The sequence below is a fragment of the Balearica regulorum genome, chromosome 9 (genome assembly GCF_011004875.1).
Source record: "Balearica regulorum gibbericeps isolate bBalReg1 chromosome 9, bBalReg1.pri, whole genome shotgun sequence".
Taxonomy (NCBI): Eukaryota; Metazoa; Chordata; class Aves; order Gruiformes; family Gruidae; genus Balearica; species Balearica regulorum.
Genome location: NC_046192.1, coordinates 16,253,308 through 16,386,960, shown reverse-complemented (window position 1 = coordinate 16,386,960; position 133,653 = coordinate 16,253,308). Strand labels below are relative to the sequence as shown.

General features: G+C 48.6%; 2 protein-coding genes across 2 annotated transcripts in view; both read right to left on the bottom strand.

Moving 5' to 3' along the window:
- Nucleotides 1–13,033: 13,033 nt before the first annotated feature.
- Nucleotides 13,034–88,130, bottom strand: P3H2 (prolyl 3-hydroxylase 2). Its single transcript, XM_075761249.1, has 15 exons — nt 87,126–88,130; nt 29,721–29,867; nt 29,304–29,493; nt 26,373–26,504; nt 25,055–25,197; nt 23,482–23,571; nt 22,963–23,003; nt 22,396–22,490; nt 19,486–19,613; nt 18,791–18,886; nt 18,545–18,695; nt 17,896–18,013; nt 17,299–17,374; nt 16,286–16,426; nt 13,034–15,229 (listed from the first exon to the last, which is right to left on the bottom strand). The coding sequence occupies exons 1-15, from the start codon at nt 87,579–87,581 to the stop codon at nt 15,137–15,139; spliced, it is 2,097 nt and encodes a 698-aa protein (XP_075617364.1). The 5' UTR covers nt 87,582–88,130; the 3' UTR covers nt 13,034–15,136.
- A 40,941-nt stretch (nt 88,131–129,071) lies between these two features.
- Nucleotides 129,072–133,653, bottom strand: part of CLDN1 (claudin 1) — an 11,672-nt gene continuing 7,090 nt past the window's right edge. The window contains exons 2-4 of the mRNA XM_075761248.1: nt 132,235–132,399; nt 131,646–131,730; nt 129,072–131,148 (exon numbers count right to left, since the gene is read on the bottom strand). Of these exons, the coding sequence (XP_075617363.1) occupies nt 130,986–131,148; nt 131,646–131,730; nt 132,235–132,399 (413 nt within the window). The 3' untranslated portion in view covers nt 129,072–130,985. The remainder of the gene's footprint in view (nt 131,149–131,645; nt 131,731–132,234; nt 132,400–133,653) is intronic.

The window sequence follows — 133,653 nt, the reverse complement described above, 5'->3', positions numbered from 1 at the left end:
ATAAACTGGAAGGAAGTCAGTCTTTATGCTCTATTGGCAAGGACTGGCTGCAGCTTTCCCCCAGCTTGCTTCCCTAAGATTAGGAAGCGAAAATTTTACTCAGAGGTATATGTCAGTAGCCATTTGCTACAGCTTTGCTCTCCTAATCTGAGCCCCATGGACTGATCCCTTTATCTTATATGCCCATCCTCTCCCAACTGTATACACCATCCCTTCAGCACAAGGCCTTAACATTAGCGCTGTGAAACCAGGTTTTTTGCATGTGTGTTTCTGTTAATAGGTGCCTTTCAGCAGAGGAGTTGGAGCCCCTCCACAGCCTCCTCCATCTACCTGTGGACGTTGCAGGGCTGCCCATCACAGCCATGTCCTGCTGCCAGGTGAGTGTGGCTGTGTGCTTCCTTGGCTCAAACTGGTCTAAGTCCTTTTTTGAGGGCATGGGGGGATAAGCTGGTTTTGTAAAATGCTTTGACTTCCTTGTAAACACTGCTACAGCGTCACATGTTTTGTTCTTAGGAAACACCATCTCTGCCTTCATGAAACGAGCCATATGCCTGGGACCATTGGTGAGTAAAGGCAAGGCTATATGGAAGTTGGGGGGGCAGGAGACACAGGATTTGGGGCAGGATGGGGGGGGTCTGCATCTGCAGCCCCAGCGCACAGGCAAGCACCAAGGGGCATCTCCGGTGACAGTGTGCAGTGCCTGTGTGCCTGCAGCATTGAAGCCAAGGGCAGAAGGATCCCACCCGCACCTGATGATATTGCTTGTGCTCAGTATATTTCTGCCTTGGTGGCTGCACTCACAGAAGTTCCATGCCTCTCTCCGCTCCCACAGCAACATCAGACACAGGCCCATGCAAAACTGGATTTCAACTTCATAGCTCTAAGATTTAGTGTTTGGTGAGGGTCTCCATGCACCATTCTGCTGATTTTCTCGCTGTCATTGTGTGCACTGCCCTTCGCGTGCAGTGGGAACAGGAGCATGGCAGCCAGTGGCTTGTTGGCAGTGCCACTTCCCAGGACAGACGATGGGGATACATGCTCCAACAGGAGGTGGTTGCCTTCTGGCATGCTTAGCAATTACTCACAGACAGCTGGGCTGATACCAACCATTACAGCATGCAAGGGAGATGCTTACACTGTCTCTCCCAACTGCCTGGGGTAGGAGATTAGGCTCCCTGCATCATCAGTAGCAAGAAAGTCCCTGGGGAGCCATTCAGAGCATATTAGCTTCCCACTTCGAATCATGTCCTGGAAGATGTGGTCTTATTATTGCCTGCATCAAGGCCAAGGGAAGTTTGTTAGTATTAAGCAGGGCAGCTCTGTCTGTGCAGCTTTGCAGAGTTCCTATGGCTTATGGCTGCACTGCAGAGACAATCTCATGGCACAGCCATGTGCAATCCAGCAGGAAGTAACTGGCTGCAGGGCTCTGTGTGTGGCAAAGAAACCGGTGCAGGGTCTGAAGAGAAAAAAGGAAAAACTGAAACAAAATAAACCGGCAGACCTGGGGAATAAATGGTGCTTTTCCTCTTCTGCTTTAACTGCCAGCACTCTCGAAATGACTGTCTAGCAGCAGACTTTAAAAAAAAAAAAAAGAAAGAAAGAAAAAGAAAAAAAAGATTACAAATCCAATCTGGCATTAAAAAAGAAAATTAAAAATTGAGACAACAGGAGATCTTGCTGCACTGAAGCCAAGGCGTTTCCGAGTACATCATCTCCCGCCCGCGTTGGTTCCTCTGTCAAGGGGATTTGTAATGCTGTCTTCATAAAAAGAAAAAAAGTATAGAAGGAAGGAGGGCAGCGCACCGCGGAGCGGAGCCGGGCGGGCGGCGGCCGCGCTGCCCGGGGAGCCGCTGCCCTCTAGCGGGACCCGCTCCGGCTCGGCCCTGCTCGGGCATCGGGGGCTGCTCTGCCGCCGGCAGCATGGGATAGGGATGCGGGGACTTGCTGCAGCTCGGGGTGGCTGTGGCTGGCCTGGCGGGGCCGCGGCGGATGAAGGCTGGTGGTGGCAGCTCTCCTCCTGCCGCCGTTGCGGTCCCGTGTTTTCCAGCACAGGTGGGGGAAACCCGAATCACTGAGCCTGTGTACACCCCGTTCTCACGCTGTGAGCGTGAGTTTTATAAAACTACCTTTTTCAATACCTTTCCCATTGCATCCCACATGCCAGAGCTGCAGCAGCAACTTGTTTGCTCTGCGTGGGTGTAATAAGCAAGTGGCCTATTGGTGTTTCAGAGCAACTTTTACTCTTGGGAAAGCTGCTGCTCTCCTGCCCTTTGCTGTGCACCCAGGGAATCCCCAGTGTTGTGCCAATGCCAACCAACACTAGCACAAATGAGAAATTCAGAAGATGAAGACCAAAAACCATCTCCTGCCAAACCAGGAGAGACAACTGCTCTCACTCGAGGCAGCTCTTGGGTGCAAAAAGCCTGAAGCTGTGCCTTTGGTTGGTGAACTTCTGCCCAGAGATGTCTCCAGAGCAAGAGCCTACCCATCCCAGAAGGCTGATTGAAGGTGCATCAGAGGCAAGCAGCCCTGCATGATTACCCTGTGCTGCAACACCCTGCAGCCACGGCCAGCATGCAACAGCATCCCCGGCTCTGAGCACCATGCATGCCCTGCCTGAGGGCATGAGAGGTGCTCCACCTTCCCTCCATGCACACAGAGCCTTGGCTGCAAAATTCCTCCCTGCCAAAGCGATACACATCTCTTCTTCCCGCTGAGAAAATACCACCAGGTATTTTGCAGGGAGCACACGCCACAGCCGGGAACTCCCACAGCAACACCTGGCTGGAGCACCGGTGGCCGGCTCTGGGCTCCCACGCCACCACAGCAGCCAGCTCAGCCAGTCTGGGTGGGGAGCCCGGCACCCTGCCAGGCCCGACCCGCCTGCGGCACCCAGCACCCCGCTGTGCACCTGCGCAGCTCTGCAGGGTGCTGCGCACAGAGGGGTGCTCTGCCCCGGGGCTCCCCACGGGCTGTTGGCCCAGAGGTCGAGAGCTGGCTCTGGCTCCGTTTGCTAGTGCATACTTTAAAAGCTCGCCCGGCTCGTTTGGCCCACATGCGGTTCTGCCCCAAGGGGCGGCGAATGTGAGAGCAGCCCCCAGCACTGGGCAGGCACCTGCTGCAGTTCAGGGCTATGCCATGGAGACAGGCTGCAGCTCCCAAGGAGAAGCTAGGGAGCTGGAGACGATGGCACCCACCTTGGCTGGCAGGTGGGGAAGGGTATGCCATGCTGGCAGCCATGGGTAGTGCTTCTGCAGGATCTGGGCTCCAGGGCCATGCTCTGCCCATGCAGGCTCTCTGCTTGGCACCCGGGTGTCCCCATTGCTCATCCCTACCCTGGCCTCCAGGTCCCAGCCCAGCTTTCCTGGCTGCCATGGTCTGCAGGGAGACCAGAAGGAAGAGTGCCCAAACTGGTCATTTGCACACCAAGGTGTGGGCTGGATGCTCAGCTCTCAGGTGTGGGCAAGCATTTGTCAGGTGTTTCAGTTATTCAGCATTCAGTCCGAGCATTTCCAAGCACTCTACTACTTGACCATGTCTAGTCTTTATCTGCACTTTTCTTTCCCTCATCAGCAGCTGCAACATGAAGCTGCGCAGGAGCACATCTGAAAGGGAAGATGTTGGGGTGGCTCCTTGGTCCCTTGGAAAGGATTTTTCAGCTCTGTCCTGGAGCAGTGAACTCTGGCAAAATGTTTTCCAGTTTTCTAGGAGAGCCTCTGATTTCCTCTAGTTTTTCCTGAGCTTCCTAAATGGTACCCCAGGGAATCTGCTGACTTCTTCCTATTTTCTTCCTGAGGTTGTTTTTGTTTGTTGGCCAGGGGCTTTTTGTTTTGTTTTGCTTTCCCAAACCCCTCTGTGAGCCTCTGATTAATTCAGCTTCTGATTCCTCTGAAATCACCTCTGAAGACAAAGCTGAAGATTTCTACACATGTGATCCTTCTTCTTCTTGGCTGCATAGCCCTCAGTGCTGGAATTGTGTAAGAAATGTTACAACAGATCCTAGTACTCTGTAGCAGGGATGTTAGGAAACAAAATATTGCACAGTGCTGTGTGAAAAAACTCTGATTAATTGAAGGTGTGGGTGGCTACACAATTGCATTAAATCATCCATGCACCATGGTGAAATGCAAGATAAATGCATCAATTTCTTATTCCAAGGACACGGTCAAGCAGCTCATGCCGAACCTGGAGAGAGTTGCCAACCTGAAGGTGAACACAGGTATTTTTGTGGAAGTGTTTTTTCATAGAAACAAGAGCTAATGGGTCACCTCCAGCACAAAGTGCCTAGAAGGTGCTACAATCCCCAACCCTAGAGCGGAGTTCAGGGTTGTAAACCTTTCCCCCAGGGCAGTATTTGGTCTTCTGAAGGCTGACGCAGAGCTCCTGCATGCGGAGCAAATACCCAGCCCCAAGTGCCGGTGTGTGTAAGCTGGTCCCTTCCCTTCTGGTATTTAGGCTCTGGCCTGAGCCTCAACCCCACAACATCCTTTGACAGTCCTGAGCAGGGCTTCCACTTTTTAGAGGAGCAGCCTGTGGTGGTGCCTGCCCGCCTGCCACCGAGGGTGATAGCTGGAGGACACAGATCTCACTGTTTGCTCTCCCTGTTGAAAAGTTTTCTTCCAGCTTTAAGTGCTATGGGTAGCAAGACAGTTACTTCTATTATAGTTTATATTCTAGCCTTTATTGCTGCTTAATTAGTGACTTGAACAGAAGGAAGCCAGTGTTTAGGAGCTATCAGTGGGTAGGATTGTGCTGCACATTGAAGGTTAAGGGCTCACAGTAAAAACACATGCACCAAACCCACACACAAACCAAACTCAATTTGCACACCTCTAACAGCAGTGACTCAGCTTGCCCCAAAGAAGAGATGGCTGAACATGTTCCACCCGGCCCTGAACCTTTATCATTTCACCCAAGGGTGAAATATTAGCAAGTAACCATTAGGGCAAGTACGTTACAGTCAGGCCATGGGCAGCAGCTGTCTCAGATTATTTCGGCCTTGCCTTGGAGGTGAGGAAATTGGACATGACTGCAATCCCTGCCAGGGAAGCCAGCAGCCAGCTGAAGATGGGCAGGTGAGGAGGTGAAGGCGAAGGCACTCTGTGTCCCATGTGGGCTGTGACCAGCTGCTCTCTGGAGAGGTCTCAGGAGCAGAGGGAGCTGACTGAAATTTGATTTTTAATTTTTTTCTGTTGTTTTTGTAGTGGTGTCCCCATGGCCAGGAAGCAGCACAGTTACTGTGGAGTCTCACGGGAGATGAAGCCCAGCAAAAGAGCCTGGCTGGGAAGACATGGAGCACAAACTGCAGCACTTGGCTGTTTTTCACATCTTCAAGAGGAACCAGAAGAGCTTTCCTTCGCTCCATTTGAAGTGAAGTCATGCTGGGCCCAAGGAGCATGCTGGTTAACCCTTGCATGCCTGGTTTGGCCAGGGCATCCGGAATACCTTTGAGAAGGCTCTTAGCTAGTTGAGACAGCCAAATCAAACCCAGTGAGGCTTCAGAAAAGGGTGCCCAAGACAAGTGTCTATACCTATACAGGCAAATTTCCTAAGCCTGATTTTCTTCCCAGTCACGCTGCTTTAGCCAGTTGTGAGCATCTCCATTGCAACTGAGAGAAGAGCAATACTGACTGGGTTGGCCAGGCGTGACAGGGAGGGAGAAGGTCTTGGTGATGCTCCCAGAGCTGGCCTGTGTTTCCAGGCAGCACTCTGCCCCTTTCCCCCTCCTAGGTTAGAGCAGGAGGATCCCTCTGGTTCATTTGTCCCTGTTTATACCGAGCGTGTCTGCAAGGCAGAGCTGCCTTCAGGCTGCCGTGGCCTGGCAGCATGGTGACTAGTGACTTGCAGAGCTGCCAAGGGAGGGGAAGGCAAAGAGTCCTGTTGGGTTTTTCCCAAAAACTTGAAGATATTTAGGAGGAATCAGCAGCAGCCATGTCATCCCTTGGGAAGAGTGGAAGTGCTGGAAGTGAGATACAGTTTGAAGGCAGCAGGGGAGAACCCAAGGCAGTGCCTGCGGTGTGCATCCCTGGGGTCTCCCCTATGTACTGGTACTACGTGGTGTTCACTGCTGGGGCAAAGAGGTGCTGAGGGATGGCAGCTCTTCCACCTAGCCTGGAGCATGGGCTACCCAGCAGGAGCTTCTGACCTGGAGATTTTCTTTTGCTGCTAGGCCCATCACGAGAGCAGGAGAGATGTTTGTTATCTTTCGTCTGGTGGCGCCAGCGGTTGAGCAAGAGGAGCGTGAGGCTGGCTGCCGGCATCTGTATTCGTGCCATCCGGAGCTCCCACCTAATCCTGCTGGGTGGAGGACTTGCAGTCTTGGTACATTCCTGGTATGGTGTATCTCACCTTTTGTTTCAATGTAATTAGTCTGAAAGAGGAGAAAGGATATAGCATCTTCTGCCTCAAGGGAACTGCTAAAGATTCGTCATGCTCCCGAAGCAAACACATTTGTAGATTCATCCTGATTCCTCACAAGCAGCGATGCTAGCAGCTCCAGCCAGCACGACGGGTCCCAGCAGCCAAGGGGTGGGCAGGCACGGCAGCAGCCCTCTGCCATGCCGACCCCACGCTCAGGCTGCTCTCAGGGCACTGGCAGGGTGCGGGTCACGGCTGCCGGGGCAGTGCCGCAGCGTCCAGTGCAGATGTTCAAGCAAACAGGGAGGAACGTGCATGGTGCCGGCTGACCAGGCCGGGTGTGTGCTCATCAGCCAGGCTTTCTCCCTGCAGTGCCTGCGTTTGGTGCGAGTATGTTTACTTTCTCCACAGTGTCTCAGGTGGCTCTGGAGGGGTGGGCAAGCCCAAGCTGCCAGGACAGCTGAGTGGCAGCAGCATGGGCTTGTGGCTGGCAGGGTGGTCTTGGCAGTTTGCTGGGCACAGCAGAGCACGGCACATCGGTTGCCCATGGCTGAGCTTTTGGAAGATGCATGTGAACATCCTTCTCTTCATTGCCATGAGTGAGGTGGGGAAAAACCCTCCTGGGCTGCTTTGCTTCCGGAGGTGCTGCAAGGGCTGGGTGAGTCACCTGGGGAAGCACAAAGCACAGCCAGGCTCAGGAGAAAGTCTATATATACTTCGTCCCATCCCTGAGAGCTGCTGTCAGAGCCCTGTTTCGATGTGGGGACAGTTATTCTGAAAGCGTGTGCTCAGAGTGCCTCAGGGTGTCAACCGCACGAAGCTCAGGGCTTTCCCTGGGGACCTTGGGTGACAACCCCCTTCCCTGCAGCTGTGCGAAATGAGGCCAGGCAACAAGGCCAGGATTTTTGGTGATCGCTCCTGAACTGGCAAGGAGCTCACAGCCTGCCTTATCCATTCCCAGTGCCACCAGCTGCCCATATTAAAGGCTTCATTTTCCTTCGACCTGTTGCACAGAGCAAGGAAGGATGGGCTTGCACTACAGCTGTTTCCAGTGCATTTGAACTGGGGGGAGGGTAATTAAAAAAATGCTGTGTGAGGCGGCTGAGGGCTTTCCCCACCTGGCCAGCAAGCCCGTCCCCCCGCACCCAGCTCCTCTGCTCGGAGGAGCCGGGCTGTGGCCCCACCGCTGTAGGCAGGTAACTGTCACAGAGAAGATAGACATGAAACTACTCAGCTCCTTCTGCCTCACCCAGGGCCAGGAGGGTTTTTTGAAAACAAAAATAAAGGGGAAAATTTAGTCTCCACCCATCCACCTAATTTGGCTGGCAAATCAAATAAAACAATCTTGGAGCTGGCACCACCGGAGGGGTGAATGCCAGCTCCCAGCCTCTCACACAAGGTGTCGAAACGAAAGGAGATGAACAAACAACCCCCAGGTGCCTGGGGGCAGCAAACTGGTTTTAAGATGCTGGTGGGTTGTTTTTTTTCCTATGCAGTGGTGGGATCAGTCCCCCACGATTCCCCCCAGGACTGGGTAGCTGCGCCCCCCCAGTGCTTGGCCATCCCTGGGCCATGGACACATATTGATGGGGCTCCATGAGAAGGGCTTCATGCAGAAATGTATGCCACCACAGATGGTTTTCATGGGCATCCTGGTGTGGGGCGATGTGCCAGTGACTAACAACATGGTGAAGGGGATGTCAGGCTCGGCATCACCTCAGTTGTGCCCAGCCACTGCAGAGAGTCCTGCAGGGATAAGCCTGGTGCCAAGAGGCCCCACATCAGCTGGGGCCCCTGCCCTGCCCTTGGCCCATGTGTGTCTGGTTACTGCGACGAGTATGAAGTTTTTAAAATACAGGGCTTTTATTTCAGTGGTTTTCCAGCCAAAACTCCCCTGCTAGAGCTACATACACTCAGACGTGGCTCTAGGTTTGCCATGAACAGGCCTTTCACAGGTGTGACAAAGATCCTTGCAAAATTTCCTGGGAGGTCCACATTCTTCTCTCTGTGAGAGGGATCATAAGTGAGTTTCTTCTCCACCTTTGCTACGGACCAGTTAAAGTGCTGTGAGCAGCTGGGAGGTGCCTTGCAGGGCATTCACTTTCTGTCCAGCTTCTGCCTCATTGCAGACAAACCAACCGGTTTCATTTCTTGCACTGGAGCTGCCCAAAGATTATTGGTGGCAAGAGGTGGCCTCGTTTCTCACTGAAAAAGCAGGGACCAGCCTTTAGCCCGGCGCTTTCAGCTGGCGTCAGGTGCAGAAGCAATGCAAGGAGGGAATGGTGATGCTGAGCTGCGCTGGGAGGTCAGCTATGTTCCTGGCACTGCCGGGAGCAGCTGGGCCAGTCCGATGCAATGTGTTTCCTCTGAACTTGGGAGCAAAGCCACCCTAAGGCCATTGCAAAAAAGCCACATGTGTCAAAAGGGATGTGTTTTCCAGTGTTTATCCCTGTGTGCTGGAGTTGTTGGGCTCACATGCGAGGCAGCACAGGAGCTGCTTATCATCTCACCCCATCTCGGCAGCAGACTGATGGTGCAGCTACCATCTCTGCTATTAATCTCATTACAAATAAAGGCGGGGTAGAAGCTAAACTGAGCTCATATTAATTCCCCCTGCCCTGCCCTGCTCAACCTCAGGAAATACCTACTAGAACTGCCACTCTTGTTATCCAACCACCCCTGGAAACTATCATTAGCTGACTTGCTCCTTTGCCAAGCGTGTCCACTCGCCAGCCTGGCTCTGTTTGCCCACGGGGCCCTCGCGTTGCCTGCTCCTGCCACGGCACGCACTGCGGTTCCTTGCACCCGTGCTCTCCTGCCGTGGCCTCACACGCTGCCCGCCGCTGCCAGCCGGACCCAGGCTGAACCCTGCTCCCCTGCGGCTCACCGGCTCTCTGCCTTGTCCCAGAACAAGGTGAGGGTGGCCAGGCAGCTCCCTGAATTGCCTGTTTTGTTCCTGTAGTTTGCTGGACTTATTTTTGGGGTTGGATGGCAGCCAGGGGGTTGGGACATGTTGACATTTATGGTTTTTTAAAATATTTTTTTTTTTTGCATAACAAAGTTTTGCTAAATGAAAAGGAAACAAACTCAGTGCCAGCTTTCACCATGTGTTTAAAACAAGATAAAAGTAATGCTGGGCTGGCTGTAGTATCCATTAGACCTGCTGAAACAGCAGTTTGCTGGTGCAGTGTGTGCTCTGGGGACGGGCAAGTGACACACACACACGCGCACCCACACACACAGCACCGCGCTGTGCTCCAGGAGGACATGGGGGTCCCCTGCCATTCCCAGTGGCATCTATTGCACTTGTCCATGTCAGCTCCCCAGGCCCAAAGTGAAGGCAGGGCTGTGCCTGGGGTGAACAATGGTGCAGGATCTGGCCTCGTGCACGCTGCACTCCCTTGCTTCTGGGGTGCCAATGCTGTCACTGGCACCAAGGCATCTTATACGCTGTGTTTGGGTGTCTGCTGTGGAAATGGGGTGGTGGGAGAAGAAGCACACATATATATGTGCCCACCCACACTGGGGGAAGAGCACATCATGGGACCTGGCCAGGGTCATTCCCCGATGTACAGACAAGCAGCACTTCCTGCAGGAAAAAGTGGCTCTTCTAAAGGGGTGTGGGTGTAGGAGCAGTTGCGGAAACAAAAGACACGCATGTTTCTTTCCTTTTTTAATATAGTTCTTCCTCAATGCAGGACTAGCCCATTTTTATCTCACTGCCAGCTGTTTTGTTCTTTTTTCCCCCAGGCTGGGCAAGGGTGTGGACAGGAGGAAACAACCTTTTTTTTTTAATGACAGCTTTTCATGGGAAGATGTTCGGCTGTCTGTCAGTGTTCAGGTTGGCTCTGCCCAGGTTTTACCAGGAGGGATGAACAGTGCTCAGTGCAAACTCCATGTTCTTCCTCCACTCACATCTTTCCCCTGGCCAAGCTGCTGCAGCTCACAGGCAGCCAGCAGCTGTAATACAAAGGTGCTCCCACCCACGACCACAATGCCTCCGAGGTGGGGAGACCCTTGTACAGGGACTGGCCAACCTTAGGTGCAGCAGCTGGCAGGAATGGTGCCACCCAAATTGTCCATCACCAGGGCGGAGACTGAGCAGCAGGGTGGGGAGAGGGCAAGAGGATGCAGCTGCAGGGTGGGATGGAGTGGCAGCAGAAGAGGGTCTTCAGCTGGGCTGGCTGCTTGCAGGGCTTGTCGCTGGGTCTCCAACAGTCATCACAGCTGCTGTATTTAGGGCTGTCAGTCTAGCTCCTGGGAAATAAAGGGGACATACAGAAGGTCCATATACACCATATTTTATAAGCTTATCATGACCCAGCTTGGAATCAATGGAGATTAGTCATCATCCAGTGGAGCTGCTGGGGATAGACGTGTTCACATGGCCCTAGGCCCCCAAAGCAATATTGGCAAGGTTCGGTTGCTTAATCCCTCAAAAAGTCTCACAGGCTAATGCCTACAGGCATGCCCAGCTTTCATTAGACTGTGTAGCCACTGGACATACATAAAGAGCTGTAGATACTTCAGCCTCGACTATCAATTCAGGAATTCGCAAATACCTGCAAGTCTTATTTTCAGGGGTGAGCTTTTGGCTGTAGGGAACCTTTCAGCAGCCACTTGCAGTAAGGCATTTACAGCCCAAAGGGGCACAGCCTCAGGCTTTCTGCTGGCCTTCGTTGGTAGTTCTTTACCTGCACAATGTGTTTTCCATGCTCCTACCCTCTGCACAAGCCGTCGGGTGCCTCGCTGGGCTACCGTGAGCCCTACTAGCTGCTGCTCCCCACACCTCGGTGCCCTCGCTGCCGCCAGCTCTGCACGCTCTGCTGCCACATCCTTGACTGAGATGTGCAATGAGTCATCTTCTCATTAACAAAGGCATCCATTTCATCTGTATTTTTTTTCCTGAAACATTACTGACTCCCCGTTGCTGAAGGCGTGTCTGTGGCACAGACCGGGGTCCTCCAGCCCCCCCTGCAACCCCTAGCAGCAGCCTTGTGCAAGGGGTGACCAAACTTGGCTCAGGTCCACTTGAATGGCAAAACAAAACCAAAGCTCCTTGCTAGTAAAGAGCCCCTGGCAGTGAGTAACACTGCGCAGGGCTTCGCTTTGAGACCAAGGGCTGCACCCAAGCACACGCATGCCATGCACACGCGCACGCACATGCACACGCGCACGCACATGCACACGCGCGCACACACACACACAGAGCCACTTGTTTTAAATACTTTTTAATTCTGTTATGTTTCCTTTATGAGTTGTTTTCTTTTTTTTTTTCTTTCTGATTGACTGTCATAAATCAACCCTGCTAATCCCACCCTGCATATATTATTAGTATTAGGAGGGGCACAGCAGAGTTAACAAGGAACTAAGACATGGTTCAAGCATCACCACCTCCAAACCGCTCCCATCGCTGGGGCTAGAACTGGGGCACATATAACAAATGACCAACACGTAAGTAGGTTGTGGCTCCCTTCGGTGGCCGAGTCTTGGCTAGAGGAGCTCAGAGCTGGCCCAGGAGCCGTGAGGCTTGCTCTGAAATGCACATCAGCTTTATTCTCAGTGGTGTGACTTCGGGCACTGCCTCCTTGGGGAGCTGCTTCGTGTAGAGCCTTTGGGAAGCAGCAATTACTGAGCAGGGCAAGAGAGGAATAACCAACGTGAGCCAATGTAGCAGGAAGCAAAAATATTAGTGCACCAGGTTGTCCCTGGGGCATATTTGATCAAGGAGGAGTGTATATATTTGGTATTATTGTTAGGTTTCTTTTTCCAGGGATGCGGGTGCCCTGCAGGCACTCTGGATATGACCCTGCCAGCTCTGGCAGATGCCAGCCCCCTACATCAAATATAAAAGTTAAAATTAATTTCTCAGTGGCCAAGCTACCTTGGTGGCAACCGATCCCACAGATACAAAAGAGACCCAAAAGCCGACATTGGTACATGTTCCAAAGAGCTCTGTAGCTTGCTCCTGTGAGGCTACAGCGTGCCAATAAATTTGGCAACCACCTCTGCTGTTGCAGCAGAAATACAAATCCATTTTTGAGCTAGACTTTGCCAGAGCAGAGAGCTGGAAAAACAAACAAATAGGAAAAGTGCCTTTGACTCACTGCATTCCTGTTTCCTGGCTTCAGCCTGGCACGGACCACAAGCAGAGCAGCGGGGTGCGCAGCATGGCCCAGGCAGCCCAGAGTCTTTCCCCTTCTTGTGGATTTGGGGTTCGTGTTTGCAATTGAGTCCTGAAATGTTGCATCCTTCTGAGGCTGCTCTGCCATTCTCCACCAAAGCTGCTGTTTCAGTAGGAGCCGTCCAGAGCCCTGCTTTGCTCCCCAGCCTGCTGCACACCCCAGCAGCACACAGGGCTATGACACCCTCCTGCTCTCCAAATTGCCTGAAGTGTGCCAGTGGTACCCAAGTTATTAGGCAGCTGGACACGGAGCAAAGGAGATGGACAGACAGGCAAATGCATGCACGCAACTTCGCTTAATCCTGTCCACATCAGTGTCTCTGACGCTCCTCCAGCACCTGGCGGGGGGTGGGGGTGGGGGGGGTGGTGCATGTGCCCTAGGGCCTGGGGCAGGAAACCCCAAAAGGGAGAGGCACCATCGTCAGACAAACAACATATACCCCCCCAGTCTTCCCTTCTAATACTTGGCTAAAGAAAGACAAAGACAGGCCCAGATGTTGTTTAGTTTATTTCCCCTGGATTTAGACACAGCTCTGGCTAACCACCACAGCAGCAAACAAACCATGACCTGCGATGCCCTGCCCACCTCCCCACAGGAGGACCAGCTGGTGGGATCCCTGCAGCCCCCAGGAGGGCAGGGTCTGCACTGAGCTCCTTGGGGGGGGGGGGGGAAGCTCTGCAGGATGCACTCAGGCAGAAGTGCTTGTCGGGGGATGGCAGCACAACTCATGCTGAAGGTACAGCATGTATGAGTCAAGCCTTGGATGCACTAGTGTGGTGCAGATGGGGGTGGGGGGTTGGGGAGCCAACACAATGAATCTTTTCAACAGTCTATAAGGAAGGGGGATAACCTCCAAGAAACAAACTACACTAGTGGCTCAGAAACACTCAAGAGCTTTCTCCCCTGCAGCTTCCACAGTGGAGGAGGTGCACCAAATGACCCTTACATCATTTTCTTGGCAGTAATGGTGCCCCCTTCACAGTCTGGGCATTTGTTTTTCCAGATGTGCTGAGTTCCTCTTTATCTTGCCCAGGACCAGCTTTTGAGGAGGTCTCTACAGAAGGACCATCCTTGTCTATGGCCTTTGCAGCCAGTGACTGCATGAGAAGAGGGTGCTGCTGAGCATGGAAGATTTGGGTAGGCACAAGCTGCATGAAAAGACAATTCCCTATTGTGGATTTTAAGTCCTGGAAATGCCAAAGCTGGCAGAGGGGAGCAGAAAAGGACTGAGAAAGTGCCAATGCAGCAGGGAACTGAGCAAAGCTGCTCAGGGATGCAAACTCCAGCCGAGATCCCTGCAGTGCTTTCTGGAGAGACAGCAGCCTTGCAGTAAATTCAACAGTAAAAATTGCTGCCACCTTCCTTTTAGGAACTGTTTTCTAGCAGCAGAAGCAGCCATTGGGTCAAAATAAAAGCTGGCCCTATGTCTGGAATGTGGGCAGTTCTGTGACTTCAGTGTTCATTTTGACTGAGGTAGGGGCTGCTCTGATCCCACACACAGAGGAGTTTTAGTTAATTTAATGCTGGGAGAGGGATGATGTACTAGCTTAGCAGCAGTTACTGGCATCATAGTAAATCTCTTGTGATAAGCAGCATGTGCTTTCACTGCAACACCCTCAGACTGGGTCAGAAATACTCTGAGGAAACAGATGCTACCACACCAAGAACAACTGCTGCTCCTGCACTGTCAGGATGGGAGGATGCAGCCAGGACATCCGGAGTACAATGCTGCACTATGATCACCCAACACCATGGCACTATAACATTCCTGAGCCTTTCAGCTGCTTTCCAAAATGGATCTGGAAACGGTGACTTCTAACCTTGGGTTTTACCAGCAGCAGCACTGGGCTAGAAGCAAAAAGCATGGGATGTGAAGCAGTTTCTTTCATACATCCCAGGCCACTAGCAAGAGCAGGGATTGAACATGAGTGATAGACCCTATTTCACCAGAGTCAGCTGGAAATCAACCCCCTTCTCGGCTGGGCACAGCTCATGGCCCTGCCCAGCAGGTGACTTCTGGAAGCTCTGCTCAGAATTAATGCCCAAATGCCAGCTTTGCATGGCTACAGGGAGATATGCATTTTGCTAGGACCTGGGTTTTGCTTTGTTTTTTCCCTAAAAAGCATATTTCAAATGGTGAAGGGCTCTGAGATGGAAATAACTGACTTGTGCTCCAGTTTCCCCAAGGGCAGCACTGCCTGGGTCTTCAGCCAGCACTTAGCAGGGGCAGGAATACTGGTCTGTTATCACACCTGAGATATTTCTCTAGCAGAGGCTAAAGAGAAGCAGCTATTTCTGGCTGACAAAAAAAAAAAGGGGGTTATTCAAGGGGTTACAGTGGGCCTGAATACATCCTGAGAAGTGCCAGGGAAGGACAGGGAATCCCAGACACAGAGTCAGTCGCAGCAGGAGATGCTGGCACAGAGATGAGGGGTCCCAGCAAGAGCTGTGCTAAACACAGAAGAGGCACGCCTGAAACTCCACAATCATATTAACCTGTTAATTTATACAGCAGCTCTGTACAAAAATAGAAGGGTTCTAATAAGATTAACAATATTAAATAAATATTTAATAGAAAAAGTCTTTGGCCTAGTTCATAGCTCATCCTTTGGGTTGATGTTCATTTCACTGGGTCCTAGATGCTCCTGGTCCAACATCGCAATCACTTCATCTGCCTGGATTCGTTCCTGCAGGAGGAGAAGGGAAAAAAACATAACAGCAGAGCTTCAGCGCCTGCTCTCACCTTAGTGTGGCTCAGCTGGGAGGACCCCCAGCAAGCAGTTCATCCAAGGACCAGCAGTGTAGCTGAGAGGACAAGGGACAGCCTGGGACTTGTGCTAGGGATTTGCTGGGCAAAATTAACCAAATCACTTTGCACCCCTAAACAAAATTCCCTCCTCCCTCCAGGGGCTGCAATGCATGGGGCAGAGCTGATGTATTACTATTCCCTTATCACACTTCACTAGCAGCCACTGCCACAGCATACCCTCCTCCTGCCCCTCTGCGTGACAGGGATTTCCAGCTCCCTGGGCAGGGATGATGTCCCTCCACACATGCACCAAGCATGGAGGAATTTCAGCTAGCACCAAAAAACAGAGACACAGTAAAGTGACAACAAGCTTCTCCCAAAATCTTGCAGCCACCTGGTTCACAAGGCAAAGGCAGGAGGGTTTTGCACTCTCCTTGCATTTCCTTTTGCTTGGTCTTTTATCTTCTAGTCTTACAGACCAGAATTGCTGTTGAAGGAGACAGGGGCTGGAACAGTTGCCTGGTGAAAGGCACCACAGCCCAGATTTTCCAAGGCATCCAGGTGCCCAGCCCCATGGACTTCAGGCTGCCAACCGCCTTTGAGGACCTGGCAGCAGCTGCACATCGCTCTGAGCTGCGGATGGCTGTGGAGGACTTCCCTGTTCATCGGTTTATTGCCACTAGGTGTCAGAAATGGCCAGCCCAGCCCTGTGTAGAGCCCTCCCGCACCCTGCTCAGCACCCCAGCCTGGTCCTGCACCCCATGGGCCCAGGCTGATGGGTGCCCAGGAGCATGGCTGGCAGGGAAAACCATTTGGTCCTGGGGCCACTGGCTCACGTCCCTGTGGTGCAGCAGATGGGAATGCTGCTGCAGGGAGTGTGATGGCGGGGGGGGGAAAACAGATGTGCTGGGACTGGGTAATGAAGATTGGTCCAGGTTCCTCCAGGATGCTGGGTACCCCACAGCTCCCCTCACATCATGATGGAGGGACTCACCAGCTCTCTGTAAAGCGGGTCCAAGGTGAACCAGAGAGCCACAGCGCACCGCTGGCCTTTGGTAACCGCCTTCACCCCATGGGGGTTCTCACCGCCCGACGAGAAGCTGATCATTCGCCCACACTTTGGTTTGATGGAGGCCTGTGGGAAAACAGGTGACACCAGGGTGGCAGGAGCAGCATGGCTGCATGCACTGGCCATGTCTGAGCTCGCCATGGCCCAGGGCCTGGGATCTTACTGGCCATTGCCCCAAGACAGAGTGAGCTGCTCTGGAGGACGTGCAGAGCTCCGAGCATAGCTGTAAAAATGTGTGGGGTAAATAGGGAGGTGTGAGGCTTGGTCCTGCTGCACAGACATCATGCAGAAAGGAGATGGTGGCATGGAGTCCTTGCAAAGCCTGCAGGTGACCACCTATGGCAAAATAGGGTCACGGCATAACTCGAGGTTCAGGCTAACCCTGGCACGGGCTGTGAAACACCTCTTCTCTCTGCTGAGTCCACAAAAGGTGTCCTGCAGGACCTCAGGGGCAGAAGTGCCAACCAAATCAACTCTCTGGTCTTAGGTAGATGCAATCTGCCTTCCAGCACCTAGTGGACTTCAGAGCACCAGCATGGTGGCCAGATGCTCACAGAGGGGGTCCCCAGCCTCCCAAATGGCCACATGCAGGGGTAGGGATTTGTGCCTGTGCCCCATCCCTCTCAGGGACTGGTGTCCACCACTGTGACCCGCTCTGGGCCAGGCACTGCATATGTAGAGACATTGCTTCGTGTTTGGCCACGAGATGGGGTGGGAGCTCAGCAGTCCTCCAGGCAGGGACGACTCTCAGCCATCCCTCTGATCTGCAGGTTTCCTGCTCGGCACAGCCTCAGGGCAGGGCACAGAAGGTTGTGCACCTCTGCCAGCAGGATTTTGTATGGGGTCTTTGCAAGGTAGGAGCCACAGGCTGCCTGGGAAGCCCAGAGCCTCAGCACAGGCTGCTGAGGAACGGTGTTTGGTTCACAGCACTGACTTACCGTCACAGTTTTGGCATCCATCTCAGTGAAAATGAACTCTCCTCCTTCAAAATCCGCGTTCATGTACAGGAGGGCACTGGGGGAGGAAGCAGGAGACCTCTGTGAGGGGAGCAGCAGGGAGGGCTCAACGCTGACCCCCACCTCCAGGGCTGATCCTGCATCGCTCCACCGACACATGGGTGAGGGGCTGCTGGGCGGGGGGGGTCCTGCTGTGGGGCCAGCCGGGGCCACCCAAACTGCCCCCATCTTGGAGCCACAGCCGAGAACCAGCAGATCTCTCCTTGGCTAGGTAACAATTCTCAAAATGTCCCCTGGTTCCCATCAGCTCTCACCCTCCCGTTCTGCACCAAAAACACCTGACAGAGACACAGTCCTGTGGGCCACACCTGGAATCTCCCAACCCTAAAATATCACAGAGCCATTACAGCTAAACTCTGGCTTGAAGCTTAGCCACGATGCTCGTGGCTGCCAGAAACTACCTGCTGGATCTCACTTCTGCCATGGCTGGGAGGTACCAGCTGCAGGACTTAGAGCCTGTGGAGCAGGATGCCCTGCCTTGGGGAGGGTGCCCAGCAGCAGGCCCCCCTTCCTATCTACCTGTAATCCCGAAAGGTGTAGGCAGGAGGCTCCTTCCAGCACTCGTTGGCCTCAGGGTCCAAGAGGCAGTTGTCAGCGTGGATGGGGTGGCTCAGGTCGTTCCTCCTCTCCTGCTGGCCTGGGCAGGACCATGTGGAGGAAGGGGGAAGGAGAAGGGGTGGATGAGATGGAAATGCCATGCTCTGTGGGGTCCATCACTGCGGGGGAGCCTGCCCCGACCCCACTCTGGATGGTGTGCACAGGTGAGAGGAGGAAAGGAAAGGCTGGGGAGAAAAGGCAGCATCTGAGGACTCAGATCTGCACAGCTCTGCTTATTCCTTACTGCAGGGAAGTGAGATGGAGAGCTGGGGGGGGTGGAAAGGAGAAGGGACGGTGAGAGGAGGCAAGAGAAGAGGAAGGAGAAAAGAGGAAGAGTTGGAGACATGAAAAACAAGAGACACCTCAAAAATGAGCTGCTTCAGGACAGTAGTGCCCACCTTTGCTGCTGTGGGGATGGTGACTTTGCTCAGCCCTTACCCACCAGTTTAAGCATCAGGCAAAACAGAGCTACTCTCAGGCTTGGCTGCCCCACTCATAACCCCCCCCATGGGAGGCTGAACCCCTCCTGTCCTTCCAGCCCTGCCCCGTCGCCAGCCCCCCGAGCCCTCACCGGAGAGGGCGGTGCGGCACACCAGGTGTGTGTAGGAGAAGTAGAGTGTGGAGTTCAGCAGGAAGTAGGACTCGACGATCCTGCGAGCCTTCTCGCTGATGTCGTAGAAAAGCCGGGCGCTCTTCAGTGGGACACGACCCTCGTAGCCGTACTGGGCAAGGAGAAGGGGCAAGAGAGGGTCAGTGCTGTGCACTAGCTGGGAAGAGGGTATCGGAGAGGTGCAGGAGGAGGAGGAGGGAGCTGTACCTTGAGGGCTTTGAGGACAGTGGCTCCTTCAAATCTCTCGTTCGGAGTGTGGGGGGAGGTTTTGCCCCTGTAACCATCTCCAGCCAACATGATTCCCTGAAAGACATGAACACTGGTGAGTGGTAAACTGGTTCCCTAGGAGAAGGGGAGCTGCAATGGAAGCATCTGGGACCCTCTTCCCCAAATACCCCAGGGCTGCATTCACCAGGACAGGTGAGTTGGGTGGAAAGGCACTGCAGCTCTCCATGAGCACAATCCATTCTGAGATGCTGGAAAACAGCCACCTACCTCCCAACTGGGGATGTTCAGGCACCCTCCGTCCCTCCCCAGGCTCAGTTGACAACAAATGAGAAGGCTCAACCAGGCTTGTGGATGAGCATCCTTTGGGGTTGTGTTAACATGGGACAAAGAGCTATTTCTGCATGGGCTCTGTCTTGCAGCATGTTTCTAAGAATGGCCCAAGATGGAGCAGCAGCTCCTGTGCTGCAGTTATGGGTGCATTACGGGGATAAGTGTCTGACTGCTCTCCACGGGCATCCTGGCATCAGTTGCAACACTCAAGAATGAGCCATGAACCCAGAGCCTCTCCAGGGGCTGACCACACATTCAGCTCTCACAAGCCAGATGCTGGGGAGGACATCAGGCACTCAGCCCAGGTGGCAGTCATGTCCCCCCCAGGGGCATTGCCTACTCACGCTGGCCACCCTGTGAAGCTCTCGGCACTGCTCCTCCGAGATGACATTATCCAGGAGTACTCGCTGGGTGCCATTCAGCTGCTGCGAGTTGTAGACAAACTTCACGTCGCTGTAGAGAAGCGGACCCCCTGATGGAAGGAGAGACACAAAAATGACCCTGCTGAACATGCCCTGGCCTCGGTGACATCTCGTACCGTGGCTGAGGGCCAGCTGAAGTCACACGGGTATGCTGCCAGGGAAAGCTTCACAGCAGAGAGCAGTTTGGCCTCACATCAGCAACAAAAGAAACAGAAGCGTAGGAAACACCCAGAGATGAACTCAATTTGCTGCAAGAGCATCAGCATTTTCCACCTTCTCATTAGCTGCCTTGTAAATGCAGGGACCACAGCCTGAAAATGCCAAAACCCGTGGGACACGATGAGGGACACAGACACCAGCTAACCTGGCTCTCCTGCCCAGCAGCCATAAGTTTCCATTGCGTTTGCGCTGTGTGGCTCTTGCCGGCTTGGCATGCAAAGCTGCTCTCTGCGATTGTCATCAGTGAGGATTTTTGTCTTTTACCCACATAGAAAACCTGACATGGTGCTGAGCTTGCAGCAAGCATCACCTGTGCTCCACCAAGGGGGGGCTGGGAGTGGGCAAGCAGGAGGACCCTGAAGACAACCCTCCTCCACAGAGGCAAAGGAGCTGCTGTGGCTGTCCCTGTCATCCCTCCCTCCCTGCCTCTGAGCTGTGTCTCTCTGCCTGCCAGCAGCCGGTGGCTTGGCTATGTTTTGGAGGTCCCATATAGCATCCCTGGGATGAGAATATAACTGTGGCTGGGCTTCCACACTGCCGACCCTCCACCTGGTATGGGGCAACTGAGCCTTACTATGTGCTGAGCGAATGGGCAAGGAGAAGAGAGAGATTATCTCTTTACAGAAGTTTGGATCCATCCCTGCCAAATTTGCCTCATCAGAAAAACACAGCAAGGACACTAAATTACCGTCTTCTGAAGCCTATTCCCCTCATCTCCTTGATGAGAGCAAAGGAAAGAAATGACAAAAGCAAAAAACCTAAACCAGATGTTTCTCCAGGAAGAAGGTGAAATGCATCTAAATCATGGGAAAAATTATCTGTTGTCACAGAGCCACAATAAAACAGAGGAAACAGGAGCTGCAGAGCTCCTCTCACCGTGTGGCACAAGGAAAATTCTCTGTTACACCACTTATAATTACTACTTTTCCTGTCCATTGAGGCACACTGTGTTTTTGGAAGGTCTCCCTGGCCTATGGAGGACATGTAACTCTGAGGGCAGAGCCCCACCACTAGCCCACGACTTTGTTTCTGAAGACTTAGGTTTCCTGGAAGCAGAAAAGATGGGATGTTCCTTATGTTCACTTTGCTGTTCTTGTTGCTCAATAATAGCATTTATTATAAATGCAGCTGGATCAGAAACAGGACTCTGAAATCCAAACTCTGGGCACACTCCAACTCAGGGCTGAGTCTTCCGGCTCGGATGTTGCTCTTCGCAGCCGTAGGCACACAAGGGATGAACCTGGAAGGCATCACTTGCCACTGGGAAGTTTCTTCTAGCTAGGGCTGCCCTGTGCCGTGAACGCTGAATCCTTGTCCCACACAGGCAGTGCGCTCCCAGCTGCCTTCCTCACCCCCACCACTTCTAAGCACCAGCAGAGAGACCCGTTTCCCATGTGTATGCTCTGTGAAAAACACCCCAAAGAAACTGGAGTATTCTTTGTACTTTTGGAAGTGAAGGAATTGGTGAAAAGGAGGAAGGGGGGAAGGAGAGAAGTAGAAAATTCTTCTTTTTCCAAGTGAAAAGAGAGACAGAAAAAAGACAACAGAGAAAGGAAGCAGCTGGATGGACAAAAATCCCATTTTCTTTTTGAAATTTTTCAGTTTTCTTTGTAAACTTGAAAACATTCTGCAACTAAACCAGAATAAAAGCATAGACAGAACAAAAAAACCAGAGAAAGACACACTCTGAAATTATTTGATTATAGAAGGTAAACATGCCAACAAATATAAATCAACCAGCTCTTGGCTTAAGCAAGGTCTTCAAGATCTTCCTGTGGTATTCACCTATATTACATACGGCTAGAGAAGGGATAACAATACCCTGAACAACACACTGAGCAGCTGGGGACAACTTGGGCCATGGAAAGCTGTGAAATCCCCCCAAAAACGCGACCATCTGTTGCATTGCAGGGAGGTTTAGTTGCCTGCTGCCGTGGAGCTGGCCCACTAGAGACACAAGACACCTCCTGGCTTGAGATCCCATTGTTCTGCAGCGAGGAGCACGCTTTGGGATTTGGCCACGATATAGTTTTTCAAAATTGTTATGGGGGAAATCTTGTCTTTAGTAGAAGATGTTATGGTATTTTCTGTGGCTGACAAGAATGTGCTGAAATCAGTTGAAATCTCTGCTGACTGGCTTTAAAACCAAGTGATTTTATGTAAGTCAAGACATGCAATCACAAGTCAGTCTGCAAACAGTGCACTTAGCAAAGCATCAGGACTGGAGTTCCCAAAACTTAATGCCTTCAGCATCCATCCTTCTGCAGCCTGGACAACAGAGAACATTTTAATCTTAAAAGCCCCTGGGGAAAAGACTCCTGTTTGTTGGTGCCACCTTCCCCATGGTGGGGAGGAACAAGCCTCCCAGGTCTGCATCTCAAGGTTCTGCACTGAGCAGCTCAGCAGGTGGGAACAGCAAGTCCAAGAGCAGAGCAGTGCTGGTGGGATCCAGAGACCAAGAAATGCGATGGCAGCAACAGAGGCTTCTCTGTCTCTCAAACCCCCTCAGGCAGGATTGGCCCTCATTGCTCAGCTGCCAACCTTTGCAGTCTGTAGTCTCTAGCAACAGAAAAAAACCTTCTGATTTTGTTGAAATATCTTCATCAGACTTACCCTCCTTCAACTCTCGATCTGGTTTTGGCATGGGTTTCTTTGCCAGGGACAGCCGGGGCCCATCCTCCGGTTCACTGCTGATACTTGATGGGACGCTGAGAAGCAAGGGAGAAGAGGAATATCATGACTTTAGCCACAGGTATCCAGTTCTGGGAATTGTGCTGTTTTGCACTCCTTGGTAACCAATATATGAAAAAAATGGGCACATTGGTACTTTGTACAAATGCCACAACCAAGTAGAAGCCCACATCCTGTCCCATGGAAAAACCATGGCTTTTTGGTAACAGGAACAATGGTTTCCACCAGCAAAGCACAGACACCAACTAAACCTGAACAGTGCCGCTTGCCTCATTGACCAAGTTCTCTCTAGACTGTTGCTGGTCTTAAGGCACTCAGATAAAATAAGGTGCTTGTGGGAATGTTTGTAATGGTAAGGGGCACAGGGCCCTAATTCAACCACGATAGTGTGCTGGGGTGGGTGGGCAGCACCCCCCGAGTGGCAGGCTGGTACCCCATCATAGGCATGTCCCCTTTACAGCCCCGCTGCGGGGACCAAGGCGGGCTCACCTGTGCTCATCCTGGCGGGCACCGTACCTGTTCCAGTAGTTCTGTGGGGAAAGAGAGAGGTCGTGATTCTTAATTTAATGCTCTAACTGAAGCCAGGGAGCTGCCTGCTCTGCCTCGCGCCCAGGGACATCAGCCAGCCTCTCTGGTATGGATCCATCCCACACAACTTCAGGGAATTGCCTCGGGTGACCAAATGGAAAACTTATCCCAAACCCAAACTGGCATCGTACAAGGAGTATGGAAGGTGGCCAGCTTGCCCAGCCTTCTCTGTCCCACCCCACCACCATGGCAGTGGCTGAGACACAGCCAGACACCACATCAGGAGAGCAGCATTAGGCTGTGTCTGCTTCTCCTTCACCCCAGGAACAGCTGCCTCCCTTGCTCTGGCATCACCATTTTCCCACAGGGAACAAACTGGGCCAAGACCCAGCTCCTGAGTCACCTACACGGGACTTGCTTTACAGGAGAGGGCAGCTGTGAACTCCTAAAAGTCCTTGCCATAGCAGACCCAGGCATTACCGGCTCCGTGTAGGTGTACCCGAGGCTGGCCGCAGCCACCTGCAAGAGGTGAGACTCCAGCTTATGGCGCCGCAGCAACGTCTTTGCTTCCTGAAAGAAGAGGAAAAGGGGAGTATTTGCATGTGTAGCTTTCACAAGACACAGTCAATGCACCTCTGCTTCAAGACGGGTTTGCTTTTCATGCAACACTACGGACTCCTATGAGGTGAGGGATGCTTCCGTGATGCCTTAGAGCAGCCCCAGACACGGGGCTGAGCCGCTCACTACATTGCAGAAGGGGAGGTGTTCAGCAACTCATTCGAGAAGGCTGAATCCCCAAAATACTTGTCCATAGCTGGCAGAGAGTGCTGAGCACCTTGGAAAGCCTCTAATTAGATATCTGGGCAAGAGGCTGGCCAGAGGAGCCCCAGCTGCAGAACGGGAGGCAGGTTCAGGCTGGTGGAGCAGGGACCCTGCCTGGGCTGTACCTCGGTTCCCCACCTGCAATAATACGGAGCCCATAGCCCGGCGGTGGGTGGGCTGCAGCATCGCAGCCTGGGACGCACTCGGGGTGCTGGGATGGGGCCCACAAAGCACAGCCAGCTAGAAATCGTCCATCAGAGGGCTTTTTATGGAATGAAAAGTTTGTAAACAAAACACTGAGTTTTCTCTGAGAAAATTACTTTTCAAAGCAAAAATAAATTTTACTCTTTTTTTTTTTTTAAGAAAACTTCAAAACACTGAAAACAATGAAATGTTTTTGTCAGCTTCAGGTTTTTTCTTTGTGAGGAGAAATGATAATTGTTCTTGTTTTCTTTTTTATCATTTCCCTTCTCTTTTTTTTTTTGTGTTTTACCAAATTCACTTTGATTTTCCTGGAAATCAAGAAATTCCCAAGGGAATGGAAAGTCCAATTCCTGCCTACCCTCTGCTTACGGCGCAAGGGGAATGAACCTCAGCAGGGCTGTGATGGGATGGGAGGAACTTCTCCTCTTCTGCATCGTGAGAAAGGCAGCTCCAGGGCTGCAGATAAATGCTGCCCGGACTGGAGAGGAAGCCTGTCGCGGTGGGTGACTGAGCACACACTGTTTGGTTGTTTGACCCCAGCCTAACACTGTGATAGCAAAGCTGCTCCCTGCGGAACAGGCTGACCACTGAACTCCAAGCTCAGTTACTCGAGAGTAATGCTGACATCCCAGTCTCCCCTTGGGAAAATATTTCTCAGCCCTCTCTTTACGGAGGTTGCCCTCTGCTCACTTGCTTCATTGCATTCCTCCTCCACATCTCCTCCGGAGCACTGAATGGGGGGAGGGTTTACACTGTTGAGGCACTTGGTAATCACCCTCCCTGCCCTTGCTTGGGTTTTGCTAAGCTGAGGTCCCCATTTAAAGAAGATCCTGCCCTCCAGCTTCTCCCCCGCACCAGTGACTCTGGACTTGTACCATGACAATTAGCATCACCAGCTAGTCCAGCATCTCCACATCTGTTTTCAAAGTGGTCCCACTGTGTGAAAGCTGTCAAGCTGCTTTTACTTCCAGCTGATGCTTTTGTTAAAGCCTTCCGCCAAGGGCTTTTAGGTGACACTCACTCTCACCTTTCTGGGTTTGACGGTGTCTGGATCCATCGTACCTTCCAAGAGGCTCTCGTAATAACCTGCATTCTCCAAGACATCTTCATCGTCCGGGTGGAAGAGGAGGTAGGACTTGGCACACTCCAGGGCTTTTACATAGTCACCGACTGGGAGGCAACACAACAGTTGTCAGGGGGGGCAGAGGGGGACACAGCCCCGGCGGCAGTGCCAGGGGCTCACGCAGAGCACGGCAGGGCAGAGCCGAGGAGGGGAGCCTGCAGAGAGGGAGAGCACAGCCTGAGCTCTCCATCAGCTGAAGGGTGAGCCCAGCACTTTACAAGGTTCTTCTGATGCAACTTTCTCTTAACCGCTCCATTTCACCGGCAGGGAAACTGAGGCATGGAGACATGACATCGCTGCGGTCATGCACAGGTCAGAGGGTATCCAAACTGGATCCAACTGAATGGGCAGGATGTGGATGCTGTCCAGCAGCAAACTGCCTCTTCTGTGCAGCATCCCTCAGGGCTCTGGGGAATCTTACCCACCACAGTAAACCTCTAAATGGGCAGAGGAATAAAAAAGCTCGTACACCACGCACAAAACACTGCTAACTCCTCCAGCTTTCTTCCCATTGCATTGATGAATTAAGGAGCTGTAGGTTTGAGTAGCAATTTTGACCTTCCCACATTCTGCCCTTTTCAGGAAAGAGCTCTTAGCACAAGCCTGAGATAGATAGCAGAATTCTGCCTAGATTTTATTTTATGTAACAGAACATAGTAAAATACCATACAGAACCACACAACTGGCAGTATTTTATAGCGCTGCCCACTCCTGATGTTTTGCAATGTTGCCAACTCCTGCACCTTTGCTGTGAATCTTAAAATATTTGGTAATTAGCAAAAATTGGCATCTTGGGATAAGCTTGGGCTAACTTGTAAATCTGTTACATATTAACTCAGAAAACGTATGAATTGGTTTCAGAAAATATGAAACATATAGATCCCCAGAACTTTAATATCAAAAGGCAAATGAAAGGACCCTTAAAAAGCATGATTTATTTAAAGAATAATAATATTTAAGCTGAAGGTTAGGCTTTTAAAACCTGACCGATGATTTAAAACAAATTTTACAAAATTACTTAATTGCATTTCAGTCAACCTGACTTTTGAAGAGACAATTGCCCATGTCTCTTGCTTCCTGACTCTTTCAGACCACGCCACTGCATCACTGTAGCACAGACATCATGGGGAGAGATCCTGATTTCCACATGAAACAATTCAAACTTGTACAAAATATAACAAAACTCAGCGAGCGCTACGAGGAACAGAAAGACAGCTTTTACCTCTGTAGTAGGCAAACTGCAAGTAGTCGTAATGGAGGGGAAGGAAATTTTCGATGGGCGAGATACGGCCTGAACGCGTGGCAAGTTCTCGGACACAGTCGTGTTTGCAGGCCAGAACTTGCATGTAGTGATCTGCCAAGAAAAGGAGGAGAAGATGGTCTGAACTGAGAAGGATGGTGATGGTGCTGAGACGAGGACAGACAGAGGTTAAATCTCCCCAGCTGAAGGACATGCAACTCATGCTGCTCTGGTGCAGCAGGCTACTTTGCACCTAGAGAAGGAGCTCAGGCTCCTTCCCAAAGCCAATGGAGAGTTGCAATCACATTTTTGCCCCCCCCACCCCTCCCCCGGAGAAATGCCTTTCTCCTTCTGTCAACTGTAGAGGGAGCTTCAGCATCTGTTTTGTGCGTTGGGAGCTGCTGCTTCTGCCCAGGAAAGCCAGATGGGTGCAGGGACGTGCAGGTGGCTAGTAGCTCTTCAACCCCAAGAACCAAACCAAACGTGAGGACGCCCACAAAGCAAGCAGAGATGTGAAGACCGGGTGGCCACATGTGCAGCCACACAAAAGCCATCTCCACACTCCCTTCCTTCAGCTCATCATTAATCCTCTCCTTTCTGCAGCAAGAAAGGTCCCGAGGGCACAAGGAGGTTTAGATAAGAAGGGTCGGTGCAGCTTCTCAAGCATGGCCGAGCAAGGCACCTGCACCGTGAGTCTGAAAAGTCTAAGGTACAAATACTGGCAGCAAAAATCCCTGTGTTTGCTGCTTCTCAAAGATGAAATATCTCCCAGGGAAATGCAAGCATGTGGTAAACATCTGCCATTAGGAAGGTTTCTTAATTGGTGGGAGTCCACAATATAGGCGTTGTATCAGCTGTACAATTTCGAAGCCAACACTGACATCTGATTCCAGTTTGGAGCCTTTGCTGCAATGTACTTACAAATCTACTTTGCTTGCTCTGTCTCTGTACACCATTAAAAACCCTAAGAAACAAACACAGGCTTGAAAAAAAACTGTGCTCAGCTACCAAAGCATTTCTCAGAGCTGCCAAAAAAACAGCCTAAGGAATTTGCAATGAAATCAAGTGGAAACTCAAAACAGTCCCCATTTGCTCTGGGCAGGTAGTCTGAGTAGTTATCTGATTTACCATACACGTCCAGGGTATTACATTAAAGAAAGCAAGAAGGAAAATGACATAAATTATTTTGTTGTAATTTAAACCTATTTATGCATCCTAGACCTAGAATAATCCATCACTGAGAAGCACTGCTTCTTCTTGGTACTGTCAAGGTGCCCTAGAAACAGGCTGTATAGACTGGAATCGATTCACTGAAAGGCATCTGTCCCTGGGGTGGAGAGGTGAGAATGTTTCAACCCCATGCAGCAGCGCAGCAAATCAGCTTGGAATTGAAAAGAGAATCAAGTTTTGAAGACATTTAAACATTCTTTTCTTGATGTATTAGTGTTCCCACTCCCTGCTGAAACACCTGGGGCTGAGCGCCCTGGACTCAGGGGCGAACTCTGGATTGTGCTGTCCTGTAAAAAAACACTTAGTTTCTTATAGCAAAGCAGTTGCATTATGTATCTTATTTCCTTCCGTGTGCCCTCACTTCCCTGTTTCTTTGGGTGCCTGAATGGCCCTGTGGTTTGGAGTCATTATTCCCAAGCATGTCTGGGAACAACAACAAGTGCTCACAGCACTTGCAGAGTGACGTGCTGGGTTGAGGGCCACCACACCATGACCACGTCTGTGCTCCGCACGGTCCAGCACAGAAACATCTCTGCTCACTGGGGCTGCACTCGACTTGCATAGCACAGAAACAATTTCACAGAGACCAAAACCTGCTTGGCAAGCAGCAGCTTTCAGTGAGAAGGAAGGTGGGTTTTCTTTGCTACTGAAGGCTGCTCTCTGGGAGGGCTTGATATGGCCCTTGGTGTCTTGGTCATGGCTTTAAAAGCAGGCACGATCAGCTGACAGTTACACTGGTACCAAGTCAACCCTTACAACACTTCTTATATTTTTTGCATGGGTACATAAACCCAGCAAAGGCAGCTTCCCATCCGGTATGTTGGTGATTTCTCATCTTGGTTGTTTCAATTAGATTTCCTGCCTCAACACAAACAGAATTATGCAAAACCAAAAAACAATCTGCATCTGAGTGAAGTATTTTCCACACAAGAAGCAAAATTCCAGAGCTTGATGCAACTCCAAGACCATAAGCAGATAAATAAGATTTCTGTCACCAAACAAACCTTAATTTATTGCTCTTCTTTCCCTTACGACTAATTAAATGTAATCTCATTTCTACTGAGAATGAACCGTTTTAATCCCCTCTGGCTCAGAGCCACACATGCAAATCTGAAGATTACATAGCAACGTTCAATTCTCTCCAGAGATTTCAGTCAAGATCGTAATTAGGTGGGCCTCCACTAATGACAAATCCATCCTTTTGGATGGGGAGGAAATCTATGTTCTGAGCCTTTTTGGCAACTTTCCTGGCCATCTGGAGTGTGGCCAAGAGGACTCTGCTGCTCTCTTCATATGCACTGAAAACCAGAGAAAATATAAACAGAGGCCAGCAATGTCTAGATTCCAGTGAGGTATATGAGACTGTATACAGGGGGAAACTGAGGCAGTTTGTGTTAAAGCACCTATACTTCCAGCTCTTATGCAAAGCTGCAAATGCTCTGCACATCTGGAAATGCAATTCTTCTAGCCCAGCTTCTACTCAGGACCAAAACGAGATGTTATAGTTTCCTGTCCTCTGGATTTGCATTTTCTGGCCTTCCAACTGCCTCCTGCAGCTTTACTCACCAGCAACAGTGATGGAAGGGAAGACACTTCACCAAATCTGGCCAAAGGTCCAAACTCAGTAATTGAAAACATTGCAGGGCCAAGGGTGAGAACCCTACAGATGCAAAAAGATCTCACCTGCAATAGCTTCGTAGAGGCCAGCCTTATATTCCAGGTACTCGTGCTCCTCAAATCTCTGTGGTCCCTCGCACATGATCTGGCAATCTTCATCCTCGACGTAGTACCCTTTCAATGCACGCTCCAAGAAGTCAATGGCCAGCTCGTACTCCTCCTTGTCGTAGTGCCTTACTCCAGCACTGTAGTCCTCCTGCAAAGCAGGTAAGCAGAAGACAAGAGTGTGAGCAGGCTAAACTGCCCCCACCACAGCATCCTGCCCTTGCCAACTGCAGGTGCTTCTCAAAAGAAAGTACAAGTGTGCAGGGACAGAACGATCACCCCGAGTACCTACCAGATGTAAGTGGTTGTACCAAACCATGTTTAAGCCATCCAGACTGCCTGACACTTAACCCCAGCAACTCTTTAGCTCCGACTCACCATGTGCTGCTTGGCCTCCCGGTCAATCAAGCTGACCTTCCCTGCCGTGGTCTTGTAGTTCTCGATGTCCTGCTGTATCTCCATGTGCTCAGGGTTTGCCATGAAGAAGGTGTGAGCTGCATTTGCTGCCTCCTCTAGCTTGTTCATCTGTAACAAGGAGAGAAAGACTAAGTGAGCTGGTGATGTAGGACAGTGAACGCAGCAGTTTATGCTGACATCTATAACTCTGACACCCTTTTGACACCACTGGACTGGGCAATGATGGGAAAACCAAGGACAACCTGAACACAGAGGCTAAGGAAAACAGCTGAAATGACAGGAAAGCCCAGTGCAAGGGAAATCAGAAGAGCTGGAGTTCCTGAGAGCCAGACAGGTCACTTATCTGCCTGCAGCATGGTCTATTGGTGATGGGGTCCAGCCTATTTTCCAGCTGCACATGCTCTGAACTCAGATACTCCAACCCCCTGCACAGTCCCAGGAGGAGAGATGCTCTCATGAGATATGAGATGGAGAAAGGAGGGGAAAGCAGTTGCTGAGACTGCTCTCTCTGATGTCTGGTCTCACTTCTGAATCTCCAAATCCAAAGTAACTTCATATACCAAGATAAACTCCTCTTTATATCTCTGCCACTATCAGCAGTCTGGCCTTTTTCAGCTATACACAGCTGAGCTTAATAAATGGTCCCAAGTCCCCATTTACAAACAGAAGCCCTTAGACTGGACGTAGCTCAGTCTCCAAGGCTTGTAGAGAGAGCACGTCCACAGCAGCTGTGGGAGCTCAGGGAGCAGGACAGATGTTCAGGTGAAACATCTGCATATCCTAGCAGGAGGGACCACCTCCATGGCTAATGCACTTGCTCCTGGAAGAAAGCCACACCACTGAGTACCAGCAAGGTGCAGTCAGACCCTGGGATACATCTGCAGTCTAAGCAGGCTCACCCAAATCTTATTAGCCAGGACCAGGCTAATGCTAGCCCTGGCAAGACTGTGTCCAAGTGTTCTCCTTGTCTGCAAAACCCACACCGAACCCTGTGCTACTGCTCCTAGGCTCCTCCTGAGGCACCGGAGCCAGCAAGCTCAGGCACACCTATGCTGTGATGCCGTCATGGTACGGCAGCTCACCTGCAGAAACCTGCACACCAACCCACCGGACAATCCAACTGGCAAAAAGACGAGAACTGAAAAAGAGAGCTGCAGAGAAGCATGAGCTTCACACCCTGTTATGCTATGCCTGGAGAAGGGCAGAGGGGCCATGTGAGGTGAGGTGAGGCCATGGCTGCCCTCAAGACCCTGCTCATCCCCGGGAGACAATTGTGGCTTCCTTGGGGCTCCTTAACACTGGATTAATACTCGCATGCACTTAATGAGCATCAGCTCTAGCTTGCCTTTCAGTCAAGCCATGAGAAACACCCAAAACCTCCTTCAGTGAGCCCCCATGAACTGCCTGGTACCTGGCATTTCTTGGGGGCTCAGAACATACAAACCCTTATCACCAGCCAGGCATACAATAACTAGTTTCATCTCTGACATATGATTATCTTCAGAGATGTGGCTGAACTGTCAATTGTCTGAGCAGCCACCTTGTCAGCAGGTTGCTTGTTACCTCCACAGAAGTGTTTGCAACCATCTTTAAAATTAACACAAACTCCTCTTGAACCAAGTGGGATTCACATCTGGGTGAAATCATGGGGCCTTCTCCTTGAGGAATGCCATTGCATATGTACATCCTACGGCACTTCTGCATGCACAGCTTTGTGGTGAAATACTAAAGGAAAAATGCGAAAGATTTGTACAGGGCACTTGGCTGCAGCAACAGCACGGCAAAAGGTCCTTTTTTACGCCAAACACTCCTCTGAGTGGGAATAGCTGGAGTGGGGCAAGAGTGACAGGTTCGATTCAGCTGGACAAGGAGAGTCCCTGTGGAAACACTGAGCCCACACCAAATCACTCAGCAAATCTACTCCTGTTTGGAAAGTGGAGCTGTCTGTCAGCATTAATAAAATACTCCAGCATGTAAAGCTTGGCAAGAGTCAGGAGAATACAGGGTGAAAACATGCATTATTTTTGTGAGGTAGCCTTCTTTAAGGTGACATGGAGGGAGCGTGCTTTGGCTGCGAAGGAAGCAGCTGATGCCCTTTGAGTGTCCACTCTCAAACACAATTTCCATGTGGCAAATATTAAAAAATTACTGTAACAGGTTTCCTTTGGCTTTTCCTCAAAACACTGTGAAATTAGAAAATGCAGCAAGCTGCTGAAAATAATTTTTGCATTAAAAAAAGCAGATAGATAGATGATGGTGATTGGGAGCCCAGCTCAAAGGTGAGGGAAGCGAGGAGGATGCGGAGCACAGCAGGACACGCACCAAGCCTCCTGGCAGGCAGCGAATCCCCCCGAGAAGTGCCCAGTGCTTTCACCTGGGCTGTTTAGATTGGGATGAGTGCAAACACAGTCTGCAGAGCAAACAAGGGGGCTACCGTGAGTCAAACTGGTGGCAACTGGAGTCATCACAGCCGCTGGAAATCACTGGCTGAGCTTGTCAGGTATGTTTGGGTGATTCTGATAGGGAGATATCGAATGGGAGTAGATACCCAAATCCACCAGGGTATTTGTGAAATTGGCACTTTTATACCAGACGAGCCATTCTGGATACACTCTTACATTGCTTGCTGGGGCACGGAGACGTTTTGAAAGCAGGTGCCTGGATACGTGAAGACCTTTTGGAGGAAAAGCCCAACCATTGCTGCGGGCCAGATCCATGCCAGGGGCGCTCTCCTAAACCCCATCTTCTGCTCTGCTGCTCCAGCACAGCCAAAATTGCTTGTCCAGTTCCCAGAAAAGCCAGGGCAGAGCTGGCCAAAGAAGCACGCGTGAATACCTCCGAAAGAAAGATGAAAGCTCCGGTCAGACAGCATCACAGCCTGCTCACCAGATCTGCCCTTTGAACAGCAAAGCACTGCTCTGCTGCAATGCCCACAGAAACGCAAAAAATTTGCCTTGTGTAAACTTGAAAAGTTTTTCAGGATTAGCTCTGTGATGACAACATATGCAGGGAAGCCAGCTTTTACTGCAAAAACAAGATCTATTCCAGTCCTTCACTTGGAGTTTTCCTAAGGACACCACTCGTCAGCATAACAACCCCTTGGCTTCCCAGCAGGCGAGCAAAATGACTGTAAGAATTTTTTATCTAGGACAGCACACACACAAAAAAAACCCCAACAAACAAACCCCTTCAGTGTAGAATTTTTTTTTTTTTTTTTAAAGAGACATTCGTATTCAGAAACATACATCCCATCCTGAAAAAGCTTGTCTCAACATAATCCCATCCTGGAAAACCCATCACAGCTGCACAGCATCTGATATAGGAAAAAGGACCGACCAGAGCATGCCACAATGGGAAGTTTCAGGTCATGCTGAGGGTAGGTGGGACTGCTGCTGCAGCCGGTAGAGAGGTTGAGATGGGGCAAGAGGTTTGTTGGAGACACACGAGCCGGTGCGCCGATCCAGTGGACTGCTAGTAAGCCACTATTTAAGCTGCTCGGGAGAATTGCATTCTTCCACACCGCACCACAGATTTCTATTCACAGACAGCATCCTGTCTGTGCAGACTTGAAAGGGACCAAATGCATCTTAGCAAGGGAACTGGTCCCTCGAGACGCAAGCTGCAATAGTCTGTTGTGGGTTGTTCTTTTTACCTTTGGTTCTAGCTCTTTGTAGGAAAGCTGTGAAAAACTGTCACAGCTCCTAAGATGGGCTTAGTCCTTCCTGAATAAAATCCACCCCTGTGAGATAGGAAGAGTCTGATTTCTAGACAAAACAGAAAATCCCTTTCCCGCCCTCAAAACAAGGCTCGTACTGTGTCTAGTCCCGCTGGCTCTTCACAACAGAGATGACCTTTGGATTTTGCTAAGTGGACTTAAAGAAGAACATTTCAACTCAACATTTTTCAATTTATCATGTCCCATACTGGCCTTAGAAACATTCAAGTAACGCAAAGAAGCCAACAGCTGCTAAGTTTTGGGGAGTTTTTAAGTGGATGCATTATATAAAAGCAAATTAATTCCTAACTGGTAAGACACATTCAGACACTGACATTAATTATGAAACACTCTGGGGAAACTTTTGCCAAAACACTCTGAATTCACAAGGAGCAGGATATTTTGGTGTTTAAAGGTCTGGGCTGGGACTCAGGATACCTGGACTCGGTTCCTGGCCCTGTCACAATCTCACTGTGCAGCCATTGGAAAAAAACATTTTGTTTTCTTTGTGCCTGATTTTCCATTGTTTTAAACGAATAACAATAAAAATAATAGCATTTTCCCCACAGGGTAATCATTTTGTTTATTTAGATGGCAAGCAACTCGGGGACCATAAGCATATGCAAGCATGTAACACAAGGGGATTTTGATCTCTGTACTGAACGAAAATCAGCAAGGAAAAAATTACAACTGTAGAATCACGACCTTAGTATGTGCTCTAAGGTCTGCTTGTTCACCCCACTGGAATGAGATTGCTGGACTATCGCTGCAGCTCTGCACCAAACCCTGTGTATTTCAGCCAGAGAGGACACACAAAATCAGAACACCAGCACTGAGGGAGCCCCCAGGAACACCCTGTCCATTTTCATCTTACCACGCCAACGGTCCGAGCCAAGAAGGGGAAAACACAACATTTAAGTGCTTCTGGGTTTTGATGCTGAAAAAATATTTTTTTTCTCATTCAAATGTTAGGAGTGTTTCATTTCACAGAAAAACAGGAAAATTATTTTAAGAAGCAAAACCTCAGATTAAAGAATTTCAGCAAATTGCAAATGTTCGGTTTCATTCCCATCTGGGACAGTGCTGGCCTGGACTTCAACAGGACTCCAACTTCCAACTTGCAGAAGTGGCTTGGATTAGGAAGGCTGTTTTAACCAGACCATTAGAAAGGACCAAACACAGGCTGGAGAAAGGACCTTGAGTAAACATCTTGAGCATCACTATACCATCGATGCCAATTCTCATTGATAACCATTGAGAAAATTCATTATGGAGCTTTCATGGGCTGCATGATGAAATATGTAATTTAATGTTAATAGTCTCTTAATAGTTCAAAATCATTTTGGTACTTGTCAAGCTACGTATCAGCCAGTACAATCAAGCAATCTGATTTGTACCTGCAAGGCCACTGTCACCAACCTGCCATGCTTAGGAAATAAACTGTCTCGCTGGAACACGTCTAACTTGCTGTTTGATTTTATCATCACTTCAGCTGCTGCATCCCTCAAAAAGAAACACAGAAGATTCACCTCATCACTAGTGCCCGCCCAAAAACAGCTCAGACTGGCTCAGCTCCACGTGCAGGCACGTGCTCTGAATTCACACTCGCCCTCACTATTTGCCTACAAATGAATTCTGACCAAAGCCCCTCTAATGTCAGATGCTCAGCAAGCTTGCGTAAACCCCTACCCCCTTCCCTAGCAGATACGCCATACAACAGCACCGTCGTTTTAGCTACAATGACCCTAAACTTGCAGTCCGTAAAGTTTGCTCTCTGGTGCTTGGCAGTGGGGCTAAGGAAGTGGAACAGGCGTCGTGCCAGGTCTGCGAGACGAGCGTGGCACAGCTGTACAGGCTGCTCTTCCAGCCGGGGATATGGTGCGCTGCACCACCGCCGCTTCCCTCACATTGAACGTGACATAGTGCTGTTTATGGGGGGAACAGGCAGCAGCCAGAACATCTACAGGGATTCAGGTGCTCCCAGCTCACCCTGAAGTTTTCACAGCAAAAGCAAGGACAAAAGTGAGAGGATTTTAGCAAGAAGGTAGGCAAAGCAATATCAATTCTGACTGCCTGAGGCGAGGGGACACAGGGCATGATATAACCAAGACCTCACACTGGTTTTGACAATGAGTTCCCATTTCATATTACATATTATCAGATACTGGCAACTGCCATACATTGTGTGACTGTCATAATCCAACCTCTTTCTATATTAAGGTATCTTCAGCACATAAGACACACTGAATTTAAACTTTGTTTTGAGTGGGAGAGAAGTAAGCCTTAGGCACTGGAAAATGTGTCAGATCCCTCAAAACCCCAGCATTTCCTGCCATGCCCAAACTGGACCTACCTGCACATAACCTCAGTTAATTGCTGGGTGCATGAGCCTGGCATGGAACCTGTGAGAAAAAACTTCAAACCATTCAGCTGAGCTAGAAACCAAAGTCTCAAACCTTCAGACAATTCCTGGTTTACTGAACAGATACTGTTTTTTTAAACTTTTCCATAGCTTCACTGCTGCTGTGTTTTATCAAAGGCTTAGTGCCCTGGGCTCCACAGAGGAGGGAGGCTCTGGAGTCAGTAAGCACAGTTAACAAGGGAAATAAAAGGTTCAGTGTCATGAAGGATTAATCTCGTTGTGTCTGTGCAGAGCTTACTGCCTGGGCAAGTAGAAGCAAGTAGTAGCGAGATGGTTATAAATAGCATGTGACCTCGTCTCAACTATTTTATTATTGCAAATAGAGAAGGAAGAAAAGAGAAGTTAATCAGGAAATTTTCCCTCTGCTGATGGGATCACACATTCACAGAAAGATGCTTGAGTTTTCTGCAACCTTCAACGGCACCCACTGACCCCTCAGAAACACCAAAACCAGAGAGCAAGGTAAGCATACGGCAGGAAAGGGCCTTTGAGTTCATTAACACATCATCCCCTGCTCTCCAAAGAGTTTACCAGTTCCTCGTCTTCCAACTCAAGATAAATAGGGTTGGTTCCCCATCCTTCCTATTACTGGGACGGGAGCAGATTTGATGCCTTCCTGGATGCTCCACGTGCATCTTTTCAGAGGTCTTCTTCATTTTCAAAATGCAGACAGCCTCCAATGTGCTTTGGACTGTTCCTCTCAGACCACCCCAGCACACCTCGCTGTGTGCTGCTGCTCACCAGTCGCTCTGGTAGATCCAAATCCAAAACAGAAGAAATTTGGAGAATTGGCACAGGGAAAACTTCTCATGAGAAAGGAAACTTAGGAAGGATTTGGGTATTTTTGTTATTCCAACAAGCAATTTTTCAGTACACAAAAATGCAACTTAGTAGGTACATGGTCCAAACAGCTGATGAGACATCAGATTAGTCTCCAGAAAGTGGCATATACTTGGAAATTTAAAACTAAACTGAACAAACAACTTCAATATTCTTCATGGAACAAATTATTTCAATTAACAGAGAGAGAAATCAGATTTCCTGATGAATCTCTCACTTGGCCATGCTGGCGGTATGTTACGTAAGTGTACACATGTATGTGCCGAGCGGACTGACTGCATCCCCCCACCTGAAAAGGCCATTTTGCATTGAGAAAGCAAATTAGACTAAGACACTACCTTCCCTCACTCTCTGACCTGCTCCTCTTAGACTGCTCCCAGGCAGGTAAGGACAAAGATTTTTACAAGTTTCTGACTGTGCATTAGATGCTTCAGTGCACACATGGTGTAGCAAATACTGCAGAAGGAGCAGAGCATTACTCACAGCAAGTGACTCGCAAAACCACTTCCCAGCAGGAAGGACTCTTCCCACATCAATCTATCTCAAACACACTGAGGTATCGCAGGATTCATCCGCGGAGCAAGCGGTGGGAAATGTGTTTCTGTTTACTGAACCTTCGATCTGACTAATTGTGAAAAACACTCCGAGCCAGATTTTGTCCTGTGTAAACAGGATTTTCAACAAGGAAAAATTCCCAGAATATGCAGCATGGGCTCTCCTGACAAAAAACAAAACCCCTAGAACTGGGGTTTTAAAGTTTGGGCAAGAAACCCATTGTGGATTCTTCCCTCCGTGCCAGTACATGACAGCAGAGATCACAGACCGGGGCTGGCAGCACACGGATTTCAGCACACTACTCTGGCCAGTTGTCCCCCTCCCTCCAGCTGCAAACGCACAACCACGCTGCCAACACACGATGGCCACGCTGCAGTCTGCGGTGCAAAAGCCCCTGCACCCTGGGCCATGGGAGAGCTCTGAGCAGCTCTTCCAAAAGTGGGAAGAAATAGGTTCCTTCTCTATTTTTAAGGATGCTAGCATAATTTGAAGGCTAAGTAAGATTCCCTTATAATTTTCCTTGGAAGAGGTGGGATGTATTCAGCCCTCAGCAATCTGTGCAGATGGTTACCCATGAGGGTCCTATACCCCAGAGGTATAGGTAATTACAGATGAGTAGCATGGGAGAAGCAATACACTTACAGACTAATGGCAACAAGCAGTGCTAGATACTAAAAGGTGGGGTGTATAAAGACAGCCAGGCTTTCCAGAGCGGAGTTTTTCTCATGCATGTCTTTCCACCTGTTGTTACAGCATCCCTGTGGCAGCCCCAGTTGCTGCACATCTGGGAAAGTATCAGTCAAAGATTAGCCCGTGCGGTTTAAGCTAATGAAATTGAGCAGCTGGAAACAAGCAGTACGTGACTATCCCCTCCCCATGGACCACCAGCAAGAGTCCCGTCAGCCACAGCCTGTTAGGCAAAGTTTTCATCTGGTATATTGACTGATAATAGATAGACAGGCAGGTGGTCCCCTGCAGAGCCTCAGAAATACCTGGGAGGAGAGATGTGAATCTTGCTAACCCTGCCGGCAAGGAGCAAGGGAGTCCTTTGCCCATGAAGGGAGGAAGGTCAAGGCTGGAATGCTTTAATCTGACTAAGGCTAAAACTGATCGCATGCTTTTAGGGAAAAAACAGAACAAAACAAACTTGGCAGGCAGTTAAAAGGGCTGGGGGGGTGCATCATGTAAGCATGAGTCACAGGAGGAAGCAGACAGGGCAGTCTCTCCAGCAGCAGAGATGCCACGGGAACATAACAATATTCTACATTTCCACAAAGTTTTCCAACCTCAGGAACCCGAAGGCATTTGATTTGGGCCAGAAACAAAGCAAACTCATCTGTGATGAAAGAACTGAAGTGATGACACAGAGATGGAATAAGGGTGCTTGGGAGAGGATCACTGCACGGTGCTTTTGCAGACAGTCTTACGGTGTCTAAGATCCCAACGCAAGTATAATCCACAACAGAGTCATCGGCACGGAAACAAACTTAACAGTATTTATCCTAAGGCCAAAACACCCTGCAGCACGTCTCTACCAAAAGACTTCCCATCAATAAAGGATTTCATTAAAACAACGGCAGCCTCCTCTCCCAACGAGGGATGAGAGTTATACTCTTATGTATACTCTTGAGACTGAATTAATTAACAAATACTACACAAGTGATGGGGAACAACCTGGGGGCTGCGCATGACAGGCTGATGCCATCCATGTGCCTACAAGAATAAGGCAAAGCAGCTTATTCTGGCAAACTTGTGGACATCAGTACTTCTGCCTGGAAAGCATCAATGGCGTTTCCCTGGTACATTTGCAAGAATGCAGCAACGCAAGTCGGAGATTGAACCCAAAATTAGAAGAACTGTCACATGTTCTCTGTTTTCCAGATTCTGCATTTTTCCTGCTTTTATGTATCTTCCCTCTCTGAGATGCATAAAGCAGTAGCGTTACAGTTTAGATGGGAATTTTCTCTAGCATCCTGCCTCCCTGGACATTGCAACTAGTCGAGCTGCACTGGTTGATAACATCAGGCACTGGGGCAGACTCCCATCCAAGCTGTCTCCACGTTGATATCTCTATAGAAATAATTACTAAAACACTTAAGAAAAACACAACACAAAAATCCGAGACAAACAGAAAAATTCTTACAGCAGAAACTTGCCTCCCTTTCCAGGGTTTAGCAATGGCTCAGAACCTTTAAAAGAGTCAGACATGATGAGCTGTTGAATGCCCTTCAGGAGCCAAAGTCTCCTGTGAAAATGCATATGCTTGTCTGCTGTTACTCAACATCATCCAAACAGCTACGCCTGTCCCTAGAAAACACCTTTCTGAGAGGATGCATGGATTACTCATGACCATCCTGGAGACAGGAAGCCACACTGATCTGGTGATAAAATGATACTCCTTTTTTGCAGCCCTCTTCTGATGTAAATAGAGTTTTGTCAAACAGCTTATCTAAACCGTGTCCAAAGCCTGAAGACTGCCTCTCCCTGACCTTTCCCTGAAAGGCCATCTCCTACAGAAGGTACCGACTGACGCTAACAACAATTATGGTCAGCTTATTTTATTAACACCACAGCATTTGTTTGAAAAGCAGAGTGCACAGCCCTGAGGGTGGGCTGCAAACAGGACTGTCCTACCCGAGAAGGAGGTTATCTCCCTCTGCCCTGAGCCACGATGGGACAGCAAAGGGAGAAGCAAACAAACCTTAAATCCCAAGGAGAAAACAGACTCATAGCATATCTATGCAGCGTCCACTTACACAAAATCCTCGACAATCTACAAGGGAATGTTTTTAATTACCATGTTTTCTTCCAGGCACAATGTTTCTGGAATACCTTTTCCAGGGCTCGAGTCGTAAACCAATGGATAATGACTCGCAACAGCTGATGCTTGGAAACCATCATGATCGTGATGGACATTAGGGCACTGCAGACTTGATTAAATAAATCACCATTCCAATTCAACATGCATTTTGCAAAGACTAAAGAAGGTCTACAATTCAGGGGTGGGCTCTGTTCACCAGGAGGGGAACTGACTGATGCCAAGGGGAAGCAAACTGAGCTTATGCCCTAGGTGACTTTGGAGAAAACTGCCATCTTTGAAAGGAAATTTTTATGCGGATCTGATGGATTAACCACTACTGGGCCAGCATCGAGGCATTGCATTTACTTTCTGCAAGAAAGCAATGCTTGTAGAGAAAGAGAGGAAAGTGAAAAATATATCCGTAGTTCTGCAATGTAATCTCAGTTGGTCTGGAAAGCAAAGGAAAGGTCTTGCAAGGAGCAGTACCTGTATGGGCTGCCAAGCTACTTCAGGCTAAAGGTTTATGTATCCCAGGAACCTTTCCCCAGCAGTGGCCAGGGGTGGGCACTTGTGGGCAGAGCGTAAGGGCATGGCACGTACTCAGTGACCCTCACACACCGGGTATCATCAGCGAAAGCAGCAGCTTACAGGCTTCCTGAACCAGGATTTGCCTCTGGACCACTGTGCTTAAAAGCCACTGATGGACCTATCGTCTGGGGAGCTGTGTAATCCTTTCTGGAACACATTCATGCAAGCTGCAATAAATAAGGGATTTGGGAGATTTTAAGACATCAGTATATTATTTTCACCAGAGTAGATGTGTGGCTGAGAAAGACCTACCGCTAGGCTATGTTAGAGTTTTCAGAAGACATGGGGGTTGCTGCAAAATTCACCTGCACACGTTTACATGCTTGGAAGGCAAGAGCCATCGCAGCAGCACGGCAAACGTCCTCACATTCCTCCAACGTTTGTTATGCTAAAACTCAAACCCATCTGAGTAAAACAGGGAGGGGTTTTTCAACAAAAATGCATCTTCTGAAATGAAGGTAGATGAAACAGGGCAGGGGAGGGGGCCCGCAACCCACCTTCTCATCCAAGACACTAAGAGCACATCAGGTCTCAAGGGTGGTCTCTTGGTGCGCAGGATGAGTATGCTGACATGAGATGGACTGTGGTGATTTCACAGCGTAGCAACTGCCAGACACATTCTCAGCAAAATCTGACCCTGCAAATTCTGGAGGAGAGGTCCTCTTTCTTAAGAGCTTCTGACTGCTGCAGCTGAGGGTGACACACAGAACAAAAGCATGCTGAAGAACCCACCTTCATGCACTTCCACCTCCAGTTTCTCCAGCACTATTGAACATGTATTTCATTTGGAAAGGATATAATTCTACCCTTGAAAATGTGACTTCACCCTACTCCAGCTCCCCAAGCTTTGATGAGCACCGTTACAAATTTGAGAGAGGAATTACTGGCTTTGAGAGAAAAGTAACACCAGTCTCCAGAATGACACCTCCGACACTCAGCCCAGGGACACGTTACGGGCAGCGTCCGTTGCTGCTCCGGCTCTTGGTGCAGCTCCAGCATCTCCTGCGGAGTTACACCAGGGCGAATTTGGCTCATGCTTCAGCGAGCAAGGCCACATACCACTTGGACAATTGCCTCCATACATGACACACACCACAAGTCTCAGCTGGATTTGCTGCTTCTGAAATGAAAACACTTTTCTCGCTTTCCCCAGCCGTAGCTTGGTAATCATTACTAAACACTTATCAACTAGACTGCCTTCATTTCCTGAGAGCCTGGACCTAATTACACCAGGAAACACTCCGCTTTTTCTTCAGACACTGAGAAATGTCGGTTTCTGAGCCCTCCTCATACAAAGTCAAACTTTGCTCTGATTAGTAGAGGGTAGGGGAGGGGGAAGAAAATGCAGCCAAATCTCAAAAGGCAAACTGCAGCGATTATTCACAGAGATGCCCTGACTTCACTCTACGTCATTAGTAGTAACAATAAAATGTCACAGCTATTCCATCTCCCCTCCCTCCCTTATTAATCTTAGCTGAGCCCTGCGAGGCCCCCGCAAAGAGGTATCGTTTTCCCCAGCTTGCAGGTAAGGAGTCCGATGTCTCACAGCAAATCAGAACCAGATCCCGGGGTCGCCAGCTCCTAACACCATTCCTCGAAGGAGTGAAACAAGTTCCCTCAGCTCCGTTTCTTTATCAGGACATTCGATCTAGCGGTGGGATGAAGGACCCTTTGCCAAATGTGCTGCACACAGAGCAGCACTTTCAAATCCCTCCTTTGTGCCATGGGGCTGGCTGGGATGTTGAGTTACAATCGCCCGCTTGCAACAGAGCTCAGAATATCGCCATCAAATCAAACTGTTGGTTAATTAGTGTATAAAAAAACACCCCACAAATGCACAGTAATAGAGTGATAATGCCTGTAGCACCAAATCACAAGATCTGCTGCTGCAGCAGCAGCCGTTTTACCCTGTGAATTGCCCAGTAGCTGCTGCCCATCCCGGCGGGCAGCCAAGCAGCGGCTGCTGCATCCAGTGGGAGCCACCTACAGCAACCCTGCTCGGGGAAGAAAGGCAAGGAGGACTTGTGCTAGGGGGCTGTGCTTTCTCTGACCAAGGTCTCCAGGCAGTCTCACTAATTCTATCATCCTGGCTTGGGAAAGAGCCTACAGAAAGGCAGAGCAGAGCTCTGGGCCCTCCCAGTGCTGCAGTTGTCCCTTTGCAGGAGTTGGTGGAACAGCACGGGTGGGATGTCTCAGCTCCCAGTCTGGCCAAAGGAGTGACCCAGGAGGAAGTGGGCATGTGTCTCTCCTTGAAAGCAACCAAGACATGTGCCTTCTGCAAAGGGCTGATCAGCAGCACATCCCACATTTCTGACTCTGGATTGCTCTCCTACAGGTATGTACCTTCGCCCCTCTTCTTCCTCCCAGCCAAAAGCTGGAAATAAGACACAGACCTATTCCCCTGGGCAAGAGCAGTCCACGGACTGGTCTCCTGGGGACTGGTATAATCCAGAAGGGAGACCAGAGCATCAGAGCCAGCACTTCCCATTGATCGCTCCAGCGTTGGTGACCAAGCACCAAACAGCCTAATGAAACAGAGCTGAGGTTTTTTTGTACCACTATCCTCCTTGGCCTCTCCCACAAACACGCCGCCAGTGATGCAGTTTATTTATAACCCACAGTATGTAGTGCGTGTGGCTCAGAGATTGCAAGCCTGTGCCTGTAACGCCTGACATGTATTAAGTCCTGACCCTGCAGCTCTGCCATGCTTGTAGCAACTTCTGTGGCTCTTCAGCAATGTGAGTCTTCCCATTTCACACCGGCAGAATGCACTTTTGGGAGCACAGCATTTTGCAGTGGAGGAAGAGCTCAGTCCTTGGGCAGGGAGGGTGCTGAGCCCCGACACGGGGTCCCACATGGGTTGCTGCTCAGGCACAGGGACATCTGTAGCGGCTGCTTGAAGAACAGGACTTCAGAGAGGAGACTTCTGTGCTCACCACTGGAACAAACACAGAGGCAAAATACAGCAATATCTACCTCTGAGCAGATAAACACTTGGTCTGCACAGATTCCTGTACTGGGGGCAGATATGGATAGAGCCAGGCTGGATGGCAGCCACAACCTGGACAAACTTAAACATATACAATATTCAACTCCAACTTCTGATACCCTCATGGCCCTACTCAATGAAAACCCTGAAGAGACATCATCCTCCACAACCTTCTACACGGCAGGAGCTTAAAAGCATCCGTGGCAGTGGATGACCTTCACTGATCTCCTATACAAGTGCTGGCTCCTCAGTTTCTCAGCTCTCAGTGGCACCATCCTAAAGGAAGCAACATCCTAAAGGCTGTGTGTCACCCGTAGGCACAACACAGGTGTTTATTCCATCACGGCTTGCTTCGCTCCATCTGCCTGAGATGGGGAAAGCAGCTGCTTGGTGCAGGTCCAGCGAAGGATGGCAGCCCTCCGGAGAGGGAGCCCCACCAGCAACTGCGGGATGAACGGCAGCCCGGAGCCCGCGGGGAGCCGGATGTGAATATCGCGCGACAGCGTACACAGGCGGTGGTGTCTCTCGCAGGGATGCCGGCAGGGATCACTTCCCTCCTCCCGAGCACTGGCTGTTATTACTCACAGCACTGACGTTCTGGATCCCAGCTGCAACCCCACCACTGATGTCAGCCTGGCAGGCTGAGAGACATTACCCGCTGTCTGGGGCAAAACCGTTCTCTAGTATGCAAAAAATGAGGAGCTGTCTGCCCTCGCTGAGGACACGGCTGAAGCCAGTGTTTTCTAAGCACTTCCGAGGGGAGTCTGGGTTTCTACTTTTAATTCCTGGCTCTGGTTCTGACTTACTGGGAATTCTTCTACCAGTCACTAAGCATCTCTATGACTCAGTTTCCCTGTTAAACAGGAGTACAAACCTTCTGGCCCTGGCTGCTTGGGAGGCTGAATGACAGCATTTAAACACCTCAGATGACGTTTCAGGGCTTAAGACATTGCAAGATTTTTCTGTTGATCTTAAAATTATGCACCGGTCTCCTGTAAGAGCTCACTCAATCCTTACAAGTGGCTCTTTGTCACTGTTCCCATCCACACCCTGGTTCCTCTTTGAAAGGCAAATACCATAAAAGGCTGTTTATAGAGACTGAGATCTAGAAAGGAGAAGTCAAATAGGGTCAGGCTCACTACGGCTTTGCTGCCCTGAGCTGCGGCCAGGGAGGGGTGGCTTCCCGCTCCCCCCGTGATCTGCAGGGAACAGCAGTCCGTCTGTCCGAGGAGCCTCCGACGTGGGTGGGTGTTTCCTGCCCCTTCGCAAAGAACCGTTTCATCTCCAGTGGAAATAGCTAAGACGGAAAAGGAGGATGATGCCAAGATTAAGGATGAGAATCAGGAAAATAGCAAGCATCTCTAATCAATCACGCTTGGACAGTGAGGGTTTTATGTGCACAAAGACTTTGCTTAAATTCTTTTTTACATTTATCCACAAGAAAGAAAAAAACTGGTGGCTGAGGAAATTGCTAGATGTTGATTCACCCGTGCTTTCTGCAAACGTTTCCATTTTGTTGAAAACTCAATTTGCAAACCCAGGAACCCTCAGAAAAAGGGGTTTTTGGGGTTTTTTTGGGGGCAAGCAGCTCCAGTGACAGTACATGATGTGGATGAAGGCAGAGGAACTCTGCCATCTAGCAGATTTCGTGCTGCTACTTTTCCCTGGCCTGGAGCAGCAGAACCATACTGCTGTCTGGCACCAAGTCTGGGTTTTCCCTAATATGGAGAAGAAAATGCTTAAAGGAACAGATATGTCAATGCAGGGATTTTTAAAAATATGGCTAATCATTTTAAAAGAAAATACAGCTAACTATATTAATAAACCTTATTGGTAATGATCCTGATCATCATCTGGTTCACAAAGGTCCTTTAACTTGCTTAAAGATGATTCAGGGCCACAACTGAGACAGGCAGAGACTGGAACAGAAGCCACAGAAGGCAGCGAGGTAGCCACAACATAATGACATCCCATGTCCTGAGAAATCCCATCACAACCAGTGAGAAAGATCTGCCTTCTGCATCTCGGTCCAAAGACAGCATCTCCAGTACAGCAGCACCTTAGAAACAGCTCAGGGGTTACTCCAGTATTAACTTAAAAAAGACATCACTTAGGAAATCATCTGTAACTTCATATCTCGTCTCTCATAAGATCCAAAGCAGGCTTGCTCAGCCTGAGTAATCTGCAAAACCTGGAGCCTAACCAATAGCTGTGACCTCCCAAAAAACCTAAACCTATGTTCTGGTCACAGCAGGCAATGGCACGCCACAGACCATGCAGCGAACGGTGGGCTTCCCCATGCACACCACCACACACCGCTAACATCTCAGAGCATCCCATGCTGCAGAGTGCAGGAGCTGCACCACTTTCCAACATTTCTGTTCTAAACATAAATTTACAGCCAGCTAGTGCTGGATTAAATATGAGAGGGAAGACAGAGTCACAAGTCTGTTGTCTCATTTACTCATTTAGCCTCCTGGCCCGTGCACCTAACCATAATATTGCATTTAATTTTGGTTTTGTTTTTAAAAAGAATCATTTTGGACTTACTTCCACAAAGCCCTTCTGTTTGATTTAGTGCAAAATAGCTGTCCATTTCAAGAAGCTGTTGGAAAAACATTCATCTGCTCCCAGCCCAGACTACTGTTAAAAAAACAGAGCATACTTCTAAAATATAAATAAATAAATAAAGATGCTTTTAAAAGTACAAATATTAAGAGCTTTGAACAAATGTGTTTTGGTTGTTGCTGAGGCTAATTCAAAACATAAATCACTGCAGGTGTAACTTCACTGGAAACACACAGCTTTCCATCCAAAATAAATCTGGGCCACAGAATAAAATCCGCACAACTGAAATGGTGACTTGGTTGGCAAACGGAAGCATGGGCAGACGTGCAGAGCCAGCACCAGTCTTACACTCAGCCCCCCCCCGCGTTATTATTGACAGATGCTTCCTATGACAACAGCATCCCTCCCCTCCCGCTCTTCGGGAGCGTTTCCCTGGCTGCTGAGCCTGAGCCTCTCCCCACGCAGGGAAGCGCAGCTCACCGAGCCGAAGCCGCTCTGCAAGCCCACGCAGCGCGGAACAGGGCACAGGTCTCTCGGTTGCACTGCAAAGCTCAGCAAAACGTGGCACGGCAGGGATCAGCCCCGAGCCTGTTTGGGGGCCCACAGCTGTACCCGCAAGCCCTCGAGGTCTGGCAGATCACAGCTCATGCTGCGGGGCTGTGGCACAGGCGCGTGCAGCAGAAACATCCCAGGAATGACGCAAATATAAAAAAAAAAGGTTTCCAGTGACAGCAGCAGAAAGGTCTCTGGCTGCCAGACCACAAACAAGCTGGAGACATTTCCCTCCCTCATCCTACTTGACACAAGACCTGAGCCAAGCTCCTTCTTCAGCAGCTCTCCAAAGGCTTTAGCATGAGACTGTCCATATGTCCGATTCGTGGTTGCACACAGACCTGTCCTTGCACTAGCAAGATGAAAAAGCTCAGATTTAGGGGCCACTGGCAGCAGCAAAAGCACTGTCTTGTGATGGGTCAGGAGGGATAACAGTGACGCTGAGATTCCAACAACCCCAGGCTGGATTTTACACCAGCCCAACAGCAGCAGCAGCTTTTGACTCCTGGAAAAAACAGAGATGCTTTGAGTGAAGCACCAGGAAGGGCCAGAGCCCTAGCTGAGCTTCTCAATAGCCTGCACACCTTGGTTTGCCCAGGCACGTGGGCAGGACGGGGTGGACTTCTCATTGCAGCTTGAGAGTCAAACTCTCCTTCAGGCATGGGCTGAGGACTTGCCACTTGTGCCTGGAACACCTCAAACCAGAGCTGTAAGGTAATTGCTAATCTCACTCCCATACCGTATCACGCATTTTTCTCTTGTGTCCAACAGGTCAGCTGTCTTGCAAGCACTTCTGGTCCCAGGCTATGCAGGGAAAGAGGTCACACTTCCATGCCCATTAATTGCACAGAAGAACAGTCCTCTTCATCAGCCCTCCCATGGAAAGGTTCTTACTTATGCATCTGATGCCAGTGGTCCCAAGAGCCAGCGCAGAGCAGGGCCCTCTGCCAGCTGGCCCGTGCAGCCCCAAACACATACAAGAAGGTGGGTAACTCCTTCTCCCATGCCCAAGTCAACCAAAGGCTTTAAGAAACTCTCAACCCGGAGAACTCATGAACAAGGTTAAGGGAAGGTGCCAAAGACCAAGTCTGGGAGAGGAGGACAGTGAGGACAAGAGGAATACAATAAAGCTTAGCTTTTGGAAAGCAGATGAGCCCAAATCATGCAAGAAGGCTTTATGATCCCTCAGGCAGGAAATAAGTGATGACATACTGTCATGTTGCCGTGTCAACAAGTGACACATCACAGCAGGATAATTTCACGGACTCCCATGTTATTTTAAAAGCTCTCTTTGAAACTGCAGAGCTAGGGCAGAGGAGCCTCAAGCCTTGCAGAGCAGTGGCTCTGCAGAAGACCTGCTGCAGTGGGAGACCTCAGTCCCTCGGGACCCAGGCTGTGCAGAGGAGCCACAGCCAGCCCTGCCATCCACAGAAGGCATCTGGGGCTGACCACAGACAACTGCTGATACCAGACCAAAGCACCAGCCTCCCTTCCCTTTCCTCCTCCAAGAAAACAGTACCCTGATCCAAAATGTGTTCAAAGGGTTCATTGTTGTCTGGCCGGCACACACAATGCTTGAAGCTAGCCTGGAAGTCCTCAAGGTTGTGGACAAAGTTCTGCAAGTCTCAAGCAGGCTACAGCACTTCTCAGAGTCTCCTTTATCCTTAAGAGGGGCTTTTTGTTTGCTTTTAACATTATGCACCAGAAACAAAACATTCCTCCCTCCTGCTGCTCTCCCTCTCTTTCTTACGGGAAGCAGCCGCTTGCATTTTCACCGATGCAATAGCCTGGCTGTTTTTGTAAGGGTCTGCGTATTTACTTTCTCTGCTTTTTTTCAGCAATGGGATGCAGGAGCCAAGTCCTGGAGGACTGGCCCACAGGGTCCTGCCATGCTGGGAACCAGGAGGGATATCTCCAGGAAGCCTTGGATTTTGTAGCGCTGCCAACTGGCACTGCGTTTCTGCTTCCACCAGTGGGTTCGGCACAAGGTATATACTCAGATACCAGCAGAAAGAACAAATCCCAGTTCCCTACAAGCCTCACGGAAAGCCTACCCCTATTCAGCACAAATTCTGCAAAACCCATTCAGTCTCTAAGGAATAGCTTTGTTTACAATCTGGTTTTGTTTGCTGGCCCGTGATGTTGGAGACAGCTTCTGTGTAGATGCATCTCCTGTGTAGTTTTGCTTTTTTGGAGTGATCCCACCTTTGGGAGAAGCTTGCTGGAGTTACCAAGTGAGCCCACACAACCCTCTCCTTTGAAAGCAACACATTAGGAAATGGTCTGGGCTCATACATCAGAGTAGGCATTTTTGCCGGTTAACCTATTCATTTACTCACACCAGCAAAGCCTCCCCCCTGCGCCAGGTTAATGCCCCCATCCCCTGCAGCACAACAGCATCACCAAGGTCTGCTCTGAACCAGCCGCAGCGCTGCCGGCCAAAGCAGGAGGCAGGAGCCCGGGCCACGGCCGTGACTCACTCTCCCAGCCCTGCCAAAGAAGTAGTTTTGGAGTGAGGAAGCAACAGGGAGATTTAAATTGTAAAGCTGGTGAAACAAAATAAAAGAAAATCCTCCTCAGCTCTCCTTGCTTGGGTCCAGCAGGGAGAACGGGGAAAGGGTGTGCAAAGCATGAGAGATGTCAGAGCACGGCGTGGTTCTGCACCGACACAGAGACGGGCTCTGGCCAAGCGACCTTTTATTTTACATGAGTGGAACACCCTTTTCAGTGTTTCACCACCTGCTCTAGTGCAGTGATGCCCATGTCCATGCTGCTGTCCGGCACACGGCATGCGAGATGATGCACTATATAGGCATGTGAACATACTCTATAGGGTCCTGCTAACCATGCTGGTGCTGAGTGGGTTTCCCTCACTACCCTCTGCCATAGAACATTAGAAGTAAAACATGTCCCGAATATTTCCTCCGCATATAAGGCTGAATAATTTTAAGTCCACGCACAGGTGCAAGAAAGTATCAAGACTTAGAACCACTGTAGTCAATGGCAAATCTCCTACGGGGGGTCAAAATACAACCACAAGTAGAGTGGCCCAAAAAACAGATGCTCCGGGTTTGCCTATCCCTTCAAATCCACTCCATAAGCCCTCTCTCAATTTGGCAGATGAAATCCAGCTGTTTCTTACATACTGGCTACAGAGCTAGCTGCTGCGCTAGCCAGGCTAGCAGTCCCACAGGAGCACAGACACACAGAAGCAGACAGGGTGATGCTCAGCCGACGGCGCTGCTCCCCTCCAGCTCACACTTCTCCCTTCTTCAGTGCAGGGACCCCCCCTGAGAACGGGATGGCCGCCTCTGAGCATCACCACAGACAGGCAGGGTCACGAGGGTGCCCCCACACCTTCTGCCCTCTGTGGCCAAGGGTTGACTCCACAGCTTGCTTAGACAATTATATCACATCTGCAGAGGGGGAGAGGGGAGCTTTATAAGTTTCCCAGGGAGAATTCCATATTTCTCTTACTGTACTTTGAGCACTGTAATGAATGACCCTGACAAGACTCAGCCATGCATTTAGCTGACAAGAAGGGGTCAGAGGTGCAGCAAATCTGCGTGAAGCACCGTCCACAAATTCCAATGGAAGAAATCTGAAACTAGGACGAGTGCCCTGCCCATAAATCACATTGCTGTGAAGAAAGCCAGAGGCATGGTGATGATGGTTCAGGCTGGCATTAGACTTGTAAGATAATTTCCTGCTTTGTGCTGGTTTAAGGCAGACCCTATTTTTCTGGTCCCTCAGGTCAATGTCTGCTTAAGCAGATTAAACATACAACGTGCTATTAATAAAGATTAGAAAAAATAAAAGAGCGCCAGTGACTTGGACTTACAACCATCACACTGACCCAAGAAACCCCTGTGCTAGGATCCACCTCGCCACGTCCACAGGCTCAGTGGGGACAGAGCCCAAGGCTGCAGTCAGCACCAAGCACGATGCCACCCCACAGCAGCATAGCTGTGATACGCACGATGTCAGGACCCGTGCTGGTAAGCCCTAGGAGCTCTTCTAGCAGGACTTGGTCACATCAGCTCAATGCCAGCAAGGACAGTGCACAGCCTAAGCTCAGCCCCGGTTGGGGAAGTGCCACATCTCCTCACCTCCATCAGCTCCCAACATAAATCCCTAACTGCCAGTATAACTTTTAGTTTAACATGCAAAATAAACTACAATGAGCTAATTGCACCTTAAGCATCGGCAGCCAGAGGTTCCAGCGCAGAACCTCTACTATTAATTCTCCCAGCTAACTTTTCAGGTAAAAAGCTGTCATTGGCACTGCTGGGAAACAGAGACAAGTCACTTGGGCTGAATCTGCAAGCTGAGGAGAAAACAGGCTTGGCTATGGGAATAAGCCTGGACCAGGTCTGAGCTGATAGAGTAAGCAGACCCTTGTTTTTGAGGTTCACAGCCATTACAGGATACACATCCCAGAGCAGTTACAACCAAGGCAAACCTGACCTCTCTTCCTGTGCTTATGTCCCTGACCCAGGATGCTTCCCACAGGAAAATCCATTATATCCTGTCACACACACACACTTTGCCCAAAACCTTTCTTTCAACTTGTTGTAGCCCATGGCTGAGATTTAATAGCCAAGTTAATAACTTGGGGATGTGTCAGTTCACAGCAAGGAGGATGACAAAGTCAGGCTCATTTTTTCCCACAGCCCTCCGTGCCTGGTAAGTGGGACAAGCATCAGAAACGGGAGGAGGATGTCGTGCAGCAGCCCTTGGGAAATCCCACTGCATGACCGGCCGGGCAGGCTGGATCAGCTCCCAGGCAGGCAGGGCAGATATTGTCAAGGAAAGAAAAGGTCTGATTAGGCCTTTCTACCACTAATCATATCAAAATAGTGTATTGCTTTCATTGGCAGTCAAGCAGAAAATGACACGGTGCAAAAAGGAGAAGCCCCAGGTGAAGTGGACTGGAATAATGTGGTGTCTGCAGGAACAACAGCCTTCAAGTGCCCTTCATACTCGAGTTTTCCTCTTGCACATCGGGAGGTCTGTGAGGTACAAGCTATCAACTCCTACTCGCCACCCCATGGGAATCCTCCCAGGCTCCTGCTTTTGCATTGCTGGTAAATTGGCAAGTGTCTCCTCCAAGCTACAGCTAGCCTCTGGGAAACATGAGCCGGATGGTCCTTTCGCCCACTCTGATGTGCTGGAGGAAGAACATCCTCACTTTCCACCTCTGAGAGCCATTAAAGTGCGCTTTCTTCAGTGCAACGGGGAGCAAAAATGCTTTTGGCTGGCATTTAACCCCAATAACGAATTGTGGCTCAAGAGTCTGACCCGTAGGCTCTCAGCTCTTAAATCAAAACCTGCAGAGGACATCTCCTTGCTGCTACACAGAATGACAGCTTAGGCTTTGCCAGAGGTCGATGCCTGTGCTGGGTCTGTCGCACCCCACCTGCCCCCCAGCGTGGACAGAGCCTGGGCTCTCTGGGGCAGGGAGGGTTTGGTAACACGCCTTTACGCTGATTAACAAACTACAGCACTGACCTTTTGTGACTCCCTGCTGCTATAGCAGCATAAATAAATAAAAGCAGGAATACCAAAGGATTAATTGAAGTAACTTATTGGAACTCTCTAGAGTGTTCCTGAATTAGTTTCTTTTTCTTTTTTTTCCCTTGCAGATTCTGTGCAAAACCCAGAGCACATGATGGAGGAAGCAGCATGCATATGACAGCACATACGTGGCAGGCACCCTGCAGCAGGGGATAAGGGCAGCATAAATCTTTGGGATGATGTTCCCAGCCTGCACCTTCCTGAAAGCTTTAGAGCTCTTACCATCTAAACACACAAGCATGCTCATACACAGCAGCAGGAATGTTGCAACAGCATGTAAACTGCGTATGACATTTGTAAAGACCTACATGCACTTATATGCAATGCATATATCATAACAAGGGCAAACCGTATGCCTCGAGTAAAAGCTGGGCGGAAAGGATCAGTTTAGAGGTACAATGTACCTAAGCTCCAGAATTCAAAGAGCTGGATAGAGTCCAAAGCACTTTTCCTTTTTCCTCTCTGTGCCAAGTGTCTCATCCCCCATCACCCTTACCCCCAGGAAAGGCTGAATATAAACTGTCTGCTAATTCACAAGAATAATGGAACAAACTGGGCTGCTACAGGGCTTAGCACACTACTGAGCTCAGCCGCCCTTCAGCCCAAAACTAGCACCAGCAGGGCTCAAGAAAGCAACTGGAAACCCCCAGATTGCGAGGCTCAAACCTCAGCCTGCTCAGAGCTCTATTGCACCTGCAGCCCAGCGACCGACACAGGGGCTGGGATGCTGAGAGAAGGCTCGGCGCATGAACAATGTGAATCTGCCAGCCTTTGCAGGAAGGGGTTACAAAGAGTTAAAGGCAGGGACACTGGTGGCTGTGGGTGAGCAGGATGATGTAGGTGGCAAATCCCTGAGCCCTCCCCTTCTCTGGGATGCTGAGACCGGATGGTTTTTGCTGCTTTCAGTGGTCTCTGCAGAGAACAGATGCCTTTTCCACACACAAAACAATTTCTTTGCTCTCAAGGAGACACTTCCCTCCCACACATCCATCTAGTTAATGTACATTTCCAGCTCCTCAAGGGGAGGGAAAGACCAGGGACCCCCATCCCACCTCGGCTGCTCGGCACTTTCCTTCCTCTGCCCCTTTGCTGCTGGAGGGCAGCCGAGCAGAGCAGGGTCCCCTGGGAGGTGAAGGGCAGCAATCGGGGCCAGGATTTGGGTCAAGCTGGCTGCTGGCAGCACTTCAGCTGGCAGTGCCAAAAAGAAAAAAAAAAATAGGGGGCTGGGGACTTAATGTCATTAAGTATCTGACAGCTGGAAAATGTGAGCAGTCATTGTTTGCAGCCCCCCTACAGCTCCTCCCGCCAAACAAGTCTGCTGAAGGCAGCAGTAATAAAGCGTAAAAGCCAAGACTGGAAATATTGACTCCCACCTCTGCTCTGCTGCTCCCACTGAGGAAACAGCACAGCTTTGAGCCCACCCTGCCCCAGCTCGTGGGCCCATGGCTTCCCCACACCCCCCATCCCCTGCCCTCGTCCCCACGTGCTGCTTTGAGGCAGCGGCTCCAGGATTTGCACCAAGAGGCCTGGGGAGGCCACGGCAGGAGCTTTCTCATCTTCCACCCGCTCAGAGCAGCTGCGCTCTGTCTCCGCACGCCGCGCTGGTGTTGCTGCTGTCACCACAGGGGTGAGCAAACTGCTTTGAGCGTGGCTTCTGTCCCTACTGAGCTGCTGCGGGGAGGGAAGGAGCGAGCCAGCTACACCCCACATCACCAAAAACTCAAAAACATTGCTCCTGCCCCTTCTCCTAGCTCCACTGATGGGAGATGCTAGATACCCTAGGAGCTGAGGGCCACCAGCTGAAATAAAACTGGTCCTCTGCAGCCTGAGAAATGACACTTACAGTGCTTCTTCAGTGTGCATGAATGTTTTAGCATTGGCTGCATGAAAAGAGAAAGAAATCCAGAGCTTAAGACACATACATCATCTTCCACCAACCAGCAGTGGTCAACAACACTAGGGGTATCAACAGCTTATTTATCCCTCAAATTTCAGGCTATCTGCCCTTCTAGTAGCTGAACCTGCACCCATGCCACATTCCCCATGCACAGGCTGGCCACTGACCTGCCCCCAGCAGCACCCTGAGCCTCCCCCAGCATCAAACAGACCTGGTGCCAACCCGAGTGGGAGTGTGCTGGAGCACACTGCACAGAGGAACCTGGGGAGAAGATTTGATGGTAAATTTTGGCTTTTTTCCTTTAAAGCTTCCAGAGGATTTTAATCAAAACATATTCACAGTCTTATTCAGAAAGTACTAAACTCAGGCAGTGAAACTACATCCCACTTCACCTCCCAAAATGATGGGCAAGTAAACCAAAGACTCAGTGCCAGGAGGTACTTTCAAGCAACTCCAGCTGCATGGACAGATGTTGTGGGACTCCTTTTCCTAGGTCCATGTGGCGGGCTTCAAGTTTGTACCTGATCACAGGCAGGCACTGGGCTTTGACTGTCACATCAGTCAAAGGACTCGAGGGAACTGCCACTGGTCCAGTTCAATGTACCCCACACTTCAAAAAGAAACAAAGAATTGTCTTCATAGCAGCGTGAGAATTAAGATTGACCTGTGTTCATGCCTAGATGCTCCCTTTCACATCTTGACTGGGTCCTCCTGCATCCCGTATCTATAACAAACTCACAACCTATCCACAATTTTTTCAATCCCCCCAACATGAAGGCAAGCAGCAGTTGGTCAGCAGCATTTCCAAGAGATTTCTTTTTCTTGGTGGAAGCAAGCAGAATTGACTATTTGGTAGCAACTAGCAGCTAAGAACAGACCCAAACCACATTGCCTAGGAAGGCATAACCACAGTTCCTTCCCTTTCACACCCCTGAAAACTCCTGTGGAATGCAGAGGAGGACCTTGCATGGTGTGCAACTTCTGCGTTACCAAAAGATATATTCCCCAGCACATCCTAAAAGAGATGGCAGCTAAAGCATGTTCAGCTTAGGCTGAACCCACTGGCAGGACACAGAAAGTACCCTCACGTTTCAAAAAGTATCATTAAAACACCTGACAGCAGATCCACCTTCCAGGTCTCAAGCCAAACAGCCATGTGAGGCATGATGTGAAGGCCAGCCAGACACCCACTCCCGGTTGGTCACAGAGGAGGAATTATTTTTGGCCATGGCAGATTTTCCTCTGTCCCACAAATCTGCTAACTGCTGGGTTCTTGGAAAAGAACAGGGTGGGACTACGCCTCTTCCTTGTGCTCAGACGCAGGTGCAGACCCATTCTCGCACGCACCAAGGAACATGACTCTACTGTAACCCTCTAATTTGAAGGCTCAGATGTTGTTTAACTGGAATTACAAAAAAAAAAAAAAAGTGTAAGGAAATAATTGACATGAAACCTAGACTTCTGACTTGGTATTTTTCACCACATTGTGGCTCTGTGATCTGGCAGTGTCCTTTAGGAGTTTGGTGACAATGTTTCACAAGCAATGGGGGTCCTGGAGTGATAAACACACACACACTGAAGTACCTCATTAGTTTACTCATGGGGCAAATCTTGCAAAACACTGAATGACACCAATACCCCTTGACCTTAAGAGCTCTTTGCTCAGCACCTCATCAGATGACAAAACTACAACAGATCTACAGCAATAGCACGACAGGTACACACCCCCACGTACACACGTAGCAGTAACTGCGATCCCAGGGACGTTCCTTTTCTCACAACTTCCCCTGCCGAGTCCCACACGCTTCTGCAATGAACAGGATTCTGATCAAGGCAATTCACATGCGTATAAGCCACATTTTCCCTGGCATCTTCCTCACTAAATACTCACTAATTCCAAAAAAGAGCATCAGAGCAACTCACAGCAGCTTGTTTTAAAGCCTTTGTGCTTCCTTCCAGGGCAGCTGCCTTCCTCTCTCTTGCCTTTGTCCAACTGGAAAACACACATTTAATTACATTCATTTATGTTCAAACAGGCCTACTGAAAAACAGTGGATTAAAAGCTGGTCTGGAAAAAAAATTAAACCCTGTTGCAGTACAGCATAGCCTGCCTACTTGGGCTGGGCTATCATTCAGGCAATGGGAATTCTCCCCTGCAAGAGGCATTTGGAATTCCAAGTTGCAGCACAGCCAGCCCCGCTACCTGCGATGCATTTAGCAGATGGCAGAGACCCACAGCCTCATTCATCTACCTTTGATCTCACGTTCTAGTCTTTCCTTCCCAGGCTAAACAGCCATTTAAGCACTGGAGAGGCTCAGTGCATTTCTGCAGATGGATCTAAACAGCTCTTGGAACTCGCAAGGGCAGTAGCTGCACATGCTCATCTCCAGGCAGCAAAAGAGTACAGCCACCCGTTCATACCCTCACTCTCACTTCACCGTCAGCCAAGACCCACATATGGATAGTCTGCTGCTTGAACATGGCCTTTCCACTGCAGCAGATGGCTAATGCTATAAACAAGCTGGCTGGGAGCTGGCTACTGAGTTTGAACATCAACACCTTCCTCTTTGCACTTCCCACCGGTGAGCGTAGCCAGGCCAGCGCTGCTCAGCCTTCAGCTTCCCAGGGGAGGACCCCTCCGCAGGTGGTGGAGACACCAAGACTGTGCAAGCCTTTCCTACCTCTAGACCTCGAAGTCCAGTAGCGCAAGGTAGTAAAATGCTACAAAACAAACAAACAACAATTCCTATGAAATTAGAGTCAAAGAGTCAAAACAGTGAAGTAGCAGGCATGTCCACCCTATGGGTGCAGAGACACCTGACTGTGCGTAACACACACTAACCACAGACCTGGAAGCAGGGAAACCGCTCAGTCCAGACATCAGGACAATGCAGCTCAGACAAAATAACCACATTTCCAGGATGCTCTGCTGAAACAAGTTCTGCCTGGAGTGTTTCTCAGCTGAGGGCACAGCAGTGTGCAAACACAACCGTACTGTTTCCAGACCCATGCAGGTAACTCTGACTTGCTGGCTGGGGTGCTGGCTGCCACAGGACATTCACTTTCCTCGTGCTCAAAGCAACCAGGGGAATAGCTAGAAACAAACCTCCAGGACTTGTTAAGCTCAATACCCTTCCAATCTATACCATACCAAGCTGCCAGCTCTTGGAGTCAGCTCTGTGTGGGGAAGAAAGGAAGGGACAGGAGAAAGAAAAAAACTGTAACAGGTTTTGCAGCTCAGTGAAAAAGATCAGCAGTATTTCACAGAGCATTAAGAGCTGCACAAAACCACTTTGCTCCAGGCTTCCTCTGAGCTTTCCCCCTCCCACCTTTGCTTGACTCACTTTCCTAGCACAGCCAGAATGCAGAGCTGGCGTGCTCTTTCGTTTAATTAAGCAACAGCAATTAGGCAACACATTTTTAAGCGGTTCTCTCGCAGTCAAGCTTTCTGTTCCTTGGGAAAAGGCTGGCTTCAGCATTAAATCAGCAGCTGTGTTCAAAATGCCAAATCACTGGGTCAGAAAAAAGGAGCTTGATATGTAAGCAGCCTTGTCACTAATTACCCCATGCCTTGGAGTGAATTGCAGTGGCTTCGCTCCATTAGAGCCTCGCCTTCCTCAGGGGCAGGGTGAGCAGGCAGGGATGCTGCAAGAAGCAGGAGTTTGTCTGATGGTTAAACCAGAGCCCGGGAGATGTAAAAAGCACAGCCTCATTGAATATTTAGTATTGTACAAACCCAGCCACCAAAAGCCAGGTACACGGAGTGGTCCCTCTCGGCACAGGCTTGGAAGATTTACCTGTCTGTTCCACAGGCTCTGGGCTGACGTTTATCACAGCAGATTGCATAGGAGAGAGGCTTTCTTTCCCCACTCATTTGGAGCTGAATTCAGAGATTGTTGCCCCCTCCTGAGAAACTCCTCCAGAGGAACCTAGCAGATCAGGGGGAATGGGACGACTCCATTGGACTGGCAGGGAATTGCACCCAAATTTCCTCCTCAGTCCAGCGGGAACCAGGGACTTCATGTGATCCACGTGGCTCTGAAAACACGTTCCAAAATCCCTGAGAAAAATGCTGAGTGACTCTCTCTCAGACAACATTCAGCAGCTGCAAAGTAAGCAATGCCTGGAGGACGGCGTCCGAGGCACCACGGCTCCGGCTATGATGCTCTGGAAAGCAGCATGGATCCCCAGGCAGCACACTGCTCCGTGCTTCCTTTGCCTCCTCTCCAGGCTTTTGGCTTTCACTGGGATGTAAGAGCAAGGCCACCTAATCTATGTGTTCAGGGAAACCGCAAGCAAAATTTAAAAAGATTTCCTGTTATTTAAAAAAAAAAAAAAAGTAATGGCTGTTCCTCCTCTGCTTCAGTAAGGGTGAAGGTTGCCAAGGACACCCAGTGAATCTATGACACACACATGCTCCACTTCTCTCTCAGCTGAATATTTACAAATTTCCAAAGTGCTGAACCTCTTCAAGCCATTCAGCTTCTGCTTTCATCTGTAATATCTATAGCGCTTCTGAGAATTCCCTGAAGCAATCTTAAATTAACGAAGACTGGAAACTAGGCTTCATCCGTAACCCTAAAGGTCAATCACATCATTTTGCTTCAACACGCCAAACAGGCAAGAGGAAAACAAACATATGGAGTTTCCCAAAGGAAGATGAATGAAGAGCCCTGTCCCAAAAGAAAGCAAAAGCCCTAAACTAAAAATAGTTATTCCTATGTGTCTAGATAGTGGTAACACATGCAACACCTGGGTGCTAGCAAGATATGCCAAGCTAACTGGGTTTTCCCTGTATTTCCAAGGGGTAGTAAAAGATTCCTTGCTATTTTGGGACAATGCCACTGCAAAAATTTTGCATTCAAATTTAAATGCAGTTTTGCACATCTGAAGAGAGCCTGGCAGCCCCAGGACAGCCCCAGGAGGCTTGTCCTCAGTCCAGCCCACAACACCCATGTTATGCTGAGAGCACAGCTGCCAAGGCAGGAATCCCACCCTGGGGAATGGAGAGGGCTTTGCAGCCTAAAATTACTACAAACACCAAATAGCAAGTTCCAGATTAAAAGTCACTTCACTGGATAGCCCTGGTTCCTCCAACATGGGCAACGGCATGCACTGCATGTCCTGTGCTCCACAGGTTGCCCCATCTGGTACTGCTCCTTGGTTTCGGTTCCCAAGGAGGTGATGGGCACTGGGAGCATTGAGGACCTGCCTTAGCTCTGAGATGATGGTGTGCAGACTCCCAGCTATCCAGGGATGGGTGGGACATGCTCCACCACGCGCATTTCAAGGATCCAGTACCAGCGAGGCGAAGGCAGAGCCACATCACCTGCTATGAGACCAGCTAGTTCTGCTCTTACCACTTGTGCAGTCCAACAGGCTGTCACACTGCAAGGGAGATGTCAAAAGATCACGTGAAGAGAAAAACACGGTCACCAACAGTTCTGCACATGAGTTATGTGGCTGGAGGACAAAGTACATCAAAATGAGTAATAGTGGTCTGAGGGGACTGCACACAGCTGGAAAGTTGAGTTTTCTTGCTCCTGCCAAGGCAGAAAAAATCCATCATCCTTTGGTAGCTTCCAAAAGAGTCTCTTTTTCTAACCATTTCCATCTACGTGTGACCAGTGGGGAGAAGTGTCTGCGTGTCACCCCTCACGGCCCATAACCAGCACCCACTTCATCGCTCCAGACCCTGCGCAGACTCAGGCTGCAATCCCCACAAGCATTGCTCAGGCTCTTAGTGTAAGATGTGAAATCATGCTCAGGTGAAAGCGGACTATGGATTTAAATCACATATTTGCAAGCTGTGTTTTCTCAGCAGTCAAAATAATTAAATATAAAGACGCACCATGAAAACTTCTCCAGGGACCTCCCTTTCTAGCCAGCCTTCAACTCGTAAAGTAACATCCCTCATTTCTAATTCATGTATTGTTTCATTGCCTTTAATAGCACTTTTCCCCAAATCTGCACTCTCTCTTCTGCCTAAAGCACTAATTTCCATTACCTCAAGAGGTATCAAATTCCAAACCTTTGCTGCAGCTTCATGTTTTCACACTCTGGTTACAGACACCTCATTAGCCTCCCCACATCTGGTCTAGGCTACAAGGTGTTTGTTCTGCAACACGCCAGAATCAGTCAACACAACTGTCTGATTACATACAGGCTCCAAAATGTCTTATGTATAAAAAAAAAAAAGAAGAAATTAAGCAGATGGCCTGCAGAGCACTGAGATTTGCAATTTTCTTCCTGGAAAACTTCTGGTAACCCCAGTTCCAGAAATAATACTAGGAATAGCCCTCTGTGTGGGAAGGAAGCATTTTCTAAAAACCTTTGATCTCTGTGTTCCAGAGGAGGGAACTGACACATTAATTAGAACATATTGCTGAATGGGGTTGCTATCTCACACCATAGGGCAAAACCAAAATGGGTATTTAAATGTTGGTGGCCAGCTCCTGATACAAATTTACTGTGTTGGTTTTTTTCCCCAGGATCTTTTTGCAATTAACAAAGTAGGAACATATCAGTTCAACTCTGACATAACCCCTATTACAATTTCTCCCCTAAATCACTGTTCATCTCCTACTAAAAATTCTTTCCACAGTTCTCACCCAGAATTTTATGCAGGTTTGTATCTGCCCTTTTTTAATATGCATGTATTATGAGACTTTCCAAATATAATGAAGTTATCCATGGCTACAAGCCTCATTTTACAAGTGAGGCACTGAGGCACCATGGACTGTGCGCTTGGTGAGAACTATGGTGGTTTACATCCAAAGGATAAATCCAGGTAGTCAATACTCCAGCATGACCCTGGAGTGTCCCAAAATTCCCAAGGCTAAATGTCACACCAAGTGCCCTCTTCCCACCCGGGTTTCATTGCAAGCCAGAATTTACAGGAAAATCACCCTCCAGACTGGACCTCCCTCCTCTCCATGGCTTGTCACCACTCTCAGAGGACATCTATGGAGGACACCCATTCCTGTCCATCTTCTCCCCAAATCTTCACCTAATCAGTGTGAAGGGCCCTTATCATCTAATCTCTCTTCAAGAGGAGGCTTCTTCATTTTGGAAACAGCACATCCAAGTTATCATTGGCCCCTTCTCCCCATACTCCAGCATCAGCAGTGCCAAGTCCCTGGACACAGGAGCACGTTGCAGAGCTCACGTCCTCTTATGGAATTGCCTCTGTAGAGGCCACAAGCTGACAGCATTTGTTTGGATTCCTTTCTTGGATCAAACCTTGCTTGCAACACTGGATTTGCTCCACGCCTTCCACTTTCCTTCTGTAACATGAAGCAATACTTTTTACCCTATAAAAACTGAAATTGGGAGCATGCAACCTTAATTTCAAGGTATTTATAATTTTTGGCCCATGCAGTCTCAGCATCACCCTGCCAAGCACTACTTGCTGCTTGGAAGGCTGACAAAATGTGATCGGTAATAAACAAATTAACTTTAACTCCACTATGGGGAAGGGGAAGAAGGGAAAGGGAAAGGGATAGGGGGAGGGAAATTAAAATTCTATACTTTTTAACAAGAACCTAATGCAAAAATAAAAAGGGGATACATAAAGCTGTTTGAAACCAATACTACAAGGCGGTAGATGTATTAAGAGCAAAAGGCATCAGATAGCTATCACTTCTGCTCTTTGCAGCAGTGCAGGATGATGACCCTGCTGCAGAGTGACCGCACGCTGACGGACTGGTCTGCTATTGTCTGCCAGCAGTTTCTGGTTAAGTATGAAGCCAGGATGAGAGAAGACAGGTTATCAGCTCTCTTTGGAGTCAGAGATAACAGAGTGAGGGGGAAATGTGGAAAACACATCTCCAGTTTTCTAAAGAGAGCTCATCTAAGAGCTTTAGCCCAAAGGAGCATATATTCTGTGTGGCTTTACCCATAGACGTGATTGTAATAGAGATACATGGGTTGAGCTGCTTAGTGACGTTTACATCTGAGAAGGCATACAGGAAAGCAGAAAGTCAGCTACCCAATTTGGATAGTTGGAATTTGGCATAGCAATCTGACCTATATTAAGTTTCCATCCACTTGAGCACTACTTGGAGGAGATTCTTAACCACTGTTCTGGTATCCTGTGCTTCCAGTTTGTAAAATAAGTTAATTTACAAAGAATCTGAGTTACCTCAGAGGAGGAGAATGATGAGAGACTTCCTCTGTCTGGATCTGATAATTCATTACCCAGTGGAGGGGAATTTGCTTGTAAGCATGACCACAGGACACTCAGTAAAACACTAAGCAACTCATTGTCTTCAACACTAGTTGCAGCTTCATGGTGCTGCGCAGCCAGCTCAGACCTCGAGCTATGACCTTATCCCATCAACCAGCTCCCAGCAAGGCAGAAGGCTCCCTGAATGGCATCTGCTTCCAGAGCAATGCCCTGCAGCTCTGCTCCTGCTCTCTGGACTCCTCCTTATGAACTGAGCCGTATTTTCCAATTAGATTGACAGGCAGCATCCAGCATCTCCCGTGTCTGCTGGCACAGCAGAGCACACGCAGCCATCACACTGCACACGATTAAGCAAGGGCTCAGCACCATGAACTCACTCTCCCTGGGAACTGGAGAATCCCACTGCAACACCGAACAACAGGAAGTATTAAATCAGCATCTCCTCTGGAAAAATACCACAAGAAACCACCCACGGGACTCTTTTGCTCTTGCTCTTTTGGCCCTGAATACAACTTCCTCAGCAAATTAACCATCTCTAACAGGAAATGCTGCCTTTGTCCATCCTATCGCCTCCAAAACATCTGCTCATCTGCACATGCAGTCAGTGTTTTCAAGTAGGCATCGTCACCCCCTTGGTCTGTATCTGTGACAGGTCCCTCAGCAGGAAGAGCCCTTTCCACAAGCAGTCGCCTCCAGGAAAAAATGCCTCTTTAGCCCTGCATAGTTTTAATCCAGCCTTGGACTTACAAACACAGAGGATACACCTGCACGACAAATAATCAGATTTCTACAGAAATTAAGTGCTAGAATAACTTGAAGAATGTGGGCTGCTCTTGCAAACAATGTGGAGTCTCCTCCTCTGGAGATATTCAAAACCCGCCTGGACGCAATCCTGTGCAACATGGTCTCGGTGATCCTGCTCGAGCAGTGAGGTTGGACTAGGTGATCTCTAGAGGTCCCGTCCAACCCCTACCAATCTGTGAATCTATATCTTACAATAACATCAGTCTTAGCAGTCTCACTGCAGGACACGAGCAACAAGAAATGCAAAGTCGATGTTTTGAGAAAAGTGAACACAAGCTAAACAGAGTTCAGCAGAGTTGGGGCAGAGGGGAAGGGAAGAGAGAGATAAAATGGCTCTAGAAGGTCTGGTCCAGGAGGGAGGGCTGAAAGTGGTGCGTTTTCTCATGCTAGAATTGAAAAAAACTGAGGGGAGCTGAAAACAGCCTTCAACTGTATAAAAGGCTGATACATAAAAAGGTGATGAGGAGCCAGGGTCTACCCACTGGCTTAGTTTGTAGTGTACAAAAATGTTTATCTAGGCATCAGGAAAAAAATTGCCAACTTCAAGGACTGGTAATTTGGGACAATTTCCTTTGGGAATTCAGGATTCTCCTTCTCAGGAGGATTTTGAAGCCACATCTGATAAATACCTGGCACGTACCCATCTCATAGCAGGTGGTTGGACTAGGTCAGTTTTCAAAGTGCCTCCCAAACCAACATTAGCACGCATCTATGATTTCGCACAATTGATTTAAATTTCTGAAAGATCTTGAGCGCTTTTAGTTCAGAAAATTTCCCAGGACATACAATTTGCCCTAGTTCTTAATGAATCACTGCAATTGCTAACTGCCCTTAATATTAGTTGCAGCTCCCAGCAGACCCTGTTGTGGGTTTGTCGGGTGGACCGCAGAGCTTTCTGCTGCTGTTTGGATTTTCCCACACTGCCCTGTGAGCCCTCCACCCCACCGACCTCCCCATCCTGCCTCCTTCCCACACACAAATACACAGGCACGTTATTAATATGGCACAGAAATCTATATGTCAATCATCTGCAATGAAAGGACAATTCAAATACCCTGTCCTACACAGTAAGCCCCCCCCCCTCTTTGTTTCTTTGATTGGTTTTTCAGGACATTTTAGACTTCTGAAGTTGACCAAGTCACCAATAAATAACTACATTTGAATGAGGGGCAGGAAGAGGAAGGAGGAGGTGACAATTTCGGACCAAAGGCAACATTGGCAAGTCTTCATGCAGAGCATCATCACACTCTGAAGTCCTCGCTGAAGGAGCTGTGGATACAAAACATCTATGAAAGTTCAGAAGCAACCAGACAAATTTATAGAGGAAAAATCCAGTGGAGGCTCTCACAGGCACCAACACCAACCTCAGATCTAGGCTGCCCGACAGCCACCAGTTCTGGAGGCTAGGCGAGATTTGAGGCAAGTGTCACGTTTTCTCTGTTCTCCTGTCCTTCCTCGAGTGCCCAGTGCTGGCCACTCCTAGGGACCTTTATTCTAACTGGATACAGCTGCTCTTGTGTCAGTTGCCTAAAAACAAAAAACAAAAACAAACCTCCCCCTCCCGCCATACTATTAATCATCTGTTTTCTAGTGCACACAATGTTACTAAGAGTAACAACAGCAATAACAAAAAGCCTGGGAGAAATAGGATTTCTCACTAGAAAATCCGAATGTGGTTTCTGCACTGCATGTCAGTAGTCTGTTATTGCAAGGAGCTTCAAAGGAGCAGAATTGTAGAGTTTATGACACATCTGGTATGGGGCTCGAGTTTATCTGGAAGGGATCTTAATTGAAACAGAAAATTCCTAATTAAGATCGGAATCCCTAACAACCTTCCCAGCACCCAAACAGGAAATTCCAGGTGGGAAACTGCTGCTTTTCCAACTCTGCCTCCTCCTGAAACCAGGAGCCAAAGGAGCGCTGTGTTGCCCAAGCAGGCAGCGTGTCACCTCTGATTTTGTGCTGCTCCTTCGCACCCTATTGAACCCAACAGTATAGACCCAAGAAAGAGGAAGATGAAAAAGAGTTGCTTGACTGATGTCATGGGTATCTTTGAAAACCCAGGAGCAGGAAATCAATCTGTGGTGCAAGATCAGCGCATCAGGCCCAGGCAGGCAGCCACTCGTGCACTGCTGCCTTCATCAGCCTTCCCCTCGGCTGGTACCTCAAGCTTCAGCCTGATGTACTGCTCCCCCCAGAGCACTCGTAGATTGTTTCCTCATGCTGGGACATTTCAGCTGAAGCATCTATTGCGTGAGAAGCATCAACAAGTTGCTTGATGAAATTCATATTAGCACTTCACACCTTTTAGGATAGAAATAACCAAAGGAAACTGGGATTCATCCCAAAACACACTAGACGATTCACATTAATCAGGGGATGATATACCTGTGTTTCCAATCCTTCACCTCCTCTTCTCCACTAAGATAAACGGCAAAAAAAACAAACCAACACCCTCTACATTTTTCTTTTGCAAGGATCCAGTTTCCATGAGACTAGTCTGCCTTGGCTGTGAGCTGGAAAATAAACCAAAGCTCTGCTCTTTCTCAAGGGCCAAGAGGCTGTGTACAACTAAGAGTGAAAAAGCCCATGACACTCTACATTTTCCAGGCTCCATTCCAGGCCGGTTGCTTATAACTAAAGTTGTGAAGAAGTATAGCTACTCTCTTCCCGGAAACAATCTCTTTTGGACAAATGTCACAACACAGGGATCTTCTAACATCTTCCCCATCTGCCTTTCTGAACCAGCACCACAGTAACTTCCCAGCCCAGCAAGGTTTCCTGCAGCAGCCAGCATCACAGCCCAAAACGCCACAGCCAGAGTCCTGACTCCTCAAGGCTGAAGCAGCCATCAGCTCTCCAAGAGGCCAACACCAATGTTTGCCTCTGGAAATTCAGTGTGAGGTTCACAACAGCTGTCAGTGCTCAGGGCTTCTGAAAACTTACTTAGTTGCTCTCCTGTAGGACAAGACACCAAACTGCAGGCTCCTGGTTTCAAAATGTTGTGACCAAATGGTTCTCAGTGAGGGTTTGCTCCATTCTGAGACTTTCCAGACAAAGCTATGTTGGTATTTCTATTCTAACCTATTCAGGATCGTTTCTGTTGACACAGTGCCAGTACAGCAATTCTCATATCCCAGTGAAGGGCTAAGTGTTGGGAGCAGTTCCTGGATTCCAGACATCACAGGGCTTCAGGTGATGAGCTCCTGAAGCCATAGGATCAACCATGCTTCCTGCATGAAAAAGACATAAAAACCCAGGCCCTTCCTCTGCTCTTTCCCTGAAGGATGAATCAAGTCCCTTAAATTCTATTTTTGGCTGAAACCACAATGACCAACTGGGAGGTCTGCAAGGGTGGAAAAACCTGGAAAGTCTGAGATGCGAACTACACCATCTCTGGGCTGCATCTGCTTGACTTAGCAAGCTGTAAGGGGGTAAGACCAGCATCTGTGGTAACTGAGAGCCGCCTCCTCCCCCTACAAAAATGTGCAGTTGTGGCACAGCCAGATTCTTAGCAAGCAGTGTATTCGGAGGTGAAAGGGAGGTGAAATAAAAATACTTTCCTTATCTAGCAGATTACAGTAAGACTTTCTCAGTAGGGAGTGTGAAATGTCAGCTGTCTCAGGGAAGCAGCTCCAGCACCACAGCTTTTATGGTAAAAGGGTTTCCTTGCCCTGTCTACTGCACATCACACTTGAGACAGCCAGAGAGGGACCTGGTGGCACTATCAGCATCCACCGAAAGATGTGGCAAACCTGTGTCTTGGGAACATTAAGGAAAGACCAAAAGTAGTTTCCCCCTTACATTCACTTGTGGATTTGGTTAGGTCTAACCAGAAGCACAGGGTGGAAGCAAGTGGCTGTGCTGATGAACCAGACAGCATCTGGGGTGGGAAGGAGATACAGAAGAAAAAGAAGAAACGCAACATGAATTGCAGGTGGCAATTCACACCCGGTGCCCTATAACAAGCTTAGATCAAACAGTCATAGCTTGCTAATGAAGAGATAATTCTTGTCCACCTGCCAACACACACAGTTCAGCCTGATCCCCACGCTGCAGCGAAGGCTTTTTCCTTCTGCAGTTATCTGCAATGAAAACCTGTAGAGCAAAACCTCCCACCTGCACATGAGTTTGAACAGCTGTATCTACATGACTGAAATCAATTTAAACATAAAGAAAGAAGGATGGAGTTCAGCTCATTGGAGAGACCCATGCTGTCTGGAGCCCTGCTGGTCCATTTGCCATTGCTACCCTTCTGTCATACATTGCTTTTTGGTTGTTTTTTGGTTTGGGTTTTTTTTTTTTTTTTACATTTTTTATGGAAGGCAACTCACTGGGGCCTTTTAGTCTTCTAAACTGAGTAATTCTGAGAAGTGGTGGTGTGATATGTGGCAAAACACATGATCAAACTTTTACTCTCTTCATATCTTTTAATTTTATTGGAGTGGCGGGTGCCTGATGCCCGACAGATTCTGCCCAGAGTCACAGGCGGAAAACAGGCAACTCTGGTTCCTCCTTTCACCTTGCCAAACTTGTCTGCTCTCAGTAACTTAGCTCCCACATCAGTGCAAGCACTGCAGGCTCTTTGAGATCAAAGTCCATCAACTCCAGAAGCTTGTACGCCTGTTACAGGCTCCAAACATCCCATCCGCTAGCACGGAGCAGAACCACACACTAGCTCTGTGCAGATTACACAAAAATCATTAGCTGGGGCAAAATAAAAGCCATCACCACTGTGAACCAGGAAAGCTGTTAGATAAGCTTCATGTGCTTATTTGCTCAGCTAAAGCGGGCTTCTTGCCTTGGACCCCCTACAGCGCAGACAGAAGTAATAGCTTTTCTTTCTCAGTACCAAGAAGTCTTCTCATCTTTTTTCATACTTCAACAACTTTGTATCAGATATGAGCACATAACATCAATCATTTCTGTCTGATTGCTAGTTTGCTGTTTAAGCAACAAATGATGTGATTAATGAATCTCTGCGGGAGAAAACAGAGGCTTTACTAAACGTAAAGCACCAGCTAAGCACTATGAGCTTTTCTTAAATTCCCTAAAAATGAAGAGCAGCTGCCTGGCACCGATTCCCCCAGCAGCAGTAACTGCAGCATTCAGAGCAGCACTGGATGCTTCTGAAAATAGGCATGATCTTGTGCCAAAGAAAATAATCCCTTAATTTTATAGGTGTCTGAATAAAAAAAAAATAAAATGAGAGTGTCTGGGGAGACACATATAACGCATTGCCTGGTGTCTAAAAAGGTCTTTCCCTTTGCCTCTCTCCAAGTGTTGGCAAGTGGAACCTGACCACATTTAAATTGAGAATTCAGGGGCTTCAATTTAAAAACCTTTTTACTTGATGATCAGTTTGCCATTGTTTTCAGTTGTTTGTGGTCAAGCCACTCAAAAAAAAGGAGGGGGGAGCAAAAATTGACATCTTTCCCAATACTAAAGAATCCTAGCAGTATCCCACAGCAATAAAAAGTCCTCAGCAGTTCCATGTATTGGCTGCTGGCAGAGATTTGCCTAAAATTTTTTAGAGGAGATTTTAGGCTCTCTACATAAGCAGTGGCATATGCTATTGTCGTCTCCTGGTGTGAAACCAGTGGGGAGACAAAGCTGGGCAAAAAAATACATTTTTTGTTCCTAGGTAACTCTTCTGGTCTATGTTACCAGTAGCAGGAGTCAGGTTGGAAACAACCTTGATGGTGCTCAGTGGTGAACACGGGAAGGGGACGCTCGTGCTGAGGAGGACATGTTCCATTCTGGGGAGGGCTGAAGTCCCTCTGCTGGGAAACCTCCACCCAGGAGAAGGACTGATAGAGAAATCTTGTGACTGCCCGCACCACGATGCCCTGCTAACCCAGTGGTGAATCACTGAAGCAACGCATGAGCCTCTGGAACAACTTCTGGAGAGAAAGTGGGGAAAGCTCCCACCAGAGCATGACGCAAAGCTCTGGAGTTATTTAAAGCATGGAAAATACCAAGAACAGCCATGAAATGGCAGCTGTGTGGGACTGATCTTTTATAAGCTACTCTAAAGAAAGCACTGAATATCCTACTTATGTTGAAAATTATATAGGTCATCTTCCATATTTAGTGCAGAGATGCACAGACTTAGCCAGGGGACAAGACACATTCATACATCTTTAGGACAACTGCCACTCAGATCCATATGTGATCTTGGCCTTCTAACCCTGTATTTAAAATACAATAAGCTGTGCTTTGCATTCAAGGAAAAAGGAAAAAGCAAAAAAAAAAAAAAAAAAAAAAGAATCCAGACCTTTGTGGGGAAGGTTTCAGTGAAAAGGCTGGCTGCTTTTCTGTGGTTACTGAGGTAATGAAACTTCAACAGGGGCTTACACAATGTCAGAGTGGAAGAAATTCTAAGCATGTACTAGAAAGGTTTTAAGTTACTTAAAAGCCTTACTGATAGGATTTCAGAGCCAGCTACTCTATTCGGACACTAATGTGCAAGCGAACACGTCTTTCAAAACCACATGTGGCCAGGCTATTCATCCTCCAGTCTTGTTCCCTACCATTCATAAGTAGGAGTGTGAAGCAGCAGGGCAAATCAAATAAATGATTTCATTCCTCTGGGGATGTGAGCAAATGCGAACAAAGAAGCAAACATTTACAAATTCAGGATGCCATATTTTTGCCAAGTTTTCTTCCAGTGGGGTACTCTGAAGGATTCAGGGAACACAACTTCTATTTTCTTTCCTAAAGCTCTGCACCCATGAGTGCACGTGAGTGCGTATGCACAAGCAAGCTCTGAGATCTCCCAAATCCGCAAGACTCCCTGCACAGCTCTGCAGAAGACATCACAGGGCAGTTTAATATACCAACACTGGTGTAACTGGACACAAAGACGCATGTCTTGGGTAAAGCAGAGTTTGGGGTACTACATCACGTGCCAGGTAAGTGTATCCCTTTTGCTAAAGCAAAGGCCAAAAGCTCCTGGAAATCCTCACTTGGTAGTAGAAAGGGTGTTTATGAACAGGCTAAGATGCTTCCAATTGCTAACCTGGGAGCCATCAAAAGACCAATCAGCTCTGTTACGAATTTTCTTCTGTAACAATAGGTGTAACTGTAGTTCAGAAAAGAAATGTGTCTATGCTTGCTGCTGAAGACCAATGCCCTACAAAAGAAAGGTTATATTATAAATATGACATCTTCTAGTGGGGTCTGAACAAACAGAAAAACCTCAAAAATCAAATTTCGGACATGCTTCAGTGATGGGAAAACCTGACACGCACTACCTGAGAGCAACCTTAGTTAAACATCTCTGACTACCTGGCCTGGAGGACCTGTCCCTCCCGGGGAATGACCAAATCCCCCACGTGACAGCGCTGGCTTTGCCAGAGACCTGGTACACAGGCTTTACAGGGGTGGAATCAAAGCTACGCGGCCTTCAAAACAGTGATGCAGACAAGACGCTTAACAAATTAAAAGACACAACTGACAGCCATTTCCTTTGTGCAGGGTTTGTACCCTGCAAGATATTACCATCAGCTCCCTCTTTCCCCACTGCAGCGGAGCCTCCCTGGCTGCTTCGGTGTCACCACGAACTCTTGCTCCCATTTTCTGCACAAAGGAGTTCAAATCCAACCTTTTAACAAGTTCCTCCTTTCAAGACAAACTGAACCCGTCACTCCTCGTCCTCCTCTAAAACTTGCTACAGGTGAGTGCCCCACGACACGACGGCATCCCCACGACCTCATCCTCCAGTTTGGTGCAGGAGCACATTTGATGCTGTGACTTGTTTCCCCTCATATTCTTCTGCCATTTCTGTTCCCTGCCTCACTTTTCTCACTTACATTTCTCTTTTGACTCTCTTATGGGAGGAAGACAAACTGAAACATGCTCCAGAGCTGAAATTACAGTTCGCTCTATGGATCTGAAATTAAGCAGAATATCGACTTGCCAAAAAACTCTCAGTGGATGTTGAAATAATTATTTTTCCAGCAGTGTGTTGTTTTGTTTTTGGTTGGTTTTTTTTTTCTTTTAAAGCAAAGCAATATGAAAAATAGATAAAGTCTTGCTGCAAAGGGAGAGTCACTGTCAGTTACTGTCCTCAGGCAGCACAGCTGCAGATGGGACGGGCTGTCAGCCCTGCTCAGCCCCATGGCTGGTTGGGCTAGAGCAGAGGAAGATGGCTCTGACTCTACTTGCACCACCTCATGCTGATTGTAGGGGTTTTGCCGATGAGGTTCAGCAGAAAGAAATACAAAGGTGTGCAAAGCAGATTCTCAGGGGAATTTGTGGTGTGATGATGGGATTTATGGAATGGTATGGTGATGTGACAAAGGGATGGGATTGGGTTCAGGACATTGAGGACCCCCACTTCACACCTTTAATCTGTGACCAGATACATCCTGCTCTGTGAAATGAAAGCTGTTGCCCCTGGACTTGCCAGCTGCCTTTCCAGATTCAGTCCAGATCCCAACCAGAAAATGTTTTTACCTCAGGAACCACTCAGAAAAACCCCCCTTTGGGTCGCATTCCTACAGTGATCCTATCAGGCTTTAAAGGCCCAAAACAAGGAGAACCATTATGCTGCAGCCTGGTAATAATTTAGGGCTCCTACTCATCTGAGATGCTCAATTTCCCACAGATCCCAGGGATGCCATCAGGTTCTGAGAGCCCTTTAAGCAGCAGCAGCAGCAGCTCAGGGAAAAACATCTGGAATAAAATACACTGAAGGTCCCAAAGTCAAAAAGATCTCTGCAAAGGTAATAAGGAATACCTAACCACAAACGCTTGCTGTACGGAGTCCTGCGCTGCTGAAACACAGACACTGTACTGCTCACCGCGAAGGAGCTGTAACGAAGGGTCATGTCTGAAGCTGATGTGTCCTGGACCCACATGGCTGTCATGTATGTCTCCTCTGTCACATGTAAGACAGTTGTGACTATTCATACTGCTGTATGACTGGTTTCCACCGAGAGGACAGTTAGCTCAGGCTCTGCTAATAAGCCAAGCAGCACACTGACTCTGAGCAAACCACTTCCATAATTGGGCTTTTCTCTTGCAGTACAGAACATCTTTAATTAATCTGCTACTGTTTATGCGTGCTATTCCCGTCGGAGCTCACTCGCAGTGCACAGATATCATGCAGCGCATCTGACACTCTCCAAATGTGTGATGTCAGTTACGTCTTACAGTGCCTGGTGCATAATTACTGCACATCAAATTCATTCCACAGTTGGGCAGATCAGGGCATGGAGTGCTGGGTTCCCTTCTGCCCCTACACTGACAAAATACAGGCTGTAATGGACCAAACCCAGCCATTTCTGTCCTGCCTCTCAAACTGGTGTCGGTGGCCAAAGCAGCTCTTGCCTGGGTCACACGCTCCCAAATAAAACACAGTTGGGACTATCAGGCAGTTGCTATGTAGAAGCATAAGGTCTGCCAGATCACACCTGAGTGCTGTGCAGAATGAAACCCCAACACGCTGGATTCAAAATCCCTGGTTCGACATACAATGCAGTAGTTGTGCTTCAGTAAGTCATCAGGCATCAATCTGAGTCATCAGAACTGATGTAAGCAAGTCCACAGCAAGGATAGATACCAACTCAGGTAACTCTTTCTTTCTGCATAAGCTAAGTCATGGTCCCTTCCATTTATACTAACGGCCTCCAGCTCAGTGTTTGCAGATTAAAGGACAGATACGCCTATGCCATTACATGGTATAAACCTGCAGGTTTTATTGCTAATATCACCAGATTTCAAACCCAGACACCTGTGAGGACATTCTGCTAAATCCATCAGCAACTTACAGTGCAGTCTGGCAGTCAGAGCAGTTGTTCTCAGGATGGACCAAGCACAAAGTGTGCACCTCAAGAGGCTCCAAACTCTGCTATTTTCAGCAGCATTTGGTACAGAGCAAAATTAAGTATGGTTGAGAGCCCAGCTGTCTGGACTCGATAGTAAAATACCCTCGATAGTAGAGGATAACCTCCAAACTTGGTGTTAAATAGCTTAAATAAGATGGACAGTGAAGTGGTTCATATAATGCACTATTGACCCAGCTGTACCATGGCACCTAGAAGCACCGATAGCTACCCCAGTGTACTGCTTCACTTGGCACAGTAACCCTGATCACTTCCGAAAGACGCTTCCTTCTAGGCCTGGGTACGTTCTCACCCCAGTGAAATAATCCCTTACGCATGGGGCCAAGCGTTGCTGGCTCTTACACCTGCACCACCACACCTCCCATCTCAGGTGCACACACAGGCAAACACCAGTAAGGTTTTCCTGTTCTTCACGCCAGCCCCACGCTTGTTGGTGCACACGTGAGAAGAGCCTATGGTGCACACCCGGAGCGTGCAAGAGCGCAGCTGTCAACTGTACTTAGCAGGACTTTGCTATTCAGCACAGGCCGGCTGCAACACCCAAGCATCCCCAAAGAGCGGCACAGAAGATCCCTGTGGGCAGTGCGGGAGCCCTTTCTGAGCACGGCTCCACTGCCTGACTCTGCTGGCAATTCCACTTGGGAGCTGAACTGCAATAGCCACTGCATAAAATAACAGCAAAGGAACAGGAATGTAAACAATAAGCCTGAAGTATGCAAACCTTTCCTATCTAATACTTCTCAAAAGTATCATGAAGGACAGTATGGTTTCTGCACTGTGTTTTCCAAGATAACTGAGTGCGCTGATTACTGGAAGGTCAGTGACAGCTTTAAGTGCTATAACTTTCAAAGAAGAAATCCAGACAAATGATTATTCGGGTCTCTCTACCTGGTTTGGTTTGATTCAAAAAACATTAGAGGCTAAAAATGGTTTATTTAGGAGTCTGTAATCTAGATAGATTTCAAAGCAAGAATCCAAAAATAGATTTGGAAAACAGAAGTATGCTGATTAAAATAACAGTGATTTGGAGTTAAAAACACTGCTGTGGGAAGACTCATGCTACAGTGCAAAAGTCATTTTCCAGGGATTGTTTCGGTGAACATCCAAATCCAAAACAGCAATTAGGCTGGAATGACTCCCCTAAGACAGGGAAATCTCTTTTATTAAGCTCAGACCTGAGCTTGGGAACATTCAAAGAATCACAGAATAGTTCAACTGCCAGAGCTTCAGCTGTCACACTGGAGAGGCCAGCTGCCTCTCCTGTGACCTGAAACTCTCCTGCACATCCCGGGCAGCCAGGAAGCTACAAGCCTTGTCCTCTACAAACCACTGCCTTGCAGAGCTGCCTCTCCCGGGCACCTACCTCCTCTCATGCTGCTCACTGCAGCCTTCCCATCATCCAGGCTCGAACTACCCGCTCGGGCACTGTGGAACAAGCAGGCACTGATGTCGCATGTTGTGCCTTAGTTACACCCAAGTCATTGAGGGCACTGGAATGAGATTGTCATCCAGCATTACGGCACTGAGTATGTATAGGATCTGCTCCTTTATACAGTGGTGAGTCAGGTCTAGGGATGCTCAGGTCACAGCGAGAAAGACTCTGGCAGTTTGGAGGCAGAGGGCAAACCAAGCAGCAGGAAGGATGGCCAGGAAAGCACAACACACAGAAACAGAAGCGGCAGGAGGGCACAAGGAACAGCACACTGGGAGTCAGGGGTGCAACACCTTCAGGTCCCCCATGCAGGCGAAAGTGCTGCATGAAGCCTGTCCAAGCCAGGCTTCAGCTGTAACGCAGCTGAAGGCTATGGGCCAGATACGGGCATTACTCAGGGAAGGAGCTCTGCAGCAAGCAGGGTTAGCTGCCTAGAGCTGAATAACTGCCCAGTGGATGCACACGTGGCTAAAACAGGGTGCTGTGGTCTGCCACAGCAGCCAGGCAGAGGGGACTGCAGGATGCACAGGCAGCTCAGACCCAGGCAAATCAGAGAGGCAAAGCTGTATGCACTCCAGCACTGCTGGAGCTGGCTGCCTGATGTAAAGAGGGGTGGGAGCCTGAGGATGTCCTTTGCATCCTTACAACATGCAGAACATGCTCACAGAGAGGTACCAAAAGCGTGCAGCCTGGGCTGTACAGAAGTGACACACAGTTGACAGCTGCTGAGTGGACAAACTGCTTCCTAAAGCGGCACACTGCTGTTTTATTTGCTATTTGTCTGCCTTATAAAAGGATCCAGTTTGAAATCAAGTTGTATTAGCAGTACTCTAGTGAGCCAAGGTGGTTGGCTGGAGGAAGAGACAAACTCAAACGGGCAGTCACAGCCAGCGAGTCTGCGACTGACCCCGGAGAAGCAGCAGAGCCACCAGCATCAGGACACCAGGATGCAATGCCTATGTTAAAGGAAACGGAGTGAGACTGCCAAGCAAGGGATGAGGGGAATTACCAGCTGCCAAAAGACATTAGTATTTAAAGGAAAGGGAACAGAAGTGACCAAATGCAAGAGCAATTCTGCTCTTGCCGTGCTGTCTGCCTGAGGAGGCTGCGTTGGCTGTCAAGCGCCCCAGTCCACAGCGATGCCAGTGATGCTGGCGCTGGGGACTGCATTTCGGCCCACTCATTCCCCAGCTAAACCTATTCGGTGATAACCTCAGGGCATTTAACCCCTTCTGCACCATGCCAGCCAGCCTCACGGCTGCACGGAGCTGTGTGAAATGGGTACTGCCTGCCCCGGGGGTGGGAGCTGGAGCAGTCCCTGCGAGGCTGCAGACCAGCTTCCCCAGCAGCCCACAACGGGGATTTGCAGTCACTGCAGCACCCTGAAGTGCCCGCACACAGCGTGCTGACTCCACACCACGGTAGTTCATAGCACAAGATGAACGAGCATCACTCGCTCAGGCTGCAGCAAACTCTGCCCCAACCTCCTGCTCCCAGCAGGAGAGATCAGCAGGACTCAGGAACACCACCAAGCAATAAAAGCCTTTCCCAAAACCGACGTGGGTCCCCTCTAAACAAACGGCCTTCCCTCACTCAACGTAGACGAGTGCATGTCACAACTCTTGCTTAACAGCCTGCAAACATTTCCCTGGGATCAGTGCTGCCCATGTATGAGACAACTGCTGTCCGTTCTCAGCTCCTGTGACAGAGACCAGCGGTCCTGGCAGGTAGGATGCTTTGCAACACACCTGAAAGGGACATGGGTGAGGTGAACTCTCTGGAAATAATGGTTTTTAACTAATTCTAGCTTCCTTAAAATAGAATGAGGTTTAATAAAGTCCTTAAAAAAAATAAAAAATCAATCCCTTATCACCTACCTATATGTCTCCAAGATTATCCCTAGAAAGACTTCCAGAACAAAATGAAATGTTTTGTTCAATGAACCACCTCAGGAATACCAGTGCATGAAAAAACTCCACTTATTACACAGCTCTATAAGTAAGAAAAATGGGGATAAGACACAATGCATTTTCCTCCCCATCCCTAAAATATTTTGCTCAATCACAGATTCTTTGGATGAGGCTGGCAGCCCTGGATGGGGAAGTGTTTTCCAGCAGCAGCTCAGTGCAACATACCACAAGTCAGTGCTCTTCCTTTCAGACTATTTCAAGGAAACTTTGCAGTTTCTCATCTGCTTCCAAAGAGACAGAGTAACTCAGGACACAGATGCCCCAGAATATATATAAGCCTTAGAACAGGCAGTGCCTTGGCAAAAACCACTTTAAAAATAGAGCTTTCTAAGCAAGGGAACCAACAGACTCTGCCTCAGTCCCTGGGCAGTCACAGCAACACCTTCAGCAAATATTTTGAAGGGTATTTTCCAAGCTCTTTCTCTCTGTACCACACTGATCTTTTCTGGGAAGGGATATGGCTGGCTCCATCTTCAAAAGAAGTTGCACCCACAGCCCTGGGCTATGAACTTCAGCATGTCTCCCCATCACACCCTCGGGAGTCCAGCCCCGACCTCAAAGAGCTGTGGGTTCAGGCAGCGCCCTACCTGCAATGCTCTCACGCAGGATTTGCCCACCCTTTGTTTTTGCAGCAAAGCTGCAGGCAGAAGGCTCTCCAGATTCAAGTGCTCCTGCCTCTAACCTTGACAGGACACAGCACGGTCTCAGGCTTGTCTTTCTGCAGGGACACGACATGAGATGAAGGCCACCACTACAGCTGTTTTGGAAAAAACACGGTGAAAAGCAGAATGTTGATGTCTAACAACTATTTTTGTGATTTTTCTGATTTTTGTTTAAATTCCATTGCAAAGTCCCCATGTGCTGGGAGAGGAGCATGTGCAAGACCCAGTCTGGCTTTGCACCAAAGAGGAGCAGAGGGCCTGGTAAAGCGTCTCCACGCAAAGGAAGGAGCGATGCCACTTGGCAAGACAGCAAGCAAAAGTTTGGCTCTGCCAGGGCAGAAACCCACCAGCCTCGTGCGGGTCAGTGAGTCGTCACATTAGCATCAATTGTCATTTATTGCAGTCACAGCTGTTCCCGATGGCCATGTCATGTCCAACCCCACTTACACCAGCTATATGCTGCGGTACCTGCACTCACAACGTTACAGCTAGCTTGGACATGCGTGTGCCAGAAAGGGACTGCACACAGCGTGGTATCGCCCTGCACAAACCCGGTGATGGGAGAGAGGCAGCAGAGCTCACACTGCTCCCTGGAGCCAACAGCATCCCCAAAACATGCTTCTGATCTGCTACCAAATTACAACTCCATACTCTAAGAATGCAATTTGCTACAGTGGAAACAAGATTTTTTTAAAGGTGCAAACATGAGTTCGTCTTTAGACCTAAATCCCAGCTTTCGAGCACTGAATGTTTCTCCTGCAGGAGCCCCTGTCATTCAGCACGCTCAGGGAAACCGTTCTCTGGACAAATCTGATGTTAGTGCCTTGGCGTGAAACTCTCAGGACAGAGGTACGTTTTGGTGGTGCCGACAGTCTATTTCTGACAATGTCACTTCATTTTCTTCTCCTTCAAGGGTTTTCTGCCACCTCCCAGATGTTCTCTCCACCCTTAATAAAACTTTTAGTGCTATGAAGACAGAAGTTTCTCCCGCCCGTGGATGGCCCATATTTAAAACCTCCCGGCTGCCCTGTGCCCCGGTGCTGACGCCATTCTCCCAAGCAGCCCGTCTGCAACCTCTGCCTCACCTGAGAACCAGCATCAGGGCAGGCAGCGGAGGGCGATGACGGCTGCCACCAGATCACCTCTCAATGGCCAGCCTGTCACCTCCGTGCTGCGAGGGAACACGCTCCTTGGCGTGACAGCATGGTCAGCATGCTGTCCCACACCCTATCTGCTTCCCATCTCAGCACGAGCACAGACAGCCTTTCATCCAATCGTGAAAGAACATGCTTTTCTCCTTTTTTTTTTTTTTTAAAGTGAACAAGAAGCTACAAGCGAGTATTTGGCCTTCACAACTGATGGGATGCAGCCAAACTCTGCCATATGTTCCAGCTAATACATGTGGGCTTTGCTTCCCATCCAAGAAAGGAAAAAAAGGACATTTATGAGCCGGGATTCAGCAGGAGCATGTGGGAAGGAAGGGGTGGGAGGGGATGCTATTTTTGTTGCTATAATTATTCAGTGGCCAAATCCCTGACCCTTGACGTCAGCTCTGGAGGGTCTGTTTAACTGACCAGTTGTCATGGAAAGGAGGAGGACTGGTTGGGAGGTACAGGCTGACGAGGAACAGCTCTTTGCTGCCTGAACCCCCACACAGGCAGACCCCCTGCCTTCATTAGTCATCACCAGCTCATGGCCAAGAAATAAAAATGTCAATACCTTATTGCTGATACATTGGCTGGAAACACAAGCATCCAGGGAACTTCACACCTTCCTTCCTGCCATCGGTTACCGTAAAAAAGCACAGGCCAAATCCTGATCTCAGTTTCCCCAGTGTAAAGGCAGAGAAACTCCACGGCCCTCAGCTGGGTCACCCCAGGTTCACATGGACGTATCCAAACTCAGCCCGGCCTTGGTCCACACTACACACATGGAACTATGCCATGTGCAGAGTACAGGGGTCCCTGCTCCTTGGGAACGAACCTAATCACAATGACTAATTCATACCACCTCCAAAGGAAAAAACTAAGATAAACAATCCCTGAATCCCTTGCTCCAGATGTCAAGCGCGGCCTCAAGCCGAGTCCTGCTAGCAAGGCTCCTGCAACACTCAGGAGGCTGGCAGCAAACGGCTCAGTTACTGACACGATGGTTTCTCATTACTGCCCACGCCATCCACGATGAAATCACCAGTTGTATGAGGAAATGGGAATAATCCTTGTTGAAATCTCAGGCACAGCTAGTGAGCACAGGGCATGAGTTTGCTTAGCAGGGCTAAATTGCATTGCTCATTCACATACAGTTCATTACCAGCTGCCATTAGTTATTCCTGTGGCCAAGGACAACAAAAGGACTCGGCAGAAGCCAGAGCAGAGCTCGCTAGGACCAAAAAGCCATTTAACAAATCCCAGCGCAATGCGGCACGTGGACGGGGCAGTTCAGCAGCAAGGCTTGCCAAGGAGCAGCCAGCGGAGCAAGTCATCATGAGACGAGTGAAGAGCAAGGTGCAAAAAACCACAGGAGACTAAGGAGATAAAAGAACAGGGAAAGGGCAGGTTCCTGGGTTACAGCACAGCAGCAGAAGTCCATTATCCAAAGCCAACGGGCTCTCCTGCGCTATCAGTGCCTAGTTTTGCCCAAGTTGGGTTGTTAACCTAGCTCAGGTGCTGGGATGCCTTTGCATCAAGACCTCGAAAGACCCAGTGAAACGGTGTGAGTCACACCACTGTCTTCTCCGTCATGCAAGCCATGGCACCAGGGATTGCCAAGAAATAAGGAAGAATACACGGTTACCTTTTTTTCTCCAAAAGACTGAGAAATATTGCAGGCTGTGACCTGCCACCAGTATATTTTGGAGCTCTGGCATAACTGCATAGCTATGAGGTGAGAAAGAAGAACTTGGCAAGACAAAAAAGTAGCCCTGGCCATCAAATGGCTGATTACTAGCCTGTACGAAATGAGGTCTGAGACCAGTCTGTGCTAAGTGGTTGTGTCCTGATTTGCAGCGGTGCTGAACGGGACTGTGCTAATTTACTGTCAGCTGAAATGATGTGGAAATCTGCAAACACCATAGTTTTGGATTTGCTCTATTAAAAACAAACAAGTGAAAAAAAAAAACCCAGCAGAAAGTCACTGCAACCATCTAGTCTAACTTTTTAGTACAGCACCAGCCCAGAGTCAAGTCAAAAAAGTCAAGACCGACTCTCCTGTGAAGATGGCAAGGGACTCCAGTGTAATTCTTGGTACATTGGTTTCAACTGCTAGCTCACGTTCACCACAAAAACATGTGCCTAGTCTGCACTTGCTAGTGTCAGTATTGAACTGACAAGGGTCACCTCTTTCCCTCTGATACTTTTAACCTAAAATGAAACATTTCAGAGACATTTCAAATGAAGTGGTCCACAAGAACAGGGGAAGGGGCAGTTGGGTTAGTGTCTCACATTTAGGGCAGGATATTTAGTCCTGCCCTAAACCTGGGACACTGACCCAACCATCAAGACTCAGAGTTTTCCATCCCATAAACTGAGTTTATTTTTGTCTACATAATTTTAACTTTCTGAGCACTAACATTTACCCTCTGGTGAGGTCTAGGAATGCTCTCTCAGAAAATCTAAATAAAGAGACGTTCCAAGAGATTAGTTCTGGGATCTATTTATTTATCCAGTATCTGAGTAATACCAATTCTCAAGATTAAAGATAAATAAACACCACTAATAGTAATAATCCAAATAATAATGATTATCTGACAGTTCTACTATCGGTCTTTGTCTGGGATGTGCCATATAAACCCTATGAAAACAAGACCAACTGACCGGGCAGACCTCTCAGGACAGGTGGTGGCTGTGGTGAGAAATAGCCTCAGGAGGCTGCTCCTGCAAAGACTTTTAAGTAGCCAGGTTTTCATGTTATTCTGTGTCACTACCCATGCGATGCCATAAGTGAAATCACCACCTTTCCCCCAAAGGCTGCAGTTCACCCCTGGACAGAACACTATTGTCTACTTAAGTCCACGCAGCATTCCAGCATGGAGGGAAACGGAAGAAAACTTTCATGGAAAATATCAGCAATTGAGTAAAACAAACCAAATTCCCAAAGCAACTACATTGGTGGGAATCCAGAGTTACTCTGCAATCCCTAGGTAGGTAATCCAGATGCCTGTCAAGCAAACAAAAGACTCTGGCCCAGTGCAACAGTGCAGAGGTTACTTGAGGTGGAAAGAATTTGGTGGAGATGTCTTAACACCCATCCCAAGGCTTGCTACAGGCTCTCAGAGACAGACGCCCAAGCATGGCTGGTGGTAAGACTCACATAAGCACTGGCAGAAGACAGACAGATCAATCTGGAGTGGTTAGAGGCCTGGTTTACGTACACAGGTCTGCTCCCTTGAGTTGGGATTCCCATAAATAGGGAGTTTTCAAAGGCACGAGTAGAATAGGGCAATAACCTGTATTGCCAACATTTTTGCAAGCTTGGGCTCCCACTGTTTTCTTTTTTTTTTTTTTTCCCCTCCTATGGTCTTTTATCAAGATATATTGTGTCTGTGTTGCATTTCAGAAATCTTGGTGGCGTGGGTGGGCAGGAGAGCATGGTGTGACCCAACGACACGCTCCCAGCGGTGCCTCCAGCACTGCCCCATCAGCTGCAGCATGGAAGACCAGCAGAGGATAACAGTGCAGAGTCCAAGTTCTCCGCGAACAAGACCACTAGAAAGATTAAGCTCCTTGTATAAAGTTTGTGTGACCAGAGAAAGATTTTTTTTTTAAAAAAAAGATACAGCTTTGAAGAACAAATAAACAGGCTCTTCTACAACACAGAAAACCTAAACACTATTGTTTTATGCTTGCAATACACGAAATCATGGTAATAACAGAACTGAAGCACATCTCAGACACGTTAAGCAGGAACTCAAGACAAAGACAGAATAAGCCAGGTATAGTCAGACTCTTGCACCTTTTGCTCCACCTATGATCTGACATGATTAAGAGAGGAGCAATGCCCTACGTGCTGGAGACTTGTTTTATTTATTGTTTTAAATCCAAGCACAGACTAAAAGGCTTTTCCTCATCTAGATCCAAGGCTGGTGGTTACAGACTACATACATGCAATTCCTGTCTTGCTTCACTAATGTGCAACAGGGCATGCAGACAAGTGGGAAGATGAGACCATTGTGAGTTGGCATTTACAAAATGGGAGCAAGTGCCCAGTAACAGCACACCAATATACAGAGAAAATTAAAATAAGATACAGCAATCAACCGAGCAAACAGGCCAGGGGATGCTGTGGCTGGGAACAAGATGAGACAAGGGAAAGAGACCTCGAGGGAAGGGTTAGTGTGTGGAAGAGAAGCAAGTCCTGGTTTTGTAATTGATACAGCAATCAACTTTTCCAGGTTACTTATTAGTTTTGGACCAGGCTGACTTGCAGGAGTCAGCACGGGGACTGGAAGCGATGCTCTGTCACATGGTTCATGGCAGACCATCCACAGCAAGTTCCAACATGGCAACTGAGCCAGATGCTTGCAGCCAGCAAATGCTCGTACAGCGTACCTCGTTTCCTCCTCCACTCGCTTTCAGAGCTAGAAAACACCCCCAAAAGTGTGTGTGTGGGGGTGTGTGTTAGAAACATCACAGCCTGCAGGCTAGGTTTTAACAGAAACAGGATGACTAAGGCAGCAAGGTAAGGAGCATATGATTAATAAAATATTTAAGAGGACAAAGACATCCCCCGCAAGCCTCGAGGTTATTTCACTGACGAAGATCAAGCAGCCAGCACACAGCAGAGAGCCACCAGCATAAGGCAAACTGCCCTTCTGCCATGGGACATGACATCAGAAACCCACTGAAGGTCCTTTTCTCTGTGGGCTGAGAGCTCACTACATGCACTACAAGAGTTAAATCCCATATGCTCATTACCTTCTCTGTTTCCACATCTTCTCAAAATGCATGCCACTCTAACTGCCTCAGCTAGCTGTACCCAGTGTATTTCTAAATTACCTGAAAACATCAGCTATCCTAGGAAAAGGAGTCTTCCTATTTGGAAGCTGCAAAGATGACTTGCTAGTGCATTTGGACTTGGGCTGCTTGTTCAAAGCGATTTGTCAACAGTCTCTGTAAAGACTGCAATCAACCTCAGAGGCCTGATCCAGAGCCCAAAGCCCATAGAAAACTTCAGCTGAACCCACAAGCTGGCCCAGTCCTGCAGTGCACCACAGTCTCCCCTCACATCACGCTAGAGTCACCAAAACCACTCTGATCGCATGTGTGAAACAGAACAGTGATCCTCAAAAGACCACTATTTCTATTTCAGAAAAGTACCAAGGAAAAAATATAATTAGGAAATAATTTAGGGAACTGATAGGATGACATGGATTTAGAGACTGATGGGACATGTTCTTACACAGGGATACCATTGGCATTTAACCTAATCACATCATCACCTCCCTGTGACTCGACAGTGCTCCGTGAGGGAGTATCTAAATCATCTGCTCTGAAGCAGGAGCAACGCAGCCCAGGGCGGCCACTGCTGGGGTCCAGTAGGCAGCAAGGAAAGTCCCAAACCTCCAGTTCTAACATCAGTTTTCCACCAATTCACTGCAGAGACTAATTCACATCACCACAACCAGGCCAGGCTCTGCTGGTGCTTGCTCTGCAGTGAGAGACCGGAGGCAGAAGGAGACCCCAGCCTGCTCCCAGGGCGCACGGGGTGGCTCCGCTCCCCAAAAGCTGCAGGGGCACACACGGTGGAGGCCAACGTTTGGCCTGTGCATCTGTCCAGCAGGACTAAAAGCCTTTGCTTTTCATACTCCACAGGAGTGTTGCAAGGATTAGCTCATGTTTGTTCAGCACCATTTTTCAAAGCGCTGCACAAGAGCCAAACCCGTCGATTTTTTTTATTTATTCCTTGCTCTGTCAGTCCCTCCCAAAGGGATGTTTCTCCCCTCCTGAGAAACAAACAAGTGCAAGGTCAGCAAGAGTGGGAGGTGGGAAGCACATTCCAGGCTGCTCCTCCTCTCTCAACCCACAAATGCCACCAACCCCTGCCGTCTGTCCAGCCCAGCCGGCACCCCACGCAAGTGCCCAGTATCCAGGCCTCCCCACACAGCCCGGGAAGGGGCCAGACAGGATACACAGCAGGATGTTTAACCTCATCTCATTTCCTTTCTGGTTTCAAGGAGCAAAACAGAAGAGTCAAACAGCCGTCCCTGGAGCCACGCAGCCTGCCCACGTGCCCACGGCAAGGTGTGTGTGTGGGGGGCTCTGCACAAGCCCCGCGTTGCAGCTCCCCTTCTCAGACAAAAAGCCAAGCGGATGCTGCAGCCAAGGTCTCCCTGGAGGGCGCGTGTGCCGATGCATCCCAAGCCCGGGGAACATGCCAAAGCCTTGGCACTCAGCCTTGGCATGAGGGGATGGTTCACATCCGAGCGTATGTTAGTGAGAGACATCAGACCTCGTCCTTTGTGCAAGTTCAGGCAAATCCAACGTGGGGCATTTTCTTTTGCGCACAGACTTGTTGAGCCAGATCAAAAGAGCAATCCTGGGAACAGAGCTCACGTGCAGGCAGCAGCAGGGTGAGGATGTGGACAAACCACTACAGGTTGTTCTGTGGGACAAAGCTCATCAGAGTGCTGCTTACAAAACCCAAGAGCATCAGAAAGGGCTAAAGAAAAAGGTATTAAAATAATGAACAGATCTGTTCAAACAGTACCTTCCCTTGACTACAGTGCCCAAAACCTGGGCATCCATACAGATAGCAAGAACATCCCCTAGTCCATCAGAGAGCAGCAATTTCAAAGTGTTAGCATGGATATAAAATCTCCAGATGTTGCAAACGCAAATTAAGATGTCGCACATAAGAAAAAAGACTGTTTTCAACACATTACTTTGATAAGTATATAATGCATTTCTAAATGAGGAAAATAAAAGCCTCAGACCCAGTAGAAGCACAAATGGAAGAAGAGACCATACCCCAAAATCACCTGGATTTTTGTATATCAATTTTACTGAAACGGGAGAAAAAAATCCCTAATTTAGCAGAAAGGTTTTCAATGAGCTTAACACGAGCAAATCTTTGTGACTCCAGGAAAGGCTTTAAGTTCAGGAGAAGAAATCACTTAATTTTTTAGCATGACAAATTTAGTGTCACTTCCCACAGATGGTGACATTACACAGAGCATCTTTCAGGGTAAAGACTGCAGGAAAATTCTGCCCACTTCACTGGGATCTCGTACAAGCCAAATTACAGTCCCAGTTCACTGCCAGGATTTCTTTCAGGAACTCTATGCAGCACACGGACACTAGAGTTTAAGCCAATGCAGTTCTAGTCCCTGACTTGTAAAAATGACATTAAGGCAATGACAGAAAAGGAAGTATGGAAAAAGCAACATAGCTACGATTTTCCAAAATTTTTTAAAATGCAGTAGTTAATGATTTGCCTCTTTGTTCCGCTGCTGCACAGGCACTGCACCAACAGCACTGGCACTGCCTAGGTGTCCTGATTTTCAGCTGGGATAGAGTTAATTTTCACAAGGAGCTGGGAGGGGACACAGCCAGGACAGCTGACCCAAAGTAGCCAAAGGGGTACTTGATACCATATGATGTCATTCTCAGTATATAAGGGGAGGGAGCTGGCCGGGGAGGAGGGATAGCTGCTGGGGGACCAGCTGGGCATTGGGTTCTGGGCAGTGAGCAAATGGCATTGTGTATCACCCGCTTTGTATATTCTTTTATTAGTATTGTTGTTATTTCTCTCTTCTTTTGCTGTCCTATTAAAGCGTCCTTATCCCAACCCACAAGTTTTACCCTTTTTCTTCCGATTCTCCTCTCCATTCCACTGGGAAGGCTGGGGGTGGGGAGCAGGGCAGTGAGCAAGCAGCTGTGCAATACTTAGTTGCTGGCTGGGGCTAAACCATGACACTAGGACAGATGTTTGCTTCTTCAAGTGGAAATGGATTTTAGCAGAATCACCCTCCCCATGCTCTGCTGTGCAGGTCTTCACCTATTAAGTTGCCTATAGCAACTAAAAGGTTATGAATGTGCTCAAATAAAGCAGAAATCCAGAGGGAAATGTTCCAGAAATGTTTTAAACATTCAGCTTGGCATGAAATAAAATTCCCACAGTTTCTGTCCTTACTAGTCATGAACAGGAAGACTTACTACAGGTACCTGGCTTGACAGAGCACAAGTCTTGAACTAAAAGAAAAATACCATTAACTATCCTGACGGAGGGGGAGGTTGTGTTGGAGTGTTTTTCCTTCTTTTTGGCAAGGAAGTTGAAAGAATAACACCATTTTCCTAAGGGAAAGAAACAGCTACAAGGCAGAAGTTACTGGGATAAGAGGATGATACTCAACATGCCAGTGGCTGCTAAGTACTGGCTGCACAGTGTCATGCAAAGTATTTCATATCACACAAGAAGATAAAGACTCGGGCGCCAGTAGCAGAGGTTATATACTTCCCAGCTTCACGCACACTCCCAGCTCCTGGAACAGAGCATCAGTTCAGTTTGTCTGAAAGCAAAACACCTGGGGCAGAGAGCATCAGGGTGATACCGAGGCGGTGGGGTCTGGGGGCTTTTGTCTGCAAACTCTCCACTGAAGACAGATCATTTTCAGAATTACACTTTGTTACACTACAAGACAAACAGAAACATCCTTCCCCAAAACAAACAAACAAAAAAAGAACAGGAGTAAGGCAAGGCTGGACAGAGTCCGAGTTGCCAGCCAGGATGCTCCGTGCCTGGAACAGGCCATGTCCTCTGTCCCAACACATCAGTGAGACTGGGGGCGGGGGCATACCTGGGCGGCTTGAGAGAGATGGAAAAGGGAGACCACACCTGGGATGTTCTGGGAGGATGGAAGAGCGGAAAACCCTTTGGAGGGGGGAGGTTAGGAGGGACGTGGCGGGGGACAGCCCTGCCCGGGGAGGCGGGGGGGGGGGGGGGGGCGGGCGGTGCCTACCTGGATGTAGGCGCGCTGCAAGTAGCTGTAGGGCACCCTGCGCTGGAAGTCGGCGCGCACCTCCTCGGCGGCGCGGTGGCGGGAGGCGGCTCCCAGCCGCGGTTCCTCGCAGCGCCGCACGCAGCCGGCACGCCGCAGCACCGAGCCGAAGAAGGGCAGGTCTCCTCCGGCGCCCGGACCCGGCGCCGCCAACCGCACCTGCCCGCGGCAGCGCCGCCGGCACCGCAACCGCGCGGCCCGCAGCTCCCGCCGGCTGCGCAGCGCCCGCTCCAGGCACCGCGCCGCGCCCGCGAAGTCGCCACCGTAGTACGCTTCCACGCCGCTGGCGTACAGCGCGTCGAAGGGCTCCAGCGGGCCGCCTTCCCCCGCGCACCCGCCGCCCGCCCGGCTCGCCGCCGGCAGCAGCAGCAGCGGCAGTAGCAGCAGGGCCCCCCAGGGCCGGCTCCCGGATGCCATGCCCACCGCACCGGCGGCCCGCGGAATGGAGCCCGGGGGTCCGCGCAATGGGGAGTAGGGGTCCGGTGTAACGGGGGTCCGGGCACCGTGTAGCGGGGCTCGGTGCGATAGGGGCCGGAGGCGGGCTGCAATAGGGGGCGATGGGGTAGGATCCGCGGGTCCGCGCAGTGGAGTCCGCCGCGGTAGGGTCCGGGGGTCCGTGCAACGGGAGCCGGGCACCGTACAACGGGTCTCGGTGTAGTGGGATCCGGAGGTCCGTGCAGCGGGGCGCGATGCGGCAGAGCCCGGGGATCCGCGCAACGGGAGCCGGGCACTGTGCAACAGATCTCGGTGCAGCCGGCTCCGGGGGGGCCGTCCGAGGGGCTTCGCTGCGGCTCTGCCCCTAGCCGGTGGCGGGGCCGCGGCTCGCTGCACGCCCGGCCCTGTGCCGCCCTCCCGCGCCGCCGGCACCTCTTAAAGGGCCCCGCTCCGCCGGCCCGGCCCGCCCCGCCTGCCCCCCCCGAGCGAGGAGGTGGCGGGGGCGGGGTAGGGGCAACCACCGGCCGGGCGCCGCTCAGAGCATCCCCACTCCGCGGCTCGCCCCGTGGCTGCAGGGATTCTTAAATGACGTCGTGAAATTTAAATCGCCCCGGGGTGATTTAAAGGGCAATAGCAGCCTTTCCTCCTTCTTTTCCCGTCCGTGCTTTACGCCTCCTCCTGCTTCCCCACATCCCCGCGGCTGGCGTCGTTATTCCCAGGATGACTTTTGCCTCCCTGTGAGGCTGTTGGTTGGAAGACGTTTTTCGCTGGGTTCTCCACCCCAGTCCCTCTTGCCCCGACAGCCTCCTGCCGCTGGGAATTCTGCAAATAGATCATCTGGGATGGGCACAGTGAGTGGCTGGTGAAGCCTTTTCAGCTCCCAGCTGTGTGGTTTTTACTTCACTTCCTCCAAGGTTTCTCTCTTCCAACGCTGCAAAGCCCTACCCTGCCGAAAGTGTTACTTTTTTCTTTTCTTTTTTTTTTTTTTTGCATGAATATTAAGGCATTCTTGTGATGAGACGTTTGGCAATGCAGCCTGGTGACACACGAAAAAAAATGTTAGTTGGCATTTTAAGTAATCTTAGTGTTGAACACCTGTCAGTAAGAAGTTTTTCATATTAATACAGTTAATTTGGCTGAAATCAGCTGTTCCTGAGTGAGAGGGAATGGGCAAATCCTGGATCTTATTAGGTGCTTTACTGTAAGCTGTTCTGGGCTCGAGTGCTCCAAAGTCTGTGCATACAGAACTGCACTCAGTGGGGTCTCTCACCAGGAATTGTGGACATAGTGATTTCACACGTCAGGAATATCTCTATAGATGTTGTCTATATTTTCACAGATTAAAATAGCTGCGAATGGGAGATGCTTGAAAGCCATTTGGTCCAGGCTTTGTTATTGCATCAAGCCAGATGTTCCTCACGTCATTCTGGGCTCTCCCCTCTGCTTTGCTAGTGGCATTGATCAAATTGTTTCACATGCTGCTGTGTCCAGGATCAGAAACAGGGCTCAGCACCTTTTCCTCGGGCAAGTGATCAGATTATGGAGTCTGGCATAGGACTGTTTCACATAAGAGAAATTTTTTCCCACATGGAAATTTACTAGAGTTCTTGGTGAAGAGCTTTCCCATCTACTTCAACTTTCGCAAAGGTACCACTGGTGATTGCACAAGTTTAGACTAGGAGTCAGCTCTGTCCCAAATCACAGAGAAAAAGCACCCCGCTCCTTGGGTGCACTTTCTGAAGGACGCACCTCAGATGATCTATATAATTCCATATTGTTTCCAAGTCAGCAACATCTCTGCATGCAGCGATAACATTGAGGCCCTGCATAGGAAGGAATGCAGAAAGTACATGAATGGCTGGAGAGAGAATGATGTCAAACAAAATGTTTTATTTCAGATTGCTGCGTTTTCTGATCCAGATGTTGCTTTCATTAAAAATAATTTTTGAAACAGTAAAGAAAAGGTTCTTGGTTCTGATGCCCTGCAGCCCAATTCTGCTGCACTTCCTCCAGGGTTTTCTCTGTAGGCACCCACTCACTCTAGGACCAGACTGCCACTACCCTGGCTTTGCAGTCCTCCTGCCTTGGGTCATGCTTTCTTTGTTCACAAAAGTTTGTGCTTTCCCTCACCTTCATTGCTCCCTAATTGCAGCTCAAAAATAGTCAGCACATACAAGGCACTCAATCCAGGGTATCTCTAGGGCATTTGGTGCAGTTGCTTGAGCAACCACTCTTCTTTTTATACGCCTGCTCACTGCCTAAATCAAAAGGAAGCAACCAGGTGGAAAGTTTCCTGGTCCTCTGATTTGGGGTCTTGTTCTTGCAGAAGATCTGAACCATAACAATTCAGCAGTGCAGCTGCTACAGCCAGCAAGGATGGTCAGCAAGGTGGGCTTGCCTTCTTCGAGTTGGAAAGGAGCTGGGTTTAGAAGCTTTGCACATATAAAGGCAGGGTTTCACCCAGCAGAGCAATTAGTAGTTTAGGATGTTACAACTCTGAATCAGGCCCCAAGATGCCCGAGATATTCCTCATGCCTCTAATGAAAGGAATAATTCTAAAAATGTAACAACTCAGCCCGTGTTCAGATGTTGATCCTGGCCCCTGTGCAGTTGTTTTGAAAGACCTTTTCCTACGTAAATAGATTCATCTGAAGCTTTTTTTTTTTTTCTTGAGGAAAACTCTGATATGTGGGTCAAACCACTGATGATTTGGCAACAAGATAAGAGCAAATTTTAGAATGCCTTTCAAAATGGCTTTTCAACGTGCACTATACAAGCAGACCTAAGTTTCAAGCCTTCTCTGTTTCATTTGAAGATTTGCCTTCGTATTTAATTCATGGACAAACTTTATAATTCCCAAATCAAACACAGGTGACCTCTTCAGCCATGTACCTTAGTGAGAGAGCGAGCTTTGAATCCGATGGAAAAATACAACACAGCCTCACTGAAGGGCTTTGGTCCTTGCCTCATGTACAAAAGTACAAGTTTATTGAATATATCAAAACCATTACTGAAGTACTTCATGATTCAGACCTGAATCCAGACCAAAATTCTGTAGAATGCCTCCATCTACCCATCACCTTTTTTATTCAGGAAGGCGTGGGAGTGATTGTGAATGTCAATAGATGTCAGGAAACGAATACCAAGTAAATAGATGTGCTGCAATAACAATCATGTGCCGCATTTTGGGACTCTCCTAGGAAAAATCCATCATCAGAGTCACATAAAACTAGTCTAGGTTTGAGAGGGGTGAAAGGATGAGTGACCAAGGAGGAATTTTTTTCTGTAAATTATTATTCTTGTTATAGCAAGATGTAGACATTGTAACAAAGCAGGACATGGATGGAGAGAACACAAGATGCGTGCTGGGGATGCCACCCCATCCACTCCAGGTTGTACCTGTTGGTTCTTTGCTGCTGACTTACGAATCTGCTTCCCCACAGGTGTTCCACCGTACATTTGAGCCTGTGTCTGACGCATTGCTGCAGATGGGTCACTGATGACTTGAGGTCAGCACAAGTCAACAGGAGGTCTTCAATTTTTCTTCCTCAACTTTTTTACTTTTACTTCCTTCTAGCAATATTTCTGTAGGCTCAGGACCTGGGAGCAGCTGACTCTTACCGTTTTTTCCCAAACAGACATCTGATCTGTGATTAAATGCTGTATGTTCTTCTTCCTTAAACTACAATCGCAAGAACCTGGAACGTCCTCTGTCCTGGCAGGCATCTTTCCTGACATTTCTCCAAAGCATGTCCATCTCATATCTTGCTGATGAAAGCCTCTTTTTTTTATTACTTCCTCTTGACATCTGCAGAGACATTACCTCTGCAGATGGACAAGATGATTGCCAGCGAAGCTTTGCTTACAATGTTTCTCTAAGTGCATAAACCACTTGTGTATCCTTCCTCACACACAGTGTCAAGGTCATCTCATATCCTCCTTTGCAGCATCCAGTAAAGTTGTCTTGGCCCAGGCTTGTCCACTTCTCTCTCTGCTACACTCCATTATTAATATCAGCCTCGACAGCTCATTCTTTGTCCTGGTCTCGCCTGTCTCTCTGCTTCATTTCATGGGGCTTACTGTGTCTCTGCCTGTTTTGGACAAGGTTTTGTGCTCTAGAATTTGCCATCGCTTCTCTGTTGCAGCACAAACCAAAACCAATTCCCCAAAGCCATCCCTGCAATGATCCCTCCATTGTGCCTCTCAAGGCTTTGGACACATGCTTTAGTTTGCAAGTGCTTTGTGATACACAGAAACCCCTGTGCTGGATCTGTTATAAAAACCTTAATACAAGAGCACAGACAAGTACATCACAAAGCGTGCTGTTGGCACTCAGCAGAGAAATACGATCATATAAATCATGTAAGCAGAAGATCCTTGCGTCTTCCCATGTGTAGGCAACAGTACAACCTTATTAAATTCCAAGTGTCTGTACACTTTGCTTACTCAGAAACTTGGACTCTACTGCTGTTATAAATTAAAAACCAATAAAAATAAAAGTTCAAAAAGTACAAAATACACAACCACAGGCGCACTGGTGTCTTGGAGGGGCTGGCCACATGCCTGTATCTTTGAGCTTGGATTTAAAATACCTCCATGGCCTATGTTATTTAGGATGACAACAATTAATAACACTAAGGAATTATTACATTCTGCTTTACATAGCACTTTTCTTACACTGACAGCATAACAAGTTTTATGTATTGAAAGTTGCTGTTATGAAGGTACCTATAAATGATATAAACTGAGAAAATTTAATCATAGACTCATATGACACAGTTATTTTCAATGCTTAGTCCAGAGTTAATGAGACGTGTGAATGGTTGCATTGTGTAACAGTCTGAACTTTAGCTGTAAGCTGTGGCAGTGTCAGTTTCAGAGGGTGAACAGGGTCTAATTCATGACTGCTGTAATTGGACCAAAGTTGGTGACATTGCCAAAATGATGGGTCAACTGCAGAGTGTGTGCACGCACAGCCGGAGTCTGGCTGTAGCTCTCGGAGGTCCCACACACGGTGAATGGATGGGGGTGGGACAGGCTAGATGAAGTGCCCTGTTTGAGTAAGGTTTGAGAGACAGCAAATTCATCTAGGAGGGGCAGAGCTTCTCTCTGACATGACTTCGGTACCCTGTGGTGGTGTGTGAAGGGAGAAGAAAGACAGGGGGGTGGAGGAGACATGCCACACATAGCGAACCTCCTCTTCTGCCCAAAATGAGGTGGTTGGTGGAGATGAGTGCGTGGATGGAGTGGCCCAGGCTCCTGTGCAGCTGGGGTGGATGTTTGTGGACTCACCATCTCTCCAGGGAAGAGCTCCCCATGAAAACCATAACCATGAAAACCTTTGGGGTAAACATCTGATGGATTTGACTCCCAGGTTTCCTTGTCCTGGCAGCTCTGCTGCCTGCAACGGGGCTGTTCCTGCTGGAAGTGTGAGGACTGAGCTGCTGCGGAGCAAGATAGAGAATCACAGTTTGTGAAAGCGAGATGTGGCCACTGAAGGGGGACAATAGGGAAAATATTCAAGGACTCCTCAAGAGCTGTCTGAAGCAGTTCATATCTTTTAATGGAAATGTCAGAGTCCCCATTAAAATCACTATAATATTCACAAATCCAGTGTGGCTGTATTTTCCTCTGCATGAGCTTGTACTTATTTTTCCTACGCATTAACTCATAATCTGGGCACCTTGATGCATTTATTATTTTTGTCATTCCCTTTATCAGTTCTTGTCTGGTCTGAAAATGCTGTTCAGCATTTATAAAACATTTTAAAATAAGATCATGTGAAAGCCACAGGGCTGCTGAGGCAGCTCAGGTAGATGCTGCATCCCGCTCTGAAACGCAACCTACAAACAGCAAAATTTTATCCACAGACCGTTCTCCCCACGTTGCCCAGCAGTGAGAGACTGGGTCTCCAAGAGTAAATATTTCCTTTCCCTGTAGAGCTCTCCATGTAAGCCAGACCCCGACTTATTGTGGGCAGAAAGAAGGAAGCGTCAGGCAGGGGGAAGGGGCCCACTAGGAGGGCAACCCGACGGCTTGTCGCAGGGGGAAACCCAGCGTCCCGCCTGTGAAATCGGAGGAGGGAAGAGAGCTGCAGGGGAAGCCCAAGAGGCAGAGAAAGTCTGCTGAGGAAATGCAAAACCAGATTTGGCAATGGCAGGACACACGCTGCGGAGAGGAGCTCCCTGGAAGAGGCACGGCTGAGCGCCAGCGGTGATAACCGGGAGCGCTGCCATCCCCGGCAGGACCACAGCAAACACCAGCAGCTCTCGCTGCCAGCGGAGGCAGGGAAGGGGGTCTCACATTGCCAGTCCTTCCCATCCCAATTTTAATTTTTGTGATTCAACAAAAAGGTGGGGGACTGAGAGGCTATAAAAGACATTGAGCTCATTTCTTTCACAAGTATTGGGTTCCCTGTGCCTCCTCTTTCACAGTCCGTCTTTCTTGCACATTAATGCAGTTCTGACTAATCCAACCAAGAGGCGTAAATCAACATCCAGAGCCCAGTCATCTGCAACACCAGGGAAACTGGAAGAAATGGTGTGTAGTTAAGACGGTAGCTCTGTACCTGCTCCTTGATCTCCTCAAAAACCTGCCCTGAGTAAAAGTCAAAAATCTTCATGACAGTAAAGTGATGTTGGGCCAGATCATAGATATACTGTGCATGCAGAGATAGAGGCTCAGAGGTGGTTAAAACTAAATCTACTCCAAAGTGGGTTTGGCTGAATCATTTTTACTGCGAGGTGCTAGGTTTATATGGCAGTAGTTTTCATCCTAGAGAATCCTAAAATGCTCTGCTAACACTATACACATAAAACTCACTTCACTACAGCTGCTAGGCAGACAGGTTCCTGGCACACTGCTTCCCACCCAGATGTGGGAAGGGAATAACCAACCCAGGACATCTCAGCAAAATCCTGTCTTAAGGGAAATTACCCCTGGGAAAGGAAGCAGAACTTGAGTTGTTAACATTTCATGTCGTATGCAGGCCTCTGGGGGTTCTGGTCTCTCCTCACAGATGTAATTTTGGAGGTGGAGTGATGTGCTGCCCTGGGGCAAATGAGAGGAAACACCAAGATTTCAGAGTTGGGCTGTGAGTATGCAACAAATCAAGCCCGTCCGTAGCAGCTACTCTGCATTGCTTGGTACCAGCTTGGTAACACACAGCAGCAGGGGTACCTCCTGCTCCCAGCCCCCCAAGAGCCTTCCCATCAGCCCCAACCAAGAAGCCTGTTTAAAAGGAATCAGGAGACTAAGGGTCTGTGGCCAGCCAAGGTGTGAAGGAGAATGCACCATCATTCCTCCTCTCGCCACATCCTTTGTACCTGTATCAACAACCGGGGAAAGCTGGACACTGCACAGGTACTATGCAGGACCATTCCTGCTGGAGGAAGGTCTGGAAGGGGTCAGTGGAGGAAGGAGACTGGATCTGGTGGCTGAATAACACTGTTATTTGCTGAGTTGCTGCAGGCCAGTGGAAAACATTCATTTTGGGAACAATTCTGCCAATCCAAGCAATGACATGTTCCCTCACTCCCTTTTCTCTTTCCTTCTCTTCCCCTGTGGCCAATTTTTAGGTTTTGTTAAAGCTGAAATAAAGCTGGACAAATTCCCCTGCAGCAGCATATTTACTCTGGTTTCAGAGTGGTATGAATTACAGAAAATTTGGGTATCAAAACTGGGATATGGGGGAGCAGTGGTGTATGGATGCAGAGTGACTCCAGTTTGCTCAAGATCAACACTGAAACCTCTGAGATGAGAATCTGCCTTGAGCTGCCCCGCGCCACCCTCTCCTTCCCTTCTAAGGGATGCCAGCTGGCGGTGGCACTGCGCAGAGTGACTGGAACATCAGCTGGGGAACATATGGCAAGAGCAGTGAATCCAGATGGTGATAATGAAGTGGAGAGGAGCAAATATCCTGTCTCATTGAAGTGTTCCCTATAATTAGAGAAATTGCAGAAGAGAAACACTGCTGAAGAACGGGAAGGCAAATTGCTTCTGTGTTCCCTGTGGTGTCATGCTCTGTGAAAGCTGATGTTGATGCGATTAGTGGCTGTTTCTCCAAGGGCAGCAGAAGTCCTCAGAGGGAGCAGATCCTCGGCACACAAGGTGCTGCGCACCCGGCAGGGAAGCGTGTGGCCTGAAATCACTCGGGAAAGAAACGGCTCTCCTGACTCTCCTCCCTGAGACTTTGCATGGGGACACCCTTTGCTAGGTCAGGCACTGAAGGCGAGTGCGTCAGCAGAGAGGGTGTCACTGGCACGGGCTGTTCACTACGGCTTCAGCAGTTTCTCCAGGGCCTTTTTTAGCTGAGGATGGAATGGGGGGGGGGGGGGGGGGGGGGGCCAGACCTCAGCCTTACTGTAATGACTAAAAATAGATGCTAGTGTGCATTTGCTCCCTCTCTCCTGGATTGCATTACCTTTGGGACTTGTCCAAAAAAAGATTTAGGAAGGTAGCCAAGAGGAGAAGATCTCTGAATACAGTAGCAAGGACTCTGTTTTCCTTACTTTTCTCGTTTCTGTAATATAGCTTTTAGTGAAAAACAAGTAAGCCACAGACAGTGCTGCTTTTGTATCTGCTCCTTGCATCGAAGATCTCAGCTGTTAGAAATTAGAGTGCGGTTACTTCTTTGACCCCTGTAATTTCTGCAGAGAACGGTGATCTGGTCTCACAAGCATCCCCCTGGCCAATCCTTCAGGACTAGGAGTGAAATTTGCTCAGTATGCCAGGCTAAGGGTGCTTTTTGAAGTATATGCCTAGAGAAGGAGCTAAAGGCTTCAGCAACCTTTTGCTGTGTTAATCCATCATACTCTGACAAGCGGATGGCTCGAATGGGCTGGATCCTTTACAGAAGGAGGAGGGAGGTTTCTCATGAGAAGTGGGATTTTAATGGCAAAAGAGATATGTGAAAGCTTTAATCTTTGTTCCAGGGTCTGTTTTTGTTTAAGAAGATTCTGACTTTATTCATCAGGAAAGATTGCTGTGAACCTGGCTTTGCAACTGGCTGGACTGTATATTTATTTCTTTAAACAGCCTCCGTTGTCATACGCCAGGAGGGTCACTCTGAGCAGCAGCTGCTGAAGAGGCTGGCGGGCGCCCCGAAGCAAAGGTCAGCAGAGTATTTCCAAGCAAAGTGTAGAGCATTTCCAAGGGATTAGCAGCCGGTTGGGTGGAGATGCAGTCCTAAAAAGCATCTCAGGAGGTCTTTGGCCGCAGCTGGATGCTGATCTGGGGGTGCCTCATGCCAGTAAGGCTAGTGCTGTTAGGAATGACTACAAGCGTTTGAAACAACACGTACTTGGAAATGCTGGGTTTGACGGTGTTTGAAAGGGGCTGCACAAACAGCCCTGGAGACTCTGTTTCCCCACTGGCTCACGCTGTGATCAAGGACAGCGTTGCTATGATTTTATACCATGCTTTTACCAGCCTCAGGTCAGCTGGCATCTGCAAAGGCAAAATCGAGCCTTTATTCACGGGTGGTGCTCCTGCTACACTAACAACAGCAACACTTAGAGTGCAAATCACTGCATATATGTAAAATATAAAGCTCAGGCTTCACTGTGGCATTTCCCATTGGAACAGCCAGCAGAAACCCTTTTCTGCCAAGAATAAACAGGATGTGAGAACAAGAGGGGGTTCATACCCCATTTTGGGTTCAGACCTCTTCTTGCCACTTTAGTCAAGACAGAAGTTGAAATCTCTTCTCTATGGCAGTCCCTGCAGGGACAGGGCAGAGCATCCTTATAGCCCAGAGGTCTTTCAGATAGAGCTCCAGGCAGACTTTTGAAGCTCAAGACTCAAATTGAGGTAAGACACATGGCACACTTTTGAGGGAACAGGACTCTTACTTCCCTGCTGGCATCAGTCTCCATGCTCACGTGAGTGCTCGCTATGACACGGGTAGACTACAAAATTCTCTTTTGCCACTACAGAAGAAGCAGGCAAAGCAACAAGAGGCCACTCTGAGGGCTCAGAGATGCTCTCAGCCCTTGGATAGAGGTGGCAGAAGAGCTGTTCAGAGGCAGAAGGACAGCACAGCCTGCAAAATTTTCTGAATGCCAGCATAGTAAATACCATCAAATGCCCACGCCCTGCAGCAGAGTGGGTAAAGAGGCAAGTCATTACATCGGATGGAGTCCTTCAGCATTTCATGCAGCCAGGCAAGGATCTAAAAGTGACAGAGCCCAAAGAGAAAAGAAATCAAGGACTATGGAGTATGTGATAAAACTTATGCCCCTTTGGAAGTCTTAATGAGTAGCCAGTCTGCTGTTTTGCAGACAGAAACATACCTTGGGACAAATTATGCTGTTATGTTACAGGATTTTCAACCGCATCTTGTGCTAATTTTCCAAACTTCTGGGATTAGAAGAGTGTATGGGCGATTTTGTACCTAGTTAATTTTATGGAGTGCATTGACTAAGGGTGGATTTATTTTCTCAGCTAGACAATTTCAAACATTGCTTTGTATTTCTTCATTGGGGACACAGGGTACCAGTTTATTGCCTTGTGTAAATTGCTTGTTGTTTTATTGAAGCATAAAAACACTTGGCAAGGCTACAGTGTCCCATTATCTTTCAATTGGGTGGGCAATAATTCCTTAAACAAACACAAAGCCTTATTAAACTCTCAAATACCTAGAAATCAAAACAACTCAAGAACAGGAACGTCCAATATGCTGCAGGTAATGAAGAAATGAATGTGCTTTTTAACTACTGAACACAATTAAATCTGGAAAACCACCCTGAAAGCTAAAATAAAAGCAAGTCTGATGTTAGTGCTGCCTGCAGTGTTTCCTTGTTTTTCTTTCTGCTTCCGCCTCTGCCTATAAACATGCTACATTGCTGGGTATTAGCACTGACCAAATCCCAAGGAACTGCTGATATTTTGTTTCCAGACAAGTTTGCAGATATTAATCCAGTAGGGAGAGATGGCGAAAGAGAAGCTGGCAGAGCTTCTTGTGTTTGCTAAGCCCTTGGAGAGGGATGCGTGCCAGTGCTGGACTCTGCACTGAGGCTGTTGCTGGTGTCTCTTCGTATGCACATGGGATGGAGACCAAGTCAACAGCTAGCCCCCTTCTGCAGCATTCCTGCTTTGTGAAAGCTGACCTCATCTCAGGCAAACCTCAGCACATTCATCACCAGGAATTTGTGAGTCATCCCAGGGAAACTTTTCTCCCTCTGCACTGACCATCTGACCAGAACAGCTCACAATGCATTAGCCACAGCTTGGCTGCCAGGTAGGGCTTCAGGGGATTTTCTCTGACTTGCCATGAAAACGGCTTGCCGATCAGGATCCTGCATATCAGTGGCACACGGAGGGGCTGTGCCCACAGCTTTTTCTTCAATCCCTCTCTCCCCAAAGAGCGGCATACTGATAGAGATGCAAGGGTCAGTCCCTAAGCCAGGTGGGACAGCTCATGGACAGCACGGCAACTAGACACAGAGCCTGAGGAGAGAAAACAGCACAATCCAGCCGCAATGACAGTGCTGAGGGTTGCCATTGACATCAGGGTCAGTGCCAGCTGGCAGAGAGCAAGGACATCTCCCCAGGCCTGTGGTTTCAGTGAGCCACCATCAACTCCCCAGCTACTTAAAAACTGCCACCACCTTTGGCTCCTGTTCTCAGCATGGCATATCTCCAGCCAGATGTTACATGGGAGTGAAGAAGCCTGTTTTGAGCGTCACCTCCCAGAAATGAGGTGTCAGTATGAGTACTATGAGCCCAATGCCCCAGCTGAAATGAGAGGCAGCACTGATTTTCAAACTCATGATGGTCAGGTTGGCAGGAACACTAAAGGTCTATGACCCTCTTCCTCCCTCATAAATTGTGGCAGGTCTCTGCAGGACATTACCATGGCTTTGCAGAGGCCCCCCGCCCTAAGAACTGAAGATGGAGACTGAAGAAGGACCTGTGTAAAAGCATACTTCAGCTCCAGGACAAACTGAGCATCAGAGTGACAGGAAGAGATGAATGAGCAAGTAGAGAACCTGAGGCAAATAACACTGCCCATGTTATGGTGGGAGACATATCAAATCACACAGCCCATCTGCTAGTGCTAGATCTTCCCTAATTGATGCTGTGTCCATTACACGCACACTTGGTGCTCCCATGAGGGGAAACACTGCCTGCTAAAAGAGCCCAAGGGAGGTGCTTCGGTTTTGGTGGGGAGGGGGCTGAATTAGCAAGTTTATTTTAAGAGAAACTCTTCGATATTTGAACCCATCCCCATGGACATCTGCAAAGAGTGTCTGCTCAGTCAGATGTCTTCTCCAAATTTAGCATTCAGGAAAAAGGAGGCTAATTTCTGCTCTCAGATGGGAGGATGGTGTGGAAGGAGTTCGGGCAGCTGGAGTAAATGGCAGTAAAGGCACTACGAATTCTCATAAATCATCTGTGAGCGTTTGGATGCTTTGTTTTACGCCCATGCCGACCTGCTCACTTTCTGGGCCAAACATCACTGATTTTCTTGGAGTTTCCCCAATGAGGCTTGGCCAGGAGAAAATGGGACCTTTTTTCTTTAACCGTGTGTCCACTTTTTCATCACAAAACATCACAGCAACTCAGTCTTCCCTACGCTGCCCTGCTTTGCATGCACATGAACATTTCTGTGTGAATAGAGTGAGCTTCTGTGCTCAAGAAAGCATCACTTCAGGTTTGTGTGTGTCCAGCCTAAAAAGCTATGTCAAGGCTGAGTTCCTTCTGCCCTGAAGACAGAGCAGGGTCAATACAGAAGTGGGCAGAGTTAGCCCCAAATAAAAGGGAGATCAGCAGTCGGTGCCAGGAGCACTTCATCTCTCTGCAGTGGTTTGGCCGTGGAGATTTCTGCTGCACTTCGCACAGCAAAACTAGAGACTGAGACATTTCAGTGACATTCAGCAATCTGACACGGAGACAAGAAATCCTTGCGTTTGTGAACTAAGATGCTGCCTCCTCTCAAATCAAAGGGGAAGAGCCTGGGCAGGCACCCATGAAAACAAGCCACCTTCTTCTACTCCCATGCCTCCAACCATCTTATTTGTCTTACATGTGTCTTAGCTATTTTTTCCTCCTCCTTTATCCAAACACCTAGGAGAGAAAAGGTCAAGGTATTCCTCCCCTAAACATATTTTGAGCCAGATTTTTATCACATATCAGTGCTACCTATTTATTTCAGAGAGGTGTTTGCTGATTTCCAGCATAGTCTGTAAGCATAGTCAGTGAAGCACAGAGCCAAGATCGGGTCCCTGGGGCAGCCAGAAAGTTGATAAGAGATAACCAGCGCTGCCCGGTACCAAATAATCTCTCACAGTGACAGGTGCATGTGAGAAAATTCAGACAGAAATTTCTAGCCACATGTAATATTTCAGTGACTGTCAGGTTAAATATAGTAACCCTGCCACCACAGGACAAGAACCAGGCAGCTATGTTGATTTACACCAGCTATGGAGCTGGTCCAAGCGTTAGATGTATAGGTTAATCATGCACCTCATCATGAGATCAGGAAGCAACATAACCTATTATATACACAGGAATTTTTAGAATGTACGTGTGTTATGGCAGCACTCGGGACTTGTGCAAAGTGCTGTACAAATGCAGAATAAAAACCCCAGCCCTCTCTCTCAAGATCTCACAACATAAAAAAAAAAAAAAGAAGGCAGCTAGACACAGAGAAAAGTAGATAAAAAAAGAAACTTATGATGCCTAAAACACCCCCCCTCCCCCCCCCCCCCAGCATTCATCTGCTTTACTCACCGTGTGGATGGGCACCCATTTCCCTGTGTCTGCAGTCAGGTCTAGTTTCACAGGATGACTGCTAGCTGGTGAAAGCAGGTATTTTGGTTGAGAGCATTGTGTAGGGACCAGCTCAGAGTGTTATTTAAATACACAATCTAGGGACACCAAAAAGGTGGAGAGCAAACTCTTTTTAGGAATACTTTTAGAATGAGACCTAATTTATTGGTATAGCCATCAGATGTGAAGCCTTAAACCAGCAATTTTCTATAGGGTTCTACCACAAAAAAACCCAAAGATCTTCCAGACTCTCTAAGGACAAATAAAGCTGCAGCAATAGGGCTTGACTAGATTAGTAGCTGCTACCCAAAGGCTGCTGCCCTCTGTGCCCCACCTGCTGTGATTAGGCAGTCTGGCATGACCTTGGAAGAGGAAGATCATGGTTATATGGAAAAGTCTACTACATGCATCTGAGCCAGCAGACAGAGAGCACAGACTCAGGGCCAGGTCTCTGCACGAGCCTCTTACCTCTCTAGAACCACATTCCCAGGACTCTGGTAATGTTTGAGCAGCACTTTGAAGGCTGCAGGTGCTACTTAAGTGCTAAATGCTGTTTCTAATGGGAAGCCAATAGGTGTGATATTGCCTGCATTTGTGCCAAAAAGCACAGGGGTTTGCATGACTTCCACACTAACCTATAAATCAGCCCAGGCTTTTTGGAAGCTTTATGTGAACTTACTCAAAACTTGGCCTGCCTTTGGAGAAGGTGGGTGAAAGGTTTGCAATCCAGAGTTATGGATTCATGATGACAAACGAACCAAGAGGAAACCTCCCCCTTCCCATCACCCCACCCAGTTCTGGGTAATGGAGAAGGGTCCCAGCCTCTGCCTGCCTTCCCTCCCTTTGGTCCCAACTTGGCATCTCGGGGTGGGGGGGAGGAAAATGAATCCCCCAGTGAGTTATAAATTAGGTGGTTTTGATATGGACGTAGTCTACTAGAAAGCTGAAGAGATGTGAAGGTTGAGCCTGGCCAGGTTTCTGAAAGAGGCATAGGACCTCAGGATTAATGCAAGCCTGAGGGAGGTCAAAGAGCTGGGGATACTGAAGGCAAGCCACAAATAAATGGCTTTATCATGTCACGCAAAGAAGTTCTCTGTTCCTAAATTGGCGAAGCAAAATGAAGGATAATTTTTCTCCATCCTGTAGTAATCCAAAAGCCTGGGAATAATTTATTATTAAAATAAGCTTAATGTTGTGCAAAGGTGGCTTCTTTGTTGGACAGACCTAGTCAGGGCTCTCACGAGGAGAGAGGACACAGAACAGAGACCCCACTTTGCAGACACACACCTAGAGTGGATTTTTAGGGTGAATATAGTAATGGAAGAATAATGGGGTTTATACATCTTGAGACAAGCAAACAAATATTTTTGGGAGGCATAAGCAAAAAGTTTTGACTGTGTATGTTCACTGAATAAAAAAAAGGAAAATATTAAGAGAGTGTGACAGTTGTACTGCCTAACACTTTGAAATTAGGAAGGTGTCAGATCTAAGGCTGCTTTATTTTGCTGCTTCTTGTACTCATGAGATGAGTGCACTACAGGAGGACTCCAGGGCATATTGTTTGTTATTTACTCTGCCTTCCTCCCCCTCAGCATTGTGGTTTGTTCAGATCACAGAGTAGACGTTCATGTCATATGAAATAATGTCTTGGTTTGTATTCTCCTCATTCTTCAGCACGCAGCTTCAGGTCTTATGCAGTGCAAGCATTTAAATATTGCTCTGAGGATACAACTTCACTTTAAGCTTTTCTCTGACTGTTTTATGCTGTCCCTAAATGCTGCTCTGCCATTCATTAATTTCTTTGCACAAGAAGGAAATTCTATTAGCTCCATGTTAGCTGTATAAAATTAATCCACACAAAATGAAGATGAAATATAGCAACAAATTTTGGTGTGCCTTCTGAGGCATCAATATGCTGATTTTTCAGGGTATGGCATATTTAATATATCTAGGACACAACTTCTGTTAACATCAGCCACATCAGTGAGCATCCACAAGCACCATTACCCTCAGCAAGTTCTACCAGAAGGTTTTCAGACAGCTGTAACTTGGCCAATTTGGGGAAAGCAGCAAACCTCCCACTCAAGGTGGGCACTTCCTGCCAAACCTCTGGGCTTGGGCAGCACTTTGTTTTCTCCATAAGCCAGAGACAAGAATGCTCAAAACTACATATGTGTCCCAAATCTTAGCCACAGAGAATAGGACAATTACAGCTGAAACTTTCCAAACACACGGAAATGCTTGAGGCGGACAGACCACATGGAAATCTTTAACTCAGTGTTTGACAGCGTCGTAGAGGAAGGTCTTCTGCTGGGAGGTGCTGCCCAGAAGTACAAGTGGGTGCCCAGCCCATGCCCTGTGCCTATGGTATCTATAGGGGCAATGCCGCAGCGGTCACCAAGGCCCGACCCCGCTGAAGGATGGGGTCCTGCGTCATGGCTAAGCTCTGGCATCCCTCCCAAGCCAGATGTTCCCACACTGCTGCCCCTTGCTGAGACAGAGTCTTGATGAGTGTGGCTAAACCTCATTAAAAGCAGCGTGAGTAGGAGGTGGCAGTGGAGGCCCTGGACAGCCTCTGTACTCTCCTCCTCTGATGCTGAGCAGAAGCCCGGATGGATTATTTTCAATATCAACAACTATTTACTGGTCCGGGAGTGACTCTGCAGGATTGCAGCACAAACTTTGTTGTTACAGCATCCAGTCCCTGCCCAGTGAATAATAAAAGAGTAACAGCCGGAAAAAGGGAGGAAAAATGCAGCGTAGCAGAGGCTGCTGTGCAGCACGCTGAGCCGGGGCCACCGGTCCTGGCAGGGGCTGTGCTAGGGTGGCTCGGTGCCCAGCTCCTGTACGATGGGAGATGCACAAGAGATTGTGCTTGGCTGAGGCCTTGGCATGGATCTAGAGGGGCTGTAGGACTGGACATGCCATTTTCCCCCAAGATGTAAACAACTTCTGGCCATTTTTACTCATTTGAACTAGCAAGTGTGTGAGTGCTTGGCAAACTCCAAGTCGGATAGCATCATTATGCCTAGTTAAATGGTCATGGTGGTTTTTAATTAAACTCATAATTCTTTTTGATTGCCCTCTCCAGGCTTTTATGCAACATTACCAGACACTAACAGACAAGTGTGAGATGGGATGTAAAGAGCTCCGAGATCCCCATGGCCATGCTGCAATTGCCATTGCTATGGTACCTTTTACAGCTAGGTTAACTGTCACTAAATCATTTGCACAGCAGATGTTGGCTATTCTGACTGCAAGCAGATGCATCTGCCAGGATGGTTAATCTTCCCCAATGAAATCTGAAGGATGATGGCTCCAGAGCAAGGGTAATAAGCTGTTAGGAGTCCTGCTTGGACTGTCCTTGCTCTGGCTTGCCTAGAAGTATAGAGAAAAGACAGGAAAAATTAAACCGGTGGGTAGGTGTGTGGACGAATCTCAAATCCGTTGACGGCACTTGAGTCCAGAAAGACAGAGGTTCAGCACAGTTTCCTGCACGAGTACGTGTCTTCGTTACCCAGGGGTCAACACTGGGTTGGGTGGGCCCATCTCATGATCCACTTAATCAACGGCTTTACTGCTGAGACTGCCCTCAAGCTGCCAGGTTCGTTACTATTCCCTGGGCAAGGGAAGCTGCTGTGTGGCACAAGATGGAAGCCATTAGGCTCATTTTGCAGAGCAAGAACTTGACTCCTTCCTGATGGTCTTGCACAACAGTTCCCATGGAGGTCCCCGAGGACAGGCATGGCAGGACACCATGAGCACAGAGGACTTGAGATAGCCCTTCCCATTCCCCATCCTGGATGGATTACAAGTAATCTAACTGATGTCCAGGCATTGTGGGGTTCATGGCACCACTTTCTAAAAGAAGCCTGTTTGATGCATGGTACATTTGGGGTTGTGGAAAAATTTATGAAGTGTGCTGTGCTTGACAGCTTTTTCCAGGAGGGCTTTGAGTCGACTTTCTTCCAAGAGTCTGCATTCGGTTATAGTTTGGAATATGTGATCTCATGGTGTTTGTATTTATACCTCTCACAAAACCATTTTTACAACATCAGTATCTATAGGTTACTGTGAGGCACCAAGTGAAGTCATCGTAAGGTCACTCACAGGATACTGCCTCCTACGTGGAGCACATCAGTTTGGCTGCAGGATAGCTACAGCTGAAGTTACTTTCTGTAGCTATGAACCGAAGAAATACAAGCAAGGGCTATTAAAGTGATGAAATAACACAATAAAAAGGGAAAACATGCTACAGGGAAAACACTCCCCTGGCTGAGGGCAGTTATAAGGATTTGATAGTGGAAGGGGGCTTTTCCATCACCTATTGCCATATTAGGAAAACGTGCAGTTCCCTGAGCAACAAGCTCTCAGGGCTGTTCCTTTCATGACTTCTTTAAAGAGGCCCTGATGTCTCATGAATGAACAAAATGTCCATACTGAGATATTTCTGTATCTCATCCAAGATTCCTAAGCTCTCCTGGGAATATCCCCCCCATCACACAGGTGACTCCCTTGTTACCTATCAGTGTAACAGGAGGAGGCAAATCGGCTTCACGCCACGCAAAAGGTTTGGTTCTTGCATGGAGGGCTCCTCTTCCCTCTTCTCAACCCATTTTCAGAGGGGAAAAAAGTAACCTCCTTATTGGAGGAAGAGAAAGCATGGCAAAACAGACCAGAAGAAAAGGTGCAGCAAAGGTTTGAATCAGCCTTTGACTCTGAGGTTGCACCCTTCCCTGGGTAGTTGAGGAGGAGACACAAGCCCCCATGATTCCGACATGTGAGCTGGGGGCATGGAAACATCCACAATGTGGGAAAGAAGCACCCCATGGGCAGTGTAGAGGTCTTGGAAATGTACACCTCAAAGGTCCTCCCGAAATGAGCTCTGCTGCATCCACAGCTGCATGAGTCCATGGAGTGGGACTTCGACCTTGTTGTGCCATAAGAGTGGGATAAACATGGGCCTTCTGGGTAGTTTGCCAGATAAGCTCTTTGCTCAGAACAGAAATACCAGCTTGTCTGACCCAGGCTGCATGTTCCTGTAAGAAAATGGGGTTAAGAAACACCCTGATTTCCAAACCGGTCAGTGCTCTAAGGTGACTCACAGTGCTCTGAATGCCCAGAGCTTTTAAGAAAAAAAAAGCTTTTTTTTTTCTTTTTCTATTTTTCTGCATTCAGGACTTTTTTCTTCTTTTTTTCTTTTTTTTTTTTTTTTTCATGAAAGACACCTAAGTGATAACATAACCATTTCCAGAGTTCACTGCTGCTGATTATTTTATCCAGTGGAAAACCTAAGCCCTCCTCTCCTCATTAAGACAGTCAAATTTATTCTGCCAAATAGCTCAGAGGCATTCCAGTACCCACTGGAAGTGATGGTAGCTTTCCCACTGACTTCAATGGGCACAAAATATTCCCAAAACTGGAAACCCCAAATTACCTGCATCTGTTCTGCACATTTCTGAAGCCTTCCAACTACTAACAAGACCATCATGTTGCAAGAGTAAGTACAGCTATGTGAAACATTAGCGAGATTGTGTGTCTCAGTCTAAGTCCTGGTCTATTCCGTTGATTGGAAAACTGCCATAAATAAATCAGGATTTGGCCTCAAGCGTGTTGAAAACTAAGGCCAGGTTCTTCAGCATGCTGCATGTGCAACGAGCAGCCCTTGGCTTGGGGTGCATGGGAGGGTATTATTCAGTGTTCTGATTTCTATAGCTGCCCGAGGAGTTTGAATGCTTCCCACCCCCCTTGTCCTCAGCCGTGTGGCTACGATGGGTACAGGGGGGAGAGGGAGGATACAGCACGCTGTGAACTGGAGCAGTGAGGGTGGCTGTCCTTCTTTCCTTGGAATAGGGAGTAGGGTGAGAAGGAGAGTATAGCAGAGTATAGAATTATAGAGTATAGGAGATTATCAGGAGTATTTGGGGAGTTGCTGGAGGATGTGGAGGGTAGCAAGCAAGCAAGGGGTCTGTATTGCAGAAGAAATTTGGGATGCAGTGAGATGAAGTGACTGTGTGGGGCATGGCAGGAGAACGAACCACTGGAGTGAAGTTATGGTCTCCCCGGTCTTTCTCTTCCCTAACTCCCACCCTAGCTCCTTGTCTGCCCACCCTGCTGCCCTCCTCCCAGCAGTTCCTCTGGGGAGGATTGCTGAAAATTGATGCCAGAGCAGGGAAGGGACAAGGATGGCCAAGAGGGCAGGTGTGAGGGTCGTGCTGGGTGCAGGCAGACTCGAGGGGACACAGAAAACCTAGGATGTCACTGGCAGGAGATGACCACAAGGGACACCTTCCCACTTCTAGGTGTTGGGGTGCTTGCCCAGGCTCCCATCCTGGGAGAATTTAAGGCTCTAAAATACAAGATCAAAAAATACCAGCCCATGGTAGGAAATCCCTCCCTTTCCCTTCCCATGCACTTGTCCCACCCAGCACTGCCCCAACCTGCCAGAGTGGTAACATGTCCAGGAGACGTGCTACTGGCCCTCGCATCCCCCTGCTCTCTGGTATCTCACCCACTCCCACAGAAATGCAGCGGTGCCTCAGCACTGAATTAATCCCCTCTTGGAGGAGCATGATGACTCCGTGCCGCCTGGGAAGCGTCTCACTTTAATAGGGAAATATCAAAAGGAAAATTAATTTGGTGGAAGGATAAGGATTAAGTTTGCATAATTCTTGCATAACAGCATCTAGGCAAACAAAAGTATAAGGCAAACAAAACCCAGGGAAAAGAGGAGCGATAGCACAGGCGAGGCAGAGAGGGGTTGAGCTGTCCTATTTTGACGTCTGAAGCTATAGCTGGCAGCCTCTCGAAAAGGCCAGTCAGCATTCTGGGGACAAAGCCGCCTGGCTGTACCGAGGCGGCAGAAAACACGCTTTGAGACCAAACTCATGCCTTTTATTGACAAATGTCGGCTCAAGGGGATTAGCAGGGTACAATGCCTCCCTTCTGATTCACTCGCCGGCCTTTCATTCCCTGCAAGGCGGGTAAGCAGCCGCCCCTGCATTCAAGCAGGGAAGAAAGGGGCGAGGGGAGGAAGGTCAGAACCAGCTGGCTCGTAGGCAAATTTCTCCCTCCTGCCTCCACACGGTCACTTGGCTAGAGACTGGGTAACAAACACCGGGGACCCAGCAGAACAAAGACCGGCTGTAAGCAGCACACCCAGGGTTGTTTGGGATCCGGTGGACTTTTGGGACTCCGAGCTTTTTGTAGCTGGGGGCACAGGGCTCTGCATGGCAGGATTTGGGGCTGAAAGCCCGGTAACCCGGGCACTAGCTTCTGCTCCCGTCAGGATGATCCCTCCTGGCTGCATCAGCGCGGTAAGGACGCGGTGCCAAGATCATACCACCATCTACCGGCCTCTCCTCGCTGCACAGCCGCTGCGGCAGTGCTGGCGGGTCCCTCCCAGCCCGGCTCAGCCCTGCTAGCTGCCTCCCCCTAGGCACCCTCCCGGCTCCTGGGCGAAGCCACGAAAGCTGCCCTACCAACTGCGTGAAGCTGTCCCAGGGCTGGCAAGCAGCTCCACATCCCCGGGGTTTCTCAGAGACAGAGATTCTCTTTACTCTGCTGGCTTTCCCGGCTTGGTGCAACAGCCATTTTCCCATTGCGTTGTACCTTCCTAATTGCCCTTTTCTAGTTTTGAAGCAATCAAAGCACGCTCTGCTCCAGACTGTACTGCTTGGATTTACCATGTGTGAAAGTGTAAGTGGATTGATGCTTTTTTATGTGTTTCTTGCCAGCTTACTCAGTATGGAGAGCTTGCAAACCTGCAGGTGAGGCCAGGTCAACAGCAGCCCAGCTGTGCCAAGAAAGGCACTGGGCTTGGTCCAGGGGCCTCAAATCTCATGTGTTGGTCTCTGTATCAGATAAATGAGCTGATGAAAGAATTATGCTTGACTGCTAAAAAAAATGAACAGGATCATGGCAGTTTATTTCACACAGACTGGTCACATCAGCCCTGACAAGGTCATATATACAAAAGGTTGTAAAAACTCTTCTGGGAGTCTTAATGAGCGTAAGTTCTGCTTTAAGTTCTCAAATGAAGTGAACATTGTTTGCCTGTGTGGAAGGCAGTAATATTAACATTGCATTTCAGATGTCTATAGCACTTTGCAGGGATTAACTAGCTAATCCCCATAACAGCTCTGAGCAACTTTTGCTGAGGCACCATTATCCCCCATTTTACATATCACAGGTGGTGGGATTTCTCTAAGCCTAAACTTCAGAGCCAGCAGTTCCCAGACTCTGGGCCAGTGGTCAGTCTAACTGCCCCTGCTGCCATCTTCTCCAGATGGATGGATGAACAAGGGCTGTGCACACAGGCACAAGAGATGGGGTGCAAAATGCTCATCTGGCTGACAGGAGGGACCACGCTAGTGTTTTCTTAGGTTAATGGGATCAGCACACATCCCATGAGCAGCCCAGCCTGAATGCTCTGCCTCCAAGAGAGCTGCAAGCCTGATAGACTGACCGCCTCTGGTTCATTTTGTCAGCTTTGTTTTCATGTACCAAGGAAAATTGTTGACTTAAAAGTCCTGTAGGCCAGTGCTCCTGTTTACCTTGTAATCCTGTAGAGCAATAGCAGCCACTGTGAAATCTAACCGGACAGTGAATCAGCTCTGGGCTGAGGAGCCTCTTTCTTCCTGGGCAGTTTTTCCACAGTCTGCTCCAATGTCTCAACATTGTCACCTGTGGAGAATCTGCTGAGCTCTGCCCACAGACATCTCGGAGCAGGTGCCTTTCACAACACACAGCAAACTGGACACGAATCGTATATGCAAGCCCCACAGTAGGTATTGTAGGATTGCTGTTTAAAAGTTTTGTATTGCTGTTATTAATAATGCAAGACCAGAAGCCCCTTCCTCAGTCATGGCTGCTTTTGGGATATCATTTTTAGTTGCAGATGAGGGTGTTTAAGGTTTTGCCAATCCTTGTATCCTCTCCTTGTAGGGTGCTAATCTGAGCATACACCCACTTGGTCGATGCAGTAACCCTGTGGCTGTAGTTTCAAAGGTATAGAGAGCCACCATCACAACCATTAGAGCCACCAAAGGAGTAGTGAGAGCTGCTCTGGTCTTTGGATGATGTGGCCTCTCTAGGGAAGAGACTGGCCGTGGGTAGAGGGACCAGCCCCAGCCCCGCACAAAGCTGGGAGCAGGCTGCCAGTCCCCCACATGTCCTGAGGAGCACTGAACGGAGAGGGACACCAGGATTATGAAATGTTGTTATAGGCTCTGGTTTAGCTGTCGCTGGACTTTGCACTGAGGCCAAATATACCTTCCTGCCTGCTCCAGGGACAGTCACATATGACAGGGGTTAACGGGAGCAGATGGGGATGAGAACTTCTGCACACTCTTCAAACCACCTTCCCAGGACTTGTTGCCCATGGCTTTGTGGTTCTGTTTCTCCAGAGAAACCCAGCTGTGAGCAGAACAACTGCTGGAGAGTTTAAAAATGTGTATGTCAGCAAATAGGTTCACATCACACCAGCAGCCCATGTCCCAGCAGGGACCAGAGCTAAAGACACCACCCCACCCTCTTCCTCTCCTCATAGCTAGACAATGAATTTCTCCTCAGTGTCCCAGTGAAATCCTGTCTCAAGGGAGGATCTGAAGGAGGATAAGAAGGATCTTACAGACTGGTTCAAAAAGCTTGGAGGGTGAGGCGTGAGAACATCCCGCATGGTGGGGCAGACAGTGGGACAGTCGGGTGGAGCAGCACCCCGATGTCGCAACCGAGGGCAAGAACCCGGCAGAATGGGCTAGACAGCAACGGGCTGTGCGAGCCCAGCGTGACCAGCGTAGCCTGGTTGGAAATCCAGGCTCTGGCGAGCCGAGCTCTGTGCAGGCGCAGCCTGGGCTGAGCACCTGCAGATGGAGCTACGAGAGCATCTTCCGCGGAGCAGCAGCCAGCGGGCTGCAGGCAGCACCCCCCTCCCTGCAAAACCCGGTGGGTGGTGGGTGAGGCAGGGGACAAGGCAGGGGTGGAGGGGAACACATTAACCCTCACCCGGCCACAGACTTTGACAAGGGAAGGTCGGGGCTCCCCAGGTTGGGAATCAGTCTTTGTGTTGGGAGGAATGTGGCAATGCTTTGCAAGCGGTTTCCCAACAAGGATAGGAGAGAAATCCCAGAGATGGTGAGAAAAGGCCCTGCCAACAGCACAAGTACACAAACCACCAGACACTAACGCAGCTGTCAGGGCATTTGCTTTGAAAACAGGCTGAAATTCATGTTCCGTGCAGTTTAAGGCAGGGAGTGAGACTACCACCACACAGAGCTGTAGAGGTAGCCTTCACCTTGCCAGGCTCTTCAATTAGCATAAATATTCAATATTCACTGACCCAGAAAGACTAACCCTGTCCCCAGGGTGTGGCTATGGGAGAACCTGCTAGACTTCCTCAGATTTCTGTCTTTTCCTGCAAAGATTCCTTCCTGAACTGTAAACATTTTCCCAAGGGCAACCCTAAATACCACCTATTGCCATGAAATGGTCTGCAAAATTTTCCATTTTTGTGGAAAATTGCTAACATGATCCCTCCACCTGCACAGCCTCCCCTGCAGCAGCAGGTGGGGCAATGCCACCACCGCCCCCACCCAGCTGTACCACACCCCAGGGAAGATGCAGGGTTCCCTGTGCACCCCTCTTCCAGCCCCACATCCCTTCCCTACGCAACACCGGCTGCTCAAGGCACTTTGGGGTGCTCCAGCAGCTTTTGCCAAGCGCTTCTCTGAGTGCAATTCTCCTGCGGCTCGGCTGGCTGCACTCTCAGCTCCGCTTTGGAAGCGCTTGAAGCAGAAACTCATCTCAGAGCCGTCCAGGAGCAGCAGGTTCCTGCATTCTTGGCAAAGGAAAAAAAAAAAAGTCAGCAAGTGAGCAGAGGCAATGGTGGTGTGAGCAGAGGTGGGGGATGTTCAGCTTTAGCTACCTGCGTGTCAGTCCAGGGGGCTGTTAACATCAGTGTGCTACAGTCGCTGCAGGGTACTCTGCTGGCTGGTAAAACAGCATCTCTAAGCCATTGCACCCAGAAAACAGCCCATCCCTATGCACCCCTCCCTGGCCAGGCATCAGCCCCATTTCACCTGAAAACCAACTTTTTATTGCTGTTTAGTACAAAAGCAGCCAGGAAGGGTGGGGATGTACAAAGAGGCGGTCAGCTGATGAGAGAATCACTCAGCGATACAGAACATATGCACAGCCCAGCTGATTTCTCTGCTGAGCTCCCTGCAGCCCCCAAACCCATGTCCTCACCAGCAGCAGCAGGATCCTGCTCTCGGTGAGGTGCAAGCCCTACCTGTGGGTTCATTTCCCAGGCTCAGCTGCTCCAAAGTGACCCCGCTCCCTGGGAGGGGGCTGCAGAATCCAACTATCCTGGAGGCCAAACAAGGAAAGCCTTTCTTGGCAAGGGAGAAAAAGGACCTGGGAGGCCCCTTCAGCTCAGGTGACCCATCCAACCCCCATTGCAAACAGCTATAAATCCTCCCGCTTCCCCACCACAGCATTCCCAGGCACTCCCCCTCTTGCTGGAGCTGGGCCTGGCTCTGCAAAGCACGTCAGTGCTGGCCAGCATTGGAAGGTAAATACGCAGCTGGCTGACTTATTTATCAGAGACATTTTCTGGCTGAGAATGGAGCTGCCTTTAACCAGTGCATAGCAGAGCTGGGCACAAGCTGGATGTTTGGCTCTGCCAGGCTCCCTGCAGGACCGGTTCACCCAGACCCTGTTATCCAGCTTAATCAAGACTGTGTGGTCCCTGCCGGGAGCCCCAGGAGGGATGAGTCTGGTACCAGGTACGCTCATCCAGCTGCCATCAGCCTGGACTCACTCAGTCTCTCTGCACGTGCTGAGCTAGTGGTGACCAGCGCATTTCCACCAGGCACAGAAGGATGAGGCATCAAGGGCTGGCTCCCGCATGCCCCATGGATAGGCTACCTGATCAGCAAGTCTTTAGAGAAGAGTTAACTAGATAGAGGTTAGCTGAGTTTCCATATCTGTCCTCAGAGCCTCTCCCACCTCTGTTCATTTGTAGAAGGGGGAAATGATCTGCCACATTTCCTTTCCTCTGCTGGCTCTTCCCCCAGCTCCATCCCATGACCCCAGCAAGGCTGCTCCCAGTGTCCCCACATTCTGCTGTCACCTTCACCCCCTACACCTCCACCTGTCTCCCCAGCCAAGCCTCCAAGCACTCCCCCCTCTCCTGCCTCCTCCCTTCCAGGATAACCCCCTCTACCTCCTCCCCATCCCAAGTCCACCCTTGCTGGCTTGGTTCTCTCTCAAGATAAAACTGCCAGGGAGGCATGAGTAACCGCTCCCCACACAGGGGAATGCCCTCTGGCAGAGCTGTTACCTTAGCTCACAGCTGTGCAGCATCAATTTTGGTTAGCCTGGGGCAGGGGGGAGCCCATGGGTGCCTCTGCCAGAGACCGGGAGGAACCCAGAAGCTCTCAAGCACTCTGCCTGCAATTTGTCTCAGTCCATGGATACCCTGCAAACCTGGTGTTTTATATAAGTGACTGCTAATCATCACCACGGGGCTTACCCATAGTAATGGCCCAAATAGGCTGTGCAGTCCCCATGAATCACACCTGGTGCAGTTCTCAGCTCCTCCTCTGGCAGATAGAGAAACAAAACGCACAGCTGAGATCATGTGGATAAGGGTGACACAAACTTGTTCCCACATCAAGGTGCCAAGGGATTGCCCATACAGTAGGCAGGGTGCTGGTTTGGGGGTGCTGCCCTGCGTCACAGCTCCTGCCCGGTGCCGGCAGAGCACAAGCTGCCAGCAGGAAGGCTGCGGTGTCCTGCCCTGGGTCTGGGTTTCAGGGGCCATTAGCAGAGGACACACGTGGCGGTGCGGGGTGTGGGTGACACACCGTGCAGGCAGGGGAGTGGCGGCAGAGTCTGGCAGGGCAGATTCCAGGCAGAAGGGCTGCAACCCATGCGGCGCTGGGGCGGAGTGTCAGGCAGGCCGGGTGAATCATGCCTTCCTCCCAGTTTCTCCCCATCGATTATGAAAGGAGCCGAGATGGCTGCCGCAGATACCCGCACCTGTGCTGACAGCCACAGCAGCCACCCATAGGGCCACCCATCACCCTACAGTGACACACCATACAGGCCCCGGCCCCTGAGGATTTGCAACCCTGGGGATAGAGACCCAAGATCTCTAAGACGATTTTAAGAGGTTTCTGGCACTTTGGTTAAGCAACGTCGCTACCTGCACAGCTTAGTTTGCAGGGCACCAGTGCAGAGGGATTGCTTCCTGCTGTGGGGAGCCAGAACCTGCTAAAACTCACTAAACTTCCACATCAGCTTTTTTTTTTTTTTTTTTCAGCTCAGTCCTTAAATCTTGACTGCCCATGCCTAGCTGCATCCCACCCAATTTTCTGAGATTCAACAATATTATCCTTGGGAGTGTTAACTCAAATACATAAGAGAGTCACGTGTAGTTAACCTAAATAACAAGCTGAGGGCTTCCAAGAGATACTTCCTCACCAGCCCAACCCAAGGATGTGTGTGCCTCTGAGTGATCACATCGGGTAGCATCAGGACATTTGCCATCATCTCCAAACCTTAATACTAAACCAACATCCTTTTGGGCTGCAATGGTTCATCATGGTCTTGTGTTTTAAATGGATGGAAACCATCTCAGCTCCTGTACAAGGGAAAATTGCAGCCAGGGACACATCCATCACCTCTTTACCACTGCGCAGTGCCTGCATTCGAGTTGGAGCACCCCAGTGCTCAGATAACTCCCCACCTCACCTGATTTTTTTTTTTTTTTTTTCTGCTTCAAAGGCCATCAGTTTCCACTGGCAGAATATTTTAGGCAAGACCTCTGCTAAGATTATTGTTTGGAGGGTGCCAGCTCTCCCAGTTGCTCCACACTTCAGTCAGGAATGCCCTTCTTTTTTCTTTTTCCTTTTTTTTGGGGAAGGGGGGGTTGGTGGGGGTTTTTTTGTTTTGTTTCAGGAATGTTGTAAGTAAATTCACAGCTGAATAACAGTGGGAATCGAAACCCTCAGAGCTATGGGCTGCCAACATTACAGGTACAGTAATTCCAAACTGATCCTCCTTTGTGCTGATAACAGGGCTGGCTATTGTTTTCCTGAAGTCCACATGTCCGAAAACACCGCAGGCATAGATAATTGCAGTGAGCATGTGCTTTTGAATCTGTTTCTAAAACATGCCTGGGATTTAAGCTTTTTAAAAATCATCACCCTGATTCTGCTTTTTCCAAACTCAAAAGCAGAAATTCCCTTGGCTTGAAATGAAGAAGGGTCTAGCTCTTAAATACAACTTATAAAGGGACAAATGTGCCCCTCTTTTTATCTTTCTTGTGATGAAAGAACAAAGCCTGAAAGCTTTCAGCATTTGCCCAGATTCTTTCTTCCCCCCCCCCCTTGATTTTATTTCCTTTTTTAGCTATTAAGGCAGATCTTATCTGAAGTGACAACAATTTGAAACTCTCCCACTCACTATTTTACTCTGATGATGATGCTCGTTGTGGTTTTGTCTTTGCCTGTAGCACAAGATCTTCTTTTAGCTTTTGGTCAGGCACTTGGTTGATGATGGCCACACTCCTCCTTTCACATTGTGCCATGGTGCAGCCAAGACCACAAACTTCGTACAGCCAAAGAAAGAAAAATGAGTGAGGGACAGCTTAATGGGCAGGATACTTCCAAAGGCTATTTTCTGGTGAAATCCAAGGTACCTTTCGTCCTCTTTGCTAACAGGGTAGCAGAGGTTTGGGAGCCGTTCGCTTGCACTCTGAGCCTTCATTTTACTTTTGCTGGATGTAAGCTGTTGCTCTGCAGTCCCTTCATCATTGCTACACCAGCAAAGCACATGAAGCACAATGGAAAATGGGAAAAATCCTGAATAAATCACTGTACAGTTAAATATTTTTAGGACAGGACATAAGAACCAAAAAAAAAAATTTGCTCTATATCCCTGTGTCCCTCTTCCCCACCTCCTCTTACAACCAAAAAGATTCTGGCCTGGCCAAGGTACGACATGCTCACGGTTATGTTAGCACGGAGCTGGCTCAGCCGGGATAAATGTGAAGTTGTAAACATATTGTTACGTGGGGCCTTGGTGTAACACGGCTGCATGGCTGCTGTTTGTGTCGTGGATCCTTCGGCTCCTCGTGTCCCACCTTAGAGGGATCATAATTACATCTCACCTTACCGATCTTTTTGGCTTGCCTGCCATGAATTGCTTCCACAGACCTGCTCGACTTGTTTGGCCACTGCTACAGACCTGCTTATTATTCAGCACAAGCCCCCACCCACTGCCCTTTCATGTGCATTCATGTTTGTGTCTAAAAGCCACAAAAGGACATTTTTTGAGGGGGAAGGTGATGAGCATTGGCTGACCGGACCCCCTGGACTCCTGGAGCTAGTCGTGGGGCAGGGGTGAGTCATGTGCTCAGTTCAGCACACAGAGCAAGGACAAAACAGCGGCTGGCTCGGTAAGAGTGAGTCACTCCATTTCAAAATATGGAAAATTTAATGAGATGCTTCCTGAAACTTGAGCTTTGCTCCCACAAAGCACAGGAGAAACTGCAAACCAGAATAAAGCAAGAAGCTAAGGATAGGGTGTAGGTACAGACTCAATCAGAGATGGAGCCTGGCCCCTTCCTGCTCCCCCTCCTTGTAACTCCACAGTGGGTATCGCTCAGGCAGGTGCAGGCAGCACTGATGGAAACAACCTCTCCAGGTGAAACTTTGCTCTCTGCAATGATGCCAGCTCCTATCTAATGTGGAACGCTTGGCCTTACACTGGTCTTTGAGCAACATGACACTAGCAGTAAGAATTCCCTTGCAGAACACAGGGCTCCTTTTTGACTCTAGGCTTGATCCTACCTGTTGCAAAGGGACTCTCTGTGTGTAGAGGAACACGCTAAGGGTTAAGAATGATACAAGAGATTTCAGACTGCTCCGATTCTGCATGAAGAAATGGCTGCGCAGCTTCACACGCAGCAATGAAATGGAGGAAGGTTCTTGCAGTAGGCATCTTGCTGCCTTAGACTTTGCATTTGGTGTTGTCTTCTAAACAATGACCCCAGCCTAAGGCAGCAGGTAAGCTTGCACTCAAATCCATAAATCCTAGAGTGACTCCTTCGTCAAGTGTCTAATTCACCCAGGTCTGAAGTCACAGCATGATTTAAGAGGTGCTCCTCAGTAAAGTTGAATGGGACAGTTGGGCTGAGTCAGCCACCGAGACTGCTAATCAACTGGTGGGAATGGGCCAGGCTCCCAGGACACAGTTCCTTGCTCAAGGGTGTCCATGTACCCAGCAGGATCCCAAGCTTTCACCAAGCTGTGCCGAGGTGCCCAAGACCTGAGGTCCTGCAAAGGAGCAGCTCAAGCTGGAGGCCCTAAAGGAGAACTCACGGACATTTCCCTAGCCTGTGCCCCAGGCATGCTCAAAGCTGAAAATAAGGCCAGCCTGAGAAAAAGCAGCGTGTGCAGGTGCTGGTGGTTGGGGTGTCCACGTGAGAGGTGGAAGATTTAATTCATGTTCCTGCTCTGGTTAGTTTGGAGGCTGCAAACGTCCTCCCAAGGGAGTGCCCTAACGTTGGGCTGGTGGTTCTTCTGCATGGCTTCCTGCCTCTGCTCCGGTCAAGGTGTGCCTGGGTGTGAAAACGCTCATCAGGAAAGATGGGACTCGGACAAGACTTTCGTGCTCCTGGTGTGTCAGTCTCGTTCCAGGCATCTGAGTCACTCGATATTTGTACCCGATGGCCCGGATCCAGCAGGTGCGATCCCTCCACTCCCGCTCCCCACACAGCGCTGCTGGGCCAGTGCCGTTGCAGGAAAATGGCTCCGCGGCTTCTCTTTGGGTGGCTGGGTACAGGCGTACGGGGGAGCGGGGATCGTTAAGGTTTCATCAGACTTCTGAGATGCTGGCGTTGGAGCAAGCCTGAGCATGACTGAGCGAGGCAGTTGGGACAGCAAATTCCAGGGGAGGAGAAACTGCAGCAGAACAAAGGAAGTTTGTCTGAGGACAGAAACACAAAGAAAAGTCCTCGTTGTTGCAGCTCAAAGAGAGAAATAGATGAAACTGTTTCTAAAGTTAGGCAAAGCTCCCTGCCTCCCAGCCATCCCTCATTTGTCACCCAAATTACATCGAGTCCTGGGGCAGCACCTACCTTTATTAAGCTGAGTTATTTGCATTCAAAAGGAGTTGTTTAAAAAGAAGGTTCGGGCAACGCTACTGATCTTGTTCACCTGACCTCCCTTAACATTATGATCTGACTTCAGATTTTATTTATGCTTTTATTTACACATTTGATTTCAGTGGAGTTATTCCTGCCTTGCCACAGTGTAACTGAGCTGGTAATCACGTTTATCGATGCAAAAAACGTACTTCCCTGAGCGGTGCCAGCGAGGGACCGTGGCAGAGGCAGATGCGGGAAGCCTACCTCCACCTGGACTCTGCTGCCGGTGCTGCCAGCTCAGCCCGGCGCTGTGCTCCGGCAGCGAGCCCTGCCTGCTCCCCACTGAAACTGCTTCTGACCTTAACGGAAAAGGGGAGAGTCCTTCTGGATGACTCACAACACTATTGTGAATATTATGTTGGGAAATGAGCAGTTTAGATCAGTAAATTAGCTTGCTTTCGTTTTCAGGAGTGACTGTTCTTTTGGATGGGGATCAGGGAGGCAAAGGGTGGTTTGTTTATCTAAAAGGAGAAAGGGCTTAGTCAAAGTTTTGGTGGCTGATGAGAGTCCAGGGGTGGTAGCTGAGGATTGCCTCGGGGCAGTTTCAGATCTGAAAATAGTAACACTCTGGAGAGATTGGGATCATTTCTAGATTTGAACTGGTGTGAACACCCAAATGAAGCAGGGGCTCACCACTAGTTATGTCAGAAGCCCCTCAACCATATTTAGGACATTTTAGCTCAGAACTCAAGAGCTTTCTATTCAATCAGGTGCAGCCTTGAGTTTCCATCATCAGAACCAAGCGAGACCCCTTCACAATGGGGTCCGATATAGCCCCTCCTGCAGTAGCATAAGGAAAGTTAGATGTCTTATATCTCTGATCTGCTCCTTGCTTAATTAAATCGAGATAAAAGCTGGCTGTAGCTTGTTACTGTTTACTGAATGGTAGCTATGGACAAGATCTTTGCCAGTTTGGATACAGACCTCAACCAGATGAGAAAAGGAATATGATGACAAAGGTAGCTGTAATAGCCGGATAAAAGGAAAACCTCTTCCCTTCCTGTGTTGTTACAACAAACAAATGGACTTAGCCTTTTTCCCAGCGGGAACCCCATATAAAAACAACAGCAATTGCCCCACAAATGGCAGCAGTCCCAAGCTTTCATTACTCTTATGATGCCGCTAGGAGCCTTTTCCAAGCAGATGCTGTGATCTTCTCTAATGTTCTGGCACTTGCCCTTGCAAAGTTAGTCTAGCATGTGTATGTCACCTACATGTGTACATGTGTCACGTACACGTGTGCACACTCACACAAATACACTTTCACTCCTGCAGGCCCTAGGATGGGTACCCGTTCTTCTCTCTACTGAGTAGTTAAATTTGACCCTGCTGGAGGCTGCCTGTGTTGGGCTGTGCTATGTTCCACTGACACACATGCACAGCGTTTCCAAAAGACAGAATTATCCTGAGAGTCTAACTTCACCAGTCAGCTTAAAATTTGACTGATCGTCTGTAACAGAATCTCGCTAACTGGTTTTCACAGATGAGTAAGAACAGATACTGCTGCTTTTTTTAATTGCTACCATCAAGCTTAATTGGATGTTCAAGTTGAATGAGTGTAAGTATACAGAGGCGGGTGTGGGAACGTGTCCCACATTGCACCCACCACATTCTTCTGGTCTTCTCTGGAAGGAGATATCATCATTATAGTAACCATCCTTAGCCATCCCACAGGTTTTTGGCTGGATGGAGCCCAGAGCCTCCCTTCCCCACCTGCCCTGGTCAGCAAGAGATAACGTGTGGGAAGCTGACACTGCCCTCACCCCGTTCCTCTGATGTTTGCACACACAGCACCCTCCACAAACTGAATTAAATCCACATGAGAAACATCCACCAGGAAAAAAGAAATCTCTGACAAGGAAGAGATTGCACTGCTGAGGGCACTCCGAGGAGCACGGGAAGGAAGGGAGCTGGTGCTGAGTTAGCAGCATTGGCAGCAGACCCATGTGCCATGCTTGCAGGGAGGGACACCTCGTCCCATCCCAGGCTGCATGTTATAGCACATCCATCAGCAAGTGCACCAGTGGTCTCAGCAAATATGTGCTGCCACCTATCCTGAGAAGAAAAACACCACTATAGATGCTGAGCAGAAACAACGTTTCTTAGGAAGTCATCTCAATTGCTCTTAAGAGGAATAAGAGGAACCTTTCCGGTCTTGATTAGCGGCATTGTGAGTTGTTTTGCAGATGAATTCCAGGGAGAAAAGGAAGAACATTTGTTTAGCTTTTATCAGCATTTCTTATGAACTTCTTTCAGTTCTTCTGCAAAAAAATAAAAAAAAAATCAAACATCCTGGAAGAGTCTCCTGTGGAAAGTCACGGATGTCATAATCACTGCTTTTAGCTTCCATTGGTCTCAGAGATGTGAATCCAAACCACCCATGTCACAGGGGAGCCCCTAACAAGCCTGTCTCTAAATCTCTTCATGGAACTACTCACACTGCTTTACTTACACTGCTTTACTTGCACGTCTCCCCTCTGGCAGGAAGGAAGCAGAACATGCCCTGCACTTGGTGTGTCATCTGCAGCTATTCTGTAAGAAATGCTTAACTGACCAAAACAGGGATGGGACCGTGGTCAGTCCCCGGACCCTCTGTGCTTTATTTGTCCTGTCGTTTCCATACGTATCCCTTCTTTAAAATCAGTAGGACCAGCCAAGTTGTATCCTGAAGGGAAGTCCAGGTGGTGCAGTTCCCAGTGCAGGCTCAGGGATGCTGAACACAGTACTGCCTGCTTCACTAGAGCTATACCTGCCCTTCGGTCATGCATGGGCAAGTTCATTTAAGTGTATATATTTGGTTCTGTCCCACCCTTAAAACATTATTTATTTTTTTCAAGTTCTGAGCTGTTTGTACAGCACCTGGCAACAACTAAACCGAAGCTGCTGGTCAGAGGGGCTGGGGAACGATAGCATTGATATAATACTGAAAGAATTGGGGTTAGCAGAGCACCGATGGAAGCCTCTGCCAGCTTGTGTGCGCAGTCTATCACTGCCCCTTTCACACAGCACAGATTTCATTATCCAGGTGAATAATAGGAGGAAAGGGAGGGCTAACTTCTGAAAGCCAGGACACAGATAAGCAAGTTTGCCAATATTAGGAGGGGGTAAGCTGGCTTAGAGCAGGTACTTTACGAATCAGCTTGAATCCCCTCCAAAGCCCTTGTGTTTTTGGGTCCAAGCAGACAAAGCAAAGCAATCCTTCAAGTGTTCTCAGTGTTGACACGCACTGCTGAGCTCTGTGCATGCCAAGATAAAAAGAGGCAGCCTCCACTAGTCCATTATTCAGTGCTAGACAACTTGATTATGATGGAAACAAACTACACTTCTGCAATATTGACATTGTGATCTACAGTAACAAACAAGTTATTAAAAGCCTGTCACATTTTGAACTACTGCTATTGCTGTAATTAATGTTAACTCCATCTGAAACACATGATCTGTCTTCTTTGGAAAAAGGTTAATGCAAAGTGCTATTCTATAAGAGCAGTTTTCATCCTCTCCTAACTTGGGTCATGATGTCATCACCTTTCAAAGCTGGTCTAAGCCAGGTTCTGGGGAAAAATTGTAAGGAAATTCCTATTAAAGTATGGTCTTGTGGTGATAAGAGCTGCTCTGCGTCAGGAGTAATTCATGCCTTCAGCAGAATTAGGTGTGTGCAAGGAAAACTTGGTCATTTCTCTGCAGCATAAAGTACCAGACAGTCTTATTTATTTTATGTTCCAGTTTCTGAGGAATTCTACAGAAAGCCTGTGAGTTTCGCTGGCCTGCCGTGCCCCAGGGCTCACCAGTGCCAAAAGCATGGTCCTACCCCACTGCTCCGCTTTTCTCCTCCACCTCTGAGCTGGAGGGTCTCAGCCCTGCTCCCCGCCTTCTGCTGGTCTGACCACCCACACGACAAACCTGGCAGACAACTATTTGCTTAGCTCAATGCGCTCCAGAGATGGCAAAAAGAAGGCAAGAGCACATGGCTGGCCAAGGATGGAGCAAGGGAGACCTCCCCCTTTCCAGAGCAACTTGAGGGCAAGCTGGTCCGTCTTTATCCTGTGCACGCACCCAGAGCCAAATAACTCACCACAGCTGGTCGGTCCCAAACCAACACACGTGGAGCTCCCCGAGTGCATGATGGATTTGTGGAGGAGGAGAAGGAAGGTTAGAGCACCAGCACAGATGACAGGAGACTCAAATTCAAAGCCTCATAGATCTGTAGGCACTTCCCATGATTTCAGGGATTTAAGGTTCAGGGCTACAGTTTGCCTGCTGCCCATCTGTAAGCAGAGTGAACGCTGTCCTAACTTACCAGGCTGCTGAGGATGATGAAGACTTTAGGCATACAGATAAAACTATAAGGAGCCATGCAAGTCCTGTGGAGATAAATACCCACTACAGAGTTGGCTTGACTTTCAACAAGTACTTTCTCTATCTGCAGGGCTTAGTCCTGCAGACTTACCCTGAAACATGAAGCAGACAGCCTGGAGCAGTCTCATGAGCTCAGGTGCTGCATAGGTGTAAGCAATTATTAATAACAAATCTGCTAGGCAAACGTGTTTGAGCCATGACAATGTTGTATCCCAAAGCAGGACCAGATGACAGAGCAGTTAATTATTTGCTCTCGGTGCAAGTCTGTCTGTCCAGTGTCCATGCAGGGTTTATCCCCCTGGCACCCTGGTCTGTGCCTTGAGATCATTTGTGTTATTTCTGCTATCATTGTTGGTACTAACAACAATATCCCCACCAGCATTGTCTGGACTCAAAATGCAGCAGTTAGGGGAAAAGTTGTAGATGGGGAATGTTTTTTTGATACTGTCATCAGTGATTTGGGGCCAGTTCTAAAGCTTTAGGGAAATACTGCTTGATCCAAAGCTAATACTTTGAGTCTAATTAACCTGGGCAATAGCTCTTAACAAAGAGCCAGCATTACTGCAGCAGATGCTGGGCTGGCATACCCTAGTTGGCTCTGGAGGGTTCAGGGGGCTCCAACCTCATGGAAGCCCTGATAGCTCAGCCCCAGCCAAGCTACTGCCCCCGTTATTTTCACGAGGATGGTCCAGCCACAGCCCAGTGTGGTGCTTTTTCATGTCGATGGAACATACCACAGCTCCAATGTGAGCGAACACGCTAACATCAACAGAGCCTTTTCCCCAAGCTAAACATATTACGGCATCAGCAAATTACAGGGCACTGTAAATTAGACTCCCTCTTGTGCAGACTCTGCTTGCTGGGCCAAGGCCACATCCCTCCCGTAAGAAAGGCAGCAGCAAAGGGTTTTGTTACTCCTCGGTCTCCCCTGCCTCTGCACTGCACAGGGCTGTGTGCCTGGGCATGGTCACATTTCTCATGCTCCCAGAGCATCCATCCCATGCATACTCCCCAAAGGATGCTTTTGTTGTGTTACGCCATGCCAGCAACCAGTAAACCTCCACAAAAAAAGACTACCCGTAGATCAGTGGTAGGGCGTTTTTACACATTACAAAAAAATATGCACATAGGAAGGGACAGACTTCCCCCTTCTGTCCCCAGTTTCTGAGAACCTGAAGTAGGAAAGGTTCAAACAACTCCCCAGAGCACCTAATTTGAAATCCTGGAAGCAGGTAAACAAGCAGACCTAGCTCACTGACAGATGGGTTTTGGCTGAGATTTTTTTTAATGGACATTTTCTAGAGAACTGCAAAGTGTGGAGAAATGCTATTGCAGGTCTGGAAAAAACAATAATTAGAATGAACCATTGAGCTCTTTTCACTGGAAAAACAACAAATGCAGCCCACACTGTCCCATCCCCCTTACCGCAGCTGGCAGCTTTGCTCGCAGGAGTAACCCGGGGCCACCGGCTCCGGCCGCACGCAACCAAGCTCTGCCAGCTCCACCACCAAGGCTGTGCCACACACACCTCAGTACAGCCACCCCTCCAGGAGCTGCATTTAATAAGAAAGGCCCTAAAAAAAGCAGCAAAAGAGGAGCGCACACAGGTAAATGATTATTTACAGCTGCTGCGTGGGGAGTGTTACACAAAGGGAGGGTGGAGTGCGTTCCACCGCCCCTCCACAGTTTGTGGGCAGAAAAGCCTATCACTGCTGTGGTGTTTCTACTCCCCCAAGACGGAGTTAATGCTGTTTACCTTGTAATAAGAATGCTATTTCTTGCTTTCTTTCCCTTGGCTGAGCTTGTTTTCACGGCTCCCCTGCTGCTCTCCTGCTGGGGGAGCTGGCTCTGGAGGCAGCCAGGAGTGCTGGGCTGGGAGTACCACCAGCATCCCACCCCTCCCACCTGCTGAACGTTACTGCGTGGTTCCCAAATTAAAAATCAAAGCCCTTGCCTGCAGCAGGAGGTGAATCCGTGGCAGGAGAGAGCTCTAGTAGTAGCACTGAGCAGCTCTCACATAGCTGGGTCTTTCCTAGGAGCCAGGGAAGCAGGAAAGCTTGGCACTAGCCAGCCTATGTTGCTCTTTCCTCCCTGCCTCCCGTAGGATAGTCTTTCTCACCTTTTTTTTTTTTTTCCTTTTTTTTTCATTAAAAGCCACCTGCAAAATTTAGGGCATTGGCAAAGGTTGTCTTTATACCGTTCAGTCCTGTTGATCCTTGCTGGCAATGCAGATGGAGGTTGTTAACTTTGATGAGAAGGTTTGTTCTCATCCCTGATGTGAAAATGCAGTTCTTTTCTTATGTCAGTCACATCCTTCAGCTTCTTGGACAAGTGCCAGTGGTGTACCTTTGACAGGTATAGTATTTTATGATGTGGCAGGTGAAGTACAAAAATATCATGGTAAGAACAGGACTTGTGCAATGTCCCAGACAGAATGTGCCACCAGCTCGTCTAACCCAGCCCGGCTATGCTGGTCAGGAACAACCTGGCCTGGTCAGATGGACTGGGTGATGCAAGGACTTTGGAAAAGTCCTTCCTTAAGGAGGAGGGCCTGGACGACTGTAGAGAAGAAGGGCAGACAAGGAGCAGAACCCAATTTCAGAGCAAGGCAAAACCTGAACATACAAAAATACCTAAATATGGGAAACAACATCAAAATTCAGGTTCCTGACATGAAACCTGCCTCTAGGCCTGGCTGATGAACCAGACAGTAGTGGAGGGTAGTTTCTGTGCCTCGAGGCAAACCTGGCAGATGGGTTGCCTGGTGCTCACCCCCAGCCCAGGTAGGACCCACCAGCTGGCAGCTGCTTGCAGCCCCTGAGACAGCAGAGCAGAAGCACCCACAGGTTCTCATGGCTGGGGGCTCAGGGTGTCTCTGGCAGGTCTCGGTAGGAAACGTAGACCCTAGAAACACCAAGTCCCTGACGCAGTATGCTAGGAATCCAGGCAGGGCTTTTCTGGAAAAGCTGTAGGAGTTGGGATGTTTTCCAATCAAGCACATGAGGCTCAACAAAGGAGTGTTTTTCCCTTTCTGCTCAGTGATGCAGATGCCATAGTGTGCAGGACTTCTGTGGGAACTGCAGACAGGGTGCAAAGCAACGTGCCATAGAAAAGCAATCTCCTTGTCGCAGGCTGGGCTTCTAGAAGATGGGAAATGGCAACCAAGCAAATTAAGGAACTAGTGGGATTGGAGGAATGAAGAGTTTAATAAATGGGGATAATAAGGAAATCCTTGCAATGTTGTTTGTGTTGCAATCAAATGGTCAGTTTGGAAAGTCCAGGTCAGTTGCTCAGTTGGATGCAAAGCCTCAGCTGAAACACATGGTTGTTGTGAGTCTGTGGTTGGTGGGGTAAACTGTGGCACCCTCTGAAAAATGCAGGCACCTGGACCAGCTCTGTGGTGAGCAACCCTGTCTGTGCTCGGTGTGACACAGCATCTCTTCTGCCAGCTGGAGGGCAAACAGTGTTGTGAGGGAGAATTCCTGATGGCATATGGGTGCTACTTGCTGGCAGGACTGTGTTTGGCCACGGAAGAGGTTTTACACTGCAAGATTTGACTGCAGCCCTACCACAGTGCAAACATGGCTGACTCTGCAGGATGCCTTTTCAGCTAGACACTGGTGTAAGACCCTGGGAGAAGATGCTGCTGCTGTTGATATCTTTTAGATGTCCTTTGTGAAAACACTGAGACAATTTTACATCACTGTCAATTCACTGGCTGCCCCAGAATTATTGCATATGTCTCCATGCTCAGGACAAAGGCTTGAGCTCTTTCGGTTTGGTTACTTATTTAGGCTTGTAAATCTGCTACATTTGAGCAACTTCAGGCAGTTACTGGTGTTTCTGGGGTTTGCTCTTAAGCAGAAGTGCTACATTAATTTCTTTCCCTCAGTAATGCTATTATTTCTTCTTGTGCCTTATATTAAAAAGATTCTGAGCTTGCATGAGTATTTCGCAAACATTTTTATCACCAGCTGTCACCAGCTCTAGTGGTTATTTCTGAGATCTCCATTATCAGAGTTTTCCGTGCTTCAATACGCTATATCTACGTGCTCAGAGCAGTACAGGAAACAAAGGCAGATTTATTATAAGAAGCTCGTGTGTAAATCAGAAGCTGAATCTGATAAAAGCATTAGCAGAGACAGCTTCTTAAAATTATTAAGTTGGAGAAGCCAAGAAATCCAACAGGCCGATGCTAACCCAAAAACATATTGAGCTCACTTACTTCTTTGAAGTATCTAAGTAATATAAACGAGCATGTAATTCCCACTGACAGTGAAGTTCCGTGCACAGTATACACAGCTCTGGCACCATGTGAATAATAAATAACGGTGTGGAGGAAGATGCCAAGAAACAGTCAAAGTTCCCATTGTCTGTACAGACAAATGCCATCATTTCATCGCAAGATAGCTTTAGCAGGAGGAATGTCAGTGACATGCAAGGATTGAAATCCAGTGGGAAACTGTCCCCCAATTTTCAACTCATGTTACTCCTTTTCTATGCAACATACAGCAAAGACGGCAAAAGAGATGCAGAAAAAACGGTTGAGTGACATATGATCATACATGAAAGGCTGGGGAAAAGGGTTGGAAAGCTCCCTCCCAAGCAGGGTCAAGGTCATCTGTTGAGACATCACCCCTCCAAGAAATACTCTGCCCCTTGTTCGCCACTGTACAGGAATTAGGATCACGAGCCGTATGAAACTATGTTTACCCCCAAACTTCATCCTTGGCTTGCCAGCCAGCCAGCCGGCAATCCACAAACCATATCTGAACACAAGTTTGGCTGTGATTTTGTCACACAAAGTATAGCAAACAAGCTAGCCTCTGGCTCTTTCCTCTGGGCCAGCCTCACACGCAGACCTGCATCTCCTGCAACAGCCTATTTTTGCCAGCAGCTGAGAAGTCCTACTGTCCATTTTATAGGTGGGATTGCTTTCCTTCCCTGTTTTTCTGCCCAGGAAACTTCAGAGCGGAACTTGCAACAGTCCTTGGAAAGGGAGTGAGCATGAAAACATGGGAAAAAAATTAATCTTAATGGAAATCCTTGACTAATTGACAGGTTGGAATAAGAATGACCATAGACCCCAAACTATGCCAAGGCAACCAGTCTGCTCCAGGCACTGCAAGCTCACTCAGCCAGCCACATGCCTGGCTGTTTTGCTCTGCCAGCTTTACAAGGCCTAATTAGCTCTATTCCTTTTGTTTGTAATTACAAAAGCAAACAGCCATTGGAGAGAGAGGGAATGGAGGTGGCAGCTCCTTGACTGAGCTTAAGAAAATGGTTTTTTAAAAGTTTGCCTCTCATCACATGTACTTGAAAATGTGAAAGGGATGAACACAAGAGCCCTGGTGAATGGAAAAAGGCTTCCAGGCCAGGCAGAAGCAAGGGGGACAGAGCCTTGCTACCCTGGAGCAGTATCAGTGCAGGTTAGAAGAAACTGCCTCCAGCTGGAACCATTTTCTACCTGGCCTGCAAAAATGCACCCATCTCCCTGGTTGTGCTCATTGTCACAGCTGGGAGCAAGCACAGTACCTCCCAAGAGGGCTTTTCAGTGAGATGGATCCTCCCAGGGCCCATCTCTTCACAATCCTGTTAACCCAGAAATGTCAAGGAATTGCACTGAAGAGTTTTTACAAGACAAACAGATCAGCAGATCTCTTCCTGCTCTAGAAGCAAAAGATCTTGTACAGATAGCCACAGCTTGCACATACCCTACCCCAGATAAAGCTTCAGAGAGCAAAGCACTACTGAAACAGAGCATCTCTCCTGGGAGTGCCTTGGCTCCGTACCCCATCCCTTCCCCATTCTTGTAGCTCCCACTCCCCTGCAAGGGAACAATCTGCCTTCCCCCTGCCCCTTCCTGCTCCACCCAGGGCACAGCCTGCCTTGCTGAGGAGCAGACCTTCTGGTTCCTGGGCTGCAATCGTAGCAGATTACTGGGTGAGTTTCTGCCAGAGGCCACAACTGCCTGACTCACTGCAGAAAATTTGTCCCCACCTATGTCTGCTGTAGATACACACAGCTAAACAAGCTTCACACTAGCAGGCAAGCTCTCAAAAGACCATGCCCCACCCCCCCCATCTCTTCCATGCAAAACCAAGAAATGAAGCAATGCAGTCTGATTTTCTTTAAAAAAGTCCATTTATTGAAATTGTTTAAACACTTTATACAAGTTCCCAATACAAGCATCTGCTCCCTGGCTCAGGGTTAATGTAAATACAAAAGCACAGACTTCAGTAGCTCTTCAATGTGACCTGAGCTGCCACCTCCTAAGACGAGGTGTCACAAGTCAGCTGCTGTGCATGGGCAATTCTCCATGGAGAAGTGGAAGCCACATGACCCAGCTCCAAGTACAGGCCAACATCAACTCAAGCCCGAAGCAAATGCTCTGGTTGGTTTCTTTTAGTAACTTTGATTTATGTTGCAGAGAGTCAGGTCAAACAGAGGTACAAGGCTTATACAAACCACCAATGCCATGGTTGGTACATTGCTCAGCCCCAGAGGTTCTCCCTGTCTACAGAAGGAAATCAAGACATCTGATGCCTCTGAATACATACACAATTATAAAGCCTGGTCAGAAGCAACCAGTTTCCTTCTGTAGAAAAAGCAAGGTTTAGCTTTGGAGAACTGGTACCATCCTTCTAGGAACGATGAGACAGCCTCAGCCAGTGTTAGCCAAACACCAAGTGACTGGGTGTTTCAGAGGAAGGGGTGGGAACTTTTGAGCTGCTTTTTTTTTTTAGATATGACCTAATATGCAAGGATGGCTTTATCTTTAAAATGCTAGTTTCTTCCTCTTTGGAGAGCTTGGATTAAAAGAAAATGCCGTAACCCTTGGGTCAGTTTCCTTGGAATTTGCCTTCATATCACTGGAAGTGTTTACAAGAAGAAAGACAGGATCAAATGGCAGCATGTGAGGTATCCTTGGGGAAACATCAGGGAGCGGCAGCACATTCAATTTGGTTTAACACATTTAGCTGCGCAAGGCAAACTGAGATCGGTAACCAAGCCAAAATGAGAAAGACTCAAGGAGATAGGGGTTTGTTATAAGTGGCCTGTAACACACAATGGGATAAAGCTTCAAGCTCAGTTAGGTACTAGGAACATGGGGTGGGAACATGGAGGAAACAATCCCTGGCAGCACTCAGTGTCTAAGGAACAGCAGCAACAGCCCCACCAGAGACACCCAGTGAAAACAGACAGCAACTGTTTTTCTTTAGCTCTTCCCTTGGTACCAGGGAAACCTGCAGCTGCTTTGGGAGTTGCTAACCTCTGTACCCACAATTTTGCAGCCTTTGTCTCTGACACAGTCAACCTACAAGATCTTGTCAAAAGAGCGATGACATACAGTTAAGCCAAGCCACCTTACACTGCATCTTCTGTTGGCCCAGCAGCATGTGCACGGACAATTACAGATTTCAGTTTAAGTCACAGCAACTTCATTGTGTCTGACCCTTTGCCACGCCAATCTGCACAGAAAGGAGACTGCTCAAGATGACAACGCCAGTAAGACAGTACAAGAACATTTTAGATCTCTTCAAACATTCCTACATGTAAAGTCTTTTCCCTAAAATTATGTTTCCCCTTAAGCTATTGGTTTCATCACTTTGTATATAATATATGTTCCTTTAATTCCTACACACACCACACTGGGCTCTAACTTAATGGAATATGGGACTGAATTGTTGCCATCTTTTTTTTTTTTTTTACAAAAACAACTAAAAAAGCACCAACATCCATCTAAAAAACACAGTATCATTTTCCCTTTGACTCCCAAATACTAAACTTAACCCAAGCTTGGAGGTTTCATCTTTCCAGTGGCAACACCTATCAACCTAGGCTAGCCTTCCTCCACGGGCTGGGAGAAAAAAGAGAAGTTATGTCCAGTAGCAAAGAGGATTACAAAAATATACACATTTTTGGGAGAAAAGGAAGGCAGAACCTAGAGTCTGAACTCTGCTCAGGACAGTGGCATTGCAGCGTCCTCTCCAAAATGCTTTCACTACCAGTGCTGGCGGTTGTTGTTCTTTGTTTCATTATACATAATCCTTCCCTGTGGAGGGGGCGTTTTTTGGATAGCCTCGGGTGGGTGGATATGAAGTTTCTCTCCGCGGACAGGAGCAGCAGAGGAAGGCTCCCCCCAGCATGGCCAGAGAAGCAGCTGCCCAGCCAATGAAGAGAGCTGATCCAAACTCAAATCTGGGGGAGAAACAAGGAAGAAAGTGAGTACTACAAGTAGCACCTCTGGATTAGAGTATTAGCATGTCAACACAGAGCAGAAGGGAGCTGAAATCAGGATTGAAGTGGCTTCTTGGAAGGCAGCAGTTTGGAGCAGCCAGAGACTCTGCTGACCCTCAAAGCTCAGCTTTGCACACTGGGTTAGTCCAGTCTGTCAGCTCACCCTGCACAGCTGCAGGAGGGCTAAGCTCTGTGCAAACCAGGCCTTAAACATTTATCAGAGGAAAAATGCACAAGTCACAGCAGCTAGGTCTGACAGTGATGCTGCCTTAAAACAAAGCCAATGCTTAATAGCCGCATGGATTATGAGATGTGGTCCTAATGCTTTTTCTGCACAGTTTGAAGCCAGCTCAGCTAGCTCAAGAAATTCTATTTGTTTTGAGCCATGGCTACTCAAAACTAAGCCCTGTGAACATTTGTCATGCTATAGTATAGTGTTATATCAAATGGGTCAGTACCTGGTGTTGACAGGGGTGAAAGGGTCATAAAAGGCCCGAGCCACTCTGTTGCCATACCATGACGTGGCCACCAGCGCTGCCAAACCTGCATGGGAAAGGAACACAAAGTCATACCTTATTGAGAAGGAACCCAAAATAAATAAGATCACTGCAAAAATGTTATGTAGCTAAACCAGCATTTGGAGTGATACTGAGCTGCTGCTACCCTGGGAAGATCTGAGCTGTTACTTAGTGCTGGTTGGGAAAGAAATTCAGAAAAGATTTGAGGTCACCCACAGTTACATGGCATCAACAGCAGGACTGCTAACAGCCTTTCACTGGAGCAGGGCATCCAGGTCAAACTCAGCTCTGCTAATAGAGATGGAAGGCATACAGTCCACACAGAAGACATAATGCTAGTGCCAAGAGACCTATTTGCTGTCTCAGACAGCCAGCAGCTACTGTGCCAAAGTCCTCTCTAGGGAATTCCCAGCCCAAACTGCTCTTGGAGCAATGCCAGCAAACCCCCCCATCCTCTCACATCCTATGTGAGGTAAGTGCCATTTAGGAAATGGCACATGTAACACTAACACATCTGTATGTTACCAACCTGCAATGATGAAAATCACCCCACCAAAGACAGCCATCCGCATCTTCTTCACCTGATCATCTTCCATGCACTTCATACATTTCATGCCAGTCACAGCAACAAATACAGCGACAAGGCCCAGGAGTATAGCAGCCACCATCAAAGCCCGAGTGGCCTGCAGACTGCCTAGAAGACATTAGGATTTGAGTTACCACAAAGAAAACTCAATATACAAATAGAAATTCAAATTACTGGGCTCAGTAATCACATGTCAAAGTACTCTGCTCCGTGTTACACAGGATACAAACAAGACATTCATTTTTTGCTTTAAGCTCCAAGACACTGTCATGCATCAGGATCAGAGGACTCTCAGCCTCTTCTAAAATGCATGGAAAACAAGGGCATGCAACGCTTTGCAGGAAATGACCTGGGAATTGCCCTCAGACATCTTTTGTTCCTTGATCATTTGAATCCCAATTGGAAGGACGTATTTGTTTATCAAAAGCAGTATTCAGATTTAGACTCCACCTTGACAAAGCATTTAGGCACATGTTTTAATATGAATAGCACCATACATATGAATAGTCCCACAGCAGACATCAAGGCCCCTTTATTGCTCAACACTTCCAAAACCTGTCTTACACAAATGCCTCAGTGCTGATTTGGATATTTTTGCATTAAATCCTCAGTTTGAGTCTCAGAGGGTACAAAAATACAATTGCAACAGAAACAGGATTTTCCCAGCCAAGTGAAAAATAGTAGTTTTTTTCCCCGCCTAAAATATTTATCTCATTAGGCTCAAAGTTATTGAAATGTTTGAAGACCCTCTTGTGCTTTTGAAGAATTGGAGCATAGAGCAATGCCTCCCATAGGCAAGAGTTGTATTTGCCTGGATTCTCAGCAGATTCCATGTACTTTATCCAAGATTTGGCTTTGTGTTGACTCATCTGAAGGCAGACACACACATATGTACCTGAGCTACTGAATTCAGATTTTCTTGATACCAAAGGAGAAAGAAAATGATATAAATTAAGTCATTACTGATAAAAAGTCAGGTGACAACACACCTGAATAGCAGTGAAATAACAGCCTGAGCTTCAATGCCTGGCAGAGCAGGTTTATTTGAACAGCATGGATTTTAATATACAGTCCTGCTAAGATCTGGGAACAAACAGAGCTGGTTAATCACAGGAACAAGCTCCCAGGAGCACCAAGGCAGAAGTGTCCCTCGACACAGAAGGTTATCCAGCAGTGACACATGTACAGTTTTAGCAAAGTATCACCCGAATCTGTTCCCAAGTCTGGAGCTCACCCCTCAAAGCACGCTGACTGCATTCTGCTAGAGCTCTGCAACGCGCTTCAAGCTTGGACAACTGCAAGATTTAAGTCTACAACAGAGCACCTGCAAACTCGGTCAGCACTAGTATGGTGAGCCCCATC

Bases quoted from the DNA above. Each gene is read 5' to 3' on its own strand.
- P3H2 (XM_075761249.1), bottom strand. From the start codon at position 87,581: ATGGCATCCGGGAGCCGGCCCTGGGGGGCCCTGCTGCTACTGCCGCTG. The intron at 29,868-87,125 runs GTAGGCACCGCC...TCCTTGTTACAG, and splicing joins TGCAGCGCGCCTACATCCAG to ATGAACAAGCTAGAGGAGGC. The intron at 15,230-16,285 runs GTGAGTCCCTCC...CTCCTCCTGCAG, and splicing joins ACCCGCTTTACAGAGAGCTG to GAACGAATCCAGGCAGATGA.